This window comes from Citrus sinensis, chromosome 9, assembly GCF_022201045.2.
Source record: "Citrus sinensis cultivar Valencia sweet orange chromosome 9, DVS_A1.0, whole genome shotgun sequence".
NCBI classification, from domain to species: domain Eukaryota; kingdom Viridiplantae; phylum Streptophyta; class Magnoliopsida; order Sapindales; family Rutaceae; genus Citrus; species Citrus sinensis.
The window spans coordinates 23783681-23898539 of NC_068564.1; the positions used below are offsets into that span (position 1 = coordinate 23783681).

Genomic DNA, 114859 nt, shown 5'->3' on the forward strand with positions numbered 1-114859 from the left:
TCTTAACCATGCAATAAAAAATTATTTCATTCATTCCATAGAGAAAAAACTTTTTATTTGTACTCACACTGCTAATGAGCTGCTTGATCTGTTACAAGCTTATAGACCAAAGCCAGACCCCTAGACCTTTGTGTTGGAGCGTCCAAATAATGATAGTAACAGTAGCCACAGTAAGAAGTGCAAATTAGATTTAACTCTACACTTGTAAATATTTTTTTCTATGTTGCACCACCCAGGTGATGTCTTCTAAACTCTACTTCTTTCTTTTAAAACATTGAGGACAATATTTTATTTTGGTTGGGGGGAGGGAATAATCGAGAATTGTGGAATTTTGGTTAAGTTTTTACTATTTTTTGTTGTAGAGACTAACAGTGGCTAACTTTTTTGTGTTGAAGATGGCTGAATATGAAGTGTAGTTACTTTAGAAATGCATCTTCTTCGTTTGAAAAAAAACCAAAAAAAAAAAATGTCAGACATTTTCTTTTTCTTTATTAAGCTTTGACAATTATTTTTTTTCTAACTCCTTCTTTCTAATTTATCATTTATAAATATACACTTTCAAATTTTTGAGTCGAAGATGGCTGAATATAGAGTATAGTGACTCTAAAAACGCATCTTCTTAGTAAAAAAAAAAACCATTTTCTTTTTCTATCATTTTAAGTGTAACTTTTTTAATTAAGTTTTTCTACATCATTTTTCACCTTTCTGCATGTATATTTTCCTTTCATGTTTAGAATAGGTTGGGGGATAAAATGTTGTTTGAACTGAAAAAAAAAATTGTGTTATTTATTTTAACATTGGATGAGATGATGAATTTCAAATTTTAGTATTTGTATTATCTTTGGTCTTAAGTGATGTTACACCATATTTGCTACTCTACATGTTAATGTCAGAGACAAATATGAGTTGCTTGAAAAAATGCATATGTCATAGTGAATACTAAGTGAGTTTTTGAGCCTGTTATTTTTCTTAGAGAGTAACCTCTTTTGCACATTCTTCATACAGCTTAGTAGTTTATTTTTTATATACGATCTCTATATTTCTTTTGAGTCAACCCTCTAAAAAATAAAATAAAATAAAAAATTGTAAGATAAAAAAATAAAATAAAAAGAAAAAAATGTGTGTTGCTACATCTGGATGCCCATCTAACTAGTAGATATAGAATATTATTTAGAGCCCTAAAAGATGATGGAAATGCCATCTTTGATTCGCTTGAGCATTTCTAACCATCCCTTTTGTGAAAAATTCATAGTTAACCCTTTTGAGCCTTTAAAAAAAAATTTCTTTGTCAAACTTATCATCTTGACCCACTCCAATTTAGAGTATTACCCGATATCTAACAAATTTCATCACCTATTTATGTTTGAGAAAAATGTAAATAATTATTTTGTTCAGCGAAGTTGTGCCAAACAGAAGAAAAAAAATTGTTGTTTAAAAAAAAGAAGAAAAAGAAAAAAATAATAATAAATAAGCAAAAGGCACCTTATAATTTCCAAAATATCTCTACTTTTTCTCAAACATATATTTTATTTTTCCTATTTTCCTTCATTTGTTACCCATGTCCCTAGCCTACGGTACATCCTAATAAAAGTCATTCCTAATTTTAGGGAGCTATAGTATGAAGTAGAAGCTAGTTATCTAGGCTAAAAAGATGTAGTAGTGCGTTAAAAAAAAGAAAAATAAATAAATAAATTGGGTTGACTAGCATTTTTGTTTGACTTAAGATCGTATTATTTCTAAGCTGTGGGTATATTTCTTTCAACTTGGTGAGCGTGTGTCATAAAATTTATTTATTATTTTCTCTCAATTTACCATTCATTGGAATACTATTTTTATTGGGTTTAATTTCCTTGTGAGAGTGTCATTACTTCCAGTGAGATTTTGGGGTTTGACATGTCATTCTTGAAAGTAGCCGTGACAAAGTCTACTAGACTGATGCATGTGGATGGTTGATGTGGGTGTGATGTTTCTTTAGATTGGAGATAATACTTATACTTTTATTTGATTGCTATCATTAGTCTGATTGAATAAACATGATTGTTTAAAAAAAATTGTTTGAATTTTGTTTTCGCTTTATTTGCTAGGGACAAACAATAAGCTGGTTCGGATGTGTGTTGAGTGTTAGAAATTGTATATTTATAAAGGCGAAAATCGTCATTTTACATTTCAAGTCTTACTAACACTTCTACTTTTATATTTTTTAGTCTCTTATAATTTAATTATGCGTGTTTTATTTTAATTAAGTATTTTGTGTATTTTAAGGGCATCATGTTCATTTTACAAGGAACGAGAGTTTAGACAGCAAAACGGACATCACTTTTGAACTCAGGACAATCGAAAACCTTAAGAGGAGTATAAAAGGAAAAACGACATTGTTCACATGTATGGTACTGTCTACGTTACTGTTTACATAGATGGATTGATGACGTGACATTGACCGATGATGTGGCATTGATTGATAAGGTGTCACGATTCTATTGGACTAAATTCTTTAAGTACTATTGATCGATGACGTGGCAGCATATCAGTGAATAAAAAATTATGTGTACGGTATATGCATATACATAGGATAACTTATAACCAAACTGAGTCACTGTTCAAACCGCGTCATTATTCAAACCGCGTGGTCAAACCGCGTCACTGTTCAAACCGTGTGGTCAAGCCGCATACTATTAACTGATGATGTGGCACAATCCTGAGCGTCCGAAATGTTTTTAATCTGATGGTCGTGACTTACTCAATGTATCTATAAAAAGGGGGCTCTTCCCCCCTAATTGGGCATCTCTAAATTCATTTTTGAGTTCTATTTTCTGTAATTCCTTCTCCATCTTATATTTTTTTATGTATTTTAATAAATTTTCATTTTACCCATAGTTTAATTATGAGTAGTTAATTTTCTTTCAAGCTTGGATTGAAGGTGAAGTCTCAACATGTGCCATGGGCTTTATTTGTAAATTTACTTTCTCTTCCCCTCTAATGTTTGTGGATGTTTTGACTTTTCGTCGATAAATAATAATAATCTTGTCTAGATACCGCCCTGATTTCACCAGCTTCCTAGTACAAGGTTATTATTATTTGGCACGATAAGCCCTTAGCACCATATTTATTAGAGTGTGGTTTATGAGGTGTGGAAACCCCCCTCATGATTTAATTGGCATTAATAAGGAATATTTAGCCCATGGTTCATGTTGATGTAGATCCAGATATCCAAGTACGTCATTTTGATAGATTTTCACTTCAATTTATTCATGTCATTTTAATTTGAATCTTAGAATAATTTAAATCACTTCCACCATAAATCCAATCAACCACCATAGAAAATTAATTCTACACATAATTAAAATTCATCTCCTCGCGGGATCGACACTCGTCACCGTTAATCTATTGTACAATAAATTTGTGTGCTTGCGAGTTCAATAAAATTTACACAACAAGAGTTCAGCCTCTTTGAGCCGCTAGAGACAATCATTCTTACTGTATCTATTCTTGCAACTAGTGCAAAAACTTCTGTGTAGTCTATCCCTTGTTGTTGTACATACTCCTTTGCCACCAAACAAGCCTTCAATTTGTCCACTTTTCCATTCTCCTTGAGTTTAGTTTTATAAACCCATTTTACCCCAATCGTTTTTGCCCTTATAAGAGGATCAGTGAGTTCCCATGTGTTGTTCTTCTTTACAGCTTGTATTTTTCCATCCATAGCTGTCCTTCATTTTTCATGTTTCACTACTTCCTCAAAATGCACCGGATCTGCTGAAGCAAACAAAGTCAGGTTGACATTTACATCTTCTTCTTCCAAGAGCCCATCCCTAGTTACATAGTCTTTCATCCATCTCCGAGGCATTCTGTTTCTTCTTTTAAATAATTCGTAATTTTTGCCAGTTTGAGAAGTATCAATTGGTTCTTCAACAACTTTTTCTTCTTCTTCACTAACAGCTCCTTCATTATCTATGTTCACTGCATCATTATCTTCTTCATCATCCCATTCCAGATCAGCCACTATATGCTCTTTATAACTTTTATCCCAGTTCTAGGACTTATCTTCCTCAAACACTACATCTCTATTAACTATAATTTTCTTTGCAACTAGATCATAGAGTTTATATGCCTTAGACTCTTCACTTACTCTTAATAACACACATACAAAGCTCTTTGCATCTAGCTTTTTTCTTCTCACATCAGGAACATGCACGTGAGCCATACATCCAAAAACTCTAAAGTATTCTTCAGGTGTTTAATTCTTTACAGCCAAAGTAGGACTCTGATTTAGAACATGTGTTGTCTAGTTTACTGCCTCTAGCCAGAAAGTCTTTGGGATCATTCTTTTAGGAAGCATGTATCGAACCATCTTCATCACCGTTCAATTTTTTCTTTCAGCTACTCTGTTCTGTTGTGGAGTATACGCTGCAGTCAATTGCCTCCTGATGCCATGTTCTATGTAAAACTCATTGAATTCAAATGATGTAAACTCTCCTCCTCGATCTGTTCTCAAACATTTAATATATCCTCCTATTTCTTTCTCAACACAACTCTTAAATCGCTTGAACATGCTTAATGCTTCAGATTTTTCTACTAAAAAGTATGTCCATGTTTTTCTAATAAAGTGATTGACAAATCACATAATGTACCTCTTCTTACTGTTAGAGATGGGAGAGATTGGTCCGCAAATGTTTGCATGAACAAACTGTAGCTTTTCAGTGGCCCTCCAATTGCTCTTCTGAGGGATTGAATCTTTGTGTTGCTTTCCAATCATCCAATTTCCATAAACTGTCGTTGGAGTCTTGAACTGTGGCAGTCCATGAACCATTTTCTTGAATTGGAGAGTCATAAGTCCCTTGTAGCTCAAATGTCCATAACGACAATGCCATAAATATGCTAAATCCTATGTTGATGTGTAGAGGCAGGCTTGCTTCTCTGGCACTAATTTTGCTAACAACACAAATATCTAATTTGTTGTCATATCGGTCTGTATTATGTGCCTTTTTTCTGGATGATAAATCCTGAGCATTCCATGTTGAATGAGAATTACCAACCCTTTTTCTTGTAGTTGTCCAATGCTCAGTAAATTGTTTTTTATTTCAGGCACAAAAATACTTCACTCACAATATGTATAAAACCACTTACTTGCAATCTCACCTTGCCTTTTCCTAACACATTTATCCTTGTGTTATTTCCCAGGCTTACCTCTTATCCGAAACTCTCATTTAGATCACTAAACAGTTTTTTTGTCACCACACATGTGATTGCTGTAATCTGAATCTAAAAACCAAACATCTTCTCTTCGAGCACTATTCATCTCCACATATGACATGAGCAATATATCTTCTTCTTCTTCTTCTCCTTCTTCTCCTTGTGCAACAAAATTGGCTTCTTTATTCTATGTTGGACATTCAAACTTAAAATGTCCAAGCTAATGGCACTTGAAGCATTCCACAGTTTCTCTGTTGTAGGACTGACGACCTCTTCTTCTACCTATGTATGTACCTCGTCCTCGTCCTCTTGTGCCAAATTTGTCTTCAAAAGTGATCTTGAGTGCATGTTCTTCTCATGTGTGTCGCTGGAATTTCTGCTCATGAACAATCAGAGAACTCTCCAATTCATCAACAGAGAGTTTATCTATGTCTTTGGATTCCTCAATTGAGCAAATAATGTAATTGAATTTCTCGCTCAACGATCTGAGAATTTTCTCCACCACAGTGACATCCTGCATCTGCTCTCCATATGTTCTCATTTTCTCTTGTACATTCTAGTGCATCGTCAGCAAAAAATATCCTTGCCTAAGAACATTGTGGGCAAGAGATCTAGCTCCAGAGTGATTTCTACAAATCTCTTCGTGCACTTCTTTTAGTACATAATCTGCTCAATCTTTGCCTAGATATCGTAGGAACAGCAGTGTGTACCCTCGCCAGTATAACACCCCGTTGATTATCATGTACCTCAACGCCTGGCATCTGATTTTTTGTGCTCGCAACTTATCTGCTGGTAACTCCCCATCTCGTATGTACAAGATTATTGTATCCATCCATGAGCCTTTCTGCTCTAGTTGCAACATTTCCAAACTATACTCGATGTTGGGACAAGACTTGACCTTCATTGGTACTAACTTTGGTATTTTTGGGTCTACTATAACAACTATTCTAGCTATGATATATGCTCGGTGGTTCTCGCTCCTTGGAATTTCTACTATGTCCACCGACTCGAACTTCTCGATCACTAGTCTGACGTTCTTTAGGTACTATTCTATCTTCTCATCCCTGGACTAGAACATTTCGCTTATATGGGTGGCAACCAGCTATGAATCTGTCCGGACTTTCACCCTATTCGCCCTCACCGCTTGGGCTAACTCTAAACCTGCAATTAGAGCTTCATATTCAGCCTGATTGTTTGTGGCCTTAAACTCCAACCTCAAAAAGTAAGAGACCTCTTCCATGTCGAGGCTCTCGAAAACAACCCCCACTCCAGCACCCTGCTCGCCCAAGGATCCATCCACCAACAACTTCTAGATTTCACCCCCGTTGTTGTTTGCATCAGTATCTGTGTAGTTACAGTCCACGTTGGGTTCCGTGAATTCTGCCACAAAGCCTACCATCACTTAGGCTTTGATCGTTGCTCGGGGTTGGCAGTTTATATCGAACTCGCTCAGCTCTATAACCTACTTTACTAACTGACCAAAGGTTTCTAGTTTGTGCAATGTCTGTTACAGTGGTTGGTTCATCACTACTACCACTGGAAACGCTTGGAAATATGGCCTCAATTTTCGAGCAGCCACAACTAGAGCGAGTGCCCATCTCTCCAACAGTGGGTACCTAGTCTCGGCGTCGAGTACAGCCTTGCTGATGTAGTATATTGGGTACTGGACCTCTTCTTTTTCTCTCACTAAGACCGAGCTCATGGCGTGATTAGATATAACCCTCTCGCAGTGTGGACAATAATGGTGCTTGTTGCAGGTATTGTTTCAATTTTTGAAAGGTATCCTCGCACTCTGGGGTCCATTTTGATTTTCTTCCTTTTCTCATCTCTTGAAAAAAAAGCGTGGCATTTATCTATGGCCCTGAATATAAATCCACCCAATACCACCAACTTTCCTGTGAGGCTCTATATCTCCTTCAGGCTACGAGAAGATCTCATTCCCACATTTACTTGGATTTTTTTTTATTCACCTTAACTCCTCGATGACTCACAATAAATCCAAAGACTTTTCCTGATCCAACCCCAAAAGCACATTCCTGCGGGTTGAGCTTCATCTTATACTTGCTCAGGAGTTCAAATGTCTCCTCAAGGTGCTTCAGGTATTTAACTGAGCTTTTTTATTTGGTTATCATGCCGTCCACATAAGCCTCCATCGTGAGCCCGATTAATGGCTTAAAGATTTTGTTCACCAACTTCTGGTATACAGATCCCGCATTCTTTAGGTCGAATGACATTACTCTGTAACAGAACAAACCCTAGTTAGTGATAAACGTCGTGCTCTCCTTGTCCTACTCATACATTAGGATTTGGTTATATCTCGAGAATGCATCCATGAAGCTGAGCAGACTATGCCCCGCTGTTAAGTCAACCAACTAGTCTATCTTAAGCAAGGGAAAACTGTCTTTCGGGCATGCCTTATTGAGGCCGGTAAAGTCAATGCACATTCTCCATTTACCGTTGGCCTTCTTTACCAGAACAAAATTTGACATCCAATCGAGGTAGTTTACTTCCTGAATGAACCCTGTCTTCAAGAGCTTATCCACTTCACTGTTTATGGATTCATATCTCTCTTGGTTGAAATATCTTCTCTTTTGCCTTACAGGTCGAGCACCTTCTTTATCGCCAACCTATGGCACGCCACCTCAAGATCGATCCCTAGAATGTCATCATGCGTCCAGGCAAATACATCAGCGTGAGATCACAGGCAATGTACCAGCTCCTGCTTTAGTTCTTTTTTAAGCTTCGATCTAATTCTAACTATTTTCCTCGAGTCGCCCTGTTCTAAGTTGACCATTTCCAGCTCCTCAGCCGGCTCCTGTCTTCTACCCTTGAATTCTATGTAGGTGTCCAGCAAAGTAATTTGCATTGCCTTCTTTGCTGCTGTAGAGTAATAGCCTCAAGTAATTCTTTGGTCTCCTCGTATCACGACTACCACCCCATTTACCCGGTACTTGAGAGTCCAGTAACGATTGGAAAGCAATGGCTTACTCACTCTAAAAAAAGGGCGGCCTAGGATAATTTGGTAAGGGCTTTTTTCATCGACCACGACAAAGTTTAAAATAATTGTCTTTTCTGATGGAGCGGAGCCTATCGTGATAGAGAGCTCGACTACACCAAGGGGAGTTAGCCTTCCTTCACTGAACCCCTTTAAAGATGTATTGGTGTGCTCTATCCTCAAATCTGCTATTCCAATTTCATATAAAGTTGACTTAAACATGACATCGACTGAACTTCCTACATCTACCAGGATTCAAACAAACTTCTTGCTGGTAACGGTGGCTTTAATGACAAGTTCATCTTCATGTGGGTATAGTACTCCTTCTTCATCCCCATCCGTCCACATGATTGGTTCATGCCTAGTCCTTACTCGTTTGGCTGCCGAAGTATTGAAGAATACTTCTTTGCTAGTCATAACATACTTAGCATAGTTCATTCTGGACCTGTTAGAATCTTCAACCAACATCGGGCCTCGAGCGATAACTTTGACAACGGGCTACTTGTGGCCCGCATTTCCAATACTCAGTCTGCCCCATATGATAAGTCTGCAATCGGGAGAGCTCCATCTATTAACTCATCTAGGTAGTGATTCCTCACTAAATCTTCCACCTGATTTTTTAGATCTCTACATTGGGTTATGGTATGGCCATGGTGCCATGGAATTCGCAAAATTGGTCATTATCTCATCTGTTGGGTAGTTTTGCTATTGGGGTAGAGGGATACAGCAGGCCACGACTTTTTACTACATGGTACACCTCGTCTAGAGGTGCCTTCAAGAAAGTATACCGCCCACAGCTCTGACTTTGGTCGATCATATGCATTGCTCTTTCTCTAGTGATATTGTTTTGAGCGGGAAGGGGAATTGGTGCATCTGACCTACTAACTTTCATACTCTGCGGGTGGTGGCTCATTGTGGAATGATGATAAGGATTATTGTTCATCTGGTCAAACATTCCATAGGAATCTCTGACAGGTGAATGAGAGGGCAGCATCCTGCTACGCTGAAATTGTATTAGCCTCTGATGAGGTTGGTAAGAGGCGACCCGGCTCCCTGTACTGCCTCCTGGGACATGGTGATCCTTCCACTTAATTGGCCTGGTTCCTGTTGGGACTTTCTTTTCCTTTTTTCTCAGCCCCTCCAACTGCTCAGTTTTAATCTTCGCCGCTTTTTACTTCTCGATTTCTACGTCCCTTTTGGCCTGCTCATAGGTTGTGGAATACAACTAAACTGTAAGACTCCTCAAGTTGTACCACAAACGCCCTATCCTTAGTCCTTCCTTTAGCCCCCTCAAGGTTAAAGGATGGTTGAAGACTCGAAGATCGAGGATAGCACGATGGTATATTTTGATGAACTCCTGAAGAGTCTCATTTTCTCATTGCTCCATGTTAACATATATGTTTCCATAATATTGATTTTGATGATAACAAACAAGATTAAGAATGATTAATCTTTTAAGCTCAAATTATTTAATATTCTTTTTAAATAAATCATTATTTTCACATTATAAATGTTTTGTATTTAATGAAAAAATGATTTTATGAAATTGATTATTTTTATTCTTTTTAAATAAATCATTATTTTCACATTATAAATGTTTCATATTTAATGGAAAAATGATTTTATGAAATTGGTTGTTTTTCAAAGTTTATGGTTTAATTGAAACATTTTGAAAACTTTGAAATAAACAAGTATTGCTTGAAATTTTGGTGAAGGACTTATTTGAAAAGTGTCATAGCATTTTGGGCTATAACATAATTTCAGAAAGTTTTGGGATTAACAAAGCATTACTTAGAAATTCTGAAATTGGACCTATTTGTAAAGTTTCATAACGTTTTGGGTTATAGTACAGTTTTGTAAAGTTTTGGGGTCAAACTGTAATTTCAGAAAAAATGAACTGTGCAGGTTACTGTAGCAATCATTGTAGCAAACGGCTAACCGTTTATTTAAAAAAGGCTAACCGATAATTTCCAGAAAGCATGTTCTGCAAAGTATTGTTAAAATGATGATTCTGGAAACTAACGGTGAACCGTTTACTGAAAACGGTTAACCGATTATTTCCAGATTGCTAACCTTGAACCGTTTAGTAAGAACGGTTAAACCAAATTTGTTTTGCAGGTTTCTGGAAATTAACGGCGAAAGGGTAAGCCTAAACGGCTAACCGTTTATTTGAAATTTGGCCCAACGGTAACTTTGACCAAACGAAACGGTTAACCGTTTATGGTTAACGGCGAACCGTTTTTTGTCCGATAGTTTTTAACGGCTAGATTTTCAGCTCTAACTATAAATAAGCTCATCCAAATTCAAACAAGATTGATCACAACACAATCATTGAGCTTATATTCGAGAATACAATCTTCATTGAGCTTTAAACACATTCTCTCTTCATCTATTCACACATTGGGCATTGATTTGTAATCTTAAATATTGTGTGAGAGAAAAACAATTTGTAATCTTCTACTTTGAGTGATTGTAAGTGTTGGGATACACTTGGGTTAAGAGATTGGGGATAATCTCTTGTTGTAAAGGTCCATTGACACCTTGGAAGTCAATTGTAAGCGTTTGAAGCCTTAGGAGGCTAGCTTAGTGAAATCCTCAAGCCCGGTGAGCTTGGAGGCGTGGACGTAGGCGGGGATTGCCGAACCACGTAAAAATCTTTGTGTTTGTTTTCTCTTCCCTTACTCTTTTAATATTGTGCATGATTGAATTTATTGTTTTCAATTTGATTATGGCAATAGATTAAATTGTTGAGAAAATTGTATTGCATAATTTTTAAAATCCCAATTCACCCCCCTCTTGGGTTGCATACTTGTATTTCACTCCATACTCATTAGCTCCATCATATCATCCTTCGGTGCCATTGTCCCCTGAAATTGCTCTGCAAACTTTTGGTACATCTGCTTGAATGCCCTAATGCTTCCCCGAAAAAGCCTCATGTACTACTCACATGCTCGTCCCTCTAAAGTCGGCAAGAACACCCTGTATCTGTGGGCATGGGATAACCCATGCACTACAGTTATGTCGTTGAAACGCTTTATGTGCACCAACGAGTTGGTTCGCCCAGCATATTTGAGGTTGGGGAAACGAAAGTCCCTCGGATAACAGCACTCATGATTTCTACTGAGATGGGGGATTCACTATTCAGCATTATTCTCCAACCCGACGCTCTATTACGTCCCTGCATGTCGTCTATAACATGTGTTCATCTCCGCACTTCTTCTTCTAGCTCCATGGCTCGACCAGGATCACGTACGGTAACTTGGTCCCGCTCTTACTCGACATCATGTAGGTGCTGTCGGAGCTCTCTGTCTTCAGTGTTTGCAGCTCTGTCATTACTACCCATATTTTGCCTGCCCTGAGATTGATCCCTCACTTTATAACTCCTCTCTTAAAGATTGTTCACTAGCCCTGTCACCAAACCTTCTAGTGATTCGACCTCTCACTGGGTGGTTTCTTCATCATTACTTCTCATGTCAACGTGCCCTGATGTAATTCCACCACCTCTCATTCCTCCTATGTTTGTTCCTTTCTGCTCACTTCTTAGCTCGTGCAAGATGGTTGTTAGAGTCTCCATATGCTTTTCACCCGCTCCATCCACTTATGCATTGCCATTTTTCTCGCCTCATTAGCTATCTTCCTTCTCTCCGTTGACGGTAACTTTTTATTTGTTCCCCACAAACGGCACCAAAATGTTAATACGGGATTTCGAGTCTACTCATGCACGACCAGGATTCCACCTCAATAATTGAATTTGTGGTTGATTGTGGATGATTTTGTGCTGTTCCTTCTAGATGTTCCAAACTAGAAAGCTTGTTGCTTCTTCTCTTTTAGCTCCTATACACACAAAAACTAAGCAGAGCACGCCGGGGGTTTTCCCGGCGTTAACCCTCTGACATTCAAGTCAGCAATCCGGGTTTACTGTGGAAAATCTTGCTACTAATCATGTGGCTCTATCACGATTTCTCAAGTATTGTCATTTGTCTGAATTCTCCCGAGGTTTTAATAAAAATGCCCTCTGGATTTTCTTTTTTGTTTCTTTTTAGTATCTTAGTGTCCAACCCTTTTACCTTCTTTGTTTGCCCTTTTTATAGCCTCCTTGAGAATTCGGCCCTCCATGACTCAAATTCGCCACTTCACATGAGTCCCCAAAAGTGGATGCTTGAATGTTGTGGTTGCGGTCGAGTGGACTTCGTGCCTAGATTCTCGGATGGTAGCGCACATCCTTTTAACTGCCATAGGCTAGGTTTGCTAACTTTGGCCCCCAGTAGGAAATGTTCTCAGCGCCTAGCAAGGAACCTGCTCGTACTATGGTCCCAACAAAGGGTCTCCTCATAGACGAGCAGACTTTTGCTCCCGTTCATCCTGCTCTTAGACGTCACATTGCTCCTCACTTACGAGAAGGAAAAATCCTCATTTGGGAATGGCAATTCACGCCGTAATATACCCCCAAATAGTCCCTAAATGACTACCCGTGGTCAAATCTTGACATGCTTATGGACTAACCAAAGAAGAATTGTTGTCAACTCGACATCTTTTCAAGCATAATTTTTCAAGATTTAGGTTGTTGAGTAGTTGATGAAAAATGTTGTCGGCAACAATGAACTTATGGAGATGCATGCTCTTCATCTTTGGGAATCAAAAAAATTCCCAAAATCGAAACAAAAATCCAAAATGCAGTTTCAACTCCACTAATGAATTGCAAGTAAACAAGCAGTAAGGTAAATTACTGATGCCTATGTCTTAAGGTTCTGAACTTGAGCCCTAACTGCAGCACTACTCCAGGCATGAATGTGAGATTCATCACCATGCATACTTGCATTCAAGGTTAAATGTGACTATAGAGCATGTCTTGTCACGGCAGAGCAAAATATTATTAACAAAATTCGTAAACTTTTCCTTTCTGGTCAACAAGAATTCTTTGAAGTAAAAATTGGGAGCATAAATTTGCAACCCTAGCCATCTCTTTGATAGGATGCTGGTTCTTGCCACATAATTTTCCGGGAGAAAGGAAAGAATGTGACAAAGAATTGAATAGTGTAAAGAGCTTATTCTATCAGAATTCTCATCCATCAATGCAAGTACCTCTTGTTTCTGGTCGGTTTTGGCCTCCATATGCTCTTCAAACTAGTTGAAGAAAAATATATTATTCAATTAGCATATGTATGTTAGTCGTAAGTCGAGACTGACAAAAAAAATTTTAAAAAAACATGTTGTTGACAATATATATATATATATATATATATATATATATATATATATATATATATATATATTTAATAGAGGTATCAACTTGTTTAGTTTTACTACGTATTTTTACAAAAAATAAATAACAAATTTTTATTGGTTTTAATTAGATGTTAAACTGAAAAACATAGAGCTGAATGCATGTATATAACATGTATGTATGTTTTGGGGGTACTTTAAATCAAAAACAAAAGAAAAAATCGAGGATTTAATTACCTAGCCTTCAGAGAAGTAGAGATCGACACCTTTTGATTCAGGAATATCTTTCAAGTGTGTAACTGCGGCGGAGGCAAGCAAATGTGAGGTTCAAAAAAATCAGTTTATGAATGTATTATGCAAAGACTTAGCCCTAACATTATTTTTGGAAGGTTTAAAAATAATTTTAAAAAATTAATTTTAGTATCTGATAAATTTTTAAAAAATTATTTTTAATAAAATCACCTTGATAGTTTTGTAATTTGAGAATTAATTTTCTTATACCTTTTTTTAAAAAAAGATCCTAGGGTGAGGGAGTTAGGCAGGACTCCTTACTCGTAGATTATTGAAAGCAATGAAAATACATGTGGAGGTGGATATAAACTAAAACCTCCAAGCAAAAGAACAACACTACAAACAAATGGAAAAAAAAATAGCAAAAACATTATGAGAACAAATAAGAAGTTAAAAATAATTAATTAATGCAAACGCCTAGAGAAGCGCCTACGATACCTAGGACCAATAACTAATGTGAAACCTTTTCTCGAACCATAGAAATGCTGGTTAGCAACACTAAAGTCGAGGTCAAGATCACACCAACTGGAACCCTCAAGCTCAAATGCAAAGTAATCATCAGTCACAAGATTCACATCAGAGCTAAACTCCTCATTAGTTTTCTTATGCTTAATACAATTCCTTATATATCCTCTATTTTATAAAAACCTAAAATTATCCTTACTCAATTAGCAAATAAAATTATTAAATTATAGACATTGTTATCATTATAACCAATTATATTAATAAAGATAAATTAATAAAGCACAAATATTTTTTTAATTAGCAATTTTTATTATTGTTCACACAACAAACAATATTATACATGTTTACTTATACACAGTCATTGGCATTCTTACAGCAAGTTTAATAGTTATAATTACAGTACACAAACAACTAACTTTAAAACCCACAACACCTTTAAAAATAAATTTCACTAAACATTTAACTGATTCGCTTTATATATAATTGGTTATTTCAACAGCCTAACTAATAGATTCTTTCTTTTTTAAAAGTTATATTACCAAACTGACCCTTAATCTATTTTACAATTTCTAACCACATCCCTTGTTAGTGTGTTGTTTTTTCCTTCTTAAGTTGAGTAATAATAATAAATAATGTTGTGTATCCTTTTTTAAATTTCAAATTTTATTAATTTAACTCGGCCTTTGGCTAAGTGGTGAGAGCTTATATGAGAGTAGCAATTTTACTTATAAAATTGAGTCGAGAATAATTGAGTGGAGACAGTTTTTTTTTCTTATAAAATACAAGTAGTGTAGGTGACCCTCGAAAGTATTTTCCCGTGCGAAATATGAATGGTGCAAAAGGTAAAAATTCGGGTAATACTTTATAAGATTTAATGTAAATTAGTCTAATTAATTGTCTGATTGTAAATATTAGTAATTATCTAATGTAATAACAATAGTAATATAATTGTGATGTAGCAGTGGTAAAAAAAAAACTTTATTACTTTAAATTTGGTCTGGTTAGTAATCCCAAACAAATCAAAAGATGAGGTTTCTTATAAAGAGAAATTATAGAATCCATTAGAGGTACTATGTTAACCATACAATAAGCAAATGATGTTATAACATGTGTGTATTTATTTTGAAAAATCATCATGCAAGTGGTAGTTATATAAAATTCAACTACATATGTCATTAATGCATTAATTGATTGTAATACATCATAAATATTTTATAATTTCTCTCTTATAAGAAAATTCTCAATGAAGTCTGAACTATCTGACTTTCTGCATTTATATTCTATCGTATTAATTTGTTACTAGCTGGGAAGATGAGTAGATTCCCACTTCAAAATAAATTATCCCAGTTAATTAATTTCTTCTTCTTCATCATTTCACAGTAAATTTATAAAAACTTAATGGAAATAAACCGTATCGCTAACAAAGTTACGTCTTCTTGCTTAAGATAAGAAATAGGAAAGAAATATAAATAAAAAAGGATCTGGAAAACAATACCCAAATTTCCACCAAAAACCATAAATATACATGAGAGTATTGGGAGAATAACAAATATAAAAATGACTTTCTTTCAATTTTAATTCATAATTTTCAACAGAATATGAAACACAAATATTAATAATTATTGATAATTATATATTCTTAATTCAATCAAAATCATACGAGCGTGTCAGAAATTTTTTTTTTTCATTTTCACTATTTGAACCCAAAAAGCTACACCTGCACCGCATCAAAATATTACCTACAAGCTTTCCGTCCACGATCAAAACCCATCATCTCACACGTGCCCCAGAACGCTAACCTCCGGGTCCACCACCAAGCCACCAGGTGGTCCAAGTCTCCTCACACGTGCGACAACAGAAGACCAAACAATGGAATAATAACAATTAGATCCCCAAGGATTTTTGTTATTTCACATAAGGACACAGTTTGTCCATTTGTATGAAATAGGTCACTGACCCGTGACCTGTTTGAAATCTCAAGTAATCTTTTTAACATCTAATTTTGATCGCCGTAACAAACGTAACTTTATTACGAAATCTCAGCTTTGTTGTTCGTAAAGGTGTTCAAATGTGATTGTTCATAGACAATAATTATAGCATAAAAAATAAATGTGATAACACAAAAATAAAATTGTATCATTTATAAATAAAACGAACAATAAATAGATGATTTATTTTTACTATTATATTTTGGTAAAAGTCTAACATTATCAAAGTAATTTCATCATCTTATTAAGGTTTAGGGACCTATTTTGAATATAAGGCTATATTATTTCAAATTGCTCGGCTAATTTGAAGCTAAATATTTTGAATTGTAGTTGGTATAATATTTGACCAACCAAATTTATTAAGCTCCTTACATGAGAGTATGAGATGTCCACAGTGAATTTTGCCCGGCCTAATTTCTTATTTTGATACCCACATGCACTCATTCTCTCCTCTAGCGTTGGCTTAATAAAAATAAAAATATTTATTAAAAGAATATAATAAAAATAAAAATATAATAAAATCTCAACAAGGTAATGGACCTGTTCCCAGTAATTGGAAAAACGATATCCTTATTTGAGGAATTATAAAATAAGAGGGAGCACGATGTTATTATTTAAATTAAAAACAAACAAAAAACAAAAAATGAAATACAGATTTTATTTTATTTTTTTAAAAGTCAATGTCAGCAAGAGAGTGCATCCTTTTTTCAGTTTTCGATCTCGCTTTTTATTTTACATTATTTTAATCACTTTCTCTTCTTTTACTCCGCTCCATTTGCTTCCACAATAATCAGAGAGAAATATCACAGAGGGAAAGAGAGGGGAGGGACCGAAAAGACCAGATTGCCCTCTCAATTCGTGCGAATTTTCATTTCTCTCTCTCGGAGACTGCGATCTCACAATGAACGAGAAGGCCAACGTCTCTAAAGAGCTAAACGCTAGACACAGGAAGGTAACCGATCATTTTCCCTTACCTCATTTACCCTCACGCTTTCATAAAATTTCAATTTCGCCCTATTAGTTTTGTAGATTCATTTCTTGTCATATCTGAATAAGGTTTGCTTTGATCTTCATCGATCCGTGTCATGATTTCGCGTTTTTCATCTAATTTCATAGAGAGAGCTCAAAATGCTTATGTTTGATTTTCAAATTGTAGCTGTAAATTATCCCTATCGATTTGTGTACATAATAAACATTTCCGTTGAGTTAGTTTATATGGTGTTTGGTTAATTTTCTTTTTTGCTATCCGTGATTCGATCTAATTTTGCAATAAAGATGTATAATTTGAGCTAATGAGTAATAGTCTGCGCTAAAACATGATCAAGAGCTGGATTAATTGATAGTTGGATAAGTATTTTGAATTAAGTAAGATTCAATGCCTTTGAAATTCTTTTAGAGCTTAAGAACTTTTACCTTAAAAGAGGTTTCTATTAGCACGATTTGATTCATGATACATCTCTGATGTGGACATTTGCATTTTGGTAAAATCTGGATCAACAACTCCCTGTAAAGGACTTTCATCCATATGAAAATCTGGGGGCAATGTTTCTTGTAGATAGTTGTATATAGTTTGATGGCTTCTGCATTGATTAATGTTCATAATTGCTGACTTATATGCACTTACTTATTTACAATGTTGGATGAGAGAGTTTCACATAGGTGTTTTCCTGTGATCTTGTCGAGAGTTTAGCATAGGTGTTTGCCTGTGATCTTTTCAATTTCTGTACATGCTAGATTTTAATGGCTTTAAGTTTTGAGTTTCATAGGCAAAGATTTTGAATTTTGTTAATCCTCCCCTGCTTTATTTTTGTTCCATCAGTCTGCTATATGAATTTTTATGTCTTTATGCAGATTCTGGAAGGGCTTCTTAAGTTGCCAGAGAATAGGGAGTGCGCTGACTGCAAAGCCAAGTATGTATTTAGAAGATTTGAGAGAGATAAGATGGATGTCATAACAGTGAACAATTTGGTGTTTAGAGTAGAAATTGACTCAATAACATATCTGCTATTGTAGTGTTATAAATCAGCCATTTGTTGTAACTTCTTTACCTTTTTCCATCCGTGTGTGTTGCTAAAGTTAGTTGGTTGTCATGCAGAGGTCCAAGATGGGCTAGTGTGAATTTGGGAATCTTTATCTGCATGCAATGTTCTGGGATCCACAGGAGTCTTGGTGTACACATATCAAAGGTGATGCAATTTTATTCTAATGTGTGCTGCTTAGTTTCCACAGCAGATTGAAGGGTTTTGGCTGTTTTAACTTCGATGGTTCCTTTTTATATAGATACTGTATACAATTAGTTAACCTCAAATACAAGACTTTTGAGATTTACTACGTAGGCCTGACAAATATAGGACTTTAAAGGTCTGAGGAAAACAGGGTCGGTACCTGAACTCTCATTAAGTGCCAAGTAGTGTTTTGCCAGTTTTTCAAAAGTGGACATGCTAACATGAATTGATGGAAAAATTAAATTATTTAAAGCAGCTTTTAAATCTACTATGTTGTATTAATGGCAAAATATTGATTTTACATTTAAAATTTCCCTATTTCATTCAAACTTGTGCCCAGCAGTAGTTTATCTGTAATTTATAAGTAGTCATAAGTAAAGAACTCATGAGAAATTGTCTTTAGCTTAATTCTCGTTATTTCTTATATTTTTGTCTGTTGATTACAATGTCCTGTTTGATGGAGCACATCTTTTTTTGAATCTTTGTATTTCTGATACTTGTGAGCTTAAATTATTATGGCTCCTGCCTGATTAACAATTGTAGGTTGAATTTAATATCCTTGCCCATGAATTTGCGTACTTTTGTGCTTCCTTCATTTTAGTTTGACAGTAGATTTAATATGATTGGCTATTGCTATAAATACTTTTCTTTCTGGTTTTCATAAATTTTGCTGCTGCCTTATCAATTTGGTTTTACCCCGTAATGCTTGATTCATCAAAATATGTTTTCCCTATCTCGATGTAGACCTTTAAGTTCCGATCTCCTTACTTAGGTGTGATTGTTATTGTTATTTTGCGATTCTTCATCATTCATATAATTTATAGTTTCTTGTCCCCAAAAAAAAAAAAGTGTGATTTTTATTTTGAATGAATGTTATTATTCTTATTCTTGTGCATTTTTTATGGTAAATGAAACACCCAGTCATTATTACAAAAAGGCATATATTTATTTTACCAGTTTTTACTTCAGGTTAGATCTGCTACCTTGGATACCTGGCTTCCGGAGCAGGTTGCATTCATTCAATGTAAGTTTGTATATTATTAGGTTATGGATTTATCTTACTATGGTTGATATTGTTTGCTTCAAGATTGAATTGAATAACAGCTACTGCATGTGACTGTGGGTTCTTTCTTTATACAGCTATGGGAAATGAGAAGGCAAATAGTTACTGGGAAGCTGAGTTGCCTCCAAACTATGACAGAGTTGGAATTGAGAATTTCATTCGTGCAAAGTATGTGTCTTGGGTTAGCTCTATGGACATTTCCTTTATGTATTAACACAGTTCTTAGTAAAGCTTTTCATTATCTATTTATCGTCACTTTCTCTCTCTTATTATTGCCTGTCTTTACAGGTACGAGGAGAAGCGATGGGTTTCTAGAGATGGACAAGCAAAATCACCTCCTAGAGGGCTGGAGGAGAAGGCTTCTATTCATTGGCAGAGACCTGGGGAAAAGAGTGGGCATGGTTACACTGATAATTCTGAAAACTTATCTGAGGAAAGGAAGCATGTTCAAGCTCCAAGTACAAAAGATAGTGTTCCTGCTGCAAGAATTGGTCTTCCACTTCCACCTAGAGGACCTGATCAGGTTTTCTGATAGTTTCAATTTCATTGTCTCTTTTTTTTCTTCCTTTTTTCTTTATAATATTCTTCTTTTAAGAATTTTTATCTTCAATGGCTTCTTGAGGCTGTGACAACAAAGGCATGTCAATGCAAACTGTGTGAGAGGCCCCCACATTATTAGTTCTTTGTTTCAATTATAATAGTAGACATTCTGTTTGTTTTTTTTTTTTAATTCTTAATTTCCTTATTTATATCGGAGTAGGACTCATTTTCCCTAATGGAGTTAGGTTTATTTAATTGTCTCAAGTAGATTAGTCTTTGGTTTTTTTCATCCATACTTTTTTATAGGATTCTTAGAATAATCAACATCAGAGTTATGGTAAGCTTCAATGGTTGTGAAAGGAGGTATACGAATTTGATATAGTTGGCCGTACATGCAACTTAGTAAGTTTGTTGCCCCCTGTTACTGCATTGAGTGCGAGTTTCGTGCAACCAGCATGCATTCTCTAAAACTAGGAACAGGAATGACTTATAGTTATGCCAGTAATGCCACAAAACAGAAAAATATACGATGCATGAAATGAGCTGAGTTAAAAGCTGTGATGGTTTTGAGAACTTATAACTATTTATTGCTCCAATACATCCAAAAAGAGAATAGCCTCAGTTGCTTTTACGCTAAGTTCTAGGAGATCCAACAAGATAAGTGCTTTGTAGCTACTGCATCAGAGCAAGCATCTTTATTTATATATGACCTATCATATCAAGTTCCTATCTTATTTTATAACTATGAAAGTGCTTCCTGAAAATGATGCATCACACTATGAGCCTAATCCAGAGACATGAATAGCATAATAGGAATACTATTTTTCCCTTGAAACAATTAAAAGAAATCTACTTCCAATAAGGCAAAGTAATTATCCTTCTACACAAATAGCCAAATAGGGAAGAAGACTAACTCGAAGAGGAAAAAGAAACACAAATCAGTTTAAGTAAGATAATAATTTGTCCTACTGAAAGAAGTAGAAATATAAAGCTTCTTATCTAAGCATAACTTATCCTACATCATATTCTTATGCTTGTTTAAGTTAGATTAGTATTTTTATTTGGTTTTGGATTATAGCTCAATTCAAATCTGAGACTGCACAAACGAAATTCAGATTATTGAGTTGTTTTCCTCTTAAACCTTTCTTCCCTTCCCTCTGAATTTTCTTTGTTTTTGTCTTTGCTTTTGGTTTTCTACCACTGAATTCGGTGTGAGAAGCAATCAAGTTGGCTATCACATCTAAGAGTGGTTGACTGAATATATATCATGTCTGAGAAACAGTGCAATTTATTAATTTATGGCTGCCTAAATATTGTTGGGGCCAATTCATATCTATATCTATCAAATTGGTTTAAGCACATATTCTGATTGCTGCCGCAATACAATCTGACTGATGCATCTTCTGTAATTTACCATTTCTTTTGTTAAGAGATAGGTCTTGAAAAGCTATATTGTTTAACATACATGTGATAAACAGGTTGTTGCCATTACAAAGCCTCAACAAACGGAATCAACAGTGGCACCAGCTGGGGCAACAAATCAGTCTTCAGATGCTAATCTTGCAGTACCTCCACCCAAAGTTGATTTTGCTTCTGACCTTTTCAACATGCTATCTGGAGACAGTCCAAATGAAAATAGCTCTGAGGCTGCTTCTGCGGATGATAATCTTTGGGCAGGTTTCCAGTGTAGGTCTCAAAACTTTTCCTCTTTTAAATGTGGTCAAGGTGCTGCTTGCTTCTTTAGGTTTTAAGAGTGATGATTGTATTTTCCAATGATTACTGTTGACTTTGACTCTTGGCAAAATTGCAGCTGCTGTAGAAACATCGACAGCAGAGAAAAAAGATTCAACCAAAGCAGTAGAAAGTAGTCCCCAGTCTGCCACAGGAATTGAGGACTTATTTAAAGATTCACCATCTCTTGCAACTCCCTCAAGTTCAGAGAAACCCCAGAAAGATTTGAAAAATGACATTATGAGCCTTTTTGAGAAGGTATACGCTGCAGCATCATTTATGTAGCTGTCAAGCATTTCATAAGAAAATGTGAATCAGCTTGATCTTTTGCTTGTTGGAGCTACTGGGTCTTTCCTTGTTTGGACTTCCATTTTGACCATTTGTCTTGTTATGGAAAAAAGAGTTATTAGTTTTCATGGAATATTTATTATTTTTTGGCTAATGGATCAGTTTGTCTGGAGATATACATTGTTTGATCTGGGGTTTGGATGTGTTGCAGTCCAATATGGTGTCGCCATTTGCTATGCATCAACAGCAACTCACTATGTTGGCACAGCAACAGTCCCTCTTGATGGCTGCTGCTGCAAAATCTGGCGGGGATCCAAAATTTTCTAGCAGCTTCCAACTACCTGTGTCTAATGGTACAAACCTTCCCTCAAACTTTGGTAACCAAATTCCTGGCATCATGATGCCAGGTGCTGGAACAGCTGATCTGCAAAAACTCATGCAGGTAGAATCCATAATAACTCCTGCATCTATCAACATTTCTTTTTGATCAACTTTCATTTGGTGATGTTGCTAAATCCTTCATCTGAAGCAGGCTATGAGCATAGCACCAGCACAGCAAGTGGGTGCTGGCCCGGCTGATCTGCAGAAACTTATGCAGGTATTACCTGTAATAACTCCTGCATCTATCAATATTTCTGTTTGATCAACTTTCTTTTGGTGATGTTGCTAAATCCTTCATCTGGATCAGGCTATGAGCATGGTACCAACACATCAAGTGGCTGCTGGACCGGCTGATATACAGAAACTTATGCAGGTAGATTCCATAATAACTCCTGCATCTACCAATATTTCTGTTCGATCAACTTTCATTTGTTGATGTTTCTAAATCTTCATCCGAATCAGGCTATGAGCATGGCACCAACACATCAAGGGGGGAACTCTGTTCCATTTCCTACATCCAGGTACTCGAATATATTACTGTTTTGAGCAGAAATGAATCGACTGTGCTTATGAATGTTGAAATTGTCTTACGTAATTTTATATGATTTTGGCATCAACGCTCCTGTCATGTTGATCTTATGTCTGAATCAATTTGCTTTAGGGCTATTCTCCAATTATATGTGAATAACTACTGGAGTTTTTATGCAAGAAATCTGAGAATCTGCAAAAATGCAGGGGTTAGTCTGGTAAAGTCACCAGATAGAAGCTAATTTTCTTCAAGTGATGGACTTTTTACACAAATGAAGGAAATTTTTAGCAAGTTAGAATTTCTTTTGGCTGTTTTGCCCCCTGTTTTTCGAAAGCCCCTCGTTGTTGTTGGTGGCTTGGTTATGGTATTAGTGAATCTAGAGATGTTTACTATACGGTCATAAGTTACATCTCTTTGCAAATGGGTTTCCTTGTTCTCCTTTTTACCAAATGCTCCTTCAATTTCCAGAACAGTTTGAGAATCCGCAACTGATGCTCGGCACTTCAAGTACCATATATTACTAATTTGAAATGAGAAGCAGATGACTAAATTCATTATGCTCGCATTCTTAATTCACTTAATTTTGCCTGCAGCTTTCCTACTATGGGGCAAGTTAATCCAGCAAATGGTGTGACGAGCACTGGAACAAATAAACAACCATCTGAATCCCCTGTTTCATCAACAACTCCTTCCCAATCAGCAAAGGATTATGATTTTTCTTCACTAACGGCAGGGATGTTCACAAAGCATTGAGTGGCCTTAGGGTTAAAAAGTGCTGCCTTTTTCAAACCATACCAATATAGTTGAATCACAGGAAATAGCACACTGGGATTAATTCTTTCTTCCCCTCCCCTCTTCTTTTTGTTTCCTCTCCTGTACTGGGAGTTGTAAACTATTGTAGAGGCACCTTTTGGTTTTTTGTTTTTTTCATATTTGGGTGGTGGCTGCATTTAAATGTAAGGGTAGATGTATTGGAGAGTAATAAAGATGAGGTTAGATTGATTGGATTGATTTTCCACTATGTGATGCCCCTTTTTTTTACTGTTCAATATTTCCTTCTGTAATCCTTTTTCCCAGTTCGTAAAATCAAGCGAGATGTACGTGTGGTTCCTTGGAAGTTTAATTTAGTTACAGACATTGTAATTTAAGCAAACTATTTGGCAACAGTTTCCAGTTCTTGCAGATTTTACCAGGAAAAAAGCCTTATACTTTTCTATTAGGTCATATTTTTCCCCCCAAGATTTAGATAGGGATGACAAACTGAAATCTTACCTGTTAAAGTCGCTGTTTCTTATTACTATTACTCGAATTTGTATAACCGTAGGCGTAAAAGTTTTTTTCCAGTCATATACATACAAAAAATTTTACTTTGAAGCCAAAATTTACCAATCTAAATCCAATATCTCAAACAAAATAGGAATAAAAATAAAAGTAGTTCTATCAAAATTTGAATGTATCATCCTTGCCTGCTGCTTGGAGAAGAAAAATGAATAGCTTGAAAATTGAAATGAAGAGGTTATTGCCAAAAAAAGTTACTTAGCAATTTGCATCCCACATTAAATTTAGCGTATCTTTTATTAACTTGGATTTTTAACCATTCACTTTCCTTGAAGTTACAAGAGGCCATTCAATTGAGCCATCTTTAAAACATTATGTAGTTATTGAATTAGTTCTTACTTTATATAAAATACGCCAATAAGGAGGAAGCGAATTGAAAATGTAACCTGAAAAAGAAGAAATATAAAATCAAAACAAAATCCTAGTTTTTAAAAGGGCTTAGCTGTTACCATCATCAAAATTTGTTATCTCATGCACAACAAGCTCTTCCACAGGTTCGTTGACAAGCCAGGTGAACAGTTAGCCAATCAAATGAGTTTTTGTTCGTTGTGATAGAGTCAATGGTAGCCGATAATTTTATACAAGTTGTTTGATCTCTTCACCAAAATCCGGCACAAAATCTTGGACTACAATTTAGGGGAAAAGGGGTATACAATTGAAGCAATTTTCGACTTACTTGAAAATTCCGAACCCCAGGGGCACCAACACTCAATGACACGTGTCGGCCATCTATCGAACCGCCGGTTTGATGAGGTGGTGCTAGTACATTATCTTCCAGTTAATGATCACTTATCTGCTGACAAAAGTCAAAAATATCGATTGGGTCACAGCATGTTGCCGATCAACTCTTTACGTGTCAAAAGCTGCCACGTCTCTTAGTTCTTGTATCTTTTGCTTGCCCTCAAAGGGTCTTGTGAAGATTATGATTTATATTTTTATCAGATGAGCTAAGAATCGCAGGATCAGTCTGGTTCCGTCTAATAAATTAACTGCGAAATTTTCATCTTGATAATCAGCTATACTATCATGTCATTTTGTTTTTTTATGGAAACTAATGGTGACACAAAATCTCCGACCATAAGATTTTTGTTGTCAATGTGATTTAATTTACTTTGAATGGACATGTCTTTTGTGATAGTTTAAAAAAAAAAATGCGTTTATTCAAAAAAAAATCATAACATATTTTTTCTCACGTTTTATTTGAGGTGCGTATGAATTTGAATGAACAAAAAGGGTGGTTATATATACAGAATGGAAGTCTATGCTTATTTGAGAGTAGAGAGAGTTAGGGTTGACAAAAATAAATATTATTTTTCTACTACCCAATCATGTTCATGTTAATCTTTTTGTCACCTATGGAGGCTGGTCTTTATGTGTGATCTTTATTACATGATAAAGATGTAAGCTCACTCATGTATGAGTTGACTCTAATACATACCACTCATTAAAACTTGTTTGTGCACTGTGTTCAAGCTACAAATTTATAATTTTTATATCTTATATATATGTGCTATTTTTCTTTCAACCTATCTCCCTTGCAGCCTAAAAATTCAAAGAGTTTGTCAACGGGTTAGCAAAACAATTTCGATTCAACTTTTATGTCAAAATCTCACCTTCTTTCCAAGTAGCTAGTACAACCGATGCTACATATTTATTTCACCTGTATTTGCCTAATATTAGCCAACCAAAACTCAGAATTATTGTGAAACGAATAAACTCGGCCACAATTTTGTATGCTGGTAGAGGAAATGTCACTTTCAAGTGTGAAAATTAAACACCGTCTCACTTGACTAGGAATAAGAAATGATGCTCATAATTGACCATATAGAAATTGTTTTATGCACATTCCGTATACAAAAAGGTGTTTGATTTCTGCCAATCAAGAGATTGCATTTCCTCCATATAATACCAAAATAATTGATTTGCTTAGGGTTTAATCTGTAATTTCAAGTTTCTACGTTATTTATGCTCGAGAGGCTTCATGTAGCCACACACATCAAAATTAAATTAAATGAAGAGATGTCTTTATTGACATTCACAAGAAAATTATTGCCCAAAAAAAAAAAATTTCTTACCCGCATCCTACATATCAAACAATATTCAGTAATTTTTATAAGCTATTATGAGGCACAGATCGAAAATTAATTAATGGTCTCTTTTGTCCACTAATCATCTACTCAATTGAAAACTGAAATAAAATTTCACAATTATAATTTGTCATGTCACTCTTTGAGGTGACATGAAAGAAGTGTTTTTAAGCCATTAACAATCAACACTACTAAAATTTGTCTCTGTATAGACAGCTAAAGTGTACGCATAAGTAAACAGATCATGGTGCTGCCCACAAGTTGTTTATTTTTTTCGATGAAGTATTGTTGTCAATTAATTGCACTGACTCGCATACACTATTGGCTCGATCGTGTTCACATTTACAATTTTATAACACTAATAATCTGACAAAATGCACGTCAATATATATACGACGTCAGAATACAAAAACCATGTATATGATAAATATGGAAGCAATCATATTTAGGCAAAAAAACAAAAATATGTCCGAAAGTTAACAAAAAATAATTGTTATAATTATTTGTATCAGTGTTTGATCATCCTTCCTTTAATTTCTTTATCGTCAATTTTACTATTAATAATATAAAATCTAACACTTGGATTGACATAATGACATTGAGAAGATGTCATGTAACTCTTCCAAATGACCTAGTTTGGTTAATGCACACTAACGTACGTAGGATTGCCCTAATGAATGAGCAGTGAAATTTTTAGTTGGAAATAGATTTTAATTGGGAAAAGAAGAAGAAGAAGAAGAAGAAGAGTACCAACCTAGCTAACACACTACAAACGTCGTAAATAATTACATATTCTTTGAGAAAAAAAAAAAGAAAATTAATAACTTACATGTAGTTTCTATTTTAATTTACGTTATATTGCCATATAAATTTTGTTAATCCTCAAAAGTGCGTGCATGGTCGGTGAAGGGTGCATCAACAATGTTGTTTGGCACATGGGAAACCCAAAAAGAACCACAAACCCGGCCGAGGATTTAGGATCCTGATATGAAAACAGCTACTGATTCTGCAACAGTCAAATATTTGTCCAGGCAACACCATTTGCACTAATGATTAAAAATTTGATTAGCACATGAAAGCGGTCATGTGCTGTTGGGTACTTAAGATTCTCTAGCAAGTTTACTCTAACTAGTTAACATTTAAATTTGCATTAAGTAAACAATAAGTATTCTTGAAACATCTCGAGATCTTAGCTTGGAACATGGTAATTTTTTTTTTTTTTTTTGGGATTTAAGGTCATTGAAAAGGCAATATAAACTAACTTTTTATCACGAGAAGGCTCTGTGTTCAATGCAACATATTGAAGTGTAGATTACGCAGGCATTCTGAAGCATATATATATATATATAGCTTGGCTCTATTGAATTTCGTGGGTTTAGTATGATTTGGAGAAAAAAAAAATAGGTACTTTCTTATGATTGATTCGCATGGTTTGAACCTCCATCTTTTCATCGAAAAACACTTTGATCTTTCTAGAACTCGTCAATGAAACGTAACGCCTCCTATAGTTAAATCATGATTAGATAGGTCATTTAATTAATCTGTACATTTTCATATGACCCATGTGTTTGTTGTAAGAGCTTTTCAGTTTTAGAAGTTGCAGGGTCAAGTACTTGAAACCAATTCGCTTGATGAAAATAGATAATATATCTTTATCTTAATGATTGTTATGAGACTTGTGGTGTGTGCATTTTTACTTCTTTTCCCTTGTGACAACAAGTTTCAAAGAATTGGAAAACATATAGAATTTAATATATGCTAACATATTGGGGCCCTAAAATAAGAAGCTAAATCGATTGGTACTCTGTTGGAATATTGGTAGCACAAACCTAACTATTCCCAACCTACAATCCTTACAAGACACAACAACCACACGAACTATGTGTTTGTTTTGTTTTTCTCATTTCTGTTCCAAAATTTACAATCCTCTCCGAGAATTTCCTTTATTAAAAACAAATAAAAAAGACTTGTTTTATCTCACAGTATTGTGAGTTGTGCTTATTTTTCTTATGTACAAATATTTATAATTTAAGGTTTATTAGGAGTCTAAATTTAGATTTTTATAATACCCTTCAAAACTCTGAATCCATATATTCATCATCGAAGAAAATTTACCAAACATAACCTAAAATTTTATGCCAGCCGTTGGGAAGGGAGATTTCTACCGGGAGACCAGAAATCTCTACCCCCATGACCTAACAGTATGAAATAAACGGTAAAAGAACAGTGGTTTTTGAGAACTCATAATTTTTTGTTATTGACATAGTGATTATAATATTATTATTTACAATAATTATTATTAAGTCAAGCTCAAGGTACACAATATTAAACATAATTTCAATCACACTTTTTTTTTAACAATTAGATTATAATTTATTAGATTAAAGTTGACATGGAATATTAAAAATTTTAAAAATTAATTAATTACTGTGGGTCTACTATGTTAATAAATTATTTAAATAATTATTTTCTTTCTTATTTCACATTTCCCTTTATTGTTTCTTTGTTTCTCTCTCTCTCTCTCGCTGCCATAAGAAGAAACATACGACTTCTAGTTCATGAAGATGCAATTTCAACTGTTATTAAGCTTGCCAGATCCGAAAAGAGCATTGTGTGGATTAATTGAATTGAGTTTATTCAAAATATATATTATGGGATTAATCATTTGAAGATTGAGAAAGATTTGTTCAAGAAAAAAAAAAGTTAGATTCACTATAAATATCAATATGAAAATAAATTTTGAACACTTATCAACCGTAAAATAACCTCAGCTAAAAGTCTTTCTATTTATATTTTCTTACATTTTAGAGTAAAGAGACAAAAGTAGAAGAACACTTTAATTAAAAAAAAAAAAGAGAGAAAAATAGGTAAGTAATTTATTATTGTAATGGACTGATCACATTAATTAGTTAATTTTTAAAATTAATATATTTTATGTCAGATTTAATCTCAAACTCCTTAAAAAGTTATAATATCATGGTTAAAAACATATATTTAAAAAATTATGTTTGATATTGTTCTCTTGATGCTACCCCATTATTATTTACAGCAAAATTGTGATAAACATCTCTATATGGACTCTCTATTCTTATCCAAGAGGCAACAGCTACGTGTCAACAATGAAACGGGCCGACTATACTGCCGAAATGGCACTGTGGGCAGAAGCCAAATCAACCCCCAAACTGCCTACGTGTCACCTCCCGATCAAACCTCCACCTACTTGGATCACCTTCTCAACGACCTCCTTCGTCCTAATCGAACGGCCCACATCCACTTCATCATAATTATAAGACCCCCCCCGGCTCTTTTCTACTGCATCCCCTATAAATAACACTCCGCACAAGCATATATATAAATATACATACAAGCCTCAATGTTTGTGAACTTCAACATCTCTCTCTTCGGCTTACCTCGCTCTCCCGAAGCTTTCATTTTGGCAGGCAACAACACGTCCCTTGAATCTTGAAGTTTCGTTCTTAATCAATTATATGTTAATTTAATCAACCACAACATGTCAATAATTTTTTTGAAAGCGGCAGCGGTGTCAACATGCGTGCTATCAGTTGGCGTAGTGCTAAAACACTCATCAGTGGCGCCATTCATATCCGAGTTTTTAGCATCAGACGTTCCTTCATTCTGGAACCTACTGTTACAATGGCTCGAGCCTCCTTTTCTTTACTTACTCATTAACGCCATCATCATCTCCATCGTTGCCTCCTCTAAGCTCCTACAAAAAGGCCACCATATTGAGGATGATCAAATTTCTGTATTCCCGCCACCAGACAAAGTCATAGCGGCCAGCACTGAAGTTTCTTTATACGACCATATTCGTCCTGTACAAGATTTGAGTGATGATAACAAGACGGTGATGATGAAGGACGGTGGTGATGGGGTTGCTGAGGTGGTCGGTGACGTCAAGACGACCCCGCCGCCTAAGAGGAGTGATTCTATGGAGTTTTCGGACTCGTCTGAAAAGGAGAGTAGAGACAAGCCCCCGGTTTCGACAAGATTCGGTCACCGGAAAGCTGTCAAAGCAAATCCTGAAGGTACTTATTTATTTATTTATTTTGGGGTTCGGTAAAGCCGCGAAAAATATTTATTTAATTTTTTTTTTTTTTCAGGGGGAAGGGCGTTGAGGGTGGCGAAATCGAAGCGGAACGACACGCTGGAGAGCACGTGGAAGACGATAACGGAGGGACGGGCAATGCCGTTAACGAGGCATCTGAAGAAGTCCGACACGTGGGACTCGCACGTGCGTCAGAACAGTACTGCCCCTGCGCCTAAAGTGAAGAAAGCTGAGACATTTCACGAACGTACTACTACCACTGCTACTACAGCGTCAACTACCAGCGGCGGCAGCGGCGAAGAGAGTGCGAATGGCAACTCGGCGGGAAGACTCAGGAGGGAACCGTCGCTGAGTCAGGACGAGTTGAACCGCCGAGTTGAGGCGTTTATTAAGAAGTTCAATGAAGAAATGAGGCTGCAGAGACAGAGGTCGTTGGAACAGTATAACCAGATGATTAATCGAGGAGCTAATTAGATATTAGTTGTTATGATAATGTTATTATTAGCATAATCAAGATTTTCAGCCTTTTATGACGTTCACTCGTGTCTTACAACTCTCTCTCTCTCTCTCTCTTTCTCTTTTTAAACTCTGGAATGGGTTTTAAGGATCAGTCCAAGTGTTGTACATAAGTTTACTGTTAGGATCCGATTATATTAGAACCGTTTTCATAATTATTTTAAAATTATAATATATTTTTTATTATTTTATTACTTTATATTTTTTTAATTATTTTATCATCTGTATAGTTATGATGCCTACTCTACTTTAGACTATCTCCAAAGTAACTACAATCTTACAGCTATAATATAGAGAAATGAAAGGAGTGTACCGTTTGGAACGGTGCATTCGACCGAAGGAGCTTGGGAACCGTGAGATTTGAGGATAAGCCTTCGAATAGCTGTTTTTATGTCGTATAGACTTGGTTTCTGGCAATTTGTTGCACTCAGATTTGGCTGTCCAAATCCGTCAAAAGTGTTTGTCAATATTATCCGAGAGAACCCATTTAGATATATACTTGGAAAAGACCATAATAAGCAAAGAAACAAAAACTTTCAATGCAATGTGGATGGAACCTCAGACTTTTACCTCCCTGTCTGGGGCTCTAGAAGTATCTCAAGTGATCCCATTTTCTCGCAAAACCACCAGATTTTATAGTGATGAGGCTGCTTTCCACTTTATGGGTGTGGTGGTGGACGCACTGTCTCTGCACACTGATGTCATTTGCCTCTTAAAAGGGGGAAGTGGAGTCTAATGATCTTATCTATTCTTCACGTCAAAGTGATGAAAGCAATGCCAGAATCGGTTAAAAGGGATCCGGATTTCGATTTTGTATCATTCAAATAATCGGTCTAGATGGATCTTTAGTTTACATCATATCAGAAAATTGTAACTTTTTTTCTTTTTTTCTCCCTTTCAAGGGGAAAAGAAGGTGGTTGGTAGTGGAGGTGGATGGATAAAAAGCTTGAAACCAACAAGACACCAAAATCAAAAGGGAAAGAAAAGAAGTCGAATGAGGTTCGTTTACTTTACCACACATAGCACGGTCTGGTAACTAAATGTTCACTCGGTATCTATGTTATTGTATTTTACTGGATCATATTTTGAGCAGAAAAGATTCTTTGAAAACTTCGTAATTTTTCTAGTAACTTGTATAAAAATAAAGACTAGCACATTATGGTGTACATAAAGAAAAAATGGGGAGAATATTGTTTTATTTCTTGTTTGCTGTACAATACCTTTTGGCAAATAATACAGTGAATGATTTTTACATTGCCATTGTGGTGGGGAAAAGCCTATCCAAGAAAGTGTACAGACCACCTCCCAGGAGAAGTGCACCACTGCAGAAACAGTCGGACATAAACATGTATCAGAAACAATGAATCTAATAGCAATAGCAATAAATTATGACAGGCAGATGCCATTCGTGTGACCTCAGAATCATATTCTGAACAATTATGTAGAACATTTGTTAAAGATTACCTCATTGGATTTATCCACGAGGAGAACTTGCGAAAAGAAAGCAGACTCTGCAAAAACACATATCTAATGAGTTAAATTTAGTGAGAGAAATATAAGTACGGTAATACGTCAAATATCACTTACAACAACCCTAATGAATCTATTTCAATAGATTCATTTGAAAAATAAAAAAAAGAAAAAAAAATTAGGATGTAAGGATCCATGTCGGAGAAGTGGTAGCAACACAATAAATCAGTCCAAGTAAACAACTAACGACCTGCAATGCTCCAGCAAAAGAAGCAGCAAGAAGTAGAGGGGCAACATAGCCAGTAGTGTATGACAAAAGTAAAGTGCCACCTATTAGAGGATCCTGTCAAACATGAGAAGTAGGAAAACAATCTCATCAGCCTGAGTTTTATACAAATTATCAGAACTCCACAGTCCAACAAAATCAGAAAAACTGAAAAGATGTAGTGGTAACTTTAAGCTTTCAAGAATACCTTGGATGTAGCTACATATCCAAGTAAAGTGGCCAGCACAGGCGTACTGCAAGGTGATGCAGCTAACGCAAACGTAAGCCCAGCTAGATATGCTTGTACACCTAAAATATCAAATATTAATCGATTAATATGAGTTATACTAGAGGTTCCACCAAATTGCAGACTCTTGTTAAGCAGCCTAGAATGATAGGCCAATTACTCGATGGGAAGTTTGCAGCAGCAGCACGTGGGTCAAAGTTGTCAAAAAATGAGGGGAGTTGTAATTCGATTATCTGCAATTTTCACCACAGAATTAGTTGTAGATAAGAGTGTGAGATATAGAGCATCAGATCAGAGTAGCATGGGGTCAAAATGGATATCATTGGTACATATGTTACATATAATTTTTATCAATACCTCAAAGAAAACCAATGGAGCAGTCAATCAATACCTCGAGGAGATTTAGACCCATAACAATAGCCAAACCAGAGGCTGCCAAAGGTAAACCAGTGCCTATTTGACCATATGCCTTTCCTGCAAAGGAGGCTCCTACACCTAAGAGTGCAAGGGTTGTAGCCAATCCTAATGAAAATGCAATGGAATCCCCAATGATCTGATCAACAAATAACATTAATGTCATTTGGGAATTACAAGAGACAGAGACAGAGAGGGAAACGATGTCACATTTATAGCTTCCTTGAACAATTTACAATAATTTGTAACAGAAAATTTAAAATAAAAGGGGGATTCATGCAATATTAAGACAAATAAGTATCAAAACATCAGATGTTTAACTCTGTTTATGCCTAGACAGCTCCTACTAAAATACCTTAACCTCTTCTATTATTTTTTCGTCAAAAGATTGAAAAAGCTGGGTGAAAAGAAGCCAATAACAGCTAAACAATGACCCCTAACATTTGGCATTTAGGTAGTATATGTTAAGTGACATAAGTATTTTCCTACTCAAAAAGCCTTTATTTTCATTGCATTTTTTTATTCTGTGGCTAAAAGGCCCAACAGTTTGAAATAACTTATAATATTTCCAGGCTAACAAATAAAGGAATAACAAAAGATTCTTCCAACAGTAGCTGGTCTAGAAACAGGATCAGGATCCTCTCCTGATCTGATCTTCATATGAGAAAATTCTATTAATATGATTGGTCTTTAATAAATTAAAAAGAAAAAGTAGTTAAATCCTAATCATCCACTAACATTAAAACACAAGTGGCACAAGATCTGTAAAGGATCAGGAGTGCTCAGATCAGGAGAGGATCCTGATCCTTAGAAACATAGCAAGGAGATGTAGGAATTAACAAAAATGTAAAAGCAATTACTTGTGCTCTGCTTTTGCCAGACCCAAATGCACCTGGATGATTCCAACCAGTCCATGAATAAGCACCAAATCAAGATACAGTTTACAAACAGTACCAGCAGACTATTATTAAAAATAAATAAAGTAATTCCACAAGGTTTTTCAGAAGCACATGCTTACCGATATAACCAAGGGTTAGTGGTAAAACACTTAGTGTACAAGGTGAAAGACTGGTCACAAGCCCTGCCCCAAAAATAACTGCCAAACTGTGAAGATGAATGAGAGTGAGCCCCAGAGCAAACACAAATACAAAAGCCACCGCATGTAGCAAACAAAGAGCGACACAAACCTAGTAAAACTGAGAGCTGATAACTGGCCCAGAACAGCTTCATTTGCCTGCTGTCCAGCTGAATATAGGAAGCCGCCAAACATATCTCCAAGGCTTCCATCAGCCATAGTATAAACAGAAGCAGCTCCTTCCTGGCTCGAAGGAAAATAATTCGAGTTCCTGAGGTTATATACAAGAAAAGGAAAAATGAAATACTAAGCTTGAAAAATGACAAGATCTATCAGATGGATGCACAATCTTACATTTTAAAACATGTACCTTAAAGACATATTTTAAAAGAGATGAAAGAACCATTGAAATTTTACAGGTGAATATTGACAGCATAAAGTAATCAAGAAAGGGACAAAAAGTAGATTTCAGAAGCAACGAGCTTTCCTGAACAAGCACGTAAATGCACAAGCAGCAAAATCATGTGAAAACAAACATCACAAAACACTCACCAAGACATTCTCCATTGTTAAAGCCTTTGCATTGCCAATTGCTGCCAAATTTGCCACTGAAACATAACATATAGATTTTAAGAAAAAGAACAATAAAAAAGTTGTTTAAATTCAACTAAAATGTACACCAAATATCCACAAATCAATGTGAAGAAACTAGAATTTGAAGGGCAGAAAAGATAATTAGAACTTATTCATCCTATCTACATCTAAACTAACAGATCATACATGACAAATTTTACATTTTTTTTTACCATACAGAAATGCTATTCAAAATTAAAGCTTCCTAAACAAAGACCAAAATCTCAAAAAGGCATATAAAGCAAACAAAATTTGGACAATATAAATGGCAAGCAAGCTGATACAACTATTATAAGCTTGCAAGCCTTTCAAAACAAAGGTAAACGAAATAGAAAATCAAACCAGAGATGGGATTTCATGAGATAGCTAATTAGTTGACTTCCCATATTCATTCATTCTCCAACTAATGGAACTCTTTTTATGCGATTCAAACTTCATGTAATTCCCATCCATATTATACAACAGTCATTATCCTTCAAACAGATCTAAATTGCTCGCAATAACAACTGTAGTCTATGTTTGGAATTGAGATGTTGTGGTGACTTTAATACAAAGCCGTTGTGGGACGGAGTCAGCAGCTATCAAGTATAAATGGGTTGTTTTCAAAATTAAGCATACTATCGGTGATTACAAATAAAACTTAAGAACGAAGAAAGTTACCTGTCAGGGTACTAAGAAACGTGTTCGTGGAAAAGCAGCGGATGCTTTTCTTAGCCACTGAGTGGCTCTTGTGCACGCTAACCCCAGGCGCCATTTGTTTGCCTAAGAACATAGAAAATATTGAAAGAGCTTAAACTACAGTTTTTAAGCAAACCAACCTGGGACATGCACATACACACAAAAGTGAGTGACTCACCATAAGCAGTGCTTCTCTGGTGACATGAAATTCTTGAAAAATGAACACTCTGGTTTATTAACAAACTCATCTGCATAATTTTCAAACAAAAATTATTACCACCACGAAGAAAATTGTACAGTGAAAAACAAATAATACTAAAACTTAAAATTAATTGCCTCGATTTTCTCCGCAACTGAGCGGGAGACCTACCTTGACGAGAACGAGATAAGGGAAACTGGGTTTCAGCTAATTATTACCCACTGGGCGAAAAATCAAAAATACCGAAATTCTGATGTAATGACGAAATTACCCTTACCGAGTTATTAAAAAAAAAAAAGGTTTTTGCTTCAATATTCATTTTAACTGTAATTAGATTGCCGCGGGCTTAATGAAACATGTTTGGTTGTTTAAAATAACGGCCGCATGGCGGGGAAACTTTACTAACAGACAATACAACGTAGATTAAGCAATTGACTGTAAACCGTAATGTGATTATTAAGAATTTTATTTTAATTTAAAACTGTGGGGACTCTTTTTTTGTTTGGGTTTTTATCCGGGTCGGGTCAGTCAGAAAATGGGAACTGGCCAGTGTGAATTTCTGGGCTTCTCAAACTACCTAAGTGGGCTATGATTTATCTGTAAATGCTGCACTCTCTTCGGGGGAATGAATAGCCGCAGTTGTGAAGAACTATAAATTTTTTACATTGCTCTATTATTCCACCATTCATTTGTTGTAAATAATACATAAAATGTTGTCACGGCCTGACAAAAGAATTGAATGAACAATAACATATATTATCTTTGATAAATAATTGTACCAGAATTCAGCAATTTACATGTACTAAACAATGACATTTCATTCTGTCGTCCATCTTCTGCACTGTTAATCGATTTCACTGTTTAAAAGGAGAAGATGAATCATCAATTTACCACACCATTGGAAGATATTAAGTTATGGCTCCCAAATAAATTACAAAAACATGGAATGGAAGCATGAAAATGTCAAATATATGTGTGTGTGTGTGTGTCTCTGTACATTATACAATGCCAGAGAAATGTTACCATGAAAAATAAAAGAAATATAGAGACGAGAATTTGCCTGTTTGAGCATGAAGACAGCGAGATGATCTCATCACTGATGGATGACCCGCATGTACAGCTGAAGTCTAGAGCAGAATCTTTTGAGCTTCACCAGTTACTGAGGATGCACACGAGCAAATTTCCAAGAATCATAAAATAAACTGATTCAACGCCTGAAAAATTAAGAATGGCATGAGAGTCATTATCTATTCATCTCTTTAATCATATTCCAAACTTCATTTTAAGCCAACTTTTAGGCTCTTACTGACACAGACATTTTATAAACTGTAAATCTATTGAAATTATGTGCCTTTTTTATTATTATTATTATTATCAATACAGGCAATGAGATTTAACTACGAGTACCATAATGAAAATTTGTGCATCTCGGATAGATGAGAACCAAACAACAAAGAAAGAGAGACAGAAGGGGTGTTTTAAGGAGTTACAGTACTTCAAACAGCACACATTTAATTGAATTAACTCGCAACTTCAGTCCTGCAAATATCAGATACTCCTTTCTGCACATTAAACCACAACACATCAAAAGACATTGTTGCTTACTTACCAAAACACTTATCCAACATTCATAAAGCTCTAATACTGAACTCAACTAATCAAAATCAAAGTAAATAAAAACCAAAGAAAACATTTCATTGCTACTGAACAATGAGCAAGTGTTCTACAGCTTCCACATCATACCTGCATAAACTAGTGGCCAGCCAACATCAAATCCTTCATCAAAATGTCTACCAAGAGAATAAGACCACAAACGTCCATGTAAAGAAGTCACCTCCAATTGTGCACAGTACACTCTTTACTTCTCCAGGAAAGCTGGCTATGCTATGACATTTCCCCATAAATGTTATTAGCCAAAAAGAATGAAACAAAAGAAGTCATATGAGTAGAAATGAATAGAAAGGGGCTAGATAAAGTTAAGGAACAAAGATATGTAATAGTTCTTATTTCAAATAATTAAAAGGTGAGAAAGACTAACTACTTATCTCTATTCTTAACATATCTGCTTTTTTTTTTTAATTTATTAACCAAAAAAGGGATTTCAAACATGCCAAAATATATATAATAAGTTCTTTATTCAAGTTATTATGTTTTTAATCCTCTACTCGAGAAAGGAAAATTACATTGTTTATTACCTTTCCAACTTTGTCTTTTGGTTTTTACAATCCAAACTTAAACAAGAGAGAAACAGAGTAGATTTTGTTTTATTGAGGTTCCTTTTATGGCTTCAAGCTTCTTAAGCATTCAGGAAAAAGACTTCATAGTAAGTTAACAGCAAAATGCTAAAATGAAACTTCCCGTAGTAATTGAGAAGTTTGGATACATTACTCTTTATAACTACTAAATAATTGTCCAGCTCGGATTCTTGGTTTCCATACTATAATACAAGTATCAACACACGTGTATAAAGAAAGCAATGAGTTTTAAAACTCTAGCCATTCAAAATCTACTCAAACTTATAAGGCTCAAATGCTATATATCAATGTAACTAATGATAATAGAATGTATTATGGATTTCCTTCCAACAATGGAAAGATCATTAAGATAGATTTCTAATTGCAGTCATCAATCTAATGAATTCCAGAGGCATATCTTTAAAGGTTTAGTAAGTATTAAGTTACCAAATTATACAAATTGTGAGGCCCAAGATTAAGGCATAAAAGGCATATATTTATGTTTGCCAGTTATGCACTGGCATTATGAAAGTACCCAGCCTACCCAGGAACTTCCAGCTAACAGAAATGACACAGATGCAAACAATCCTAAACTGAGATATCTACTACTGTCTACTCAGTTGGTTCAATTTATAAGCGTATTTTTCTCAGGATGCATCAATCCCAACTGGCAATTAAAACTCAAAAGGAGTTTTCCAGAACCTCTGTTCATTGCGTGTGCTTCTAGCCTTTGGCTTTCAGCTTTTCAACTATTACCAATAGCACCACACATAAATTCTTACAAGGACTAAAAATTGTGTTAGTTATTTTTCTAGACATAATCTTTATGTTGTTCCTGGGTAGACACTCTTACTTTAATTTAAGGATTCAACCCAAACATCCCTTATAAAAGGAGATTCACAATATATCTGAGGCTCAAAACAAATCCCAGAAATACCTTCATTCAAGAAGTTGTATGATTTAAGAGTGCAATGCAAAAGATTTAAAGATGCTCTCACTGATTCTTTCAAAATATTGAGTTTGATATAGTTAAAATTATGGCGTTTTCATATATATGCAGTTTTTCACTGACAGTGTTACCTTCAGTTAGACTGTCACTAAAGGGAACCACAATCCACTAGCTACATGGTTTTGTAAACATTAAGCTACTTATTTAAAAATAATAAACAATAAGAGAAAAAGCGCTACATGGTTTTGTAAGCATTGGCTTTTGATTCTCGTTTTCATTTTGTAAGAATTGGTCTTCAATTCTTGTTTCCATTCATGATACATAGAGATTACAGTTCTTAACACACTCTCTCTCTCTCTCTCTAACTTTCTAGATTGATTGTAATTTTTCATTGATGCAGTGCTGCCTTTAAGCATGTAATCATAGGTCTACTAAGACCAGCCAACTAAAATGATTGTGAGATTCCTATATCTTAGAGATGAATAACTCATGGACTATCCAATTATAATTTGACGACATACAAGGATATCTATCAAGCGAGCACATCTGGGTATTTGGCTTAGGCATATACCCAGTAGACTTATAAAGCAAAAGCCAAGGTTTGAACTAATAAATTCTACCGTCACAAACATGTTAAAGCTAACTACATGATCATTTTAATTTAGACCACCATCTAACCCAGAGAGATTTTAAGTTCATGCATGGCATACACAATGTACATGTTTTGTAATGCAGAGATAGATTCACGTTTCGGTCGATGATTCTGGGTTTTTAATTAGACAGCAAAATAAAAGTTTATGGTTTTTACTAATAATTCATTCACTAAAACATGCTTTCATACAAAGAAAACCAGAAAAATGTAATTTGAACTTTCTCTGCAAAAGCAATCCCATTGACTACATTCCAGTTTATCAAATTTTATTTTGTAACTTTGAGGATTTGCAATAGAAGGAAAAACTATGTAAATAAGTTTATGATAGAAAGACAAGCTTCTGTCACACACCAACAGAACAGCTTGAATGGCATCCATGGATATGGCAAGTTTCACAATGATCTTGAAAGGACATTCTGGTTTGGAACATCATTTTGAACTCTGGAAAAGAGCACAAAATTTTAGGATAATAAAAAAAAATTTCATCTACAAATTCAAACCACAAAGATAAATCATATATTGCCATTATGACAAGTCACTAAAAGCTACATATTCAAATCAGAAGGTACTTACCCCACTTATTCTCTTCTTTCATTCTTTCCAAATGTTCGGAGGTCTTTCTGTTAGAAGAAAAGAAAACAAATAACTACTATTTTATACTGTAATTTCCTCAAAAATTAATAGATATATAATGCAGAGCATATCTGGTAGTTCCCGAGCTGAGTGTCATAAAATGATTAGATCATTTAGATCAGCTCATGTGGTTCCTTGCAGTTTTCCCTTTTAAATTTTTCCACTGATTTTCTGAAATCTTTCAAACTCCTTATCTCTCGAAGGAAAATTTTTGCATATCAAAAAGGCTCACTTGATCAATTTCCAAGGATGGATAATATGATTGCAAGACAATAAGTTATGGTGAATAAGAAAGGACAACCAAAATCAGAGGTAAAGATAGATCTCTCAGAATAATACTTCTCAGTAGTTGTCTTAAGCAATGACCCCTCAGAATAATACTTCTCAGATTGGAGGTCCACATCCTTGCCAACCACATATGATTATGCCAATGGTGATTAAGAAGTCAAAAGCATCTTAATGACATGGTAGACAAATGTAACGTCTCAGCCGTCCAGATTTCTGATAGAAATTTGTCCCCCTATTTTCTGAAGTTCATACCAAGTCTCTTAGTCCCAACAAATAATTGAGGAGGATAATTCTTTCCGAAATTAGAATCAATAGATGAATACAGATGACAGGAGCATTCGTGATGCAGAAAACCCAACATTGCATAGTTTGAGATAAAGGCATTATAACCTAGTTTATTTTAGTAAGCATACCTTCCGATCCAATATAGCTGGTGGTGCCTTTTTCAATCCAATGACCAGCTTTCCTTCAGGTTCTATCCTATAAAATGTAACTGAAAAGTCCACAACTCGTAGTTACTGCATATTATTACTCATCTGCTCATGTGTAGGACTAAATGTTACATGTGAATTAGAAATAAACACCTCAAAAACTATTCACAACCTTTCTCAGGCACAGGAAGTTCTAGATGATTAATGAATCAACACACACAAAAAAGGATGTTAATGCCAGTAACAATCATCGAAACATTAAAATATATAATTCTGATTATATAGAAGCTCTAGAAATATCAATGTGTAAAGACAAATTGAACTCTGTAAAAGCTAGAAATTTGTGATAACAAGGGTTCCCCCCTCCCCCCCCCACCAAAAAACAAAATGGGACAACTAATTCAATTAGAATAAAAATGAATTACCTTTGTCACCTGCTTGGCATTGATTTGAAATTAAGTAATCTTTAAGGCCTTCTAGAACATACATTATGCTGTTATTATTGGGCCAAAAGCGAAAGTGAAATTCCCAGTCTTTTCCGTTTGTGTCCTGCATCCTGATTGGAAACCCTTGAGGCTCAGAAAGTTCTGGGAGATACTCCTGTACCATCGTGAGAAACTATCAAAACCAAAGTCTTTGAGATGTATTCAGTTTAAAAGTAAATCTTTTAACTTTCTTAGGTTTCAATTATTCATAGAAGGTACAAAAAGATATGTTATGGAAAAATTTTAAAATAACAAAAAATAATAAATGGTGCAATTTACATTCGCTGCAAACAAATTGATGTAGCCAAAAATTCAAAAACGAAATTGAAGTCATGAAAAGAAGCAAGGTCCTCTTAATGAACAAAAAGAACTGCAGAAAATTTCTTGAGCCTTTATAGAAACTTTAGGTGTGTATGTTCGCATCATTACATAGTACTCATAACTACTTTTTACGAGTTATAGAAACAGTTCAAACAGCTAAGATTCATTACTTTGAAAATTCACACAATTTTAAGAGCATGCATTTTAAATTATAATCTTAGAAAAATTGTGGAACATGGAGAGACTCACCTTTGCACATTTTTTAGGTACCACCAGGCGCCCATTTTTGGGTTCTGCATCACTAACTGTCATGGTTTTCTCAAACAATGGAACTACGACAGAGTTTAAACTTAGCCATTGTCAAGGATTCATGTTTTTGGAGTAACATAAGATAGAAAAATATTATTAACAGTGTGAGATCACATTAAAGTTACTCAAAGCTTATTATCGACATTACTACCGAAAGAAATAAATTGGATATCAGAAAAAAAGAGAAAAAAGATTGCAATCCCGATGTATCTTCTCCATTCATGGTAGTAGGAACTTAGTTATCTTATCTAAACAAACAAAAGAAAACGAAATAATACACTGAATGTTAGTGGATACTCTTTTTGGATTTGGTGTAGCTCCTCGTCAGTTGCCTTAGGTGTGTATCGACGAAGTAAATGACCTTTTGGAGGGGCATCACTTTGAGCCTTTTTATTACCTTTAGAACTTACAGAAGGTGCATCATCAGCTCCATCAGTTGAATCTGCAGAGGGTTGCCCTCTACTTTCAGGCAAACAAGCATCTTTTTTTGATGGTGCTCCAGGGGTTTTCTCTGTAACACATAAGATCAATAATCACTACTTCTATTATAGTTAATGAACAAGTCGTGTTCTTCAATCTACAATAATGGCAATGAATCTAGAATCTTCAGTATGTTTGTTAAGGAACAAGAGATGGAAACATGTATTTCTTTTTCATTATTTCTTAAACCTATAGGTAATAATAGAAAAGAAGAAGCCAACTACACACTCAAAATCTCCAGATTAAGTAAAATTTGGAAGGAAAATTCCAGACAAGTTGGATAGAATTTTATTAAAGAAAACTTCTATAAGCTACAGCATTTAACAGCAAGGAAAACTTAAGAAACAACAAAAATATTTATTGATATCAAAACTTGGATTAATTTTTTTAATTTCAATTTTCCCATCGAAAAGACTAAAAGGGATATTTTCTTCTCTCTTTTCTTTCCTATTATCTTCCTTTCCCATTTCCCAACAAGGCAAAAAATAAATAAATAAACAAGTATAAAATTACCATTTTCCAATGGGAGATTTTTTGATTTAGGACTATTTCAGAAATAGAAATATAAAAGCCACCAAAAATTTTTTATTGAAGATGCAGATATTTAGTTTCCTATTTTTCCAAGGTCATGATGGATTGACAATCACCAGATATCATTTTGCCCGAATCAAGAGATAGTCCAACTTCCACAGAGTCCTGCAGATCCTTCTGAGTCCCAGGTGAAGAACTCTCAGTTGCCAGTTTGAAACTCTTTGTTCCCTGAAACGCAGATGGCCTCATACTGCGTTTTGTAACCGGAGGAAGAACAGCTTTAATCTGTTCGAAGCATTCCAGAGTAACCATTTATATACAACAAAAAATTTAGAAGAGACTTGAGAGAAACTCAAAAGTACACAACAGATAGATAATATAAGGCTGAATAAATTTCGATATCACACTAACCACAAAAGGATAGAAAGTTAAAGAGGAAATCAATAAATAGAACAGTAAGCATAATTGTGTAAACCTTATTGGCTAAAGTGTTTGCCTCTTGTACTAATGACTGCGAAGGAAACCTGGCCCACCTATTCATGGTTTTGGAGTGAAAATAATCATAGCTCAAAGAATTATCCTTATACTCTTTATTTAATTAATATTCTTCTTATATCAAAGCATCAGGCAGGTATATATGAAGAATGTGAGTGGAAATTCTAAAAAAGCATTACTAACTAACCAAGTGCGGAGCTTGTGAAATATCAGGATAATATTGTCTTAGCGATTGGAGTTCTATACATAATGGGAAAGAAAACTAAAATATAAAAGACAGGCAGCATCTTCCTACCGAAAGGATATCATTTCGTATGCATTCAGTGCATCTTATTCCATCTCCACATTCCAATAATTCATATGTATGGGCTGACATAATACATCCACAGTGAACCAACTGCAAAGATAAATTAATCATCAGCATAATCAAAGTAGTTATTCGATTCGAGTTACCTATAAGATGTCTCTGTGAGCTAAATATATGAACAATTAACGATATATGTGGCAAAAAAATGTCCAGAAGTTTTCAGCTCACCTTCTTACAGGTATGACAGTCCCTCCAACCAGTGGCATCCGGGTGGAAGATGTTGCAGAATCTTCCCTCCTCAAAAGCAGAACTAGATTTGCAAATACTATATCAGTTATGCATAATAAATACAATAGGAGAGCAACAATATTTGTTAATAACTTAACATAATGGCTATCACGTTTCACCATGTTGTTATACAAGAAGCAGAAAGGGCAAATAAAATAATAAGTGTTCAGTACTCAGCTCCCACTACTTTACATCAATGAACAAACTAACTTTTGTCTAGTTTGGATTCAGGCCTTAATGCCACATTTGCATTAATTCAACATATAATTGTCAAACATGAAGATCTTAATAGCAAGAAAGAAAGTTATAATAGAACTACAGAAGGAAGAAATCCCTTCTAAAAGCAAATGTGCTTATATCTCCAAAGTAGCAACTAAGAAGCAATAACAAAGAGAAAATACTCCCAATCAGGAAAATTTCATGGGAAAAGACCCAAAATGATGCAGTAGATGTAGTGCAAAAATAATTGCGAAAAAACCAACGTCGTTTTAACATATGAAGCCCCAAAATATCGTACTGGACATAATGCCATTATAAAGTATGGTAAAAACAAAATGTTGTCTTAATATGCGAAGCCAAAATAATGCTGTCAAACCAAATAATGTAATATGAAAATGACAATCACTACTTAAAATTTCAATATGCACGAAACATATGAAATCTTCACAGGAAGATACCAAATTCGGTAATTTTTCACCAACCCCTCTACAATGTCTGAGTCATTCGTTATTGACCTTTTGCTTAGCAAGCTACATGCAACTCTATTGTAAACCTGGTAGTAGAACTTACCCTAAAAAAAGGGCTTATAAGGAAGGCGCCCTTGAGCATATAGTACCCGCTAAGATTATTACTTTTACTCTATGTAGGATTTAGGATTGTAATACTCGCTCCACAATGGCCATTCACAGTAGCGCATCCTTCCCAGTTGAGTAACTTTCAAGATCTTGTCCTTTATGTAATGTGAAAATGGCAATCACTATTTGAAATTTCAATATGCGCCGGAACATAGAAATTCTTCAAGAGAAAATGCCAAATTGAGAAATTTTTCACAACCTCTCTACCATGTCTGAGTCGTTCATTGTTGGCCTTTTGTATAGCAAGCTACATGCAACTCTATTATGCACCTAGGAGTAGAACTCGCCCTTAAAAAGGGCTTATAAGGATGATTCCCTTGAGCTTGTACACCTGCTAAGATTATTATTTTTAGCATTTGTAGGATTTAGGATTGTAATACACAATTCAAAATGGCCATCCATGGTAGCCCATCTTTCCCGGTTGAGTACCTTTGAGGATTTCATCCTCTATAGGTAGAAGCCCTCTCCAAGTGGTCACTTTTGTAATAAATATCACGAAGTCTCACCTGTAGTGATCTCATACTCATCATGATGTGTCAAGTTGCAATCTCCAATGTGTTGTTCGCGATTAATAGAATCCTTAAAAATTGATTTGTAAGGGGAAGAGGCCTTTGAGCTTATATACCCACTTAGATTACTATTTTTAGCCATTAAGGGATTGAGGATCGTAACAAACCTTAAAATGATATCCAGCAAACACGTTAGTTTATACATAATTTTTAAACAACACTAAATATTTGTGGTATATAGCTCCTAGCAAATTATTTTCACAATTAAAACTCGACACTAGTATTCCTATTTAGTTACTTCCCTAATTGTCTCATAGCCAAAACTTCAAGGAAATTAAATTTATGACATGTTTGGTAACATTTCGTGAAATGGTTTCTTAAAGTTGGATTCAAACAAAACCAAAAAATTGAATTTTGCACTTTCGGGATCCAAACATCTTAGGCGGTATGGTACAAAAATAGTATTTAAGAATAAAGACAATAAAACGCGTCTAGCACTACTTCATAAAAATGGCACAAACAAAGAATTAATGAGTCATGAGTTGCATAGAGAAACATGAGAATATTACGAGCTGCAACCAAATGGCCATAAGAGTTGAACAAGGATATAGAGGACAAAACTAGAAGAAATGGAGGGCAAAACTCAAGATGATGAACAATGTTGCGCATTCTCCAAATCTTGTATTTTTGCTTATCAAAAACAATAAACACGTTTCTAGGATGACCTTAAAGTTTAAACCAAATTTGTAACCATATATATCATATATGTTTCAAAAATTGATTTCGGTTGAAAGAAATGCATCTGTATTTACTTCTTTATCTTACAAATCTTCATAAATTAAATTATCATAGTTTAAAGTTCTACATTCTAAAAACCGAATAAATCAATTAGAATCATTGCTAGATAAGGCACTAAGACCTAAGTCTTTAAACACTTAAAATTAGGGAAGCCTTCAATCAAGAGAAGATTGGATTGAAGTAAATCAATTAATTGATTCCATGTTCTCTAGGAATTCAATTCTGATGTTTAAAATTCCTATTGTACTTACAACATGATACAAATATGTGTAAGTCGGTGTTTCCATAACGACAGTAAGTAAAGATAATTTAGAAGGCACTTTGACAATGGTAGTAAGATTGACCCCTTCCAAGTTCCTTATTGCGGTTATAGACCATTGCACAATCAACAATTGGTGTTTGTTTACAAAATTACACTTTTAAAGAAAATAAAACATAAAAACATTTTATCGTATATATCACTTTCCAAGAAAGAAGATTTCTATTATCAACTTCTTTTACTTCAATGAAATTAAACCGATGTATTATTCTCCAGATTGCATATTGCAAAAGAAAGAACAAGAAAGGAAACTGCGAGATTACATTGTCAAAATAGGAAAGGAAAGCAATGACAACCACATAATTAGCAACAACGGCTACTAGGAATGAGAATGTCAACAAAAATAAGAATAACAAGGTCTCCCTCTTAATGCCTTTTCGTTTACAACTTCTTTGAGGATCTCCAAATCTTCAGTGTTTCCACCACAACAATAAGCAAAGATAAGTTGGAAGGCACTTCAACAAAGGTAGTAATGGAGACTTCTTAACCTTTTTATTCCTCAACTTCCTCCTTAATTCCATTGATAATGGCAGTATTGAGAATTAAAAGGTAACAATCCACTAAGGGAAGTCTAAATGTTTTCGAAACTATAGCTCTATCTTTTGTTTCATGTCAAGGACTTCAATCAAACTCATTTAACCTTTAAAAGGAACCTAACCAACCTCTTCAGTTCATTGTGATTTAAGTGTTTAAGGTGATTTGGTGCAATTTCAATTTGGACAATAAAAAGAAAAAAAAGGGTTAGAAGTATGAAAACACTTCCAAATCTAAACACTTGAATTGCCGGACAATCCAATTAAGGCCATCATATTCCTTAAAAGCGAAGAACTCGGTTTACTACATCTATTCCTTAAAAGCATGATTCCCCTGCTAATATCTCACGCAATCACTATAACTACAAGCCTAATCAGTCAATTTGACAGCCTAATTCCCATTACTCAAAACCATAGTCCTTAAACCATTCTTGATTCAAATGAACCCCATCTAGTGCATTTCACTTCTCAAAACCAGAGCCTAAATTCCCCCATGTAATCTACCAACAAGAAGATATGCTTTATCAAGCATAATGCATTCAAGTGTACAAAAGCACAATTCAAATGCGGTGGGTGCCAGTTGAGGCCATTTTGCTCAACTGACAAAACCTCTCAAGTGGTACAAGAGGTCTGGATCTTAAACCACACTTACATGGGTTGGGTTTAGTTTTCAGTTTTGCTATGCTTTGAGATTAAAATAATCATGATAATAATAATAATAAAAGAAATAACAATTAATAGAGAGCTTATGCTGTGTGAGACCTCCACACATCAAAATACTGCTAAGCAACAGATTCATTTAAATAAATCAACAAAATTCCGCTATTAAATAATACCAAATATTAAACACAAGTAACAGAATGAACTATAGACCCTTCAAATTAGTTGGAGAAACCAAATGCCTGTATGCAATGTGAATTAAATATCAATGGTGACAGAAACAAGAATAGTTTTTAAGATTAATTATAAAAAACAAAAAAATTTCTTTTTGTTTTTAAGATTCAAGGATGCATCTGCCAAACGTTTCTGAAAAATGGTCTTCCAGGAAACACAAAACACACACACGACGTGTTTGGCTCCTCATCTCAAAGAGTTTTTTAGAAATATCAACTGTTTTTCAAAAATAAAGAAAAACATCGTTCGCTTTGCGGAAATGAATTTAGTTAAATCTTATTTTTCAAATAAAGTGCCGTAAAAACAAGATAATATCAATCACTCCTAAACACTTCGAACAAACCCAAAAAAGGGCAAAAAATCACATAAAATAAAATAAAAATAAAAATAAAAACAAAAACAAAAAAAAGATGTCACCTTTTAACTCAACGACGTACGTACTAACTATAAACATCATGGAAAATACATGCAAAGAAAAGAGAGGTGCAAGAAGACACGTAAAAGAAAAAGAGAAAGCATACGCGCAACGAACGCAGAGCATAGCCAAGCCGCCGGTTCTAAGCCGCCAGCATGGCCTGAGGAAAGCAGCCGGAGACTTGCAGTTTTGGCAGGTCTTGTTCAACGATGCTGAAGCTGAAGAAGAAGAAGAAGAAGAATCCATTTGAGAAAAGGCTCAGTAACCGAGAAAAGGACTTCCGTTTCTGGGTATGTTCGTTTGTTTGCTTGCGAGTGAAGATGAAACCCGGAGACTCGGAGAGAATCAAAGTGAGAGTGACAGTGAATAGAGAGTGACCAGCTGTTTTTGACGGTTTGTGTTTTTAGGTAAATGTAATGATGGCAATTTGGTCAGAGTTTAGTCTCTGCGTACAATTGAAAAGGCGACTGGTACTGAGAGATTCTACGGAGTGTTTGCTTACATCCTCCTTTGGGAACTTTTCAGGAAATTTGGGTGATCTGGACCGTCTGATTTTGTGCAATGAAAATCAAAGAATTTTCACCTAATTGGGTGTTTTAACAACTAAGAAATGACCAATGACAGTAGGAGTGTGAGATTTTCTGGTTCAGAGTTGAGACAAATGTGTTGCATGCATGGAGCCAAGTCAGATTCATGCATGACACATCTTTAATTTATTTCTAGAGCCGCCATAAAATGTTTTTTTGCCATTTTTAAGTATTGCATTAAATAGTATGCCAAGGCATAGATATTGTGAATTTATGAGTTACTAAAGTAGGAATTTTTTTTAACATTTTTTTTTCCAAAAAGATAAAGATAGGATTTATCTCTAAGATTATTCTTGATCAATTGCGTTTAATGTTTTGGGTTATATAGGGTAGTGCCATCAAAGATTTTGAATGTTGAGACCAGATAAACAAAACATATACCACATAGGCACATAGGAAAATGAAAACGTAAGAAAGGAACGGTAAAATCCTACGTGAGTTTGGGCTTTGGAGTTTTACGGGGCTCACTCTAAATGAAGTGAATTTTGAGTAACTTACGGGGAATATGATAGAAATAATTCTTAAATTTTTAATGGGGTGGAGTTTGTTTTTTTACTCCCCACCCTAATCCTCAATTTTCAAATTTTCTTTTAATTTTACATAATATAAATAAGTTATAACAAAAAAAAACTAGATTATAATGCTTATTTAACCCTAAAATATTGTTATATTTTTTTTTCTCTAAAGGTACTGTTCTCTTTTAATTTTGATATTATTTTAGGATATAATTTCAACCTTTTGGAGAATTTTTTTAAACAATTAAAATACTATAATATGATAATGATTTTATTTAAATCTAATTTTTAATTTGCTGAAATCATTTATCTTTACCTATTATAAAATAAGTAAATGGAGAATTGAATGGTGACGAAAAAATCTTCGCCACATGAGGATTCTCCATCCCCATCCCACTAAATTTTATTGGGGTATCAGAGTGAGAATGGATGTAAAATATTTAATGGGGTGGGGAATAAGGTAGGCCTCCCCACCTCTACCCCACCCCCGTTGCCATCCCTAATGGAAGAGAAATTTTAATTTTTTTTTAATACATTTACAAATTCCTTTTGAGGTATACAATTGATTCAGTGGGTTGTGTATTGTCTAATTGAACAAAAATTATATTAGATGTCATTGATTTTGTCAACAACAGAAAGAGCAGAATAGAGACCCAGTGGATAATTTCAGAAGTGCGGAGCAAAATGAAGGACTTTCATGCTGTCCTCCAGCATACTCCAAGATCTTGTAAAGTCATCGCTCATTCTTTATCTAAGCTAGATTTAGAAAGTTGTGAAACTGTTATTTAGGTAGGCACATATCCTTCAGAAATTATGTACTTATTCAACTCTTTGAATGAATGATTTTCTTTCTTTAAAAAAATATATATATTCTGTTGAATAAACCCAACCTAATGCCAAAATCTGTTCAGTCCAGCCTCCAGCCCAAACTAAAAAGTTCACTGGCAAATAGCTTCATTTTACGGAGCTAACCTAATTAAAATGTAAACAAGAATTGAAATATAAGACCAACTTGCAGAATTCTGCTCTGCAATACAAGAAAATAGAGCACCAATAGATGTAGACTGAGCACCCGGCACAATGAACTCAAAAACACATTTTAACCCTAAATGATTTGCTTTCTTTCGTCTTACAAATAATTAGAGTATCTATACAAACTCAGCTCTTTGAATATTGAATCTGATCTTCACAAGTCAGTCATATAGTGATTTAGCGGACTGAACACTCAACGATCTGCTTTCGTTCTTCAAAGATTTCTCAATATACTTCTCATTTGTGGATATAGCTTTTTCTATGGTTTTCTTCTTTCGAACATTTTTTGATCTCTTCATTGGTCTTCCCTTCTTAGTCTTACTGTTCCAATAAAGAAAAAGGATCAAATTAGAGGATCAAAAGAAAAGAATGATTTAAAATTGCAGTAAGATAAATTGTATATTGACATTAATAATCAGAAGTGTTCAAGTTACCTTTCTTACACATCAAACAAAGAGGTTAAATAGATAGGTCAAAGTAAAACTCACCAGCCACCACCAATAAAGAGCATGAGTTGTAAGAGTATGACAATGCAACAACAAAATAAATCTATGATGTTACTTAAGTCAGGGAATTGTTAGACTAGACACATACTAATCACTCGGCAGTGGATTCTATTCAAATCCACAAATTCTACATATTATTTTCCACATTCAAAGAATTTCCTCACATATATATAGCAGATTCTAGGCAACCCAAGTGCTTCAAATCTATGAATAAATTTCAAAAAAGATCTGCCATAAATAACTTCTATCATCCTTCATACAGACAAAATAGATAAACCATAATCATACTCGCACAAATATATTTACCAAGCAAATATTTTTATTCAACCTGACATATGCTGAAAAAATTACTCTATCGCAACTTTACCAAATTTCGTTTAACTATGTGATGGTCCCGTCAACCTTAACATAAACAATTCAAATAATTCAACACTTGATTTTGGGGTGGGTGGGGAATCTAACCAACTATCACTGAAATTGACAATCCACCCAAATGTGCCACAGAAAAAAAAATTAAAGTTGCAAAATTTTATGCAAATAAACAGAAAAAATTAAAAAATGCAACATGAATAAGCATAATCACATTCACGAATATATAATTTGATACTTACATATTTAGCATACCAGAAACTGGTTTTAGAGCTCCCGATTCTGAGGTGTCCATTGCTGCAATAAATATATAAAAATTCAAATTAAATACCCAAAAAAAGTGTAAATGAAAAGAGTGAAACAAAATAAAATCAAGAAGAATAAAATCCTATTTTAATTTGCCAAATTGAGAGAAGAGAAAAAAAATTTCGGTACCTTGAGGTATGTCGGAAACAGTCGGCTCTGTTACGTCCATCGAAACAGCGCCGCCTCGCTTCTTCTTGGCTCTGTTCTTTGCCATCGCTGAGATTGAGAGAGAATCGGAGAAATTTTCAATTGATTGCCAGACTATAAAACCTAAAACCCTAATTGAAAACATTGAATTGTCCTTCGCGTAAAAAAAAATGGGCCGGCCCGGGTTTTAGTTGTTCAAACAATTGGGCCAATTTCTTTTGCTCCACCTTTTATTGGGCTTTACATCTATTTCCATATTACATTCTGTTGATGCATCCCCTTTTTCTTTCCCCCCCCCCCCCCCCCTCTCTTTTTCATTTACAAAAACTTTAGAGAAAGCAAAATCGCTTTCTAAATTTTTGTCGTCTATAATGAAGCATAGCATTAGAACAAGTAGAAGATTTGATAAACCAAATAAACTACACCGTTTGTAAATATAAAATTTTTCTTTATAAGTATACTAATTGAAGTGTTTGATAAGCACTCATTGGCTAAGTGATTGTCATAAAATAATTAATATCAGATAAAGAGGTTTTGTTTAATTTTATAAGTATATTAATTGAAGTGTTTGATAAGCACTCATTGGCTGAGTGATTGTCATTTCCTCTTTAAGTGAAATGTTTCAATTCTTGGTGGACATATGAGAGTATGCCTTTCCCACCAATATTTAGAGTAGAGACAATCTATTTGCTCATAATTATTCGAGCCACATATAATTAAACTTAATCTAGATGCTATGGCTAGTTAGCTACCTTGCTAGGTGAAATTACACTACAACATTTGTACATTGCAATAGTTACAATTTTTTGGTTATAGATCACAATTTTTTTTTTTTTGGGTTATTTGCCACGAGTTTATTATTACGTATGTGAATTTATATTTGAATTTGAGATGGGTAGCGCAAAACTTAGAAAATGTAACCTACAAAATTAGAAAATGTGACAAAAAAGAAAATTGTGATTAATAAATCGAAATTTATGCCGATTGTAACCCATAGAACAACAGATAAACACTTGCCGGAATTATATGCGTTCTTATGCCGCATTACCAATTGAAAGAGTATGGTTGTGCTGTGTGCATGTGATGGTGACGAAAATGGGACATCTCATACTTTTTGAAACCAAGGCCCAGCATGGATTGGGTGGGTCTGGTAGCTTACCAAAACATTCACTGCAATGAGCTAGTTCCAATTAGAAATGACCAAAGCCACTAGGATTTACAACTCAAACTTCACAATTGTGAGGTCATGAGTTCGAGCTCCTACAATGTATTGTAGGGGTTTAATTTTATTCTCTAATTTGAGTTAAACTAATCTTCTCCTTTTCAAAATGTAACTGGAGTAGACTTCTCTCGAATATTACAGAGGGTAAAAATCTGAACGGTATTTTATAAGAATTGATGTAAACTAGTCTCAGTAATAATTTGATTTGTAAATATCAATTAAAAAAATTAAAAATTACCAGTTATATTTGAGCCTAATCTAACATTGTATTTTCGTTCTTATAATGCTGTATTATTGGTTGTTTTTATCCCATAATGAAAGGTTTATTTTCTGAAAAAAAAACTGTAAATGACTAAAGCAACATGAGTGATTGTGTGAACATGAAAGGCATTATGGCTGTGCATGGAAAACAGCCACTTGCAATATCATTAGTAGACAAACTAAACAACTAGCCAGCTTGGAATTTTCTCTTTGACAATCAACAACTGCATCTTTAGTTGGCCCCAATGATTATTCGTTAGGTGCGTTCATTATCATCTTCATTTTTGTACTACCTCTTTGATAAAATATACTCATTAACTACGTATGTATTAGCGTATCAAAAAATTTTACCCGTTGAAGAAATACATTGTATTGTGATTGGGTTTACCAAAAAGATGACATAGAAAACACAAAATAAATAAACAAATACCAGTAGATCAAGAGACAAGAATCATTTTTTAACTTGGCAGCTACTCAACTGAGGCAGCAAAGTAATGAATGAGGGTAGAAATTTTTTTAAGCAACTTTAGGACCAATTGTAGGTAAAGATCCCTAATTCCCTATTCTTTTAAGGGGCACTGCCCCACGAATTGTCAGAGAATTTCATCTTCCCCAATAATGATGTTAAAAGATTTAAAGCTTGCACCAAGCACATGACTGAAAAAGAAAGAGGAAAAAGAGGCATGAGCGCTGAGACATCCATCGACAGTCTTCATACAATTTAGCTTTAGTAGTCCAAGTATTGTTCACATCAGCTAAAAAAAATACAACATAGCACTGGGTCCATACTCCACAGGCAATACTGCAAAAGCAAAAAACAACTGCATGCCGTATAAGTTATCAACTTTTCTGAAACACGTCTTGTTCTAATGGCAAAATTCAAGCCCTGGCTTTAGATTTTAGGGAGTGCGTGAACTAAAAAGCACTTATTCAATTGGTTTGTTTATTCTAAAAGCAGCTTTGATTGTCAGATTACAACAAAAATATGCATTACTATTCATTGTAATATTCTTAAGTGGTAATTGAATCAGAATATGGTGAACATGCAGTAATGATTGGAGATATTAAAGCTGAAAAGGCAAATAATTTGTGTTAAAGTTTTAATTAGCTTAGTCTTATGGTTGGTGAAATATAATGATAGTATCATATTGATATTGTTGACAAGCTTATTGGTGCATTTTAATGGGGGGTAATGGGTTCCCATTTGGGAGACATCATTATGAATCTGCTCACTAATTATACTAGAAAGTTGTTACTAATCCAGAGTTCTTCTTGAAATTATACAGGGGCTTGGCAAGTTGACAAGATTTTGGAACTTCCACATCATTGGTAATATATAAAAGCTTGCATTTGCACACATGAATGAGCGCCATATCTGCAGCAATGATCTGCATAAATACAACTTTAGCTAAATAAAGTGGTCAAAAACAAAATAATAATAATAAAGGCAATTGCATTAGAGAGGAATTTGAGGCCAAAAGGGAGGTCATATTTAGATTTTTTTTTTTTAATGTAGAAAGCATTTATGTTTGGGATCTAACTAATTACAGTACTCTTAGGATACTGTGTGGACAGTTTAAACACTATTTTTTTTTTATGGTAAAACTGGGTATTTTATTTCAGAAATCAACTTAAAAATAACATTCTAAAAAATTTAGGTAATCGTGCAACCAACTTAATGAATCAGGACATTAAATAGCAAATTTAGCTAATACATCAGTCACATGATTACAACATCTAGAAATTTACCAAAGTTAGAAATTTTCCCTCACTAAAATTAGCATTTGAATCTATAAAATAATACAAAATAACTCTATATGTGTATACAAATTATTTAAATAAAATTTAATAAAATGTGATTAATTGATTGTTCAGATTGTGGAGTACAATATTTAATAATATTATATCCTTGTAGTTGTTCAAATTATCAATAACAATAGGCTTACAAATTTAAAAACAAAGTTTATCTCATTAGACGTGATAAATGATATGACACTATGTCATTAAGTTATATGATAATTAATTATTATGTCTTATCATCAAATTGATGAATTTAAAGTGGTAACTCATCACGAAGATCCAAACTTTATATTTAATTAACTAAAAAAAATTTGATAAAAAGCATACATTTGATTCAATTCCCCTCCTAGGGAGAATGTTGGATTTTGTCCGTTGGCACATGGGCTAGAACACTCCTATAATTGAGAGAGGCACTACATGTAAGTAAAATCCCGGATTATGCCATAGGCCTATAACCTATAATTAGACTATACCTAATTCACCATTTTGGTATTTTTTAGAAAAAAAATCAAAGACAACGATGGTACTAAAATGATTTTAAGCACACCTACGACATGGGATATGGAACTACATGTGATTAGTCCAACGTTCTAAAAGAATTAGCTTGAATTGAAGACTTTCACAGCCTAATAAAAATAGTATCTTCGAAGTTGAAAGAAACTTAACAAACTTCAAGAACGAACCTTTGCACAAGCACGGACTTGAAGTCTTGAACTGACAACGATAAATGAATTTAGCATACAATGAAAAACCCAACAAATACCATAAACCAAAACTCATCCAAACTCAACCACTTTATTATTTTTTTTTTTCTAACCACTAGCTCTGTTTTTTTCTCATTATAAAAAACATGAATAGAATTGAGTGTCCGGAATATTTGTCGAACACAACAATTACAAGAGGACAATAAATACATATGAATGCTTCCATTCAAACATGAATGGGGTTAGCAATGTCACGCACCAAACCAATTAAAAAGAGGACTTTTGGCGAAAAGAAATTGAAAAAGAACAAAACGTTAAGTTACAACATTTCAGCATTAGGTGGGCTTCTTTTTGCCCACTCTGCATTTTTTATTACAACTTTATATCTTTTTTATTTGTTGTTGACTTTGTCCATTCATTTTTCATTACCTGCCTTTTTCCCCCCCCTAATTAGCGGGGGCCACGTTACCGTTATGATTGATCCCCCCATTTGAATTATAAGTGCTGGTGCTACTGTTTGATTTGATTATCTCAAATGCCTGATCTACCCTTGCCTACTACATCCAATTGTTTGAAAAATTCTATGGTAAGTACAAACTAATTACTTCTGTTATTTCCAAGTACTTTCAACAGCAATGCTCTTCTCAACCGAAAAAAAAAAAAAAACAAAAAACCGTTATGCGATATCTATTACTAGAAGATGCATATAAAGCACTCTTAGGTAGTGTTTACTTTCTGGAGTGGGAGTGTGGAGTGTGGATTCCTCCCACTCCAGTGTTTACTTACCTTAAAAAAGGGGGGAGTGGGAGTGGAAATCCGTGGGTCCCACCTAATTTTGGAGTGGGGAGTGGGAATCCGTGGGTCCCACCTAATTTTGGAGTGGGGAGTGGGATTCCCACTCCCATGGGGAGAGGTGGGAGTGGGAATCCACTCCCCCTCTTCCTATTTTATCCTTATAATTAAAATAAATAAATAATATTTAATAAAATAAATAAATAAATAATATCATATTTAATAAAATAAATAATATCATATTTATTAAAAATAATAATTATATCATATTTATTAAAAATAATAATTATATCATATTTATTAAAAATAATAATTATATCATATTTATTAAAAATAATAATTATATCATATTTATTAAATATAATAATTATATCATATTTATTTTATTAAATTTAATAAAATAAAAATAAATAAATATTATATTTAAATTAATAATATTAAACATTAATTTTAATAAATATTATTTATTTATTTATTTAATAATAATAAATATTTTATTCTAAAAAAATATTAATTTTGTACTATAGTATCAATAATAATATTTCATTTGTGTTGCTATTATTAATAATTTTTATTCACATAATTTAAATTAAAATTAATAAAAAATTATGATTTACATAATTAAGAATATTAGTAATTATTATTAATTTATAAATATAATAAAATATTTATTTTATTTTTCAAATATATTTTTTTATTAATTTTTTAATTACAAATTATAATTCTGTACATAAGGATAAAATTGTAATTTAAAAAAATTTACTCCAAATCCAAGACAAAGTAAACAAATAATTGGGATTCTGATTGACAATCCATACTTTCATTTAGTCTAAGTAAACACCCTACTCCCACTCCCACTCCACACTCCTAATCCAAGGATTCCCACTCCTCAGGATTCCCACTCTAATCCAAAAAGTAAACGGAGCATTAATATAAACTTGATTTCTAGTCTATTTCGAGTCTATTTCATGTATTATAATTAAAACCTATTAAAAATTTACACAAGTAGAATGAAAAAATTTTACTCCCACGAAATATATAAAGGGGGTCTCTAATCCATTTTACACGATACACCTAAAAAAACTCTAAACTTTGACCTCAATAATGAGATACTTATCATTAAATTATGAAGTGGTTGGTATAAATATTTTTTGTTAAAAAAGAAAATTGAACTAATTGTTTTTAAAGTAAGTTGACTTTTTTTTTTGAATAGAAAGTAATTTGATTAGTAAAATTTATAAAACCCACTTGATATTTAGTTTACATTGAAGTTATTTTGAAAAAAAATTGTTAATTTTTAAATCAACAAATATTGCAACCACTCAAGATTTTTAAAGTGATAATTTATTGTTAATGGATTATAATTTATTATTCTTTGGTCAGACGCTCCAGTTTGAATAACAGACTAAAAAACTTATTTAAATTTACCCACCCCAATCTTTTAACAAACAAATAAATATATAAATAATAATATAATTTTGCTTCTAGTTATTTAAAGAACTTCCCTCCAATATTCAATATTGTCATATTGGATTGACAATATGTCACGTTCAACTTAGCTATTTTATTCTGTGATTTTGTCGTAGGTTCATTGTCAAGCACATAAATAATTTGAATGCAATAGTATTTTATTTTCAGATTCAATCAAGTCAAATTTTAAACACAATTGAAATCGAAAGAACAGCACCTCTCCTCCCTCGCCTTCAAACGACGACGCATTGTTCAGCTTGAGCCACCCTTATAGTATCATGAATAATTGAATATGCCCCTATCTAGGAATTATTTTACAAACATACCATTTCAGGCAACAAAAACATGAAACTCATAATACACAATGCAATTATTGAGAGGGACCGTGGGATCCTATGCCTTTAGGTCCATTCAAAATAGTGCGGTCCAATTTGGTTTTTAGGATTAACTCTTAATTAATAATGTAAAACATGGACCTAGATCTTGTTTTCTGAATCATCTATAATCTATTAATTGGGTTAATTGATTTATTTAACATGCGTTGAATATGTAATTTTTACTTTTCTAATTATGTAACAAATATATCAAAACCATAGTTTTCAATTAAGTAAATTGTAATTACAAAATACTAGAGGTACAAGTAAATTTATTTGTGTACAATATTTAGTTAAAATTTGAATTTGATAAATAAAATAGTTTTTTTTAATTACAGATGTTTAAGAGATTTTATCAACTCTGATTGAGTTGACAACAAAAATCTCAAAACTTCTATATGAAACAGATTATTATTGCGACTGTTTCAACAAAATATATACTAATTTATTGCACTTCTAAAACAAGGATGCAAAGCTAATTTTTGATTTGCAAAGTTTAAGAAAACGTAATTTATCAATTACCAAGAATAATCATGAAAATAAAGGAATACGGATGGTATGACAATGAATAATAAACATTTATCCTATTATATTTTTATAACCCAACTATCATTTTAATTTGTCTTCCTTTTAACTCATTGATCTTTGTCCTTGTAACATCTTAAAAAAGTAAGTATTATGAACTTTAATAATTTATTAAATTTTTTTCCTATTTATAAATTAATTAAATTTGGTAAATACATCCACTACAAAATAAGGTAGATATATATTACGAAAAATGGTAAATATATTTACGAGGGTTATAATGGGAATTTAACCAAAAAATTCGGGTACACGTACGCAAATACCAAAACGGTAATTTCATGCAAAACCCGGCCCCTTAATTGAAGCTCGTAGCTTTGCTTTGCATGTTCCAAGAAGTGATTTCTGTTCCGCTGTTCTGCAATCTGTTACTTCTTAATCAGAGACCCCTGTCTTCCTTTGTTTTGTTTCCAAAAAACAATACTTTTTTGATTTTATTTTATCCATTTTATAATTATAAAAACATTTCCCATTTCCTTATTTTAAAATTCTTCGTCAGATCTAAACCGTTTCACAAGAAATCAACGTTGGGCTGAGCCCCCACTACCCACCTGGAAAAAAAATTCAAATTTCTTGCAGAAGCTTAAAGCAACAACAATTACAATAACGGCAACACGAAAAAGAGAAAAAAAGAAAAGAAAAAAGAAAAACACCGGTAATATCGACACAAGCAAGTTAATTGCCAATAATTTTTGTGTTTTTGGAAAACAAGAGAAAACGGACCGCAAAGGTTAGTTTCAGTTTCCGGTTTCGCTTTCATAATCTGTTCTGGTTTTTGTCAAACAAACTTAATCTCTTTGGTCACTCTTTATCTTCGTAATTTTCGTAATTTTTTTAGTGAAACAAGCCTCGTTTTGGCAAATTTTCAGTTTAACCGTTTTGATTTTTTGATTTTTTGCAACAAGAAAAGCAAAACCGTTTTTTCTGCTTCCTCCATTTTTGTGTGTGCGTGTTCTTTGTTATCTTATTATCAAATTTCAATAAATTAGTCCTAAATTTTTACCTATTCTGAATCTTAATTAGGGTTTTGAGCTCAGTTTTCGGCAATGCAACGTGAGTTTTGAGTATTATTGGAGAAAACGAGTGGCAATTTGCGAAATTGTGAACAAAGTAAGGGGTTTTGAGCTCCTTTTTTTTTTTTTTTTAAATGAAGGCACCACAATGTTTTGAACCGAATTAGGATTTTATACCTCTGTTTTCAGCTGCACAGCTATGACAATACGAGAAAATTGAATCTGCTGGGAGAATTTGAGTGTTGAAGTTGAAGTATTTTGATCCATACTAGGGTTTTTGAGCACTGATGAAATAATAATCGAGACAATTAGCTTGTGTTTGAGAGTTATAATGCAATAACAGAACTCACTCATTGAGTTCTTGTGAAATAGACAGATCATATTTTGAAGACTGATTTGGAGGCATAGATTACAGAAGGTTTAGCAATGATGTTATCAGCGTCACCGTCAATGGTGGCTCGGAGTTCATTAGAAGAGATGCTGGAATCCTTAAGGAGACGGGACGAGTGTGAGAGGCCTAAGGACCTGCCTCCAGCCTTGCCAGCGAGGCCCACATCAAGGGCAAGGCTGCCTTCGGCAAGAAAATCACTGCCCACTGACTTTAAGGTTGGGGAAGAAAATGGGGTGAAAGCCAGCATGGAAAGTGCTGAGAAGAGGAGTAGTTTGAATGGAAAGGAAGATGGAAAGAGAAAAGAGAAGGAGTGGGGAGCTAAGAGGAATAATAGCTTTGGGAGCAAGAAATTAAGGAAAGAACAAACAGTTGTGGATTTACCGTACGATGGTGGTGTGATGTTGGATGAAGAGAAGGTAAATGAGGTTCTGGAAGTAAATGAAATGAAGTCAGCCAAGAGTGGAGAAGTGGAGTGGGAAGATAACCTTGGGTATTTCATCAAGAAGGTCATTTTTTTTCTTGCTGTTACAATTGTGCTGTTTATTTTGTCACTCTTAAATTTTTACTTTTGTTGTTAATTGAATGATTTCTTGGTTTCTCTTTTTGTTTCTTAGTGGTGGCAATGAATTTTGTGTGTTAAATGAAATTTTGGAGTTATTACATAGACTTTTTCCATTAGTTAACGTGACTGATTTTATTGGGTAAAATGAAGGTTTTAGAGAGCTTCTGCAAGCTTTTAAAAATTGGGTATTTTACCAAGGGGTAACTGAGAGTAAAACAAAATTTTGTTCATTTTATATTTTGCTGGCTTTTTGGTTATTTTGTTAATTTTGGCTATGTTAGAGTGGGTTTGAAGTTGTGCTAGTGCATATAGACGGGTTTGAACTCTTGTAATTGGTTTTATTTTCACATTTCATGTGTGAATTTGAACTTATGAGCTTTAGAAGGCTTTTCAATGCTTGATTTATTTTTATGAATTATTGAGCATTGTAACTTAATCTTGGGAGGGTTTTTAGCTCTGTAACTTATATTGGACCAAGAGAATTTTTGTTCTATATATATGCATGTGATCGGTTTTGTTTCTTTTTGTATTAGGAAGCAGAAAATGTGACCTTAAAAAATGGGTAGGACATTGGTAATTGCTGAAAAATTGGATCGTTGCTATTGATTTCTACCACTAGTTTTATTCTGTGGTCGGATATAAGTTAGGAGTTGATAGTTTATGTTTGATATAGTTTGTCACCGTAAGCTGTAAACTTTGTTTTCTAAATGATGATTTTGAATTTTGTTTAGAAACTGCGTGTTTGGTGTCGACTTGAGGATGGAAAGTGGGAATCTGGAATGATACAGTCCACTTCAGGGGATGAAGCATTTGTTTTGCTCTCCAATGGAAATGTAAGTTCATAAGTTTTGAAGGTCTCTAAAAGCCATACAAAATTCTCATTTGCTTTAGTTGGTGAGTTGTGCCTGCATTTATCTTTCATAAATACCATAGGTTGTGAAAGTGTCCACCGGAGAACTCTTACCTGCAAACCCAGATATCCTTGAGGGTGTGGATGACCTTATACAGCTTAGTTATTTGAATGAACCATCGGTTCTTAACAATATTCAATACAGATATTCTCGGGATATGATATATGTAAGTTCACAATCAACCTCTTGCTCCTGCAGATCATAAATGTTGGCTGGATCTTCTTCTTCCTTCGGCTTTCCTTTTACATTTTTCTTGTCTTTCTTTGTGAAGAGTAAAGCAGGGCCAGTTCTGATTGCAGTCAATCCTTTCAAAGCCGTCCCAATTTATGGAAATAAATTCATCACGGCTTATAGACAGAAAGTAATGGACAGCCCTCATGTTTATGCCATAGCAGACACTGCTTATAATGAAATGATGGGAGGTTAGAGACTTTCTCTTTTCCTTTTCTGTTTCTGTATTTTTCTAATACATTTTATTGAAGATTTTCAAGTTTTCCTCGTGGCCAAGTGTAAATTACAAACATCCTTTAATTTATTTGCAGATGGTGTAAATCAATCCATAATCATAAGGTTAGTTTGGACAATTTCTTTCTTTCTTCTTGGACACCCTCCTTGGTTTACATTTCTGATGCTCTTGTATGTTGGATCATAAGCTTTCCATCAATGGTTTACATAAAGTCAGAATACTTCTGTGATAAGAAGAATCGTTTTTTAACATTGTTTTACAGTGGAGAAAGTGGAGCTGGAAAAACAGAGACTGCAAAATTTGCAATGCAGTACTTGGCTGCTCTTGGTGGTGGCAGTGAAGGGATAGAGTACGAAATCCTTCAGACGAATCATATACTTGAAGCATTTGGGAATGCGAAAACATCTAGGAATGACAATTCAAGCCGATTTGTAAGTTCTATTTTTTTTTTCCTGCTTATCTTTGCTGCAAAGCACCCATAAGTTTATCATGTTTTATAGCTCAAATCATCCACAAATATCCCAAACGGTCCAGTCCATAATTGAATTTGTCCTAAAATTTTTACTGCTCTGTTTTCTCATTTATCTGAATGGATCCAGGGGAAATTGATTGAGATTCACTTTAGCGCCTTTGGGAAGATATGCGGTGCGAAAATCCAGACATGTAAGGGTGTTTAAATTGAATAACTGTTGTAATGCTTAACTAATTTATATTATTTTTTGACTGCGTTAACTGACTTGACTCACTGTCACAATTCACGGCCATGACAACTTCAATTCGCAATGATTATTGTGGATAGTTCTGCTGGAAAAGGTACCTTGTTGCCCCATCTGAACTTTAGCAAGGAACTTGAGTTATTATCGTTATTATCTTGTGCTAACTTCTAAAATGGTCATGTCACTTTGAGCAGTCAAGGGTAGTTCAGTTAGCCGCTGGTGAAAGGTCATACCACATCTTTTATCAACTTTGTGCTGGTGCTCCATCATTTCTGAAAGGTATCATGTTTTCATTATTCAAACTATGCAAGTTTTTCAATGGTTTGTCACTGTGTTTAGGGTGATGAATGCCTGATGTTTTCATGTTTTCCTTGCGTTATATGAAAAATAGCTGCATCAGTTGTGTCCATGGATGTAGGAAGCCCCTATTCTTTATGCAGTGTGGTATTCCTTCTCCCTAAGGTTTAGGATAGTTATTTCAGTGGAGCTTTTGGAATCTCCATGCCTATAACAATTACTTTTGCTATTTGTTAGTTGGCTTGCTATCAAGTGGTTGGAAATTGTTTCATATTGTATTGCACTTGGAATTTTGATAAAATACTTTGTAAAGTCACCCTTTGCATAATCGAAAATGTTGAATTAGTCACTGTTGTGATAAATAGATCCTTTTGGTGGGCAACTTAATCTTAGTTTTGCCTACATTAAGAGAGTGACCAGGTATTTCAGATGCAGTGGAGTGTAGCTTTTTCGATCTTCTTAATAATTTATTCTTTGTTGTAATGGTAGTTATTTTTAGTTATTTTTTTATCAGTGGCAGCTTTTTCTTGTGGACTTGTTCTGATATATGACTATTTAAACTGGGATTGTTTTGAATTTTATGACATACACATTTTAATGAGTGAGAACCATTGCATTGCTTTTCTAGTATGTATTTCCTTGTTTTCTACCATTGCATGTACTTTTTAAAATTGACTAATTCTCTAATACTTCCGAAATATGTCAATGGTTTCTTTGCAGAGAGACTGAACCTTAAAGTGGCTAATGACTACAACTACCTTAATCAGAGTGAATGCTTGACCATTGATGGTGTCGACGATGCTCAAAACTTTCATAATCTTATGGTAATTTAGTGTTTAGATATTGCTATCAACCTCCCCAAGTTCAAATCCTTCATTACTCAATTTACTTACTTTCTCGGTTAATTTTCCATTTCCACAGGAAGCCTTGGACATTGTTCTAATTCGGAAAGAAGATAGAGAGCAGACATTTGCTATGCTGGCGGCAGTGCTATGGCTGGGGAACATATCATTTCAAGTGATTGACAATGAAAATCATGTGGAGGTGATAGCTGATGAAGGTAAGATCTATTTGTTAGGCATTCTATTGGATTACTTTTTAGTAGAGGTCTCCTATATGATGCTTATCTATGACTGTTGATCACTATCTTTGATACTTAATAAATCGATGTATCTGATACTCTAATTTCTCATGTGGTCTCAGAAATGAAACCATTGAGCTCTGTGGCCAAAGGAGATTGTGTAGTGATTTCCTGAGCAGTGGTTGGAGTTTGAGTTGCATATTAGTGAATGCAATAGCTAACTATATCAATATCTGGTCACTTGTCTATAAAACTATAGTCATAGGCTAGCATCACTTCTGATTATTGAAATAGTAACTTTTGTTCTGATATAATTGCTCCTGAAGAAGACACATGTCCAAAAAGGGATGCCATGTAACTAAATTTAATCAGAAAAAGCATTTGCGAATTTTAATCAGGTTAGGCCTTCAGCTTAAACCTCGTTAAGTATTACCACTTTATGATGGTAACAAACCATTAGCATGGTCATCAACATATAAGACATGATGGAATGGGTTTTTATTTGCACTAGCAAAGCAATTAACTTTTCTAATGAATTCTCATTGAAGAGGTATTGGAATTGACGGTAGAAGTAAGCTAGTGTTATTTTTATTTTGTAATACCAGAATTAATCATAAAACCCTTCTTTTAGAAATGTAACTGGTTCCACTACCCTTTTAAATATTCATGTTCTATGGTTGTGGCATATTACCCCCAAATTTTCAATCCTAAAATACTGCCATAGTATGTTCTTTTGTTTACTCCTGAAGCATCTAGAGTTAGGATTTTTTTTTTTTTAAAAACAATGATTGTCATTGGCTAAAACCCCAACCCAGGAATACTCTTTTGTTTGGATTGTATCTTCTACTCACCCTTTTATCTGTTGGTTGGGATGCAGTTAATTTCTTGGGGGTAATGTTATATTGCTCATCTACCTTGGGCAGTAAAGTTCAAATAAAATCCATCATATACTGTTTTGCAAATGGCAGAAATCAGGATGCCTTTTTAAGTTTTGCTTTAGGAAGAAAGAAGTCTACTAGTTCTAATGCATCTTTGAGGGTAAACTGATTGTTTGCCACTGCTGAAAAATTATGAGATCAATCTGGTATCCAATTATGTGAATAACCTTTATTTACCTTTCTGCAATTAAGTGTTCTAATAAGCTTGGGTGTTTAAAGATGTATTTTTGTGAATGGTGTAATGTTGTATTTAATAGCTACAGACAAAGAGACAGATAATTTTGATTGATTGAAATATATCCAAGAATATACCTATTACATTATGCTTTGTCCAGTTATCACTGGTAAAGTATTGCCACTCCATTTTACTTGGAACTTTTGTTTCATTTTTCTCTGCATTTTTATTTGTGCTTATCCTGTAGTGTGTATATTTGTTCAACCCTAAGGCTTTGCGTATTTTCCTTCTGGTAGCTGTGACTACTGCTGCCATGCTGATGGGTTGCAGTTCTGATGAGTTGATGCTGGCTCTATCTACCCATAAAATCCAAGCTGGCAAGGATAGTATTGCTAAAAAATTAACATTGCAGCAGGTTTGTTAAGGACTCCATCATTAAATTTATCCCTTCTTCCATGCAATGGTTTGTCTTTGTGTGCTTTTGCACTCTTGTGTGCTTTTCATGCATTTATTATTAACTCACCTATTGTATTTCGATTGATTATCTTCCGTTCAGGCAATTGACAGCAGAGATGCATTGGCAAAATTCATATATGGGAGCTTGTTTGACTGGATTGTAGAACAGATTAACAAATCACTTGAAGTGGGAAAACAATGTACTGGGAGATCCATAAATATCCTTGATATTTATGGGTTTGAGTCATTTAAGGTACACAACTTGTGTTTGTTTGTTAGTGATTGTAAAGTTTTATCAATGGTAATGTTCTCATGTTCTAATTGCAGAAAAATAGCTTTGAGCAATTTTGTATAAATTATGCAAATGAGAGGCTTCAACAACATTTCAATAGACATCTATTTAAACTCGAGCAGGAGGTATGTACCTATACTCAAGCACAAAGCTGCTTTGGGCAATCTTTTTTGGCTTAATGGTGCAGAAGAAATCAAAAGACATATCTTCATAACCTATATAACCAAAATTCAGTCATTTCTGCATCGTTGCTGAACTTTTGCAATTAGTTTCCATAGTGATAGAAAAAAAATATATTTGTTAAACATATTTGAGTTGAAATCATTAAAAAGAAGTAAACGAATAATGAAACATTTCTTAAGAAAATATTTCTATTTCAGGAGTATGAATTGGATGGGGTTGATTGGACCAGAGTTGAATTTGAAGACAATGAAGAGTGCTTGAATTTAATTGAGAAGGTATTCATGACCTTATTTTGTCATCCATCTGTTTTTCAGCTCAAAATTAGCTTGGAGTTTCCTCATCTGTTTCTTTAAACTCTTTGTTTACCTTTATACACATGTTTATACTTATCTTCCTTGATATTGCTGTCACAATAGCTTCCAAAAATTAGATTGTCTGAGCTCCGGAACTTAGTGATTTCTTCGATTTGCATGCTTTAATTTTAAAATTAGAATTTTCGGAATATGGTTTCAGCTTTGTAACAGTTACTCTTTTGTTTATCTGGCATGCTATGCAGAAACCTTTGGGGGTACTTTCTCTACTGGATGAGGAATCAAATTTCCCCAAGGCCACTGATTTGACATTTGCCAATAAGCTTAAGCAGCACTTGGGTTCTAATTCTTGCTTTAAAGGAGAGAGAGGCCGAGCTTTCAGTATTCGGCATTATGCTGGAGAGGTCAGTTATTTCTGAATTTTCTTTAGGAATTTTACGAATTCAAGTTTCATAACACCAACAACTTTTCCTTTGTGAAGCTTCAATGATCATTTCTAATATGGTTAGTTGCACTTTTATTCGAATAATTACTGAAGGTTGTGCAGAGGCTAAATTTTTAAGTGCTTGATATTAGCGATAATTTTTGTTATTCTGTTTTGGTTTTTGCTTATCAGTACTTTCTGCATATAAATTTACTGTGCATCAAAAATTTCTGTAGAACATAAGTTAAACAGAGGCTTGGTGTTATATTTTGTTGAATATTTCTTTCTTGTTACAGCTAGTACAGCACTGTAGCTACCATTGAGAAGAGTATGGTGTTTATGAGATGATATTGTTTTTGGTCTTCTTTATTCATTTACAATATTAACATTTGCACTGTAATCAGGTTCCCTATGATACAAATGGATTTCTGGAAAAGAACCGAGATCCGCTTCAAATTGACATCATCCAACTCTTATCTTCATGTACTTGCCAAGTACTACAGTTATTTGCGTCCAAAATGCTTAAGCCATCACCGAAACCAGCTGCATCTTCTCAGCCGGGTGCATTGGACACCCAAAAGCAAAGTGTTGGTACAAAATTCAAGGTAAATATGCTTGATTATGATTTGATGCCGAACATGAGTATTTGCTTAAATCGGATACTGAAACTACAAAGCTTATTACATATCATGCAAATTGATGGGATGCTTTTGGAGAACCAACCATAAATTATGAAAATCACATTATATTTTGACGTGCAAAGAGCACAAGAGTTATTATTATTATTTTTTTTTCCAATTTTCATTGACCTAGTTCTGTGATTTTAATGTGTTTCATAAATTCTTCTTCATCTAAAGAAAGAAACATTTAAAGTCAGATAAAAGCTTCACATCCCTGAATCATGTTTTGTACAACCTTAAAGTGTCTCTTGCATGTTTGTAGGGTCAACTCTTCAAATTAATGCACCAGTTGGAGAACACAAGACCTCACTTTATTCGCTGCATAAAGCCAAATAGTAAGCAACTTCCTGGCATATATGAAGAAGACCTTGTTTTACAACAGTTCAGATGTTGTGGAGTTCTGGAGATAGTTAGAATTTCAAGATCAGGATATCCTACTCGAATGAGACATCAAGAGTTTGCGGGAAGGTATAGAATGTATCCTCTTCTAATCTTTTAGTTCTTTTTCTTACAAACCTTTGTTTACCCCTCTTATGAACCTGTCATACTTATTAGGTATGGAGTCCTGCTTTCGGAGAAACAATTATCTCAGGATCCATTAAGTATATCAGTGGCTGTTCTACAACAATTTAATGTTCTTCCTGAAATGTATCAAGTTGGTTATACCAAATTGTACCTTCGGTCAGGGCAGGTAGGCTTCTGTATTTTACAATAGTATTTTACATGTTACTATATCCTGTTGTAGGCAACTACCTATCGATTACATGCTATCCCAATCTATAGAAATTATAGTATTATATTTAGGATTATCAAATAAAACCTGAAAGAGAGTTCATCATATTAAATTATTTTTCAGTGGTTGTTTCACAAATATCTTAAAAATGAGAAGAAAATTAATTTTATTATTCTGTTAACTGCTGACAGTAGAGGTTCATTGGCAAAATTAATTTTTGATGGTTTGCTATTTAGCATATGAAATTGTAACTCAGAAGTATAAGATTTCTTAAATGTCTAAGAATTCCTCAAAATGAAGAATAAGAATACTAACTCTTTATTCTGTACTTATGATACTCACATATTTCCTCTCTTTGAGACCATTATATTTCTAATTTGGCACACACTTAACTGAGGAATCCTACAGATTTCAACATTTTATGGAGGATTGTGTAGCTTAATAGTTTTGACTACCTGCAGAGTTTTTCGAACTTCTAACTTAAATCATAATTTTCTTCTGATTGTGACTAAAACTATCTTGTTTAGTTGTTTCACTAATTCTTTTATGTCATGAATTGTTTGATAGCTTGCAGCGTTGGAGGATAGGAGAAAACAAGTATTGCAAGCCATAATTAGGCTTCAGAAATGTTTCCGTGGTTATCAGGCTCGTTCTCGTTTCCGTGAACTCTGCAACGGAGTAATAACATTACAATCATGTAATGTATTTCTCTTATTTGTCTCTATATATTCTTGATGTCACTTGCTCGTTTTATTCAATGGAGCAAAATTCCTCTGGGGTCCTTCAGTTTTGGTGTTTACTTGTGTTTGTGCTTTAAAGCACCAATGTTAGTTATTTTGGGGGCTCAAAGTCTAAGATTTATGAATCATACTTGATTTTTTTAAAACCTCCGAAGCCTGTCTCATTAAAAATGTTCCTGAGCTTTTTCATTCACCTATATGATGAAAGTTACCTCTACAATGTAGTTGCACGTGGTGAGAATACGAGGAGGCGACATGCTAGCTTGGGAAAGAGTTGTTCGGCTGTTGTTCCCGAAATTCGTGATGAGCAGCTGAGAGAGATCATATGTTTACAATCTGGTAGAAATTATGTTGTTGATTAGCCAACTTTGTGGTTTTCTAATGGCACACAGTTTCTTACTTTCTTTCTTTTTTCTTTTAATGTGCTTTCAGCAATCCGTGGGTGGTTGGTTCGGAAACAACTTAAGATGCATAAACTCAAACAATCAAACCCTGTGAACGCAAAAGTTAAACGAAGGTCTGGCAGGAAAAGTTCAGACATGAAGGTAATCTTATGATGCATGCATCTACTTGCCAGATCTTTTTCCCTTGTCCACTCTTTTTTCTGTTATTGCAATTAATTGTTAGTCTCTAGATTTTGTAGGCATAACTACGAGAATTCTTCCATCTGTTGTGGTTTATTCATGATTAATTTTTATGATAATTAACCTTTGTTTCCTGTCGAGTTATTTTGCATCTTTTTTATGTACATCAGACTGCCAAATTTGGGTGGTTCAGACTTGTCAGATTTTCACCATGGAAATGTCAAATGCTTGGGACCAAATTACAAAAATTGGGCTACCTTTTTATGCTATTGTGAATTTAATTTAAATTTTGCAATTATGGTAAACACTGCTGCATGCCTTTGTGAATGGATTATTAAGAATGTGTTTTCTTTTTCTATTCATAAATGTCTGTGAAAAGTCGAGCTCAAGACTAATAGGGTAGTCCTTGGCCGAGCAGGATGTTCCACAGGAGCAGGTTCAGGCCCTACCTACAGCTTTGGCTGAGCTTCAAAGGCGGGTTCTCAAGGCCGAAGCAACTTTGGGCCAAAAGGAAGAGGAGAATGCTGCATTGCGTGAGCAATTGCAACAGTATGATGCCAAGTGGTTGGAATACGAGGCAAAAATGAAATCAATGGAGGAGATGTGGCAAAAGCAGATGGCATCTTTGCAAGTGAGTTTTACATGTTTTTACACAGACATAATCATGGAATCCCTCTTAGGGATTTGTAAGGGAACCATATTGAATATGTGCACTATATTCACTATGCATGCATAGGCACATGAATGCTAACAAGATTTATGCACCATAAACGATTTAACTATGATGCTGAGTCTTAAATTTTATTTTGATGCAGATGAGTCTTGCTGCAGCCCGGAAAAGCCTTGCTTCTGACAACACTCCAGGTGAGCCCGGCAGACTTGATGCTTCTACATCTCCTCACCTTTATGATTCTGAGGATACAATGTCCATGGGATCTCGAACTCCAGGTGGAAGCACACCCATGAAATTTCTCAATATTGTGCCTGATGCTGGATCTGGTAGAGAGTCTAATGGCAGTTTGACTGCTGTAAACCATTTGACAAAGGAATTTGAGCAGCGGAGACAAAATTTTGATGATGATGCCAAGGCATTGATTGAGATCAAAACGACACAACCAGCTTCTACTGTGCATCCTGATGTAGAACTTCGGAAATTGAAAATGAGATTTGAGACATGGAAGAAAGACTACAAAACAAGACTAAGAGAGGCAAAGGTGAGGCTTAATAAACTTGGGCAGTCAGAAGTTGAGAAAACTCGTCGCAAATGGTGGGAGAAGATAAGCTCTAGGGTTCAATAGTATTCCAGTTTCAAGTTAGCACATCTCTTGGTGTTGAGATAACAATGGCGAAAGGAACTTGAGGAATATAGTAGAGGAAAATATTTCTATTACTCTTCCCTGTTTCGGTCCTCAGGTGACTTTGCCTTATATCTCAGTGGCTGTAGTTAGGGTTGTTAATATGGTGTGAGGGTAGATAAAGAGGGAATTGTGTTTGTATATCTACCAATTTTTGTTACTTTGGTGGAATGACCAATGAGCGTGTGTATAGCCAGATAGGGATTCAATTAGAGATTCAGTCCTCTTTTTTCCATTATTTATGTAGTTTGTGTATATTCTGTTGTCGTTGATGTAATGCCAAAATTTGTAGTCGCAAGCACACCAAATGTGGAAAGTAAAATGTTAATATTGCCTCATCTAGCTGTCCATAATGTTCATGTTCCCTTGGAATTTGTTAACTTTTTCGTTGATGTGTGCTATGCCATGGTTGCATTGTTTTAGGATTCTGAGGGTTCTAATGGGATATGATTCAACATTGACACAAGTAACATTGGATCTCAAAGGCAGAATATTCATAATCTACATTGCACATGAACAAGAATTAACAGTAATCATAATCAGTTTATGATCCAGGTACAAACTTGGTAGCATAGACCCAAGCATTGTTGGCAACAGGGTTCTCAAGGTGGTCCAGGAGGTTCTCCAAGGGACCTTTGCCTGTCACAATAGCTTGGACAAAGAAACCAAACATGGAAAACATAGCTAGCCTGCCATTCTTGATTTCCTTCACCTTGAGTTCAGCAAACGTAACAGGATCATCAGCAAGGCCAAGGGGATCAAAATATTGGCCACCAGGGTAGAGGTCGTTTCCTTCTCCGACACCAGGGAGGCCATTGATACGGAAACCCTCAACGAGCCCCATGAGGACAACCTGGAATCCCAGGACAGCCAGAATGCTTTGAGCATGAACAAGGTTGGGGTTTCCCAAGTAGTCAAGGCCACCTTCTGAGAAAATCTGAGCTCCAGCTTTGAACCAAACCGGTTCCTTGAAGTCTACTCTAAGCCATTTCTCGAGAACTTCAGGGGTGATGCAGCCTAGTGCTCCAAGCATAGCCCACCTGCCATGGATCACCTACAAATTGAAATAGTAGTATCAATATCTTTGTTGCTGTAACCACATTACCAGCCGACAGAGGGCAAGAATAAGAAGGAAAGAATATCACCTCAAGAGCCCTGTTCCTGGCAAAGGCCTCGGGATCAGCAGACAAACCAGCAGTGTCCCATCCATAGTCACCTGGAAACTCTCCAGTCAAGTATGATGGAGTCTGTGCTGAAAAGGGTCCCAAGTACTTCACCCTGTCTGGCCCATACCACAGTTCATTTCCCTGAACACAACAATATCTTCAATGAATTTCCCTAAACACAGAGACAAAGAGAGACAAAAAGGCTGAAGGTGTAGGTTAAGGTTACCAACTTATTACCATTGTGTACTTGGCATTCCCCATCGGAACAACATCTTTTAGAGCGTTAGCAGTTGTCCTACTCTGGCCAAGAAATGGGGTTGCCCTAAGAGAAGTGCTAGAGCTAGCAGTAGCAGCCGCCATTATTGATGCCATTGTCCTGAGAGTTGGTATTATGGATGTTGTGTCGGTTGGAACTGTGATGTTAATATGTGTCTGAAGACAATACAGAAAGAGAGATGAAGGGCGTTTGTTGTTATAACGGGAATGAAATGAGAAACAAGAGACGGGTGGTGTGGAGGAGAATGCATGAGCTGGAAATTTGTTTGTGGTGGGGATTCTGAAGTTTGATTCAACCAATCAGATGGCAGCTAAGGATTTTAAGTATCTCCTTCTCATATCCTATTTTATCCACACATCTTCTGCCTTCGCTTTGATTATTTTTTTACGCTTGAAAAAAATCTTGACTGTAATGCATCATATTATAGCGGTTTTTGTAGCGTAACGTGTCTCAATGTTACTGGACTAAATAGATTTTACACAAATGTCTCCTCAAATTATTGGATGATTTGATATTTTCGTGGCCGGTTGATTACGTTTGGTTCGCGGAGAATTAAAAGATGAAAAATCGTATTGCGGTGAGCGTGGATCGAACACGCGACCTTCAGATCTTCAGTCTGACGCTCTCCCAACTGAGCTATCCCCACAGTTGGTTTTCCTTTTAACTTTAAATGTTCTTATATAATTACTTTTTTGGTTAAAATAAAATCACATATTAGCTATTGAACTAGTTTTGGGCATTTCATTATATCAATGTTCTTCAATATAGCAGCAGCTGCAGATTCGACATCAGAACCAATTAATTGAATAGCACAAAAAATTTCAGACCATAATCAATTACAAGCCATTTTAATATTCAATCAATTTTATATCAGCCATGCTTTGTCGGTATGCACATGTAAACATCTTTCTTTGTTTCAGAGTGCAGGAGACCAATTTTTCTGTAATAACAACATGAGCATTTCCAGAACAGACAACAGCAATAAAGCTCACTGCAACTGTTCAAAGGAGAATGGAAGGTCTAAATTTACAAGAAGAAATTCTGATGCAACCAAATCTTAGTGCCTTGACTTCATTCAACAGTAACATTAACATAGCAGGTAACTGAACCTCTTTGATAGGCCTTTATCTCCTCAGAATGCGCCCGCCCCACCTTCGGCTGATGCATAGATATCCATCCTTCTCAAGACTCGTGCATTCTTCAAAAGGTACTCAATCACCTGCAATTCATGTAGCTTCCCTCCAAATCCCCGGACACTGATTCCCCTGAGACAATTCCGCAGACAGTCGGCTGGAACATCCCGTTCTTCCCATCGCTGGACACAATCTGGAAATTCACCTTTGGCCTCCTAATGAAACATAATGCCAAAGGGAATCGGTTAAAGATGCAAGTGTTTACTAATATCTACTTTGCCAACAACAATTAGTACAAAAGCCAAAGAAACCTTCTCCAAGTCAAGACTCTGTAGAAAAGGGGAACGTTCAAGTGCAAAGGGTAAAAAGTTCCAGCTGCAGCAATAAACGAAACCAAGTTTCAACTTTTCCAGAGAATAAAATGTAGGTAAGAGTTCAACATGTCCTCCTGTGAAATCATCATCATCATCACTGGAGGCAGCACCAGCATTTTGCCTTACGCGGATGGAACTGAGAGCCCTAGACATATAACAAGAGTAGCCTTAATAATTTATTCCTTGTAAGCAAATAAAAACTTAAAAGAAAGAATTATGAAAAAGAAAAAACAGATACTTACTCCAACTGTACATCCAGAAAGTGCAAGGGAATTGACGTTATAGACCTCTGGAAGAAAGCTGATCCTCTCGTCACTCCAATGATCAAAATCAAATCCCCCACCCCTGGGGCACATAAAAACACCTCCAATGCCAATGTCTGCCTTCTCAAGAAGATTTAAGTTTCGGAGGATATACTGGGCAAAAAAATTCTCTCTTAACTCAAGGCACACAAGGTTTTGCGTGTTGATCTCAAATGTTAGGGAAACATTGTCTTCATTATCAAAATGTTTATCCTCCAAGTAGAATTCAGAGTTCAGATTTCTAACAGAGGTAGAAACTACATCAAACTGAAATGGAAGTGGCTCAGCAATGTTTCCTCGCACATACAAATCATCTAAAACCGGACAGCAACGGTATAAGTCCCTATGATGGCCACTTACACCTAACTGAATAACATCCATGTGCAGAATCCTAAGACTTGGAAAGATGACCCGTTGGTCAGGATCAGGATCAAGAGTAATATTGCCTTGTAATTTCAGCACCTTAAGTGCTGTGCTGGTGCAAAGGTTTGAGGGCAAATCAAGAAAGTTATCCTCATTTATGTTGTCGACTCTTATATCTACTTCAACCACATTGTTTGTCCATCCACGAACCACCCAATCCCTCAAGACTTCCGCATCATAGCTTTGTAGGCAATGAAGGTAAAATCTTCGAATCACTAACAAATTCACTCTATCAAGAATATCACTAACGAATTCTTGAAAACTCCATGCTATAGTGTCGGGGGAGAGATCTGGTTCAAGAAGATCACTATCATCCAATGCAAGTTGGTGGAACTCCACCTCAGTCCACAAGTCAATCCATTGTCTAGAAATTAAAGAAGTGCCAACAGCATTTTTAGTGGGTAAACATGCTATTATATGGCGAAGGATATCGTCTGGGAGACCATAAAAAAAATTACGACGTCTAGGTGGCATAGTGTCAGTACTGAGTAGCTAATAGCTAATTGAAAATGTTTGTAAGCAGTTGATATCCCTCTCTGTTAGCTATCTCTCTCTGCATATTCAAAGACTATATTAGCAATTGACAGTGTACTACTAGACACAGACACAGTTCTTATGTTCAAAGTGAAGACTAAAAGATGGCTGATGAACTATAAAATTGAGACAAAGTTCCCATGAGACAAAACAGTAAACTAATTGGAAAAAGCAATTCAAAGTAAAAATATTTAACTTGCAAAAGGGATAATTTTAACTTGAAAAACTAAGAATTTATATCTACTATGTCTGTGATTGGGAGAAACTTAACAGCATTTAAGCTAACAGTAATTTTTTATTTTAAGAAATTTGGGCCAAAAAAAAAAAAGGTACACCGTGATTCAACCAGGCGAATCAATTGCTTGCTGCCTAGAAATTTTTCATCTTGTTTACACTTAAATTAATCAAAAATAAATAAATAGCACGTAGATCATCAGTGCACCTACACCTACCAGAGCTCTTCAGCTACAACAACCAAAACAAACTCGTGGTACCCAAAAATCTGATGATAACATATATTGCATGTGACTTGAAGCTCTACTCTTGGAAGGATGATTAAAAGAATCTGAAAGTTCGACTCTTCGTGGGATAATTAAAAGAATCTGAAAGTTCCATAAACATTACGGATAAAGAAATTTTCAGAAAGTTCTTGTTTTTCGGTTATTAAAATATATTCTCAATAAGGCACGAATAATTTTCAGCATTGCAGTAATTGGTCTAATGTTGTATAATCAATCAACTTGGCTTGGAACAGACATTGGGCACTACAGAATGGCAGTTCAATAAGGCTTGATGCAGATCGAAAAAAGTTCAAATGCACAGAACAAAGCTAATTTATGTGTCGCCAAACTATATAACAGGAAAGAAAATGAAAATTCCCATATATCCAGAAAGAAAATGAACTAAAACAAGAACCTATTTCATGTAAACATGAACTTATCATCACAAGATCCATCGAAGATCTCAGATCTAAAAGAATCTCCCAAAACCTAATTGAATTAAAAGATCCAGTCACATCATACAGAAAATAAGAAACTACAAACAGAATTTATCATTCTCCACACTGTTAATATGTTTTTACAAATCAATTGGTCGACACACTATTATGAAAAACCCCCAAAATCTCAAAACCGTAGCCAAATTATCAATCAATTGCTATGTTCATGAGAATAAAGAATCAACGTATGATGTTTCTACGACTAAATCAAGATCATAAACTCATTTCATGCAAAACTTTTTTTACTTTTAAAGTAAAATGACGAGTTAAAAGAAACAGAGAATTCACTTCGCGCACAAGATTCCTCTCTCTTCGAACGAAATTATCACAACAAATCCTTTGAAATTACTCCAAGATCGACTCTTTAAATTGATTTCTTGTGATTCTAGGGTTCTCAAAACCTCTCGTCTCTTTTTCCCGCGCTAAATTTCATAAACCAGTTAGTTGTGTAGATGCGGACCGCAAAAGGAGTTGATTCATTTTTCCGTTCATTTATTTATCTATATCGGTAGCCTTAAATGTCTTTTTTGCCCTTCGATCTGGTAGAGGTAATGCAATGGAAATATGGAAGTATGAAAGCAGTAAGAAGCTAACGAAGAGGATTAAAATGTCTTTATGCTGATTTACACAATTAGTTGGATGTGCAAATACCGACAGCAGCTCTAACAAATTCGGTTAGCCCCGTCAGCTTACTCGTAACGGCTTTTCAGCGGACTCGAAGAGTCTCAGCTTTGTGCAAATACACCCTTGAATAAGACTTTCCTTTATTTACGAAATAACCCCATCAACGTTTTAAAGATTACAAAAAAACCCAAATTCAGATATTATTGAATCAAATCCAAGACAAATCATTTGAGTTAATTAATGTATTTAAGAATCAATGTGAGAATCGATCATGGTACTTCAGGGGCATTGCTTCCCAATTCATTACATTTTATGATTTATGTGAATATTTTCATCATTAGTTGAGATATAAATATAGTCATATACATACTCTAAAGTGAATAGAAGATAGCAAATGTATGATGTATATAGCATTAACTTCTATATGATTGAAATCACCAAACTCCTTGGTATTTCTTAGCAGCGACCACCATAACTTCTCTTGCCAAATTGTAAACTACCATATCCCTAATCCAAGCACTATTAATTCTATCCACAATCACTCCAGGATCAAATGAACATAAAAAAGAAATTATAAATTAAAATTTTAATGAGGTTTAATGAGAAAATGAGTGTAAAGAGAAATTATAATAAATTGTGCTATTAATTCTATCCACAATCACTCCAGCATCAAATGAACATAAAAAAATAATAAATTGAAATTTTAATGAGAAAATGAGTGTAAAGAGAATTTTCATGGATTCATAGCTACACTATACCCTTTAAACCATTAATAACATTTATCAAAAAGGGAGGACTGATAATTAAATTAATTGTCAACACTAATTCTAAAGCCATAAACTGCTTGTACAAATAGAAGATGTGGCATAACTCTATTGGTTGGATGAAAATATCGCGTGATTTATTTTCTTATTTTGTAATCTTATATATTCAATTGACACTATGATCTTATATTAGTTTACACAAAATAATTTATACAAATAATTTGTGGTCGTAATATTACTCAATTATTAATTTATTCAAATCCATCGGTTGATAAGCTAGCATATATAACTTTTCTATACTAAATAAAACTTAAAATCTTCCTAAGACGGGATTCCTGAACAAACGTGATGAAGGCTATGAACGTAAAATAAGGATACTAACATAAAATCAAATACGCAAAACTCTTATCCATAAGAATCAGTATAATTAATTATACAAACTACGTTTTGTGTATAGCGTTAAAGCAAGCAAGATGAAAATTAAACAAGGAAACATGAAAGGCAGTGGTGCTGAACAAGGTTAGTGATGTCGAAGAGAAAATGAAGCATGAAATCCATGAAGCAGCATGGAGCACAAGCATAGAAAAAGACAAAAGTCCAAGGACTAAAAACCAAGAGGCAAGAACCAGGAACCAAGCAAAAGTAAAAAGTAGAAAAAAACAAAAGTCCAAGAACCAGGAACTAGGAACCAGGAACTAGGAACCAAGCAAAAGTGATAAGTAGAAAAAGACAAAAGTCTAAGAACCAAAAACCAAGAACCAGGAACCAGGAACCAAGAAAAGTCAAAAGTAAACTAGGAAATCAACAAATAAAAAGAAACATAGCCTTCAACATACAAGAAAACAAAGCGTAATAAAATTCTAATTAATCTAAAAGCTTCGAAACCTACTTTGAGAAGGAGACAAAAATAGACTTTAAATAAAATTCTAAGTAGGGAAGTGGATAAAAATTAGGAATTAGTAAAAACCTAGGATACCGAAAATTTGTATTGTAAATAGAGAGCTCCAGAGGTGTAGAAAAAGGCAAGAAAAAAAAATTGGCAAAAGAGTAGCGAGAAAAAAAAACTCCGTTGTAATCATTATTTTATAGTGAATTTGCTCTATTGACTCTCGTTGACGTAGGTCAAGTGCTGAACCATATAAATCTTTGGTGTTTTGCTCTTTATATCATCCTCTTTATTCAACTCTTCGGTTGACCAGAAATTAGCATCAACAGATTGGCGCCGTCTATGGGGAAGATATAATTAATTGCAAACAAAAAATCATTCAACTCAACATCATAAGCCAGCGAAGCCACCATAGCCATTGCAATTTGCCGTAGGTCACCAGCCCCTAAGGAGGTAGCGTACCAATATAGGCCTACTCCCACCACTTGCGCAACAAGTGGTTGATTTGACACAAAACATGAATTTAGTACTCCAGTACATAGAAGGTCAAAGGAATCGAGGGTCTGCCCTACTAATGGAAGAGCAACAGCAACATCACAAATATCATGGTGAGCATGATCATGAGAAGGAAAGATCTCAAGATGGCTCACGAGTCAGGAGCCATACCAATCACGCTAATTATGAAAAACTCGATCTACGACAAACATTAAACTCTAAAGATCTGCATGAGAGATTAAATGAAAAACGCCAGTCTAAAATCCAATCTAGAGGGTGTGAACTTGTTGAGTCTAGTACTGACTCGACGGGTTTGGAAGCAGAGTTGTGAAAGCTCAAAAAAAGAATAGATGATATTGAGAAAACTCTGGTTAGACCATACATGGAGGAGATAAAACCTTCATTCACCAAGGACATATTGGATGCACTTCTCTCTCCGAAATTCAAGATGCCCCAGATAAAATTATATGGAGAAGAAAGAGACCCGAAAGAACATCTAGAAACTTACAGATCTTGGATGGAGTTGCAAAGAGCGTCAGGAGCAGCCATGTGTAGGCATTTCTTGCTGACACTTACGGGAGCATCGCGAAGGTGGTAAAGAAATCTTAGACCAGGATCAATTTCCTCATTTGCCTAACTAAGTCAAATATTTATTAGCCAATTTGTTGGGGCCAGAGACCATCAGCTTCCACCGACTCATCTTTTGTCTATTAAACAAGGGAATGCTGAGTCACTGAAAGATTACATTACCCGCTTCAATAAAGAAGCTGTAAGGGTAGCAAACTATAGTGATGTAGTAGCCTTGATTGCTATTATGGCCAGATTGTAACTAGGAAAATTCCATCACTCACTTGCAAAAAACCCACCAAGAAGTTTTCACAAAGTTGTTATTAAGAGCCCAAAAGTATTCAAATGCAGATGAGTTAACTAATACGAAAAGGGGGACTGATTTAGACTCACAAAGAGTTGGAGAAAAGAGGAAAAAAAGGAGGAACAAATTGAGAATAAAGAAAAAGCAAGTAGGCCAGAAAACAAAAGTTCAAGAATTCCTCAGAGCAGGTTTCCAGGCTACACACCACTTGCTCTATCCAGAGAGCAAATACTGATGTAAATTAGAAACTTAGATTTACTGCGAAAGCCTAAAGACATCAAGACAACACCCAATCGAAGGGATAAAAATAAATATTGCCGATACCATCGAGATCATGGCCACAATACAAAAGATTGTTTTGATCTAAAAGAAGAAATAGAATCTTTGATCCAAAGAGGATATCTTAAAGAATTTGTGAGGAAAGATGGTGGAAGAATAGAGGAGTCGTCCTATGTTCCACAAAAAGAGCATCATCTGCAGCAGTGCGAGCAGAAGGCCACGACATTGTGGGTGGCACACCTATAATGACTATATTCGGTGGACCCACAGGTGGATGAGATTCTAATAGGGTTCAAAAAGCCCACACTAGAGAGGCCGGAAACACACCAGGAGATTTCCTTGTAAATTTAGCAAGCAGACCTAAAAAAGAAGCCAAAATAAGACATAATACCATCACATTTACAGATGAAGAAGCAAGAGGAATACATGATATACATTAGCCCCATGATAATGCCCTGGTCATCTCAATAATCTTGGCAAATAGGAAGGCATATAGAGTTTTGAAAGACAATGGAAGTTCGGCAGATATTCTGTATGCAGCAGCATTTGACAAAATAAAGATTTGAAGAGAGAAATTAAAACTAATACGCACACCCTTAATTGGTTTTGGAGGAGAATGCTTGATCCATTTGGTTTAGCATAGAGTTACCAGTGACAATGGGGAGTGGAACATCCGTCGGTTTACATTATCATTTTAAGAAGACCTGCTTTAAACATGTTCCAAGCGGCAACTTCAACTTACTATTTGATGATAAAGTTTCCAGCAGAAAGAGAAGTTGGAGTCTTAAGAGCTGATCAAGAGGATCTAGAAGATGCTACGCTACCGCTTTGAGAGGCATGATGGACAGACATGAAAACCTGCAGATTATGCTTGACCTAATGGAGGAAAAATGTGAGCAAATGGGCTTTCCAGTAGAAGAATTAGACACAGTTCAGCTGTAATAAGGAGATCAAAGTACGCACCCGAGTTGGCCAGTTGTTGACTCCGGAGCTACGTGCACAAATCGAAAATTTCCTTAGAGCAAATTCTGACGTATTCACATGGTCCCATGAAGACATGCCTAGAATCAATCCTGAAGAAAAAACCTATTGATTGATTGTTAATCTTGGTTTCAAACCAGTACGAGAAAAAAGAAGGTCCTTTAATCTATAAAGGTATAAAACAATTGCTGAGAAAGTTGATAAGCTGTTAAAAGATGGATTTATTGGAGAAGTGCATTACCCTACCTACCTAGCTAATGTAGTAATGGTTAAAAAACCAAATGGAAAGTTTACTGACTTAAACAAAGTATGCCCCAATGATAACTTTCCTTTAACCAGAATCGACCAGTTAGTTGATGCAATTGCTGGGTATGAATTACTCACGTTTATGTATGCGTACTCGGGTTACAACCAAATTTAAATGTATCCTTCAGATAGGGAGAAAACAACATTCATTACAAAAATAGGCTTATATTGTTATAATGTAATGCTTTTTGGGTTGAAAAATGCTGGAACAACTTATCAAATGTTGGTCAACAAGATATTTTCTAGACAGATTGGAAGGAATATGGAAGTTTATGTAAATGACATGCTTGTTAAAAGTAAGAAAATGGAAGATCACATCGCAGACCTAGAGGAAGCTTTTAAAATTTTGAAACATTTTAATATAAAGTTTAATCCAAGTAAATGTGTCTTAGAAGTCTCCTCTGGAAAATTCTTAGGATTTATGGTCAGTCAACGAGGAATAAAAGCTAATCCAGAAAAAATTCAAGCTCTCTTGGATATGAAGTCACCAAAGATGATAAAGGAGGTCTAAAGATTAACAGGGAGGGTTGCTGCCTTGAGTCGCTTTATTTCACGAGCAACAGATAAATGCTTGCTATTCTTTAAAACTCATGTGGAGGAAAGAATCTAGTATGGACAGATGAATGCGAGAAAGCATTTCAGGAATTGGAAAAGTACATGGGCAACCCACTAATTCTTTCCAAACCGGTTCCAAAGGAAAATCTATACATTTACCTAGTTGTGTCGGACTCAGCGGTGAGCTCAGTATTAATAAGAGAAGAGGATAGAGTGTAAAGACATATCTACTACATGGGCCATGAACTGTTAGATGCTGAAATGAGATATCAGATGATAAAAAAAATGGCCTTGGCATTGGTGATCTCTGCTAGGAACTGAAGGCCCTATTTTCAAGCCCACACAATAGTGGTGCTGGCAAATCAACCCCTCAGATAGGTCATGCAAAAACCAAAAGCGTCTGGAAGATTAGTCCAATGGGCAATGGAACTAGGAGAGCATGATATTCAGTATCGGCCTAGAACAACAATTAAAGGACAAACCGCTGTAGATTTTGTGGCAGAATTTACCAGTAATCGACTTAAAAATGAAAGAATTAACTTTGGAGCTTTGCTGATCTAGAAGTTGTATGTGGATGGTTCATCAAATCGACAAAGAAGTGGGGCATGACTAATTTTAGTGACTCTAGAAAATACTGAACTAAGGTTTGCCCTTCGATTTGGATTCCAAACCTCCAACAATGAAGCGAAATATGAAGCACTACTCGTTGGACTTAGATGGGCAAAAGAAATGGGGGTAGCAAATATATAGTGATTCACAATTGATTGAGAACCTAGTTAAGTTAGAATACCACGCGAAAAAAGATAAAATGATGGAATATCTTAGGAAAGTTAAAGATCTGTTCAAAAGTTTTATGGAATACACTATAACGCAAATTTCAAAGGAAGAAAATAGTAAAGCAGATGCTCTTGCCAGGTTAGCTTCAGCTATTGACACAAGCCTGACCAGACTTATTCTTATGAAATTTTTACCGAGTCCAAGTATTAATGAAAAAGAGAGTAGTAAGGTCAATCTCGTTGCCACAAGTGGGAGTTGGATGGATCCCATCATCAATTATCTAAAAAAATAAAAGGTTAGCAGAAAATAAGCAAGAAGCAAGAAGGATAAAATTGAGGTCAGCACGATATGTGATTCTAGAGGATGTGTTATACAAAAAGGGATACTTGTTGCCCTACCTTTGATGCCTAGCTCCTGAAGAGGCAAGTTATGTGATGAGAGAAATCCATGAGGGAATCTACAATAACCATTTTGGAACTAGGTCTCTAGCTCTAAAAACAAGTTCGCCAAGGATACTTTTGGCCCACAATGAAAGAATATGCATACAAGTTTGTCCAGTGGCATGATAAATTTCAGAGATATTCTAATATCCCTCGCCAGTCTCCAAAACAACTCACTCCAGTCACCAGCCCTTGGCCGTTTGCACAGTGGGGCATAGACATCATTGGTCCAATGCCAATAGGCAAAGGTCAAACCAAATTTGCTGTGGTGGCAGTGGACTATTATACTAAATGGGCGGAAGCATAATGTTGATTGATTTCTATAATCAATTATTATCAATGCCAATGTACAAGTATACACAACAAGTAATAAAGTGATGAGTATTCAAGATCGTCTCCACAGGGATTGATGTTACTCAAAATGCTAAAGCAATCACAATAGTGCAAATCAACTAAAGACCGAAACAAATAATTGTCAAATAATTCTATCGTAACTAATAATTGTGAGAGATGGAAATAAAATAATACTGTAATGAAATAAACTAAGTTACATGTGTCTAAGATTTAATTGAGAATATAGTAGTTGAATGATCAAACTCTCCTAATGCAGTGATTGTTGTTTACCAAATTAGCACCAGTTGTTACAATAAGTGCTGCAGCAATGGGTAGAATAAATCTGCATCCGCAGCTATCGCATGTTGGAAATCTTATACCTTTAAATCTACTAAAAATGACCAGTTGCTCATATATTTATGGTACGACATTATAACTTTTAATCTCTCCACCCTACAAGGTGAACACCTATGTCTAGAGTGTCACAAATTTTAACTTCAAGTATTGCCCTTATGGGATTCAAGGTAACCTAATCCAGGAAACTCAACTTAAGAACAAGTAATACTCTAATAATGTCCGCTAAGACATGCCCTTTTGCTGCTCTATCTTAACTGAAACTATTAAATAGGTGGTCAACCGAAATAACAATTGTATTCATAAAAACTACTAGAGTATAATGCTACAGCATTACCATAACAACATAAAAGAAGAGTCAAGAACCCATTAGATTATTTGTCACTCAACCACAAGTAAATTTAGTTCATAATCTGGATGAGAAAAATAAACACAAATATATTGATCTCGGAATACATTCAAACAATTCAAGGAAGAAGAGAAAATATAAGTTGAGCACGATAAAAGACAAATAATTCTGCACGGTTTTTTTCTTTGTTTCTGAATAGCACTCCTCAATCTTGATCTCCTTCTTCTTGCCTTTGTAATTATTTTTTATGATAATTCCTTACCGCCTTTCTATGTGGTGCACGCCTCCTTTTATATTGCAAATTATGGTAAAAGACCCAAAGTCCATGCGCCTGCATGCGTTTAAATTAGGAAACATGCAGATCGCAATTTTATGGCTGACCCACGCTTTAAGCTTTATCCCGCATTGCTCTCTGATTGCTGCAGCACTGGTTGCTCTAGCATCCACAACAGCACTGCATTATTCTCGATTGTGCTTGTCTTCTTTTGTGGCCATCTTCTTTCCTCGTCTTGCTCATTTAATGTCTTAGCATCCCCTTATAAATTTAAAACCTATAATTATGCACCTGTTTTTAACACAAATTACTTGATTTAAACAAAACTTATTAAAACCCAATTAAAATGAATGTTTATGCAAAAAGGTAACCAAAATATAATAAAAACACATTATTTGCTCTCTAAATGATCTTGATTTAAGTATAGAATTGATGTAATAACTCTGATTTCCTAGAGTTATCACATAACCTTTGGCCCAAATTACAGAATAAAAGGCAACAGCTTTTGTATGGAAATCTATTACATATAGGTTCGGAATCCCTCAAGCTATTGTTATAGATAATGGAAAGCAATTTGACAATCCTCGCTATCGGGGATTATGTCAGAGTCTTGGAATCAATAATTTCTTTTCTTCACCAGTCTACCCTTAAGCTAACGGGCAAGTAAAGGCTATTAATAAAAAAATCAAGCACCACCTAAAGACCAAGTTATAAAAGCACAAGGGAGCTTGGGCAGATTAGCTCCCATTTGTATTGTGGTTGTATAGGACAACGCATACTACAACACCTAGAGAAACACCATATTCCTTAGTGTTTGGTATGAAAGTAGTGGTTCCAGTTGAAATAGAGATGCCATCATATAGAGTGCAACACTTTCAGCCAGAGCAAAATGAGAAGCAGATAAAATTCAATCTTAACTTACTGGAAGAAAAGAGAGAACATGCCTAACTTAGAGCTGCAGCGTATAAGCAAAAGGTAGCTCAATTTTTTAATTCAAAAGTAAATTCAATAAGCTTCTGGGTTGGGGACTTAGTTCTTAGAAAAGTATTTCAGAACACCAGAGAGCAGAATGTTGGAGTGTTGGGGTCGAACTGGGAAGGTCCCTACAAAATAATAGAAATTGTTCGTCTTGAAACCTACAGGATAAAAGATATGAGTGGAGTCGTGCTCACGCGTCTTTAGAATGCGGAGCATTTAAGGATCTATTATCTGTAGAAAGTTTATTAATTTTTCAGTAGTAATAGTAAAGCCCTCCTTAAGCCATTATAAAATTTAGTTGTTACCAAAGGACCGTTCATGGTCAAACTTATAGCTATTTATTAATAAATGCATTTTTTCTTTCACAATCTATGTTGTTTTTCTTTTTAGTTTCTTGTTCTAACCAGAAAGAAAAATGAAAAGTTGAGAGCAAATTTCAAGCAATTTCTTGGAAAAGTTAAAGCATGCAGAAAAATTTAAAGTAAATTTCCTAGCAAAGTTAAAGCAATTTCCTCAAGTATGCAGGAAAAGTTAAAGCATGCCAAAAAAAAGTTAAAGTAATTATTAACGCATGTTTCCTGGTGCAAGAAACAAGCAAAAGAAAAGTTAAAGCAAGAAAAGTCAAAAAAGAAAAGTTAGGGCAGGGACAATTAAGGCAAATTTCAAAGCTTGGTGCAGAAAAGTCAAACGAATTTCACGATTCTAAGGGACTTTCCAAAAGTTAAAGCATGTTGAGCAAATTCCTAGTTCAAGAAAGACTTAGTACACAAAAATTGAGGTGACAAAAAAAAAAAAAACTTCATAAGTCCATTACAAGAGAAGTGGGAAATAGAAGCATTATATAATCCTATTAGCTTGATACAAAAAAAAAAAAAAAAACAACTTCATAACTCCATTACAAGAGAAGTGGGAAATAAAAGTATCATATAATCCCACTAGGTTGATACAAAAAAAAAAAAAGAGGGGCATCATGCCATGATCAGTCCTTGTCTTCATCACTTCTAGAAAACTATAGTCAAGGTGAGGATAATGACTTCTATCAATGCTTTTCCCTTGGCAGCACCTTTATGAAATTCCTCATCAATAATGTTGGCAAACTCAGCAGAAGTCTTGTATTCCTCTACAGCTGAAACTTTGGCCATGGACATTTGAAAATTAAGGTGATTGAGGGAATTTGACAAATCTTCAATCTCAGATTGGGATAGAGCCCTCAGGTTGTCATACTCAGTTTTCAGGTTCTCATAATTTTCTTTTAACTATGCCACACGAGCTTTTTCTTCAGTCAAGTTTCTCTAGCTCAGCAATCCGCCTCTTAAAAGCCCGCCCAGATTCAATTAGTGTGTACCTTTTTAACATCAAACTTTTGATTCTTTTTCTGGATACTTGGATGGCACATGAAAACTGTAGTGAAATAAATAAAAATTTTAATAGATGGACATCTCGTTGAAAAACCAAGAGTAAGGAAACGTAAGATACCTAACAGATATTATTTAACATGATGTCAGTTGGGTTACAATTTTCAATATGCCTCACGTCATTGGAAGAAATGTACTGGGGCCAAAGTTGGTTGAAATAATTAAGAAACGTCTAAGCAGAGTCCTCCCAGGCAAAGTTGGGTAAGCCCTCCACCACAGACAAGGTCCCTTGGCTTGAGTCTGATGGGAAAAGAGCAGAAGCAGATATGTTGGTAGTAGGAGAAGAGCTGACAGATGGTGGATACATAGCCATGTTAACAGCTGGCAATGTCTCTTACTAGGGATGATTAGGAATAGCAGCATGGGAAAATGATCCTCCAACATGAAAGGTAGGCTTGTCTTTCTACTAATCTTAGAAGGAGGAAACTTTTCAATCTTCATCTTTTTGTGAGCTCCATCATTCCCGGAAGACATGGCTAAAAAAAAATTACATGTTTCTGCGTGATCAAAAATATGGAAAAAGAGCAAAAACTCACCTCTAGGAGTATCTACAAGATGTGCAAGGGAGATAAAACCAAAAATTGACAAAATAATCCGGTTGGAAAAGATATGTCCAAGATATGTGCTCTGACGGAATATTGAGGACACTCAGTAGCAACTCTCTCTCATTACCAGAAATAAGAGGAGGTGTATTCCAAGTAGCTAACTAAAAAAAAAAAAAGGGTTAGTGACGTCGCGATAGTGTATCAAAATAGTGCCTAGACAGTTATGTTGGGTACAAAAATAGGTTTGAACCCGACATTTAGGGTTTATATCACTAAATTCCCCAAACTCTCAGTCTCAACCAGCAAAAAAACCATGAGTCTTTCCAAGACCCCCTAGAAGATTTCTTTTGGATAATTAAAAGAGGAAGCTTAGATCAGGTACGCACGTAATACAAACCCTTAATTGGAGGGCCCTGATTAGGATTGGGGATGGCCATCAATTAGTAAAAAAATTGAAATTGTTGGAAAGTAGGGCCACAGAGGTTTTTCTATTTCCAAATGATGTGCATGCCTATCATAGCACGCCATACAATTGGACTTAATTGAGCAGAGGCACACTTGAAGTTGCTAAACATGTACCTAAAAAAATGATAAAAAGGGAGTCTCACACCATGGGTAAAAAAATCAGGGTGTATGGTGACAATGTTGGGAGGAGGATGGCTAGGTTTATCATTTTCCTCAGCCCTTTCTAAGAAAATGGAACGAGGTATGCCGTAAGAGACACGGATGGATTCAAGTGACATTTCACCCATGTGGTTAATCTCTTCATCTATACTTCACTTTGTAGAGGTAGAAGAGGGACCGGTAGAGATAAAGTGGGGAAAATGAAGAAGGGGTAAAGTTTACGGTGAATGGTTGACTAGTTATAGGTTGATAATCATCTTCCTCTAGAGGATATTCACAAAGTTCAGATTGAGAAAAGTCTGGTGAATCGAATGACATTGTTGATAAAAGAGAGAGAGAGAGAAGGAAAAACAATGGTAAATACTCACCAAAAGAGAGTGGACGAAACTTAAAAAAAAGTTGGTTGTTGAACGAGAGAGAAAATACCAATTGATGGGTAGAAGAGGTGACAATCAAGTATAAATAAGCGAGGAAGTAGCTCTTTTGAGCTTGAATAATAAAGCCCTAAAAGAGCTAGGGGGCAGCTGTTGCAATTGCAGCATGGGCTACGATACCTACATGCGACTCGAAAGGTCTTATGAACAAAAACCATCCACTCATCCTTTATTTATATATATATAGTCTTTCTTTGACGCGAATGTCAGTATAAACTTTCGTATGGATACCTATTTTATGGTTTCGCAAACTATTTTACCGTGTAATATATTTTGGGATCACAAAAATACTTATCCCTATAAAAATTCATTTGAAGATGAGCGTAAAGGACACATGATTCTCAATTATCTCGCCAAGAATTGTAATGTATAATGAGATGGTCACATCATTTGCATGCATACATGGTGACATGAACTTCAATAACATCTACCTAGAAGATATATTCAGGAGCCACCAACTTTTATCTACTTCCTACAGACAGAAGCAATCTGAACTCTGCTCAGTCCATTACTATTTACAACTGCTATGGAAAGGCACTTGCCTTTTGCAATCAAACTAAACTCCAAATAAAATACTTAAAAGAACATTAAAAAGATACCGAAAAGTATGAAGCAAATGTGTTAAAATCGCATGCTGCTGTCACAATAACAACAGCCATCTTCTGAACAATGAACACGACTGCTCACCGTACTCACCTAATTGTCTAAAATCTAGAATGAGCTGTGCAACATTCAATCAACAGCAAGCCATATCAATAAAGCTAATTCTCAAAAGCGTAAATTATGAACTTTAGAGGTGTAAACTTTAAGTTCCATAATATTATAGCTTACTTTCGAAGGGCTAAGATTTTGTCACGATCTTAATTTTTCCTAAGCTAAATTTATATGAGTGATTGATAGTTAACAAATAGAAATATAAGAGAAAGTAAGTTCTAATTATATAACTATTACTAAATATTAAAGGCTTTTTATAATATGCATTATGAAGTATAAATTGAAAATCTTCACTTAGTGGTTTTTAAATTACCATTATCATTATTATCATTATTGTTGTTGTTGTTGTTGTTGTTGCTGATCATTTAAATTTGAATCTAATGGAAATAATACTATTAATTAGACTGATTTTTATATTTTTATCTAAACAAGTAGTGTATTGACATGCCAATTTGCGCATAAAATTTATATAAAATTTTGTATTCCTATTATTATTGGACTAAAAGTTGATTTTAACTTTGTCCTTTTATACTTGCTAGATAAACTAAAAAAAATAGTATGAATCCTTAATATAACTTTATCCATTTTAAAGCAATTAATCCATTGAATTAAGTAAAATTTTCACCAAACAAAAGAGCAACAATTTTTTGCCTGAAAGGTAAATTAAACAAAAGTAAAACTAAAATTTGGCATATGTAATTTCATTAGAAGGGCATATTCAGAATTATAGGAAAGACTCTCTCAGCTAAGCCAACGAGCTCCCTTTAGTTACGGGACCTGTCATTCATGTTAATAAACAACCGGGTAATTTTTAAAAACCTTCCCTGAGATTTGAGGCTGTTGCAAGTAGATGGTGAAAATCATTTTATTTGTAAAAGGCCCCCTACCGTCAGTTAAAATTTTCATTGACTAACTGTTGATTTTGAAAAGACAATATTACCCCCAATATTTACAATTCTAAATATTTACAATTTCATAAGTAATTAAAACAATTATTTTCACCATGATCAAGTTATTGATATTTCCTTAAAATCTTAAAAAAATAAAATTACAAATCTTAAAATAATTTTTTTTAAGTTTGTAATAAAATTACAAATCTTAATTATTTGATATAAAAATGTAATTTTTTAAAGTTTGTAATAAAATTACAAATCTTAATTATTTGATATAAAAATATAATTTTTTTTAAGTTTGTAATTTTATTTTTTTTAAGATTTTAAGAAAATTTTAACTGACGTAAACTATTATTGGGGGTAATATTATTTTTTTAAAATCAACAATTAGTCAATGAAAATTTTAACTGATGGTAGGGGATCTTTTACAAATAAAATAATTTTTACCATCTACTTATAACAGCCTCAAATCTTAGAGAAGGTTTTTAAAAATTACCCATAAACAACCCATCTGTGACAATATCCCCTTTGCCAAAGTTTTTGAACTTTCTAACGGTCGAATTTATTTGGCTCCACACGTGTCCCGTCATGATAAAGCCTCATGATGTCTCCCATTCTCCAGTCTTTACAATGCTAATCGATCTCAGCCGTCCGATTAGTAGACTTGTACGACATGACAAAAGGTTGTCAACAATCCAATGGATACCTCGTTTCTCCCAAATTTCAACATAGAAATTAAAGAAGTCCAGGAGCCAAGAACTAGATGTGAAAACTGAAAAATGGTTTTTCTAGAGCCTTGTCAATCCTCAACCAATATCAAAGACACAATCTCTCTTTATTTTATCTAATTTTTGGAAGCCAAAAAAAGGAAAAAAGCCTTTCTTTAGGAATCTTTCAAAAATGGTCCTCATGAAGGGGAAAGATCACTGGGCTTTTCTGGTAATACCTTTTTCTTGATCTTATTTTTGTAGTTTATAATCTTTTTCTGAGTTATAGTGTGATGGGTTCTTAAGTTTTCCTTTTAATATATATTTTTTTATTAACGAAAATTTCTGTTGTATTTTAAAAATAAAAATTGTGGGGTTCTTGGTTGGTGACATTCAGTTCAAGAGATTGATCATTACGAACCTCTTGGCAGAGAAACTGCCCTTTTCATCTCTAAATTGATTTGGCTATGTTTGGATGCTGAGAAATTTAAGGGAAAGAAAGAAAGAAAGAAATTGGTCTTTCGAATCTTTGGGTTTCATCATTTGCTCACTTGAAGAATTAGAACAAATTTGTGTATAGTCAATTTTAATATTATCTGTTTTTTATAATTCTTACCTTGCTTTTATTTCGCTATGATAATCAGGATTATCTTGCTTTCGGACGCGATTCATTGTTTTTGTTGTTATTATTATTATTTTTAAATAATTTACTAATTAACATGTAGGACGAGATTGAAGCACCTATGTGGGTTGATCTTACCCTAGAAGACGCTACGTATAATAGCCAAGACGTGTGAGTTTCTTTATGAATCATTGCAATTTGATAAAACTATGTTTTCTTCTTTTGAGAAGTTTTATATTGAAATTTAGTTTCAATATTATTGACCGTGCAATGCAAATTTTGTTACATTGCAGAGATGATGAGTGGTTCCACTCTAGCCACCTGTAAGCACATTGTTTCCAAACTCAGTTACTTTTGCTGCTTGACCATACTAGCTTTGGGTTTCATGTTGCTGATGTTACAGAACTCGTGCATCATAACTAAATATATGCAATTTCCAGGTTCCACCAATGTTCTTCTCGCCAGTGGAAAGCTGCATTTTGTTGTTCTGGTGAAGGGAGTTGTGAATCGAACTTTGAGTTATTGGGACCATCTTCACCAAAGCTTCCATCCTCTGTGTCTAGATCCAGAGGCAAAGACTATGACAGCAAGAAATGGCAAGGGGAGAATGGTGATGTTTCATTAAATAAGAAACATTTAGTGGAGGTTTTAAGAGATAAATCTAGAGCTGATGTTGGAACAGTGAAAAAGATAAAATCTAATGCAGGCTTTGTGAAGCCCAAGTCAACGAGTGCAGATTCAAAATCTCGTGAGGAAATAAAACCCAAGTTGAGCATCATAAATTCAAAAGGAACTTTTAGTTCCAAAAACAGTTCAGTTTCTGAGGGGAGTTCCACTCAAAATGGTAAAGGAAACTCTTTGAAACCTATATTTAGCAGCAGGGGTTTAGAAAGTAGTTCTAGCTCTGCAGTTGATAAGGAAAATGAAAGCAATGCACTTAGCACAGTTACATCTGAGAGTAGTTTGCGAGGATGGCAAAACACCATTGAGGTGTCAAGTAGAGCGTTTGGTCATTCCAGAATGCTTTTATCTGCAGTTAGGATTACTCTTAGGAAAAGTTGTGTTACAAGACAAGCATCAAGGGCGGAAACTAATAATGATACGAAGCAGTCAATGGTTGGAATTAATATTGATAGAAGGGAGTCAAGGATGGATATTAATGTTGATAGGAGGGAATCAAGAGATCGAAAATCTTCTTCCAGCAAGTCCAGTGTGGGGTCATCTTCAGTACCCAGTGATGTTAACAGGTCAGCATTCATATCAACAAGAAAGAAAGAAAAGACCCCTGACAGCAGAAATGTAGCAAGGATGACTGTAGCACCAAGTAACCAAGTGAATATCTCTAATGAGTCCAAGGTATCCGTAGTTCAAAAGAACAAAGGAAACTTCAACTCTAGAAGGAAAAATATGAGTATGATCACAAAATCAACTTACAAGGAAACTGCAAAGCTAAATGTAAGAATATGTATCTAATGGGGATAGCCAAGTTCATTATTCTTTATACACAAGCCAACTAATTTATTTGTGCAGTATTTAACAATAGTTGGTTAATTCTATAATATCCTGATTGTTGAGAATAAGTTTATAACTTTTCATAGATGCATATGTTGGCTACATAAACCCTATGAGCATAATAATCATCTAAAGTTGTGCAAATTTTGCAGGTACATTCTCACACTCTTGGTGCCAAATCTTCACAGCCACTTAGAGAGAAACAGAACTCTGTTATTGATGCAACTAAAAAGAGAGGAAAAAAGGGATCTAGTGGTGCTGCGGGGAAAGAGAATACCATGCAGAAAATGTCTAACAATCAGAAATGCAGTGGCAGAGAGAATACTGCTGGAGGTGTTATCAGGGCTCAGAATAGGAAACAACAGAATATACCACAGAGAGGAGTGACAAGGGTATTGGCGGGTCAACAGGTACAGATCTTAACTGTTGATTATATATTTTAGATCTTCTCACTCATGAGTTTCCCTTGAGTTATTTTAACTTAATTTTTACTTCTTTGAGTTCTAAGTCAAACACTATATCCTGAAAGTTTGAAGTGCAGACGTGCAGTACTGAATTTTGTTCATTACAAAATCTAAATGATTGGGAATATTAGGAAAAGAGAGAATTGTCAATAAACTGCTGTTGATGGATTGGAAATTCTATAAGTGATTGTAATTGTTTCTTTCTTTCCTTTTTAGATAGCAATGTGAAATAAATGTAAACAATTTATTTTCTTCTCTTTTTTTAAAGTAGGATGTGATATCTTGAAAAGGTAGATTTTCTTATTTGAATAAAATATTGAAAACCTTCTTAAGATTTTCGTAACCTTAAGATTTGCTTTTGTGTAACCTTCACACACAAACACACTTACACACTATTTTTTATTATGTTTCGGGAGATATTCTATGTCCATACAAAGGTTGAATGCAATTTTCATCGGTGATATTAGCATATATTGAAATAGATTTATGTGATAAACTTTTGAAGTAGCTTGTTCTGAATTCTGATATTGCATCAAATCTAAATTGTGGTGCATTAATTTATGAGCAGGGAAAAATCTGTGATCGAAGTAAAGGAAAAACATTGGTTTGTGTGGATCAGAGTGTCCACCTAAGATGAGGAAGCACAGCAACAAAATATGTCTGTAAATAGAATGTAATCTCTTTTTTGACACGGAGTGATTCGGAAGTTTAAGTATGCCCACATTTTCCCTTTTTCATGTGGCAGAAACTGGTTCTTTTTTCATCATTTTCCTAACTTGCAAGTTAGGCACATCTAACTTTTTTTTTCCTTCATTTTTCTTCTCTTAGGGTCAACTAGATAGGCTTAGATTGTTTTGATATAGTTCGAAATCAAGCTTGCTGCCTTAAAGCATAATTTTAGATTGTTTTAAATTAGTTTGATCTCAAGCGTGGTGTTATAAGCATAATATAGAAATTTACCAGGTTTAGTTACATCCCAAGTTTGGTCATAAGCCGTCCTTTTGTCTTCAAATCTCATGATTTCTTATAAGAACGTCACTCACATATGATGTAGTTTTGCTTTTTCGTTTTCCATATTACATTTCCAAGACCAGCAACATGCGTGCATCCAAGTTATCAATAATAACCCTTTGCACATCAATCTTTAGATGTACTGCAGGGTTCGGTTCAAGAGGTCTCATAAATCAACAATGTAATCTACTATGCGAGTAGAGCATGATTCTTGATTTAAAATGTGAGGTGCCTTCATCAAACGTTCATTCATTTCAAATTAAGGGGGTCAGTCTAGGATTGGATAAAGCACTATGCATATATCTTCATTGCAAAAATGGCATTTGTGAACAACAATACAACTTTTACGCCCTACTTATTGCTCATTTTCGTAGTTCTTCTGTGTTCCTTGTTCAATATACAGATGATCATATTGTTTTTAACGGGAAAACCAACCGAAATGGCTCCTTGGTAAGGCGAGACGAAAACAGGACGTGATGCAGGGTTTGCGCAAGGGCAAGTAAACTTGACTGCTACCTATCTTCTTAAGGCACCATAATTTCTCGTTACCTACAAAATGGGAACAACTTTGTTGGGTAGAGCTACAAAAAGACGGATAAGCAGTAAAAATTTTCTAAACTAAAAAGAAAGGCGAGTTTTAGAATATGAGTCCGCGGTCCTGTAAATCATATAAAACCAAACCCAAAATTTGCCCGTGATGTGTGTTGCTATGTCAGAACAGGCGCTTGGAAACTAAAAAGTGGACAAGCACAGGTCATTGTCAAATCTATAATGGGTGAGATATGGAGGCAACACTTCAATCATCCTTAGATCTCTAACCACCCGAGAGCCAATGATAAGATGCATGACAAATCGCGATAAAAGAATGAAAATATGAAAGAGGACAAAGACCTATCCCTTAGTGTGGATGGTACATCAGTATTATGCCTTCAAAGTAAACTGCTCTTTTAATTCATTTCAAAATGTACGTTTGCATTTCTGAAGTCACAAAATTAATTAATGACAGTGAATCATTTTCACTAGGTTGTTAGAAAGAATAGGACCGCGGTCTAAGTTCATAGCACTCTTTCTTTATAATTATATGTTTCTTGAAGTTAAAGTTGAAAGAAGTGATGAAGAATGACTTTTAAGAATGATGAGAGCAGTACCTCAAGAAGACATTTAAAAAATGAAAAAACCGAATTAAATTCCCAGGGAAAAATGACTATTTGGATAAAATAAAAGTTGGGGAAAAGATACCAACCCGAGTTTGAGGCTTGTTATATCTGTTTGTAGCATCTTCTTCGTCATCGTCGTCGTCATCTCTGTTCATTAGCAATCTTTGAAGAGAAGAGTTATCTGATTTCCTTCCCCGCTTAGAGGGTGTTGCACCTCTACCTTTTCCCCTTGGCACGGGTCTTTTACTTCCTTTACTGAGAAGGCTTGCATCATCCTCCTTCAAAAGATTAACAAATTGGTTTCAATCCAAAAAATTAATACATTTAGATGTGATTAAGTTTCCAATGTATACATAAAATGTCAGCAAGGGCAAGGGAAAGCAAAACAAAAGAAAATAAACTGCAAAGTTAGGAGATGAGTAGTGTTACTAACATCAAAGTCAATAAATATACATGCCTTAATGGTTACCAAAAATTAAAGTATTAAAAAAGTTATTGAATAGGTAATGAATTGTATAAGCAATGTATTCTGAGCATTCATCAGGTCTTGTGTGATTGTAACTTCAGATTGAGAGAAGAAAACAATAAAACGAAAAAAAATAAACCAATGCACCAATTTAAATAATCAAGAAAGTTCATACCGAACTGTCATCAACCTCATTTACTTCATACTTCTCCGCTTCTTCACTAGAGGCAGAAGCTATGTTATCTTCCTCATCAACAAGACTTTGGACTGCTGCTTTTGCAGCAACTGATGCTGATCTGCAGAAAATTACAGGAGTTAGTCAGTGATGCAGACATAAACACACATAAAGGAGTATGCTTTATTACCAGGTTCGCTTTGGTTTCATTCAAAGAAACTCCCTAATTATGAACTTAGTAAGTATATTGTACTTTACAGGGTAAAAAAAATAAAAAACAAAAGTAAATATATTGTAAGCACTTATTGCTTTGTATACAACTTTCATTGTTCCTGAGGACAAGATCAATGAATTGTAATCAGGACCAAAATTAACCTCTGAGATTGACGGAACCCAAGACTTGCATCAAGAGTTGTCTGCTTCAAGTTATTAGCCCCTCTGCCTCTACCTCTTCCTCTACCTCTTCCCCTTCCTCTTGTAGAAGTTTTACTTTTATCAGATTCCAAAGCACCACGAGATGACCTAGAAGCTGCTGATGACCATTTCCGACCTCTAGTGGCAGACTTTGTGTCAGATATCTGTGTAGTGTCTTCATCATCGCTGAAGGAAATAGCAGTTCCAACTCCGGCAGCAGTTTTACTCCTTATATCCTATACAAAATAGAAAACATGATTTTACACAACATATGAAAATCGCTAACTCTCTGAGAGGGAAACTAAAGTTAAAGTTACCTCAAAAGATGCTGCATTGGATGTAGACTGTGGGGCATCCTTGGAGTGATTAGATCTTTCCTTAAGACGTTCCTGCAAAGGATATATCATCAGCAACGTATACTATCAATAAATGGCAAGGAAGGCAGAGGTTCCATCTTCCATATATCCCCATTTGATTGCCAAATATATTACGCTTGCATAATCAGAATAGAGGAAATTTAAAAAACAGGTGGTTATATGGCAGATTTTATTCATATTATGAGGCAGATCCTCACTGACATAATCCTAGGAGAACACATTGGGGAAAAAAAAAATGCACATAATAGCAATCGGCACCGTCCCAAGATGCCTAATAGGTAGCAACTTAAAAGCATGCATGCCCAATGTTATGTTATGGGTGAAGATAAAGTACTAGAGCTACATTTTGACAACATTAAACATCACTAGCTTTGTAATTCATGGTAACCAGCTTATTGAAGAAAAAGGTATTCAAAGAAAAAAGAATTCTTGCCTCCAAGCTCTCCCCAACTTTAAGAATTATATCTTCCTCTTCGAATTTTGCAGTGTCAGAATCCTTGGCAATTTTATGCTGCAGAAGCAAAATGGAAGTTAAACAAGAGTAAGTCATCGTGAGAAAAAGAAATGCACATCCACATACGATAACATCCTTAAAAGAAAATAAAATCATATAAATGCAGTGAACCTAAAATCAATCTAGATCTTATGCGATATTCTTGCTGCAGTTCAGAAGATAATATGAAGTACTTACACGTGTTTCTTGAAGATTGTATTGCACACAAGAATAAAAGGCCAATCTGTCATCCTTGTTGACAAAATTGTGCAATGCAACATCCAAATCATTCACTGGAATAATCTCCATTTTCTGCAATGCAGAATTTAAAACGGGGAGCCAGGATTAAAAGAAGATTTAATTCACCCCCCCCCCCCCCCCCACCCAAAAAAAAAAGAAATTACATGTGGATACCTGAATTTAGTGACAGAACTTCTAACCACACTTATGAAACTAAAAATCGCACCTTAAAGGACACTTTGATTTAGTTAATATCCTAAAGAAAAATATTGACATTGTCGGTAAAAATCTTCAATGAAGATTCCTGATGATCTTATGATATATATATCGTATAGCACTACGTATAAAAGTTTAAAAAAATGAAAAGTTCCAATTGAGACAATATATATCATACTTATCAAGGCAGTGGAAAATAATCGTGAAGTACCAGATTGTTTTCAGCAACTAAAGCCTCAATGTTTTGCTGATTTAGTTCTTCTGGGCGAAGCCTTTCAAAATCATCAATTTTAGCTACAATGCAACAGAAAAACTATATTCATCAGCTTCTAATTTCAATATCATATAATCATAGACAATAATTAAAATCAGGAAAAAAGAAAACATTGAATTGAGCACATGCATATTTCAGTGAAAAAGATAAAGACATAACATCTTATTATTAAAGAGCAAAAGCAGGCATGTGACATATGAGAAACACTACATCCCAATGTCAAAGTGATCTCTTATCAATAAAAATTTTAGTTACCCAATAATGACCCAAAAAATGGAATTAACAGTTAAAGAAGTGATGAAAGTAAAACAATATATGTAGAACAACATCACTATCTTATACACAGAACCCTCCACTCCAAGAAGAGTACTAGCATTGAACAGCTTAACTTACCTTCAGCTTTACTCTTTTTAGAACTCTTGGAGAATATTAGAATGTCTTGTGGATTTGCAACCTGCATTTTTATCACCAGAAAGTATACTACGATAATTATGCAGTTACTGCTGATCAAAGATGAGTAATAGCAGGAGATACCTTTCCCACATATTTCTGCCCAAATCTTTGAGGATTTATTGTCATGAACCCTGAGTAATCCACCTGCCAAAATCAATCAGACAAGTTAAATGAACTCTCTACTGGAGGAGGGGCAATTTTGCTTCCTGAGTATCTGGTGAAGGAGAGGTTAAGCGAAGGAAAAAAAATGTTAATACCCTAATGGCATGTTTGGTTTGAAGAAATGAAAGGAGAGAAGAGGAGAGGAAAGAAGGAGAGGCAAAAGAATAAGGGGAAGAGAGATGAATTACATGTCAAACCAAACAATGAAATTGAGATTGACCCTCTTTTTCTCTCATTTTCTTCCCCCCTCTCTCCTTTCCATTCCTCTCTTCACCTTTCCTCTCATTTCGTCCAACAAAATATGGGCTTAGAAGCCATTATGCTTCCTGAAATATATATAGAAGACACCATGAACCTTAAGGAAAATGTCAAGATGGATAAGAGGTCCTAAAAGAAAAAAATTAAAAGAGATCTGAATAGCATTTCAGGAAGACAATCTTAAAACTGCCAACGGATATAAGATAACAAAGTCAGCTAAGATAGTTCAGCCCGTGGGCAAAGACCGACAAATAAAATAGCATGTAAGACATGTCTCATTCAAGCCATTATTGCCATCAATAGAGAGGCAGCACTGCCAAAAGGTTCAAGGAAAATATGGCTACAAATAAAACTCAAAACATACCTATCCCAGAAGTTGATATGGTTCGTTACAATAATATAAGTTGAAGAATTTGAAATGACTTAAATACGTTGTAGAAACACATGAGACTGGCAACAACATATAATAGGAAGACCTAGTCAAGAGGTTTAAAGTAGGAGCAGGATTCTCATAACTAAAATCACCTTCCATGGTGGTATCATTGTTAGATCTAGGCAGAAATCACCTTAATTCGCACTAATGGAAGCTTGAGCTCCGATCTGTTAACTGTCTTTTTGCTAGATCTCTCTATCAGATTTCTGACCTGAAAAAGAACGAAGTTATTATTATAGAGTTGACAGATACAAAATCACTGAACTGTCATGAAGATTACCATCATAAATAAATAAAGAAGACATCATAAACCCATAAAGTCCAAACAACCCATACCACTTTGTCCAAATGTTCAAGAATTGAGTTTTGATCATCAGGATCTATGTCAGCTTCATCCTTTAATATGATCTGCATCAAGAACATTAAATAAGCCACACAAAATTTCCCAAAAGACAAAGGAAAATTACACAATTCACCTCTGTATACTCAAATGGCCTCACGGAAGTCAAAGGTATCTTGGTTGGACGATACTGATTTTCCTATATAGCAATGCAACAGCATCAACAAAGGGAAAACGAAAGGAAGGGTGATTCAGTTTGTTAAAAAGAAAAATTAAAGGTTTCTCCCTGTAAAAACCTTAATTTCTAAGAGAAGAACATGCTTCGGCTTTGATTCCCCTTCAATCAGTGACGTTGCCACTGAAGAACCTGGCTGCGTGAGATGAAATCCCATCCCTGGTACTTCCTTTATGAATTCAAAATCCACTTCCAATTTAGTCGGATGCTACATAAAATATTATTGTGAAGCTAAGAAATGTACAGTGTTAAAGGAACCTGTGGGTCAATTAGACATTCATGTTCATGCCCCCAAACAACAAAGTCGAGGAACCTTGGTAAAAAGTGCTCATTTATCGCATTTTTGGGATTTGTCTTCACTCTGCAGGCAAAAATAGCATGCCAAAATTCCAAATATGAATAATGGCATTTCGTGTTTTACAGTATAAACTTTAATTTCCAAAGGTTCTTGCACAGACACACAACCTGTTCTGATGCAGTACCAGAATGTTGAACCAGTCTGACACTTGACACTCTTCTTGAGCTTCAGGCCGCATCCATTGTACAGCATGTGGTGTCTTGAGAAATCAATGATAAATATTAAATCAGATAAATAAGAATCTAAGTTAAACAACTGTGCAGTAAATGGACAACAAAGAGTACCTGAAACATTCTATTAAGACGCTCATCCCTAATGTTCCCAAGACCGTAGAGAGCTACAGCTGTTGAACCCTGCAATATATGAGAAATGAACAACGCTAAAAAGACGGTCCTTATTATCTATATGTTTGATTCTCTTAAATTTTTATCAGCGCACCTTCCTGATAAGAATAGGGTAGACAGTGATCTCACCAACACCAGAACCCCCAAGAACCATTTTCCCAAAATAGTTCACAAGATTGCATGCTGAAAGAATATCAACAGCGGAAAGGTTGTCCTGTCACCATTGACTACAGGTAAGAAAAGTTTCACAGAGAAAATAACACGCGATAATATCCTCTACCCCTAACAAATGGAAAAGGTATTGTAATTAAAATGTGTATTTGTTTTGCAATTGATAGCCAGCCAGTTTATTCTAAGTTATGTCATTTGATACTCATTAAAATAATAATGGTTCCATCATGCTCAAAAATTGTCTTGCTGCGAAGGCTATATCCTACTGCCACCAAAGACTATACCAGTAGTTCATTTTCCTAAGTAGCACAAGCATTAAGATGGCATTCAAGTTTCATGATTGTCTGAGCAAATGATGTATAAAGCACATGTCAAACGATTTTAAAAATGAAAAATATAGCATGCCAAGGTAAAGTCCATACCACTCCAGCAGGATCATCATGGTTTCCATGAATACTGAATACTGGCAAGCCAACATTGAAATGAGGATCTTCATAATTTACATGACCAAATCTGTCAAGAATAGCATGTACCACGAACTGAATAATATTTTCCAATATACATATGATTTTGTAATAAGTAGATGCATACGTGTACATGTGAGTGTTCGTCTCTCAGTCCATGAATAGACATGATGCAACTATAATAAGCTTAATTATATGGTTTTGTAAGCAAAGAAAAATTTTAATACCAAAATATTTAAAGGAAAACTCAGGCTAATTAACCAATTTAACATAGATGGAAGAAGAAAAACATACAAACTCAGAATTAGAATATTATCCCAAGGTAGATAGTTTTATAAATAACCTCAAATTATTAGCACAATCAAAATTCAAGTTTATTGATCAAGTCATGAGTAAGTACACCAGGAAATACACTCAGAATACCTCTGTTCTCTGTCTCTCTGTGTGTGTGAGTGGACAGAGAGAGAGAGAAGCCAGAATTAAAGATCTAATATAAACGGTAGTAAGCTTAAATGCACAATAGGTCATTACTTATTTTGAAAATTTACAGCCTGGTCGCTAACAACTTGAAACTGCACTGGTCGATCATTTAGGCAATGGCGACGAAGAATCTCAATGGCCTTCACTAGTGTTGACCTAGATGGCTTGTTCTCGTGAAAAAGATCACCACCAAGGAGTACAAAGTCCACCTGTGCCAGACAGAAGTAGGTTTCTAGTGAAGTTTGAACATTTAGTGAGACCAAAAACAAAAGCTAAAAAACAAATACCCTTTCTCTGAGCTCTCCAATACAGAATAATGTTAAATTGGAAATGAAAGAACATTAAATGAAGACAGATGTATGAAAAAATGCTACAAATATCAATAGTGACAAACTGGAAAGCATATATGCAACACTAGAAAAACAACCATGGGAAATAATTGATTATCACCTCTTTTTGCTCGGCTATTGAGCATATCTCCTCAAAAGCTTCGAACGAATCATGACGCCGTATTTCATCCTTCTCCATGTAACCCAGATGGCAATCCGTAGCAACAAGTATACGGACTGTATTGGCAATATCCTCCCTGCAAATTCCTTTAATCATAAATTACAAGCACATATTTTTGCCAATCAACTACTTAGCTTAACTTAAACAAAACACCTGATCGTTCTTCATCTTTTCCTTTTACGCTAATTAACATAAAAAAAAAATTAATAGTAAGGACAACATTTCTTTGTTTTACCTGGGCTGTTGTCCCATACTGACAAACTCTGCACCAATTCAAACCTAAAAGAATTCACATGTTAATTAAATCCATTAATAAATTATACTAGAAAAATGATTGTTCAGCAAAAAATAAAAAACTTCGACTTTATAATTAAAGCAGAAATTTTAAAAAGTCTAAAGCTGAAAAATGTTAAACCCTAGCCTGCAAGAGTAACTAAGTTTCATATGCGTTTCCAGTGCAAACAGAGTGCGGTACCTTGTTGTTTCGATTGGACAAAACGCTGCGTTTTGATAGTGAAAAGTAGAAGCTGAGTTGTGAATGAGTGTTGATTGTTGGGGAAGAGATGGACTTTGGTGGCGGGGAATTTTGAAGTACGAGCTCAGCAGATAAAAATGGGGAACATTCATTGACCGGATTTTTCATTTGTGCCCCTAAACTGTTGGTTATTTGTGTCCCTACCATGTGTCATTTTACAATAATTGTCTTGAGTCCCTTAAATTCTTTTTCCCAATTTGTTTGAGAAATTTATTAGTATTTCAATTTATACTCTTTTATCAATTTAATATTTTATCACGTTGATAAACTATATAATTAAATATATAAAAATTGGGAAAATGCATTTTAAGAAATTTCATCTAAAGTGATGGAAATTGGTTAAATAAATAACTTCTTGAAATAAGTAACTTCTTGAAATATGAAATTTCTAATCTAATGATTAAACGACACAAATGTATAACGGAATCTCTTCAAATTATGCCATGATTGTTTGCGTCATCTCTATTATCTCGTATAATATTTAGTTTTTGTTCCCAAATGTAATTTTTTCTAATTTCTTTTTTTGAAATTTTTCAAACGAATTTTGATTCGTTATTAGCTCAGCACTTCTATGAAAAATTTCATTCCCTATAACAAAAGTAATAATATAGCCACAAACTCTTGTATAAATTTATTTTATACAAACTGATATGACGTTAATTTATTGATTGAATTAAATATCTCTTGGCCCACATAATTTATTTCTATTATTTTATATTTTTATTTAACCAATGAATTAATGTCACATCAGTTTGTACAAGATAAATTTACACAAAAATTTGTAACTGTATCATCACTCTAATAATATATAACAAATGATGAGTAAAGAAATAAAATGGGCCGTAATTATGGACATCGGATGATGTATTCACGTCGGTGCTCTTAGTAAACGATGGGCCATTGGGCAACAATTTTGAGACAAAACAACCCAGGGAATTTTTATATGGGCTTCACAACAAGGCTGGGCTGATAATAGAATAATAAATGAGTCCTCCTTCTCTCTTATGTAACACCATATTTAAATGAAATTTAAAGAAAAAAAAAGATATTATTTTCTTATACATTTCATTTTATGCCAAAATAACCCTTCATACTATTTTTTTCATCTTCTTGATTTATTATATTTGCTAGTTACAATAAGCATAAACTTCATGAGCCGTGCTTTTGGCAAGTCTCAAATTATCTTATGTTTCTATAGCTCGTTATGTTTGTGACTGAATTATGTCACAAATCTTTCTTGCAAGGATGCACGATATATAATCTGTTGTACTCTTAAGCATTGGTCAATTGACATCTTCTCTTTCTTCTTTTAACTTTTATTATTTTTAAAAAGTAAATGGGTGGATAAAGCACAAATCAACATTTTAAACTGTTTATCTCCTTCAAGATTCAAATCCGAGTGATCCATTAAATAAAATTATTTAAAAACTATTCGGCCAAACTCCTAGAGCATAATCTTCTCTTTTTAATAATCATTAATAGACATCTTTTATTTTATTTTATTTATGAGAATATGCTCAATTCTAAAATAGCATGATGGTCTTCTTTGTGCAATCTTTTATTCTATGTCGACCAAATTTTCTTTCGCACGTACGTTTGTTTGAGCCCTTAAAAAAAAATTTCTTTTTCTTTTTTATCGTAATGATTTTGACTGAAGTCATAAATTATTGGCACTGAAACTGTTTTTAAGATTTGAAAGAGTAGATTGAGATTCTTTTAGTTGGGATGTCATAGTAAGAAAATTATTGCTTTTGCACTGATGAATTTGCTTTAGTTATGGCCTATTAAGCAAAAATTAAAAAGGTAGAGGATTAACCTACTTATATAAACAATGATTCTTTTGAGTAGAAGATCATTTTTCCTCCTTTGCCTTTATGATGGTTGTTCATCAATTTTTGGCACATTAAAGTCCTATTTGGTACCGTAATTAGTTATGCTATAGTTTTTAAATTACAGTACTAAAATACTTGATAAACATTTAATGGTGCAATTTAGATTGATGGTGCAGTTTAGAAGATAAATTGATTTTGTCTCAAACTTGCATGATAAAATACCTATAAATCTTTACTATTTTTTATCAAAATTTTTATTTTAAAATTCATATCTACCACGTACTATTAAATTTTATTTTATATATATATATATACACATACATAATAACTGTAACTTTTAAGTCACAACACTTTGAAATCAATTATTAATCAATTATTTCTTTTGACTTAATACTAATCACCAAAAGGCACCCTTCTTTCTTGTTTACTTGTTTTTCTACTTATTTATTTATTTGTTTTTGATTCATCATTCATGTCATGAGCATCTTGTATTTGTAATATGCAAGAGTACTTTGTCCCAAAAATAAAAATGAATAACTTGCAGCGATTCACCATAACAAGATACAAGTTTTTCAAGCGATTTTGCTATTATAGCATGGCCGAGATTGCGTATAAATAAAAAAGAAAATTTGCCTCCGCTACCACAAGAAAGGATCCAACCCCCTCACTCAATAATCTTTGAAAAAATATAATATAAACCAAAAAAAAAATTGAAACCCCAAGAGGCACGTGGGAAGGGAAACTAGTGGCAAATTAAATGTGACCCCACTTGATGGGAGCCCAAAACCAAAACATTCGACATTATTAGTGGTTTGACGATTGACTTACCCATGCAATTGCCATATTCATGCAAAAAAATAAATTACTGGCTATCGGCCTATGTAATGTGGCTATGTTAGATAACACGTTGATTGATGGTAGATTGTCGCTGTCTTGGTATCCAATGCCCAAAAAAGGGGGGAAAAAAGAAATTACTCACTGTAAAAATTTTGTTTTTCAGTAATTCTTTTACTAGGATGGCTCTCCAAAAACTTAGAGCTATCTCCAAACAAACTTTTTAAATTTTACTTTTTAAATATCAATTTGTTTACTGATATGACAAATAAGTGGATGAAAAAATACATTCCTCTCCAAAAGACTTATCAAATAAGAATAAGTTAATATTATTTTAATCAAATCTTTCTCGCTATCAACAGGGGCGGACCCAAGATTTATTATTATCCCAAGCTAAATTTTAAAATTTATATTTTGAAGCAAACATAAAAATTTTTAAATAGAAAGAAGTATATTAAATAAGGGGAACACTAAGAATTCTATCCCCATAAATATGTACTATAAACAAAAATAATTATAAAAGAGTAGAAAATAAAATACAATTTAAATATCAAAACACTATTTTTCAGTTATAGAATCTGACATTGCAACCTATAATAACTTGTAATTATATAAGGATTAAGAAATTAATTAAGAATTCTAAACTACAATATATTAATATATGTAATTACAATCAATTAAAAATTACAAGTAAAACTTTTATGTTTGAAATCAAGTACTAACTTATCCGGTTTAATAAATTAAACAATTAAAATTTATTCATCCATTTAAATTATAAAAGTATTATTAGTTAAAATTTTTAATAATAAACTAAATTCAATTCACAAAAAACTACTCAGATGTAGTTGTTTCTTTATTAGGTGCTGTAACTCTTTTTAAAGAACTAGATGTTGATAATCCTTCTATCAATAGCTCCTTAAAATATTCAAATTTTATTTTTTAACTTGTCCTCCTAATTAATGGAACTAAAAAATAAAGTCTGAAAATTCATATAAAAAATTTATGAAAATGTTGATAATTATTACTATATGTTGTTTTTATAAATATTTTTAATACCATTGAGATGTTATATTACATTGACAACTTTTTTTTAATTAGTAGTTTTTTAAAATAAATTAAAGCAGTAATAAAATTTTAGTTCCCTAATATTTTCAATCTATTCAATAAATATATAATTTAATCATTTTATAAAATAAGTCACTAATTTCAATTGAAAAGAATATAATTGAATTAGGGACACATTTGAAAATAAAATAAAAACTTTATTGTTATATGAAATTGATGAAAACATAAGGGTAATTGAGTTAGAGACATATTTAAATATAAAATAAAAACTCTATTGTTATACTAAATTGAAGAAATCATAAGGTTAATGAATTAGGGACATATATGAAACAAAATAAAAATTCTATTATTTTACTAAATTAATAAAAACATAAGGGATATAAACGATTTTTTCTAGACAATCCCGGTCTAGCCCACGCATAGATCCGCCTCTGACTATCAAATTGAATTGTTGTTATATTTTTGAAAGTAAACATAAATAATAATTATTGCAGTCTTATCTTTTCAATACATAATAATAAAATATTAATAGAAGAGGAAGAAACTCACTCGACAATATTGAAGAGTGAGAAATAAATCTTATTTGAAAAATCTAAATTAACGTGTCTTTTGGAGTGTTTAATATTAATATGACTCTTCAAATAAAAAGTAGAATTTTATTTGAAATGTCTTTTGGAAATGCTCTAAGTATTAGCATCTCCTAATTAATTATTTTTGTTTGTTATCAACTACTATTTCTATTTCTTGCCTCTTTTGAGAAATTATTTTTTGATAGTGGCGCATAAGAGAATAAAAGATTTTTTTATGGTTAATTTTGAGCCAATGATCGAAGGATGTGTGTTGATGATGAGAAAGATATGTGAAGGAAACATCAACCAGGTAGCATCACTGGGTAGGCTTGGCAAAACCCCAGGTCCGGTCCGGGTTTGGTGCAACCCGGGACCGGACCGGACGCAAAAAATTGAAACCCGGACCCGGGCAAAACCCGGCTTTTGCATGTCCGGTCCGGGCTTGAGCCCGGCATGTCCCGGGTCTAGGTTTTGTCTTCCGGGCTTCTAAGCCCGCAAACAATTATTTCAAAAAAAGAAGACAAAAGGCATACAATTAACACAGCCATACAATTAAAGTACAACTCAGCCTAGTCCTATTATCAATGATTGTATCCAAAGGCAAGCGAGTAAGAACCTCTTCATGATCAATCAAAAATCTACCTTCATCATAAAGCCCAGAATCTGCATAAAAAATAAACTGGGGCATCCAAAGTAACACGACCATCAACAATTGAAGAAGACCGCCCAGAGTGTTGTCCAACAAAAGCAAATGCACTAGTAGCCAAAGAAATCTCACCAGAAGTCGCTGGCCCTAACAACCGAATCTCTATAGGAGAGGCTATAAAAAAGAGCCTAAACTCTGTCTTTGAATTACCAAGCTCTAGGTTGAACATATGCGTCAAATATTGGTAATTTGTTGTTATCCCTAAGCACTCTACCTTGAAGCTCACTAACAGACTGATAGGGCTTACAAAGCATAGGATTGGTAACTAAACAAGCATAAGAAGAAATATCGAAATGCTTAAACGCTTGGCTTCTAGCTAGGAGTGCAAGATTGGGTGCAACCATTTCAAGGCAGCATAAATGTTGGCTTTCAGTGTTGAAAGGTATTGGTCGAAAAGAAGACAAAAGGCACAGGGCTGCTAGCAGTGGCAGAACATGAAGATGAAGAGATGAAATGAAATGGTTGTCACAAAAGCATGCATGGTGATGGGTACGAAAACGATAGATCCTACATATAATCAAAACGATGATGATGATGAGAAATGAGAAAAGGAAGTAATGTCTGCGTATTATAATTTGATAGAAACCCCAAAGCTCTAGCATCTTGCTTTTGTCACAGCCGCTGCACGAACGACTCCCGTCACAGCCGCAATTGAGCAAAACCGAGTCAGCAAATGCCGAACGAGAAGAGATGATGCCGACTGCCGAGTGCCGAGGGGCGACGGTGACAGACTGACGGTGGGTGCTAGCCGACGGTGACGGTGGCAGCGTCGCTGCTGATGCCTTTGGGTTTGGGTGTTTTGCGATTTGGGGAATTAGATTTAGGGATTTTCGGATTTGGGTGTTTTGCGATTTGGGTTTGGACTTTAGGTAACTGGTTTTAGTTTTTTTTTATTTTTTTTTTTTAGTTTATTCGAAAAACGGGTCCGGGTCCGGGTTCCGGGTTTTGGTGCTGAACCCGGACCGTGCCCGGAAATGTCCGGGTTTTAAATGCAGAAACCCAGATCCGCTTTTTCAGTATATGCGGTCCGGGTTTTGCCCGGACCGGATTAGCCGGGTTCGGGCCGGATCCGGTCCGGGCGGGTTTTTTTGACACCCCTATCACTGGGCTCTAGGTGGCTCCCTAGGCTCCGTAAATAATCTTGAGGAAGGAACGCGATTCAAGAACTACGAGTAAGATACAAAAAAACAAAAAAAAAAAACAAAAGACCAAAGCGAACAACACTAAGGCCTACGTAGGATACCCTATGATTTACCATTTTCCAAGGTCAATCTTCCTTAGTCCACCATTAAGACCCCAAAGGTTTGATAAGATCTTTAATAAGAATCCGACAATATTTTTAGTAAGAATCGCCCAACACAAAAGAAAGCTCATGAGTCATTAATAGGCGTCACCACCTTAGAAGGAGGGACTCATAGACGAAGGGACCTTAGGTTGTGACTCAAGCTTATCCGACGCTCTCCAGTCGCTATCAAACGGAACAGTAGTCCTTAAAAGATAAATAGATGTGTGACTTTAGGAAGTTTAGGAGGCTCTGACTCTTAGACAGACTAGAACATACCATATAGAGAGGCCTACACTGTTCTTAGTTAAAAAAAGATCCTTTAATGAGAATTTACCACGTGTCGCACAAGAGAAATTCAAAAGACTTTAAATATTTGAACTTTAACTTAAAATTACGCAAATGCCCCTATATAAGGAGAGCCATAGCCAACCAGGTCCTACCATGTGTCTTAAAGGACTAAGGATGATTTTAGCTGCCTAACTATGTAAACCAAGCTTGATGCTAATAATGGGCTTCTTAAAGGATTCATCTATCTGCTTTCTTTTCCTTATTTATTCTCTCCAAACCATAGGTCGTTTACATGTACCACTTCTCTAAAAACTCTTCATCTTTTCCATTCCTAGAGCTCTCACAACTCAACACCACACACTATACAAGTTCCTATCTCCACTACTCTTCTCTCCACTAAGAGATTGTCTTCCTCACTTTTTATATTAGTCTCATCTTTTTAAGAGGCTATCACTACTTCTAAGCTTCTCTATGGTTGTAACAATATAATCAGTATCCTACTATCCTCCACATACAAGGATATTCCTCAAGAGTACGTTTGTGGACAAACATAGATCTCCCTCAAAGAGTTTAAGAAAAAGAAGCACTAGGAAGGCTTTTTACTGTTCTTTATCATTTTTTCATGTAAAAAACCCTTCGTGATATCATAGTTTACATAGTGGATAGGTTGTTGAGACTCTCTCCATACTCATTAACCGAACCATGTAAATCTTTTGTGTCCTTTACATTTACATTTACATATACGTTGTGCTCTCTCAAGAGCATCTTTAGAGCTCTCGAAGCTCCCATAAAGATGTCATGAGCCTTTTACGGCTCCCTAGGCTCCTTGAGTCCCATAAAGTTCCCTAAAGTTCCTCTAGACAAAACTTCTTAACTGATTTGAGGCATCACTTCACTGTCCCCATATCAAAAGAATCTTTAATGTTCTTTAGCCCACAACATTAAGATGAACAAAAAATGAACGAAACAAGAATACTGAAGGTACATAATTTTTTCAAGGGAGAAAAATATTTTAGTCCCTTTTACTTTTACAACTTAAGTCCTAATAGATTTTTAGAGCCCTATTTCAAGCACACTATTGAACGATATCATAAACGTGACATGTTCGCTTACAAATGGATTATTAGAGGATTATGCAAATTTAAACTAGTCAAACTATTTGTTAATTATAAATAATCCTTCGTAGTATTTTTGTGTTACTGAACACTAATGATGCAATGAGATATTAAAAAATCTATCAAGCACTAAAGTGATTATAAGGAAATTTAGATTTAGTTTATAGATGTAGGTCAATTTTTACCCTTAATTGATTAAATTAATTAATTTAAATACAAATAATAAAAATTATGGAAAACAAAGCATGTAGAGATTTTTATGTAGTTCGATTTGCAATCCTACATCCATGAGGCCGCGCCTAGATATTAAGTAATTCACTAAGTATGAGCAGATTACAATCTATTGGATTCTTATATAATATCAAACTTCCTTTTACTTTCGCCACCACCTCAATTTTGAATTTACATAGTGAGCATCACTTTTCTTCTTGTCTGCAACCTTTATATAAAATCCCTTCACGTTGTTTAACAATAGACTGAGATGAATATAAGACATAGTCACTAAATCTCCATGAATAGATGTGGCATGTACTGTTCATAGTACTATTCACCCAACACTATTCATGACAATATTCATCTGCACTAAAATTCTATTTCTCTACTTGCAATGACTATTCACCCAACACTATTCATGATGTTGTTCATTCACACTAAAACTCTATTTCTCTGCTTGTAGTGAATTATCTTCAATGCATATAATACATTCATATTCATAGAGAAGGGTTATAGGAGTTTAACAAGTCATAATAGAGTCCATATTCCTTTTTAATTATGATAATATTCCTTTTTAGTTATGATTACATTCTTTTCTAATTCAAATTTGCTCCCAAGATAAGATTCTTTGTGCCTATTTGGTATGACTTATTTAATGATCATAAGTGCTTATTTAATCTCATAAGCTCTTCATAATTTTTGTTGTTATTTGGTTATTTTTCTAATAGAGCCTCTACTAATAAAAACTCAAATTTTCGACTTTTAAGAGTAGAAGTTGAATTTTTTTTAAATGTTAAAATATCTAAAATATCATCTATTTATTTGACAATCTTATTTTATTCTTTTCATAACATAACTTTAAAAAATTTGCTTATTAAAGTAATTTCATAAATTTTTAATAAAAGCTCTTATTGATAACTAAACAACTAAATTTTTTTTTAGTAAAAGCTATATTTATAAAAACTCTACTAATAAAAACACTACTTAAATAAGCTCCACTTGAAAAATTGTACTAAACGGAGCCTTTGTATTCCAAGTAATCTCTCCCTAAAATAAAATACTGAAATCCTAATTTTAAGAAAATAAATAAATTAAAAAATCTCCTAATTAATGTATACTCCAATTTGGGAATTACAAAGCAATAAGGATACAAAACCAAAATTGTTACAAGGTGCACAAGACTTTAGGTCTTAACACTGATTAAAAAAGAATAAAAAATTCTGAGAGGGACTAAAACGTCAATTTCTCAATTATTAAATTAAGATAATTTGACGTTCAAGTTGATCGGATCAAATTTTGATACGAAAATTAAGCCATACCTAAACGACAGATGATCAACCTGGATGATTTAAACGTTGACGGTTAACGAGAATTTCATTTGTGTCATCACCACATGCATCAATCGAAATGAAATAATATCTATCATAAGAAAGATTGGTGTAGGGATAAGAATCCGAATGGGATACGTCTTCTTTTATGCATGACCTAGCGTGGTACGGAGAAAATTGACAATGCTCTTTGGCAGGTCTTGGAAGAAGAGAAGCTGCATCCAAATTTTTGAAAGCGAAACCCTACAATTGTGGCCAAAAACATTAGCCAAGAGCTGCCAAAGAAACTCCAACTTGGCCTTTTTTGCGTGGTCCAAAAAGTCTTTCCAACTCGTGATCTCAAATCCGTAATACTACTCGATACACAACAAGAATTTTATGTCTTATACGATTAGCTAGGCTTCAGTTTGAACGAGCAAAAATACAATGAACAAGCTGCTGGTATCGACAGAGGGACAAAAGTTAATTAGCCTGAGTCGGATGGCTATAGCTGCAGCATAATTAATATATTAAAAATGATGATGTTACGAACTGACTATTAAACTCAGAAGCATATTGAGCTTTTGAGTTGGATGCTTTAAGTTGAAGCAAGCTTTAGATATAGACAAATTTAATCATGGAAAAGTATAGACCATATGCATATAGGTAGCGAAGCTAGATTGAAATTTGAGGGGACAAAAGAAAAAAACTAGGCCTTTTTATTGACGATTAAAGATTATTCCTACTATTTTCACGCACCAAATGTTTTGCATTTCAAATGTAAATAACTTCAAAGGGGTCCCGCCATGCAGCCGAGTGGTTTTCGTAAATTTCTTTATCTTACTGGTCAGTCACCTGAGTTCTACTTAGCAAGGAAGATAGGGGTTAAAAATTATATTTCAACTTTGCTCCCCTCACTTTTTTTAAAACACAAAAGTCAAAAAAAAAAAAAAAAATCATGGTAGCAAACTCTCTATTAGTCCAAAGTGTTGAGCTAATACCCAGATAATCTATGTATTTTAACAACACCCCAAATGTTTATGTTATTACTTCCATAGCTATTTGATGTAACTACTCTTAAGTACAGTAGTATACTTTTTCTGAAGTATTTTATTTTATTTTTTAAAAAAAAAAAATCTTACAGGCAATGAGTCAAAAGTTGAGAATAATGAAAAACCATTATCCTTCAAGTAAAAATGAATATTATCAGTTATCAAACACTTAAGTCGTCAAGTATTAAATGTACAATCACTCATTCACAAAAAGTGCATTCCCATTTCTTCATGATTGAACTTTAAAAATTTGTAGGCTTCCTATTTTTCTAAATATCAAATCCTATCTTGCTTTTGAATAATGCCTTGCCCTACTGGTATTCTTGAAAATTGAATTGGTTTTGAGAAATGCAAAGAAACATTCTTAGAAGATAAGGTCTCCTACCAAGAAAATAATTTGCTCTAATTGCACGATGTGTCTCAGTGTGTCAAAGAAAACCAAAGAACCAAACACAGATATCATTTTGATTATTATACCTCATAAACTAACAAATCAGAAAATTATAGAATATTCCACAGCATATTAAAGGCCACAATCAAAACAATAATTAAATATGGCCAAAGAAAACGACGTTCAGTATTTTATCCTCATATTGTGCGTACAGAAATTATTATTCACTTGTTAAGTGTACAAAACAATAAAAAGATCTAGATTGATATGCAAATCCATCTTCAATTAATTCTTCATCTACTTGCTATTATTGTCAAAAACATGATAATGAAATTTTGTCCTTATATAAGGTGTGGTAAAGCTACATAATGGTGTAACTTACAATAACCTAAGAGTTGCACAAATCAACACAAGTACAGTTTAGTTGTCAAATATTTTTGGGTTATTGAATACAACTTTTGGGTTGGTGCATTTATATATGATATCAGTATTACGAGGAAGAAGCTAGCATGGTGTCTTCGAATTGAGTTTCTAAATTCTAATTAAATTCAAAACAATATTGGCCTTTCAAGAAAATTATATATCCTTCCTTTGGAGAATAGAGAGGGATGCGTGTAATAGTGGATAATTGATGAACAGA

At 34.5% G+C, this 114859-nt stretch overlaps 10 protein-coding genes and 1 non-coding gene across 33 annotated transcripts; 4 read left to right on the forward strand and 7 right to left on the reverse strand.

Annotated features, from left to right (window-relative positions):
- The first annotated feature begins 16876 nt into the window (after positions 1 to 16876).
- Positions 16877 to 23913, forward strand: LOC102628167 (ADP-ribosylation factor GTPase-activating protein AGD5). 2 transcript variants are annotated; one of them, XM_006464620.2, is made up of 13 exons: positions 16878 to 17101; positions 18001 to 18059; positions 18245 to 18335; positions 19344 to 19398; positions 19515 to 19605; positions 19726 to 19960; positions 21456 to 21663; positions 21788 to 21966; positions 22208 to 22438; positions 22529 to 22594; positions 22685 to 22750; positions 22840 to 22898; positions 23500 to 23913. In XM_006464620.2, the coding sequence occupies exons 1-13, from the start codon at positions 17051 to 17053 to the stop codon at positions 23657 to 23659; spliced, it is 1551 nt and encodes a 516-aa protein (XP_006464683.1). In that variant the 5' UTR covers positions 16878 to 17050; the 3' UTR covers positions 23660 to 23913. The 2 variants fall into 2 exon arrangements, with proteins under 2 accessions (XP_006464684.1, XP_006464683.1); XM_006464621.3 differs by lacking the exon at positions 22685 to 22750 and having other exon boundaries at positions 16877 to 17101.
- A 5738-nt stretch (positions 23914 to 29651) lies between these two features.
- On the forward strand, positions 29652 to 31112 carry LOC102627872 (uncharacterized). The gene is made up of 2 exons (XM_006464619.3): positions 29652 to 30377; positions 30453 to 31112. The coding sequence occupies exons 1-2, from the start codon at positions 29843 to 29845 to the stop codon at positions 30869 to 30871; spliced, it is 954 nt and encodes a 317-aa protein (XP_006464682.1). The 5' UTR covers positions 29652 to 29842; the 3' UTR covers positions 30872 to 31112.
- Positions 31113 to 32092: 980 nt separating this feature from the next.
- LOC102627188 (cytochrome c-type biogenesis ccda-like chloroplastic protein) lies at positions 32093 to 36154 on the reverse strand. 3 transcript variants are annotated; one of them, XM_006464617.3, is made up of 13 exons: positions 36066 to 36154; positions 35874 to 35943; positions 35678 to 35779; positions 34937 to 34992; positions 34497 to 34627; positions 34328 to 34413; positions 34170 to 34201; positions 33287 to 33448; positions 33056 to 33128; positions 32857 to 32957; positions 32634 to 32726; positions 32378 to 32424; positions 32093 to 32235 (listed from the first exon to the last, which is right to left on the reverse strand). In XM_006464617.3, exons 2-13 carry the CDS (start codon positions 35941 to 35943, stop codon positions 32163 to 32165), a joined length of 1026 nt encoding a protein of 341 aa, XP_006464680.1. In that variant the 5' UTR covers positions 36066 to 36154; the 3' UTR covers positions 32093 to 32162. The 3 variants fall into 3 exon arrangements, with proteins under 3 accessions (XP_006464680.1, XP_006464679.1, XP_006464681.1); XM_006464616.4 differs by having other exon boundaries at positions 36032 to 36120; XM_006464618.4 differs by lacking the exons at positions 35874 to 35943; positions 36066 to 36154 and having other exon boundaries at positions 34497 to 34655; positions 35678 to 35771.
- Positions 36155 to 36954: 800 nt separating this feature from the next.
- Positions 36955 to 49040, reverse strand: LOC102622487 (B3 domain-containing protein Os07g0679700-like). Of its 13 annotated transcripts, none has more exons than XR_008051797.1 (13): positions 48726 to 49039; positions 44238 to 44319; positions 43998 to 44099; positions 43324 to 43492; positions 42494 to 42707; positions 42137 to 42236; positions 41507 to 41681; positions 41064 to 41143; positions 40303 to 40889; positions 40081 to 40170; positions 37638 to 37778; positions 37390 to 37456; positions 36955 to 37108 (listed from the first exon to the last, which is right to left on the reverse strand). XR_008051797.1 is itself a non-coding variant. In XM_025100036.2 (10 exons), the coding sequence occupies exons 1-9, from the start codon at positions 48863 to 48865 to the stop codon at positions 40308 to 40310; spliced, it is 1104 nt and encodes a 367-aa protein (XP_024955804.1). In that variant the 5' UTR covers positions 48866 to 49040; the 3' UTR covers positions 37234 to 37778; positions 40303 to 40307. The 13 variants fall into 13 exon arrangements, 2 of the variants coding, with proteins under 2 accessions (XP_024955804.1, XP_052289735.1); XR_008051798.1 differs by having other exon boundaries at positions 37385 to 37456; XR_008051795.1 differs by lacking the exon at positions 37390 to 37456.
- Positions 49041 to 50658: 1618 nt separating this feature from the next.
- LOC102626723 (hypothetical protein) lies at positions 50659 to 52232 on the reverse strand. The gene is made up of 3 exons (XM_006464615.4): positions 52064 to 52232; positions 51871 to 51925; positions 50659 to 51074 (listed from the first exon to the last, which is right to left on the reverse strand). Exons 1-3 carry the CDS (start codon positions 52224 to 52226, stop codon positions 50915 to 50917), a joined length of 378 nt encoding a protein of 125 aa, XP_006464678.2. The 5' UTR covers positions 52227 to 52232; the 3' UTR covers positions 50659 to 50914.
- Positions 52233 to 59630: 7398 nt separating this feature from the next.
- On the forward strand, positions 59631 to 71932 carry LOC102625476 (myosin-2). Of its 7 annotated transcripts, XM_006464614.4 has the most exons (27): positions 59631 to 60016; positions 60310 to 60396; positions 60489 to 61196; positions 61984 to 62085; positions 62186 to 62329; positions 62435 to 62585; positions 62706 to 62733; positions 62892 to 63060; positions 63229 to 63292; positions 63429 to 63442; positions 63540 to 63624; positions 64363 to 64466; positions 64564 to 64702; positions 66133 to 66251; positions 66393 to 66545; positions 66620 to 66709; positions 66965 to 67042; positions 67324 to 67482; positions 67907 to 68107; positions 68445 to 68650; positions 68738 to 68873; positions 69483 to 69612; positions 69881 to 69994; positions 70088 to 70200; positions 70658 to 70870; positions 71055 to 71103; positions 71188 to 71932. In XM_006464614.4, exons 3-27 carry the CDS (start codon positions 60726 to 60728, stop codon positions 71535 to 71537), a joined length of 3582 nt encoding a protein of 1193 aa, XP_006464677.1. In that variant the 5' UTR covers positions 59631 to 60016; positions 60310 to 60396; positions 60489 to 60725; the 3' UTR covers positions 71538 to 71932. The 7 variants fall into 7 exon arrangements, with proteins under 7 accessions (XP_006464677.1, XP_006464672.1, XP_015383356.1 ...); XM_006464609.4 differs by having other exon boundaries at positions 59632 to 60016; positions 71055 to 71932; XM_015527870.3 differs by having other exon boundaries at positions 59632 to 60016; positions 60672 to 61196; positions 71055 to 71932.
- Positions 71933 to 72073: 141 nt separating this feature from the next.
- Positions 72074 to 73275, reverse strand: LOC102625194 (chlorophyll a-b binding protein 13, chloroplastic). Its single transcript, XM_006464608.4, has 3 exons — positions 72998 to 73275; positions 72740 to 72901; positions 72074 to 72648 (listed from the first exon to the last, which is right to left on the reverse strand). Exons 1-3 carry the CDS (start codon positions 73130 to 73132, stop codon positions 72139 to 72141), a joined length of 807 nt encoding a protein of 268 aa, XP_006464671.1. The 5' UTR covers positions 73133 to 73275; the 3' UTR covers positions 72074 to 72138.
- A 335-nt stretch (positions 73276 to 73610) lies between these two features.
- TRNAF-GAA (transfer RNA phenylalanine (anticodon GAA)) lies at positions 73611 to 73683 on the reverse strand. The gene has a single exon. It is a non-coding gene; the product is annotated as a tRNA-Phe (tRNA).
- A 486-nt stretch (positions 73684 to 74169) lies between these two features.
- LOC127899947 (putative F-box/LRR-repeat protein At3g58880) lies at positions 74170 to 75743 on the reverse strand. The gene is made up of 3 exons (XM_052434102.1): positions 74798 to 75743; positions 74482 to 74711; positions 74170 to 74385 (listed from the first exon to the last, which is right to left on the reverse strand). Exons 1-3 carry the CDS (start codon positions 75741 to 75743, stop codon positions 74170 to 74172), a joined length of 1392 nt encoding a protein of 463 aa, XP_052290062.1.
- Positions 75744 to 91394: 15651 nt separating this feature from the next.
- Positions 91395 to 94970, forward strand: LOC102624914 (uncharacterized). The gene is made up of 6 exons (XM_006464607.4): positions 91395 to 91630; positions 92124 to 92191; positions 92314 to 92343; positions 92461 to 93475; positions 93685 to 93942; positions 94565 to 94970. The coding sequence occupies exons 1-6, from the start codon at positions 91592 to 91594 to the stop codon at positions 94631 to 94633; spliced, it is 1479 nt and encodes a 492-aa protein (XP_006464670.1). The 5' UTR covers positions 91395 to 91591; the 3' UTR covers positions 94634 to 94970.
- A 316-nt stretch (positions 94971 to 95286) lies between these two features.
- On the reverse strand, positions 95287 to 103664 carry LOC102624634 (double-strand break repair protein MRE11). Of its 2 annotated transcripts, XM_006464606.4 has the most exons (23): positions 103503 to 103664; positions 103263 to 103306; positions 102968 to 103103; positions 102569 to 102726; positions 101996 to 102086; positions 101497 to 101616; positions 101343 to 101411; positions 101166 to 101257; positions 100959 to 101061; positions 100762 to 100869; positions 100602 to 100664; positions 100462 to 100533; positions 100259 to 100336; positions 99354 to 99416; positions 99213 to 99273; positions 98757 to 98839; positions 98288 to 98401; positions 98030 to 98107; positions 97537 to 97608; positions 97181 to 97455; positions 96806 to 96926; positions 96251 to 96442; positions 95287 to 95556 (listed from the first exon to the last, which is right to left on the reverse strand). In XM_006464606.4, exons 2-23 carry the CDS (start codon positions 103277 to 103279, stop codon positions 95524 to 95526), a joined length of 2199 nt encoding a protein of 732 aa, XP_006464669.1. In that variant the 5' UTR covers positions 103280 to 103306; positions 103503 to 103664; the 3' UTR covers positions 95287 to 95523. The 2 variants fall into 2 exon arrangements, with proteins under 2 accessions (XP_006464669.1, XP_024954010.1); XM_025098242.2 differs by lacking the exons at positions 103263 to 103306; positions 103503 to 103664 and having other exon boundaries at positions 102968 to 103138.
- Between the last annotated feature and the right edge of the window lie 11195 nt (positions 103665 to 114859).

Coding starts and splice junctions, on each gene's coding strand:
- LOC102628167 (XM_006464620.2), top strand. CDS start 17,051: ATGAACGAGAAGGCCAACGTCTCTAAAGAGCTAAACGCTAGACACAGG. Junction 19,399..19,514: donor GCAGGTTGCATTCATTCAAT/GTAAGTTTGTAT, acceptor TTCTTTATACAG/CTATGGGAAATGAGAAGGCA. Junction 19,606..19,725: donor GAGAATTTCATTCGTGCAAA/GTATGTGTCTTG, acceptor CTGTCTTTACAG/GTACGAGGAGAAGCGATGGG.
- LOC102627872 (XM_006464619.3), top strand. CDS start 29,843: ATGTCAATAATTTTTTTGAAAGCGGCAGCGGTGTCAACATGCGTGCTA. Junction 30,378..30,452: donor TGTCAAAGCAAATCCTGAAG/GTACTTATTTAT, acceptor TTTTTTTTTCAG/GGGGAAGGGCGTTGAGGGTG.
- LOC102627188 (XM_006464617.3), bottom strand. CDS start 35,943: ATGAGTTTGTTAATAAACCAGAGTGTTCATTTTTCAAGAATTTCATGT. Junction 32,958..33,055: donor TGCTGCAAACTTCCCATCGA/GTAATTGGCCTA, acceptor TTGATATTTTAG/GTGTACAAGCATATCTAGCT. Junction 32,727..32,856: donor GATATGTAGCTACATCCAAG/GTATTCTTGAAA, acceptor CATGTTTGACAG/GATCCTCTAATAGGTGGCAC.
- LOC102622487 (XM_025100036.2), bottom strand. CDS start 48,865: ATGGATTCTTCTTCTTCTTCTTCTTCAGCTTCAGCATCGTTGAACAAG. Junction 43,493..43,997: donor TACGAAATGATATCCTTTCG/GTAGGAAGATGC, acceptor TGCTTCGAACAG/ATTAAAGCTGTTCTTCCTCC. Junction 42,708..43,323: donor TTCGGGCAAAATGATATCTG/GTGATTGTCAAT, acceptor TATGTGTTACAG/AGAAAACCCCTGGAGCACCA.
- LOC102626723 (XM_006464615.4), bottom strand. CDS start 52,226: ATGTTTTCAATTAGGGTTTTAGGTTTTATAGTCTGGCAATCAATTGAA. Junction 51,926..52,063: donor TGTTTCCGACATACCTCAAG/GTACCGAAATTT, acceptor TATTTATTGCAG/CAATGGACACCTCAGAATCG. Junction 51,075..51,870: donor GTTTCTGGTATGCTAAATAT/GTAAGTATCAAA, acceptor TTATTGGAACAG/TAAGACTAAGAAGGGAAGAC.
- LOC102625476 (XM_006464609.4), top strand. CDS start 60,726: ATGATGTTATCAGCGTCACCGTCAATGGTGGCTCGGAGTTCATTAGAA. Junction 63,061..63,228: donor ATGACAATTCAAGCCGATTT/GTAAGTTCTATT, acceptor GAATGGATCCAG/GGGAAATTGATTGAGATTCA. Junction 67,483..67,906: donor TTCGGCATTATGCTGGAGAG/GTCAGTTATTTC, acceptor CACTGTAATCAG/GTTCCCTATGATACAAATGG.
- LOC102625194 (XM_006464608.4), bottom strand. CDS start 73,132: ATGGCATCAATAATGGCGGCTGCTACTGCTAGCTCTAGCACTTCTCTT. Junction 72,902..72,997: donor GGAATGCCAAGTACACAATG/GTAATAAGTTGG, acceptor TGTTGTGTTCAG/GGAAATGAACTGTGGTATGG. Junction 72,649..72,739: donor CCAGGAACAGGGCTCTTGAG/GTGATATTCTTT, acceptor TTCAATTTGTAG/GTGATCCATGGCAGGTGGGC.
- LOC127899947 (XM_052434102.1), bottom strand. CDS start 75,743: ATGCCACCTAGACGTCGTAATTTTTTTTATGGTCTCCCAGACGATATC. Junction 74,712..74,797: donor TTCCCTTGCACTTTCTGGAT/GTACAGTTGGAG, acceptor TAAATTATTAAG/GCTACTCTTGTTATATGTCT. Junction 74,386..74,481: donor AGAGTCTTGACTTGGAGAAG/GTTTCTTTGGCT, acceptor ATGTTTCATTAG/GAGGCCAAAGGTGAATTTCC.
- LOC102624914 (XM_006464607.4), top strand. CDS start 91,592: ATGGTCCTCATGAAGGGGAAAGATCACTGGGCTTTTCTG. Junction 91,631..92,123: donor AAGATCACTGGGCTTTTCTG/GTAATACCTTTT, acceptor ATTAACATGTAG/GACGAGATTGAAGCACCTAT. Junction 92,344..92,460: donor TGGTTCCACTCTAGCCACCT/GTAAGCACATTG, acceptor TGCAATTTCCAG/GTTCCACCAATGTTCTTCTC.
- LOC102624634 (XM_025098242.2), bottom strand. CDS start 103,123: ATGATTAAAGGAATTTGCAGGGAGGATATTGCCAATACAGTCCGTATA. Junction 101,258..101,342: donor GTCTTAATAGAATGTTTCAG/GTACTCTTTGTT, acceptor TGATTTCTCAAG/ACACCACATGCTGTACAATG. Junction 98,840..99,212: donor TAAAAAGAGTAAAGCTGAAG/GTAAGTTAAGCT, acceptor GTTGCATTGTAG/CTAAAATTGATGATTTTGAA.